The sequence below is a fragment of the Eretmochelys imbricata genome, chromosome 16 (assembly GCF_965152235.1).
Source record: "Eretmochelys imbricata isolate rEreImb1 chromosome 16, rEreImb1.hap1, whole genome shotgun sequence".
Classification (NCBI taxonomy): Eukaryota; Metazoa; Chordata; order Testudines; family Cheloniidae; genus Eretmochelys; species Eretmochelys imbricata.
The window spans coordinates 8389028-8510923 of NC_135587.1; the positions used below are offsets into that span (position 1 = coordinate 8389028).

At 49.3% G+C, this 121896-nt stretch overlaps 2 protein-coding genes and 1 pseudogene across 3 annotated transcripts; all 3 read left to right on the forward strand.

Moving 5' to 3' along the window:
* Window positions 1-969: 969 nt before the first annotated feature.
* Window positions 970-12275, forward strand: LOC144276097 (glutamine synthetase). The gene is made up of 7 exons (XM_077835954.1): window positions 970-1135; window positions 2061-2236; window positions 3171-3332; window positions 6487-6633; window positions 8420-8547; window positions 10455-10654; window positions 11535-12275. The coding sequence occupies exons 2-7, from the start codon at window positions 2071-2073 to the stop codon at window positions 11854-11856; spliced, it is 1125 nt and encodes a 374-aa protein (XP_077692080.1). The 5' UTR covers window positions 970-1135; window positions 2061-2070; the 3' UTR covers window positions 11857-12275.
* Window positions 12276-32400: 20125 nt separating this feature from the next.
* Window positions 32401-32968, forward strand: LOC144276076 (histone H2B 8-like; annotated as a pseudogene).
* An 8428-nt stretch (window positions 32969-41396) lies between these two features.
* Window positions 41397-107832, forward strand: ARRDC1 (arrestin domain containing 1). Of its 2 annotated transcripts, XM_077835821.1 has the most exons (8): window positions 41398-41741; window positions 69401-69511; window positions 95328-95378; window positions 96750-96904; window positions 98318-98500; window positions 99159-99335; window positions 100025-100436; window positions 105757-107832. In XM_077835821.1, exons 1-8 carry the CDS (start codon window positions 41624-41626, stop codon window positions 105819-105821), a joined length of 1272 nt encoding a protein of 423 aa, XP_077691947.1. In that variant the 5' UTR covers window positions 41398-41623; the 3' UTR covers window positions 105822-107832. The 2 variants fall into 2 exon arrangements, with proteins under 2 accessions (XP_077691948.1, XP_077691947.1); XM_077835822.1 differs by lacking the exon at window positions 69401-69511 and having other exon boundaries at window positions 41397-41741.
* The last annotated feature ends 14064 nt before the right edge of the window (window positions 107833-121896 follow it).

A 121896-nucleotide genomic window follows, 5' to 3' on the forward strand; every position in this document is an offset into this window, starting at 1 on the left:
CACCCAAGTGGGCTGCTCCTATTACAGAAAGCCACACACAAGTTACTGTGCAGGGCATTTTGTTTTGGTGCCATAGGTGGGCAGAGCTCTGGCCAACACTGCCGTTTCATCCACCGGTGTCACCTATTGATTTACACCACTGTGACGGGACTGGGAATCTGCTAAATGCTTCAGGTTACATCAGTCTCATCTGTATTTTTTGTTTTTAAATGAAAAAGCTTTAAAAGGGCAAGCTTCTTTTCGAGCAGACCCATTCGATCATTTCTCCAGCTGCTTCTACCCTTCGCTAGTTCTAAGGTCCACCCATGCTCCCACCAACCCGAGACCCAGCCCAAGCTAGAACTGATCCTGAAAAGCACATTCAGAGCGGAGATCGTGCAGAAAGGACATACCTCCCAGAGTCCTGCTAAGGTCCCGCATCCATAATTTGTGAGTCATGTCCCTGAAAATCATGAGCTTGGCTTAAAAATAATGAATTTTTTCCCCATTATTTTGTGTTTTTATTTGCTGTCTGGTTGCCTTATTTTTTCCCTCTGCACCCCAGAGGAATAAAACATATTTTTAAAAAGCAAGCTGCTCTTCCTCTATCACTTGACTCCAGGAACTGAGGCGCTTAAAAGAGTTTTAGAAAGGAGTGTGGGGCAACACTTCATGTACAGGTCACAACTGCTGCCCCACACCCCCTTCCCCTCCCCCTTCCCCCTAACACTTTCTGGAAGATCCATCCCCTGCCCCGCTGTGCCCCTCTCCTCCCCTGGCAGCTACGAGCCTGGCTCCACGGGCAAGCCCAAAAACCATCGGCCCAGCCGCCTTTCAGGCCGGGCGACCCTACAATAACAAAGCAGGAAACAACCCCATCGAAGACCCAGACTTGTTCCAAGCTTCCGGGGGCCGGGGCGGGGACTTAATCGCAAACCTGGCGGCTGAGGTTGGGGGGGGCAGACTCGAGCGCAAGGCGCCTCCCCCCGCCACCCCGTGGGGCCAGCCCTCGGCCGGCTATTGCATCAGCTGGGGAGCGGCCGCCCCACGCTGGCCCCGGCCCCGCCGCCTGGCTGGGGCGCCTATAAGAGGCGGCGGCGGCAGCCGGGCTGCGGGCGGGGAGCGGCGGCATCGGGCTCCTGCGCGGCCGGGGCTGGTAAGTGCGGGGCGCGGGCCGGCGGCCCGCGTGCGCCCGGGGCCGGCGGCTTCCGCGGAGCCGGGCCGGGGCGCTCCCCGGCGAGGACGCGGCGCCCTGCCCGGGGATCCCGCCGGCCGGCCCCGGTTCCCCCCCCACCCCGCGCTGCCCTGGTGAGTGGGGGCGCTCCGGGGCGGGGAGCTCCGGCGGCCCCCGGGCTGAGCCGCAGCGGCGCAAGCCTGGGCGAGGCGGGAGCCCCGGCCCGCTCCCCACCCTGGAGGGGGCGCCCCCCGAGCCAGCTTCACGCACGCCGGGGCAGCCGCGGGCGCCCCGCTGGAGCGACCCGGGCGCCGCCGAACCGGGCGCCGCGCGGGGCTGCCGCCGGGTCTCGCTCCGCGGACTCGCGTCGCTCTCGGTTGCTGCTCCGGGATCCGAACGGCCCCGTGCCCGCCCCGCGGTGCCGGAAGCCGGCGGGGTTAGCGGAGGCCGCCCTTTGGGGCAGGACTGCCCCGTTGCACAGGGCTGGGCCGCGCCCCAAGTCCGCGGGGGGTAGCTGTATTTGTGGGGGGAGGGGTGCCCCCCCTTTTTTTTTTAATGGGCTGGTGGGACAAGCTCCGTGTTTCATGTTCGGGCCTCCCCCCCCCCCCTTACAACATTTAAATACGGTTTTTATTTAAAAAAAAAAAAAAGGAAATGGCGCCAAAGCACCCGCTCTGCCGTGGAAAGGAAGTGGCGCAAGATCATAGAACCGCGCATCTGCCCAGCCTCTGTTACCACTGGGATGAGAAATAAGCTGCCTGCCCCCTGGGAAGGAGTGAGCTATGGGGGCTGTCCGCCCCCGCCCCTGAGAGGTTTTTCCTGCTCTCCCTGTGGCGACAGGACCCTCTGTTCTGGAAGGGTATCTATAACTGGGACTCTTCTTCTTTTGTTCTCCTCCATTCTCCAGATCCATCAACATGTCTGTGTCTCACAGTTCCAAGCTGAACAAGGTGGTCCGGGACCAGTACATGAGGCTTCCCCAAGGGGGCAGGGTCCTGGTGACTTATGTATGGATTGATGGCAGTGGAGAAGGCGTCCGCTGTAAAACTCGAACCATGGACCAGGAACCAAAGTGCATAGAAGGTAACGCTGGGCCTGTTAGCTGTTTGTGTCTGTAAATGGAGCAAAATATAGAAGCCAAGAGTTTTAGATGCAAGGCCTGTAACACTAGTAACATTATGTGAGGAGCTGCTGTATGTTTGTTTGATTTATTTGGTGGCATAATGCACAGAACTTTTCCCCCTGCGGATTATGCAAGGTGAATTAACAGGGTTGTGGATGTTATCACAGGGTTATATAAGGTGGAATGGTAAATAGCTAGCCTTCTCCAGGATGATCGTGTTTGCTATCCATAAGCTCTCTGCCATCAATGCTAGGATGGTGAGGGGGCAGCATTCTTACCTCTTAAGAGCAGGGCTCGTTTCCAAGAAGCATGTTTAAATGGGATTCCGTCAAAAGTGGTTTGTAATGGGATTTGGCTAGGTGCTGTGGACACAGAGCCAAAGGCCTGGAGGCCAAACCTCTAGTTCGGGAGGCACCTCTGAGGCTGGAATGGAGATGTTAACCCTGTCTGGCGTGCTGGTCACTAAAAATGCAGTGAACTGTTTGAAGTCTAAATCTACTATCTTGTTTGAACCATCAAAGTGGTTAAGGGGAGTTAAAGTGGGGGTGCTTGCTGAAAGCCATTATACAAAACTAAACCCTATAAATGATGGAAACTGCTTCACATGAGGGGCTGCTGCTGCACCCCTAGTTCCAGCACCTATGGCTGTTGCTGGATTTTTGTCCCCTTTATGGTCAGTGATGGGAGTAGTAGCTACGGGACTGGGCTTTATGTAGGTACAGGAGAGTCAAAAGCTTCCTGGATTTCCTTTTGAAGCAGTTTTCAGTGGCATGTTGTGGAGTATATCCTCCCTGGGGTCTTGATTGAGCTCTTCTTAAAATTCTTGAACATTTAACATGATCAGATTGAGGGATTTTTAATCTTAGGGATTTTTCCTTTTCCTCTCGCTCCCAGATGTCCCAGAATGGAATTTCGATGGATCCAGTACAGACCAAGCAGAAGGCTCGAACAGCGATATGTTCTTGATACCAGTCAGGATGTTCCGAGACCCCTTCTGTCTGGACCCGAACAAGCTAGTGTTGTGTGAGGTCCTGAAATACAACAGAAAAAATGCAGGTGAGGTTCCTGTCTGTCTGCACTGCCCTAAACTGGTTGTTCCCAGAGCCCGTGTGTTACCAAACAGACACACCAGCTAAGTGCCATGGGCATCAAAATATTAGGGCCTCGTTCTCAGAAGTGCTGAGCACCCACAATGCCACTTGAAGTCAGTGGGAAGTTGTGAATGATCATGTGCTACTCAGTGACTGAGCTATAAGTGGTGAGTGTTTTTTTGCGATTAATTTAGGCATGCAAAAACCCCGGATCTGGTGCTGGTTATCTGCAGGAACCCGGTGTTCGGAGGACAGGAGAATTATATTGAGTAGTCAAAAAGTAGCTAATGTTCTGCTTACATCTGTCAGCAGAGGTCACCGCATGCCTCACAGACCAGGCCAGCACCAAGTAATTTTAACCTGTATTCCCAAATGTATTCAGGGAGATTGTACTTACTGTAACCAGATTACTAGAACATAGCATATTGAACATTAAGACCGAAACTTGGCAGTTAGGGTTTAAAAACATAGAAATGATTGTAGATTTAAAGTGTATTTTAAACAAAAACCTATATGCCCGTACTCAAAGCTCGGTTAAGGTACCTGGGAGCCTTAGTGCCGCACCACACTCTCGCTTCCTTTCCCCTTGCCGCTGGAAAGCTCCACTAGTTGCTTTGAGAAAGGAAATCTGCATCTTGTATGTTGCTTCTCTGACTTCCAGCAGTTTGATCTTCTCTCCTATGATATATCTGTATCCTTGAGCCTGGCCTACAGTGACCTGTCAGGCGCACAGGAGGAATCAGGCCTGCGTGTTCAGGATGATTGTGGAGAAACTAATTGATTCCTGACCTTGTCTAAAGTGATCTGGGATCATTCTTGGGCGTGAACGAGGTGTAGTTATGAATGAGGAGTCTCCTGGCTCCTGTGAGGGCAAAGGCAGGTCAGGTGACCCCCTACATGTGGGGACCACGTGTCTGTATGCAAAGCTTTCTCTGGGATGGAGGTCTAAGGGATGTGGTGGTCCAAGATAGGGTGGGTGGGTTGGTTGGTTATAAAAACACTAAAACTCTGGCATTTCACTTTTGTGTGAAGTACCGTAGTGTAAATCCTGACTTCTGGACTTTTAAAAATAATTATTGTGTTGTCAATTACTGCTATGCTTCTATTCTGACAAAGGCTTTCTTTAAGAATTGCCCTACTTTTTGAGACACCAGTCTAATAACAATGTGCAGGCTTGATGTAGATGGAAAGCTCAGTCCTGGGTCTCTACATATAAATTCGTGTTGGTGGGCTCTTTAAGTTAATTCTTGTAACATACATAAGGTAATCATCAAGTGATCCATTCCCAGCTTCTGGCAAACAAGAGGCTAGGGACACCTATCAAGCAGTAAGACAGCTCTGAGGGGCAACTGTTGTGATCTCAGATGACTGAATTTATGGCTTAAAGTAATCGAAGTATTTAAATCCATGCACTTGGCTGTATTCTGTCAAACAGGGAGGTTATCCATGTTACTGTGTTTAAAGTAATATGGTTGAATAGCTTTGTCAGTCACCAATAATTTAAGCATATGAGACATTCTGTATAAGTTGAATTAAGGGGCATTTGGCTTGACGAATGGAGGCAGTGCTTTTCTGGCAAAAGTACCTAGAAAGGTCCTGTCATCCACTTCAAATTTCCTGTGGTTACAATATTTTGTTTAATTAAATTAGCCAACTATCATCTACAGATAAAGGAAACAGCTGATTCCTAGCAGCTAGCCTGGGGCTCAGTTGTATCTTTAAAGCAGTGGCTCGTTTTGGGGCTGAAGTGGAGCCAGATTCTCCCCCAGTAAGAGCTTCAGGAGACAATAGCTCAGTTTCTGGAGCTTGTTTAAATGCATCTGTTGTACCATGTTCATGATCCTGGTAGAGCTAAAAAGATTCAATGGGGAATATGGCAGCCAGTGTTGCTCATAACAGTTGGCACTTACCTAGTACCCAGTGAGTGCCAGTCCCCGAACTGACTTTTCTCTGAAGGTGCCCAGCTTACATGGTTAGAGGGTCTCTTCAGTTTTCTCTCCACCATACAAACGTTCTAAGTGTGACCTTTAAAAGAAACAGTTGCTGGTGCTCTGTCATTATTTGCGCATCCCTGGGGTTTGTGTCGCAGCAGCACTTGGGTCTCTTCAATGAGCACTGTTGGTAAAAGTGCAACTTATTGCCTGCAGGGTGCCATTTTCAGTGACAGGGAAAACCTGTTGTTTCATTTCCTTCTTCTCCCCTTTACCTGGATTCTTCCGTTTCAGGTCTCTCTTGGGCCAGCAGTATCTTCGGGACTGTTCTGATGGGTTTCTGTGCCACTCCCAGGGGGGAGAAAGCCAGATAGACGAGCCCTGGCACTCAATCAGCTCTTGCAAGCTGTCAGCCAACTTGAATGCTTGCCCAGAACATAGGGGGCAGTGAGGTGGGAAGAGAGCTCAGGAAAGCTTGGCTGGGGACATGTGCGTAGGGTGGGAAGATGGCCTTCTTCTGAGTAAGGGACTGCCCATCTGTAAGATGGGAAGACTACTTGCCTACCACTGGTGGCAGTCTAAATCCATACATACTTGGCAGATGGCCAGATACTGTGGTGATGGGATAGATGGGAGACATCAGGGCATATGGCTACTTAGATGTTTGTGGATTTTTGTACCCATTTTAATGGGCTGAGGGTTAAATTTGCACTTTGTATATAAAATTACACACCCTTTGAAATCGAGCACTGTTGTCTTCCTCCAATGCTAAAGCAAATGGTGAGTGAGCAGAGAACATTTTATTCAGGGATGGAGGGAGATGACCCTGTGTAACAAGTTACTTTCCTTATTCCCTTCCCTGCTGTTGACCACATATTGTGTTGGTCTGGATTTATCGACCTCTCAGCCCAGCTTTTCCACAGCCAGGGCTGTCCTAGTCCTATCTTTGAGACAAGTCTGTTGCCGTGCAAACCAATACAGTGTCATGAATTCATAACGACAATATTGGTTGCAGATTCCCAACAGAGAGAGACTGGCTGGAGGAGAACCCTCTATAGCTCATAGAGGGCTATGCAAGGAAAAGTGCCAACTGGTGTCTTTTGGTGATGGGCTGAATGAAATGCTGGAGGGGTCCGATCCCCAGGTTACATGTTCCAGGTCTAATTAAGGAATTTCTCTTCTCTCCAGAAACTAACTTGAGGAACATATGTAAAAAAGTCATGGACTTGGTTAAGGATAGCCATCCTTGGTTTGGAATGGAGCAAGAGTACACATTGCTGGGGATCAATGGACACCCGTATGGCTGGCCTGATAATGGGTTCCCAGGTCCACAAGGTAAGAGCTAGACTCTCCTTCCCCTGAATCCTCTCCTCCCACTAGTATTCCCAGATTTCTGGTAGCTAACACAGTGGTACCCAACTCCTGCACCTCTCCTACGATGAAAGGACTGACTTCATGAGGTGCAGTTCCCATTGACATCTATGGCAGTCAAAGGCACTCAGGGCCTCACAGGATCAGTGCTGAACCCTGTGCAGTTCATGACTAGGCCTCCAATCCTGCAATGAGAACCAAGTGGGCAGAGCTTTGTATTCTGTGTGGGTGCAGGTGTTTTTTTCCCACGCACATGCCCTGCCATCCCCAGTGCAGTTTTCATGACAGGCTCTGCATCCAAGACTGTTTTAACTTGCTGAGTGAGCGAAACCCAGCAAAAAAGCTCTTGCATCCACACATCCCAAGTGGTACTGGTGGGTGGATGACCTTGGCTGGTTTAGTTCAGCTGCTGTTCTCACTTCAAACAGCCAGAACTCCTTCTGAAGGTGTTGATCCAGCCATGGGCTTCTTGGACAAATCACCCTGCCAATTACTGCTCTCAGGCAAATGGGTGCAGCTTTTTCCTGAAACTGAAATTACAGGCAGCACTGTGCCAAGTTCCGCTAAGTACCAGCGGCACACCTGTTCATTGCATGCCCTGCAGATAACGTGCCCTGCAGTGGTACCACTCGCCTGACACTGCCTGAGATTACACAAACTTTTCCATTCTAGAACTTGTTTGTCGAGGGTTTGAGAACTTGGTTGGGGGAAAAAAATCTGCAGGTGGTTATTAATGTAAAGACTGGTCGTGTGAAGGTTGCGCGCTCCAGCAAATTCCCCCACCCCCTGCACACAAACTGGTTCGGCTGCCTAGACTGGATTGAGTGGGGGTAGTGACACTAGAGGGTTTTCTTCTTCTTTTCTTTAAAATCCCCTAACTGGGATTTTTTTCTCAACATCTCCTTTTTCTCTCTGAGTTTGTACTGCAGAGCTAACTGCCTCCTTTGAAGGAGGAAAACCTGTAGCAAACTGCAGCAGGTTAACACTCATTCAGGTTCCAAGTCTGTTGCAATAAACACAGGCAACATTAGCTGTCAAAACAATCTCAAAAAGCCAGCCTTAGCGTTAGGGGTGGAGTTCATTGTAATGGAGCAGTTCTTCACTTCCTTTCTTCCTGCCACCCCCACAATGGGAAATGCTCCATTTAATTGGGACCAGTTAGCTTGTGCAGTCTCTCTGCTGGAACTTTAAGTACTAAGGAATACAATAGCTAGAAGTTAAATGAGGTTTATGGGAAAATGGACGCTCCTTCCAAGTTTACTGTGGGAATACTGGGGAACAGCCAGAGACTAAATGGCCCAGAGCGTTGGGAATCGATTATGGAGCATTGCACTTCCTAGCTGCTGTTCCAATCAGTCCCCTCGCTGGTCATGTCCACCGAACAGCTCTCACGTGGAGCAGCTTTTGGTCTCAATACCTTTCCCATAGGATGGGCAGGTGTCCACACAACAGAACAGCCTTTTCAGTTTGTCACGTTGCTGGCAAGTCTCAGCAGAGGCCAACAACTGGATGTGCCGGGGGATTGAACTGCTCTTGCTCCTAGATGAAGTCCCTTCAGCTCAGTGTGGAGCCGAGCTGGAGAAGCCATTGCATCTCTGTGGTTATTAGGGCTCTTGTGCAGGAAGCAGAGCCCTGAGAACATCTGAGTTCTAAATGCTTGCTGGAAGATAAGCCTGTGGGATGGGAAATGAAGAGTCACTGTTCTTCCCTTGAGCTTGACTTGATTGGTGACGTGGTGTCTTCCTTCTAGGGCCTTATTACTGTGGGGTTGGAGCAGACAAGGTGTACGGGCGAGATATTGTCGAGTCCCACTACAAGGCATGCATCTATGCCGGGGTGAAGATATGTGGCACCAATGCTGAGGTCATGCCCTCCCAGGTATGTACGGAAGGAGCATTTCTCATTGCCCCTGTCAAGAGAGCGTTCGTTGAGGCAGGAAGCTGAGGGAATTGGAATACTTACCTTGCGCTGCCTGCCAGTGCCCCGAGCATTAGCTCTGCAGTGCTATCCCTGGGGATCTGGTTCTTGCAGCCTCCAGCTTCCCTCTCCCCCACTTACTCGCAGCTGCTGCAGCACCTGACCTCTTGCCCAGTACTGAAGAGAGCTGTCTGCACTGAGTATTCATGGTCTTCAGCAAAACTACGTGGAAGGGAGAAATGAGCTCCTTCTCCACCCAGGGTGTCAAGGTTCCTTCCCCACTCTGAACTCTAGGGTACAGATGTGTGGACTTGCATGAAAACCTCCTAAATTTATTTTTACCAGCTTAGGTCAAAACTTCCCCAAGGTACAAACTATTTATTTCCCTTTTTCCCTTGGACTTTATTGCTACCACCACCAAGCGTCTAACAGATATATAACCGGGAAAGAGCCCGCTTGGAAACGTCTCTCCCCGCTTCCCCCACCAAATCCTCCCCAAGCTCTACACCCCCTTTCCTGGGGAAGGCTTAATAAAAATCCTCTCCAATTTGCATAAGTGAACACAGACCCAAACCCTTGGATCTTAAGAACAATGAAAAAGCAATCAGGTTCTTAAAAGAAGAATTTTAATAGAAGAGAAAGTAAAAGAATCACCTCTGTAAAATCAGGATGGTAAATACCTTACAGGGTAATCAGATTCAAAACATAGAGAATCCCTCTAGGCAAAACCTTAAGTAACAAAAAGACACAAACAGGAATATCCATTCCATTCAGCACAGCTATTTTATCAGCCATTTAAACAAAACAGAATCTAACGCATATCTAGCTAGATTACTTACGAAGTTCTAAGACTCCATTCCTTTTCTGTTCCCGGCAAAAGCATCACACAAACAGAGAGAACCTTTTGTTGTCGTCCTCCCCGCTTTGAAAGTATCTTGTCTCCTCATTGGTCATTTTGGTGAGGTGCCAGCGAGGTTATCCTAGCTTCTTAACCCTTTACAGGTGAAAGGGTTTTTCCTCTGGCCAGGAGGGATTTAAAGGTATTTACCCTTCTCTTTATATTTATGACACAGGGGAAGTGTGTTCTTCTGGAGAACCTAGTCTCCAGTGCTGAAAGGTTCAGCTAAGGCTTGGTCTCCAAGAGAAAGCTGCACCAGCTTCACTGAAGGTGTGATTTTTAAACTAGCGCCAACCCTGAATGGACGCTCCTGTTTCAGATTAGCTCAAATTAATTCCTAATTCCACATGAGAGGGTTGCACTCATTTTAAAATCGCACCTCAAGTCAAACCGGTGCGACTTTCCCATGTAGACAGGACCTGAGTCTTGGCGCACTCAGTATGAGTCATTCGGAGTTTTTGTTTTGGTTTGTTTTTTTTCCCCTGTCCCTGCTGTCTGTGGAATAGGGCTGAGGGTCATTGGCAAGGCAGTGTGTGGGGGTAGATCTTACCCTGGCTGTACCTGCTCTCGGCATAAGTGGAGGGTTTTACTGCAGTGTTGTCTGCCCAACACCTTAACAATCCCTGAATTGATTCTAACCCACAATGAAGTGAGCCCTTCTAAGCTCTTGCTCCACTTCCTTCCATGTTCTGCACTTGATCCTTGCTAGGCTGGGTAATACCTACAGATGTTATAAAGTTGCCTCCGAAAGGAATCAGATAACGCAAGCCTCTGCTTAGTCATCCCGGGTGGAGCAGCCTCTGGCTGCGCATTGGCAGGAGCCGGATGATTAAACCCTTGATAAATAGCTCACTGGCGTGCGTGCCAGAACACTTGGCAGGAGTCCGCCATGATCCACTGTTGAGTCAAAAGCAAGTGGCTAAAGGAGATACCCAAACCTTAGCGTTAATGCTCATCTTTCCCCTTCTAGTGGGAATTCCAGGTCGGGCCTTGTGAGGGCATCGAGATGGGAGATCACCTGTGGATGGCAAGGTTCATCTTGCACCGTGTCTGTGAAGACTTTGGGGTCGTGGCCACGTTGGACCCCAAACCAATGACTGGCAACTGGAACGGAGCTGGGTGCCACACCAATTACAGCACAGAAGACATGAGGAAGGAGGGCGGTCTCAAGTGAGTTAATGCCGTTGCTAGGCTGGAGTCTGTCTGGGGTCGTTATGGTTGGTAGCACCTTTCTAAGGGGCTTACTGACATGGCTTCTAGATAATGGGTGAAATCCCTCCCCACAACCTGTGCACAGGGTCCTCATGAGGCAGACCGAAAACTGGTTTTGTAGTTTCACAGCCAAAAGGGACCATTGGATCATCTAGTGCAGTGGTGCCCAACCTTATTACACACGACGGTCACGTAAACCGAAGCACAACCTTGTATGGGCCAAACAGATTCTACATATTTTAATAAGATTTAAAGTCCCCTGTGTTGATTCGTATTTTAAGTTTGGCTTGTTTTGTATGTATTTAGATAGACAATACTATCTGTAGAAACAACCTATTTAAAAACCAATAAAGACACCCATGCATAAAATTTGCGCACAACGACAAAATGCTAATGCATCGTCCATTAGCATAGTGTGTTGAAGCAAGTCACAGGCCTGATGAAACGCTCTGGTGGGCGTACGTTGGGCATCCTGATCTAGTGTGAGCTGTAGAATGCAGGCCATTGAATTTCATCCAGATTCCCCATGTTGGGCCCAGTGACTTCTGAGACGCACAAGATTTTCGTGTGACTGAAGACCACTGGTGTGCCCCAGACAGAGAACAGGTGAGACCGAGGTGCCGCTTGTCCCCGGAGCCCTGCGCGCGTCTCTTGCTTGAGTAACTGCATTTGGCAGGATTCTCAGTCATGCTCACGCCCCACACTCAAAGAGCACTTCATGTTGACATGGTCTCTGTATTGCGGTAGTGCGTGGGAGCCTCCGCCATGGCCCAGGCTTCCACTGGGCAATGTGCTGCATATCTGTGTTTTCTAAACTGTTCCTCTCCTTGTCGGTTAGATGCATTGAAGCTGCCATTGAGAAGCTAAGCAAGCGACACGATTACCACATCTGTGTGTACGACCCCAGAGGGGGCAGGGACAACTCCAGACGACTGACCGGCCACCATGAGACTTCGAGCATCTTTGAGTTCTCTGCCGGCGTGGCCAACCGAGGAGCCAGCATCCGTATCCCCCGCCAAGTCGGCCAGGATGGCTGTGGCTACTTCGAGGACCGCCGGCCTGCAGCCAACTGCGACCCGTATGCTGTCACAGAGGCCATTGTGAGGACGACGTGTCTCAACGAGACAGGGATGCAGACGACAGACTATGCAGACAAATGAGGTCTTGAAGAGGTGGGGGTTTGATTCTAATCTAGTTTCTCATGTGGGTTTTATGAACATGTGACCTGGTCAGCTGTAAAGTCCAGACTCTTTAGAACTTGGCTTCTGGTCTTGTGAAATGGTGGCTTAGAAAAATATTTCTAGATGTATTGGGGGAGGGAGAATCTATATAGTTCTCAGCCAAACTCCTGGTTACTGGTTTTAGATCACACATGGGGGTTTTTAAAACTTCAATTTAATTTTTTTAATTGACTTTATACTGTGATGTACATAGACTCCTATGTAAAAGCTGCTGCTGTTGAATCTGTTCGCTCCCCACAACCCTCTTCTTCCCCCTCCGCCCCACCGTATTTGTATTGTAAGGTAACAATAAATAGTCTTATTGGCTGACATGTCAGCCAGTCTGTGCTATAAATACATTTTTTTGTGCAGGGTTTTTTGTTTTGCCTTTTTCTATCATTTCTCCACAGATTTAATTCTGGGATCACTTACTCTACCATGGATAGGCAGCCACCTGTGGGGTGAGACGTGGCAGCTTTTCAATAGTGTACAGTTGTATTGGCCCTAAGGAATAGTTCTAGTTAGGAAACTTCGGGGGGCGGGGGAGAAGATTCCTGTTCCAAGCAAAACTGCTGATTGCTGACTGACGGGGAATTGAGGTCGCAGTATGTGCAATATCCAGCCTGCTATGGAATTTGGCCAAGATAATGAAGCAACCTTGAAGATGGGTGTTGTGGGATCTTTAATGACCAGAGGTGGTCAGGACCTTTGATTGTATTTCTTGACTGAAAGGCACCCGTAGAGCCCTATGTTGGGGTGTCCTACAAACCTTCAGTAACTCTGCTTCGTGCAGCACCTCTGTTTCCTGAAGTTAAAAGGCCTGACAAGGCCTGACCCTGCTTACCATGGACAGGACACCAGGTGGGATCACTACACAATGTGGCCTGACAAGAGCAATGAAGTCTAGTGGGATGCTTGCTGTATCTCAGACCCTGGTGACTGCCACCACAATGCCTGCAGCTGCTGGAAACTAACTCGAGGCAGGAGGTGCCTAACCTGAGTGAATGCGATTGCATCCTGATCCAAGAGAAGATGTTGCTTCCTGTTTGCTCTCCTGGGGGAACAAGACCAATCCCAATGTTGGTCCATCCCCTGTCCCAACCCCGTAGCTCCCCACCCCCCAAATCTGGCAGAGCCCTGTGGATTTTTTCCTCCCCTGCTGCCCCATTTTTAACTATGCTTTTAACCACCTTTTGTGGTCCCCTGTGGCTGCAAAAGTCCTTTATGCTGACCAGTGGATGGCCTTATGTCCATGTTGCTTGTGAATATGCTGCAACACATGGCTCACTCGGGATGCCCAGGCAACAGTATGCATGGATACACCTAGCAAGTGATACTGATGTCCCTACTCTGGCTGCATGCCATATGTCCCCTAGGTGTTTAGCATGGTTTTGATCAGTCGGAGCTGTCCTGAGTAGAGCCCCCTACTAGCCTATTGCCCCATGGAGCAAGTGCTTGGGCTGTGGGAATCCAGTCTGGGTCTCTGGTACAGTAGTACATCAGGCTACCTCTTTGGAAGGAAGCAAGAAGAGTTGTCGTTTTCTCCCTACTGCATGGGATTCTGTTGCCACGGGCTCCATAACTGCCCCCTTCCAGTCTGTGGATCATTATTACATTTCCTACAGGTGCCTGGACGTCGCCCGTGCAGTGTGCACAGGGTCTGTGCATCCTGCTTCCAGCCCTAAAACAGGCTGGACGTTGGCTGGCTGCCTTGCCCTGACTCAGTCTGCTCCCGGGAAGCTGGAAGCCCATCCACCTTAGTTGTGATTCTCCGAAAGAGCACGTGCAGCCTGAGCAAACATCGCTGGGATGGGGTGAGCAGCTGGCAGGTGTTTACACAGCAGGGTGCGGCCAGGCTGACTCAGCAGCCATCCCCGTGGCCTCATTCCTAAGTATCCTAGTTAATGGGGTAGGGCTCCATTTACAGCAAGAGCCAGACTTAGTTTAACGGGGCCTGAAGCATACAAAGGAGCCATGGGAAGCAGTCTCTCAGGCGCTGCTACTCACTCGTGGGATTTAGGCATTTCTGTGGGTGAGGAAAAGGAGGCGGTGTGGACCCATCACTCAGATTTGTCATGTGCCACTGACACTCCTGGCTTAAATGTTACAGTGGGGAAGGTCCTCTTAACCCATCACCTTCAAGGTAGGTTCTGCCCTACGCTGCATTAAGGAAATAAGGGCCAAGCCCTGGGGTTTGGCTTAAAGCAATGTTTACCAGGCTGCCTGTGTCTTGATTCCTACAGAGTTTATTGACAAAGTGCAGTTTAAAAGCCTGAGCAGGATCATTTCACCACAGTGCAGTCGGCTGCCCGTCACTCGCTCAGCTAGTTGGCGTGGTAGCATTGGACTAGGGGTGAGTGCCCAGAGGGCCCCCCTGGCTGAAGGGCAAGCCAATGGCTATAGGGTGCCCAAGGCAGCCACCAACCTTGCCCCAGCTTGCTGCCTCCTGGGCAGGTCAGGGCAGGGCACGGGAAACGCAGATCGGATGCAGGTGCTGAATGCAAATGTAGGACACGTACTTCTCCAGGGGCTGGGCTGAGGGGCTCGTCGTAGACTGGCAATAAAAAGCTGCACGCGTGGAATGATGCAGCTTGACGCTCTCACCACCGAGCAGCCTTTTTCTTTTGCAGAACTGAAGCTTTTCTGCTTAAAGATACGACCTTTCTAGCCAGGCCACTTGTGAAGGAAAGCCTGAGCGTGCAGAACGCATGTAGGGCTCCTCGAAGCTTCGCTACACTATAATTGGTGGAGAACCCACTTACAACACAAAGAGGTCCTGGCCTTGAGTAAGATGCACTTTTAGCAGAGAGGGGACCTCCCCATGTCTCCAGGGAGCCTCTCCGCCTTGCTTGGGCCAAGGAGGTAGCACGCTGTAAGGGCATGGCACAAAACCCAGGGCTTCTGCCCATCCAAGTGATAGGCTAACTAGAGAACAGCAACCCCACCTGTCCAAATGACAGACCATTGCAAGCCACCTTACAGAAACAAAGGGAGATAGTGCTGGGTGGCTTCAAAAGGCTCCTGCAGGGCAGCTGGGGGGATTTCTAAAATAGTGCGCCCAGTCATAACGGACTGCTTCATCCTTGAATATCCTTTGGTGACTCCGTGTCCGGTATTGGGGTAGGGCCAGTACTTAAGAGCCTGATTCTGCTCTTGTAAATCAGGAGACGCTCCCTTGGAGCGGAGGGCATGACACCAGGCCAGACCTCTGAATTGGACTCTACTAGGAAACCTGGCACACTCAGGCTACCATCGGAAATACAAACCCTGTGGGGCTGTGCAAGAATTTCCTATTGGTTCTGAACATAACAGAAGCGTCCAAGGGCCGAATGCTGCTTGGAGTAAATTTAGAATAAATGCACTGACATCCCTGATCTGCCTGGCAACAGACACTTCCAGTGAGGGTGTGGTGAAAGCGACAGGGCCAGAATTTCCCACTACTAATTTTTTGTAACTTCCTAATGAGAAAGGGCAAATATGAGCACACTTCTTAGCGTGAAATGCTGTGCTACTGAGGAAGGGATCGTTCTCAACAATGTAAGGAATGGTATTTACTTTTGGGAAAATGAATAAAGAAATGTAAGTGTGGAACAGAGAGGTTCTTTATAATTACTTCTCTGGCCACCACCAGCTTGCAGAGAGAGCACTTGGGAAAGATGGTTCACCCAACATTATGTTATGTTCCCTGTGCTAAGCTTTTGGGGAGGGGGCCCTAAACACGCACAGACTTATTTTTCAAAGGGACATCAAGCTGGTTTGCTAGCTCACTCCACTCGTTGTAGCATCAACACAGGCCCTAGTGGATTTTGATTGCCACAATGCCCCTGTGAGCTAGGGAAGCATTATCCCCCTTGTATAACTGGGAAACTGAGGCACAGAGACAATTCAGTGACTTTCCTACAGGGCGGAGATAGGAACTGAACCCAAGTTTTCTGAAGCCCATACAGGTCCTTGATCCACTAGACCACCCTACTCCGATGGAGAGCTACCGGTAGCTTAGGCACAGCCGAGGCACAGATCCTCAAAAGTAGTCAGGTACCTATCTCTCATTGATTTCAATGGCAGTTAGGCACCAAAATACTTCTGAGGACCTGGCCTGTACCTGTTATTTGCGGCCTTTGAAAGTCTTCCCCAAGACATTATGTTCCGAGCATGTATTTTTGGTCAAAAAAATGGCCAGAACGGATGGTGAAATTGTCCACCCACATGGCCAGGCACGACAGACGCTTGAGGGAGCCATTGCCAGGCCACCGATGGCATGAAATGTCCTTTGCAAGGCTTGAAGCACAACCACACAGCAAACCTGGGTTGGTGCGTGTGCGTGCCATACAGCAGCGACTATGCCCAGGGCATGCCGGGATTCCTGAGACCTCCGGCCCAGGGGCTTGTGGGTAATGTACATAATTTACATAGACGTCGAGACATGCTGAACTGCTCCAGCCATGATGTTTGTCATTTCCTGTTTGTGCTGTGGGAAGACCAGTCAGCTGCAGCAGTTCATCCCACATCTTCCAACCCCGGCGACAGCTGTACCATGTCAGCCAGACACGGCGGGCTCCTATTTTGATTCATGTCTGTGTCTTCTCTGGGCTTCAAGAGCTGGAGGCTTTCGTTCTGGTGACACACAGAAGGCCGAACCCCCTGCTGAGGACTGAATTGGGCCCGATGGGGCCTCGCAGAGAGAGCCCAGGTCCCCTGCATCCTTGTACCATCGCCACCGCTGAGCTGTTGTGTGAGTCTGGGTAAGTCCCGTCTCTGTGCCTCCATAGCCCCATCCGTAAAACAGGAATGATGATCGTGACCCTCGTTTGTAACAGGCAGTGAGATCTATGGATGAAGAGCTAAGTATTAAATTCACCTGCTCCCTCATGGGGCTAGCTATATACAGGGAACTTCCCAGCTCACATATGCCTGGAAGCTAAATCGCCACCCACTGCCGCCTTCTGGGTGTGTTACTGCCCAGGTAGGTTTATCCAGGTTGTAACTGGTTCAAGTAACCTTCCCACACACCGCAACACTCCTTCCTGCAGCCACGTGTCCTTTGGACATGTGTAAACTTCTCCCTGACTTTGGCAGGAGACAGAGGAACTTGGAGAAATGGCTTCGAGCCTCTGGGCTGGCCACACCTCTGTGGGGATGAGAGACAAACACGGCAGCTCTGAGGACAGGGAGCTTTTGTGGGAGGTCAGAGTTAATTCACCTTTGCTGATCACTGCATGCCAGGTCAGCAAAACCAAAAGCTACTTGTCAATAGAAAGCTTTGAGGCCAGCCCTGAAGAGGGGTAGGAATGCAGCCCACACTGGAATCTGTTGGAATTGGAGTTGCAGGTCAATATTTATCTCCTATTATTTAACGGCATTTTGGGATGTATAAGTAGGAGCATTGCCAGCAGATCGAGGGATGTGATCGTTCCCCTCTATTCGGCATTGGTGAGGCCTCATCTGGAGTACTGTGTCCAGTTTTGGGCCGCACACTACAAGAAGGATGTGAAAAAATTGGAAAGAGTCCAGCAGAGGGCAACAAAAATGATTAGGGGGCTGAAGCACATGACGTATGAGGAGAGGTTGAGGGGCCTGGGATTATTTAGTCTGCAGAAGAGCAGAATGAGGGGGGATTTGATAGCTGCTTTCAACTGCCTGAAAGGGGGTTCCAAAGAGGATGGATCTAGACTGTTCTCAGTGGTAGCAGATGACAGAATAAGGAGTAATGGTCTCAAGTTACAGTGGGGGAGGTTTAGGTTGGATATTAGGAAAAACTTTTTCACTAGGAGGGTGGTGAAGCACTGGAATGGGTTACCTAGGGAGTGGTGGAATCTCCATCCTTAGAGGTTTTTAAGATCAGGCTTGATAAATCCCTGGCTGGGATGATTTAGTTGGGGATTGGTCCTGCTTTGAGCAGGGGGTTGGACTAGATGACCTCCTGAGGTCAACCCTGATATTCTATGATTCTGTGATATTGCAGTAGCACCAAAATGCCCCCAGCAAGGAGTAGGAGTGCAGATTGCTAATACTTAATATGGCTCTTTGGGGTGTATTGGAAAGTGGTTAAAAAGGACAAGCTACCACTTTAAGTGTGATGGGTTTCCTGGTCCTGCTTGCAGGCTAGGGCGCCTGGAGGGAAGCCGTGTGATCTGGGTCATCTGAGTCAGCAGATAGCCAGATCAGTCTGGATAGAGACAGTATAAAACAAGGTGGAGGGAGCTGTGTCTTGTTGCCTTAAGGAGCAGCCTGTTGTCTCTCTCTCTCTCTCTCTGATTTTTTTGGCATTCTTGTGTTATTGTTCTGAATGCTAAGAAATAAAGTAGTGTTACATTGCAACCTGCCAGAGAGGAATGTTATCTAACTTCTCTGTGTGTATGCTGTGAACGCTGCAGTCTTAACAAACTAATCCATGCACCAGGCAAGCATCATTACCTCCATTTTACAGATGGTAAAACAGAGGCACCCAGAGAGAAGTGGCTCGTTCAGCTAGTCTGTGGGAGACCTGAGGTTAAAACTCTGGAGTTCCTGGCTCCCAAGTCCTCTAGAGTCTAGAGGACCCCAGTTTGAGAAATGGTCACTAACTTGGGTGCCCAGTGCCAGCTTATGGGAGCCAATGGCACCATCTGACCAGTGACTAGCCCTGCATGCAGTTATGCAAAGAAGCTGAAGATTCAGGCTTCTGGCCCTAGTTGCCTCCGATGCTAGGTGCGGGGAACCCCGGCTGGCTGCGTGTGAAACGCTGGGGAGCGAGTGCCAGCAATGAGTTTGGAGCGCGTTCCGAATGTTCTGCTCATTCAGGAGTTCCCTGTTCCGCCAGCTGCACTGAGCCGAGGTGGGACCCAGGCAGAAACCACGGAGCCACACACTTGTGCACTCTGCCATCTGGAACTGGGTCCCAACACTGCCGTTCCCGTTCATGGCTAGTTCTGAGCTAGTGTTCTATCCGCGAGCCTTTCCCCGCAGACACCTGTGGGGTCTTGTGTCCCCAGCAGTGACTCGGTTGAATGTGAGGTGCGGAGGGGAGAATCTCTGTTTTAACAGCGACAGCTGTTCTTCAGCACAGTCTGAGCAGGCCACCCACCAAGCCTGCACCCATCCGTCTTATTCACGGGCTCCAGCAACTCGGGCTCCTGCCTGGGCCAAGATCTTCCCACCAGTTTCCAGACAATAAGGGTGCGGTCCTGGCTTGCAAAACAGATCTCCTTTTCTGGCTATTGTCTCATGAGCCTGGTGCTTGCAGCCTGAGCAGGGCGCTTGCCTCTCCTCCAACAGGGGCAGCACAGTTGGGATTCAGCTGCCAGAATTAGATGGGCTCCTCTCAAGCCAGCTCAGGTCCCCCTAGCTTGAGTTTGACCCTGCAAGAAGCACCTCTCAAATGCAAAGCTCCCATCTCCCTCTGCTGCAGGTCTGATTGCTCGCCTTCCACACATGCGTGGAGAAGGAAAAGACAAACTGTTTACTTTGTAGGTGCCTAGTCAGGCTGCTTGTTAGCAGGATTCCAGCTGGTCGAACCCAGACCTTACCGGGCTGTGTAGGTAATGGTCCCTGGGTGACATACAGGTTACGGACACGCTTCTCTGGATGTTTTGCTGCCCCCAACAGGCGCAGACAGGAACAACACATGCTTACCTAGTATGTAACCTCAGACACCTCCCTTTCTATATTTGGCCCAGATTCAAAGTCACTCCCATCAGGGGCTACAATTTCCCTCAACCCCCTTCTTTCTGTCATGTGAGTCCGCTCCTTTCTGGGTGGCAGCTTCCTGCCTGGTGTGGTTCTCGCAGTAACGCTTGCCAGAGAACGGTAGTCTGTGGAAAACCCAAGCCCCTGCTGCACCCAGCCCTCCTCCTCACTTCCTGCCTGCAGTACGAGAACCAGGGGGTCCTTGCTGAAATGAACAGCTGGCAAAGTCAGAGCAAACATCAAGAAACTATTCCCAGGGCATATGGAACTCCCTGCCACAGGATGCGGTAGACTGATGGTTTCAAACTGTGAAGATTTAAAATTCAGATCAGATCTCCCTGAACATTCTGGGGTACCTGGATCTGAGGTTTAGGTTTGTGCTTATCTCTAGCCATAGGTCCATTTCTGTGACAGGATTCACCCTGGACTTCACAGATGGAGGCCCCCAGTGGGGGGTGGAGGGAGTTACAGGCGTGGGAAGTAGTTGTAACCCACTTGTGAGTGTGTTACAGGGCCCTCTCTGTACTGATCCTCAGAGGATATGAGCTGTTCCAGCCCACCCCAAGGATTAACTCTTTCACTCAAGCTGCAGCAGCTTATGCTTTCAGCTCTGCAGAACGCCAGTTCAGTCCCTGGGGTGTTGGCAAAAACCATGTGTGGGGTGTGCATGGGACCAGGCTGCCTGTTACGTTTGTAGCACTGGTTGGGACCTGGCCAGGGCCATAGGAGAGCTGATCATTCAGTTTGTCCCCTGAACAGCATCTCCAGGGGAACAGGTGATGGGCCAGCCTAGCAGAAGATGTAATTTACACCTCCCCACCAAGAGAGTCAGGTACTGTAGCTGAATAACTTACATTTGCATATGCAGGTAAAAGAGGTGAGTGATCAGACACCATGCTGCAGGGCATATGTGGCTCCCCACCACCAGGGGTCAGGAAGGAATCCCCTTCCCTCCTCCACACAGCATCCTTTGCTCAACTGGCCAGTTGCATGCTGGGCTCTTTCACCATCCTCTGAGCAGTGGGGCACGCCCAGAGGATACTGTTCGGATAGTGGGTTGATCTGGTAAGGCAAATCCTATGGAATCCAGATGCAGCCTTTCATACGGGGCAGCCTGAATGGCTGAGACCCTACCCCTGCCCAGTTGGCTGTAATTGCTCTAGTTTGCCTGGAGAGAGCATCAGTAACAGCCTGCTAGAAAATGTCAATCCTAAGTCTCACTCCCATCACTTTGCACCGCCCCCTGCAGCCCCTGGCATAGGGAGCATGCTGGGGCATCCCCAGGTGGGAGGAGACAACCAGAGTGCTGTTTCACTTTGGCATCCTCGGCTGGCCGACAGCCCCTTGGGGACAAGAACCAGCCAACAGGACTGCTGTGAACACTGCCAGTGGCCCAGCTGGGTCCAGAATCAAGGAACTGCAAATAGCGCCTCCTCAGGGCCCAGCAGATCCAGGGTGCAGCTGAGGAGGCAGGACCCTGCCTCCACAAAACGTGCAGCGAATGAGGATCGGCGCTTAGCTCCTGGTGTCAGGGAACAGGTGGCAGGCTAGTGTCTCCTGCCCCAAACGCAGGCCACCTGACCTAGGTGCGAGTCACTGCATCAAGAGGCTGCCGACTCTTCTTTCAAACCCCCGCTTGCATCCCCCAAAGATGACGTTTAAACAAAAGGGCAAAAAAGGGCAAGATGAGACGACTGGCAGGGACTGTTGTGATTGTCTAGTCTGAACCCCTGCATGGCACAGGCCATAGGACTTCCCGGAGTTAATTCCTGTTTGAACAAGGGCAGAGCTTTTAGAAAAACTTCCAGTCTTGTTTTACAAGCGTCCAGTGCTGGAGATCCACCACGCCCCTTGGTGTGTTGTTCCAATGGCCAGTTACCCTCCCTGTTAAAAATTGGCACCTTATTGCTAGTCTAAATTTGTCTAGCTTCAACTTCCAGCCATTGGATCATGCTACCCCTTTGTCGGCTAGATTGACCAGCCCCCCAGGATCAAATTTCTGTTCCCCGTGTCGTTACTTATAGACGATAAGCCAATCGCCCTCGAACCTTTGTGCCAGGCATTGCAATCCCAGGCTACACTTTTGGGGGAACCTATTGTATTAAGTCAATGAATGGTTTATGTGTCACTGTGGGCCTGGGATTGTCTGCATGGGTCACCGCAGCTCCTCCAAGAACCAGAAACAGGGGGCAGTTGGGACGGGACACACCCCACCCTGCTGGCAGCGAGCCTAACGAGCCCCTGCACTTGCTAATTAGGTGCACCTGTAGCGCATGCCCTGTTTGGAGAAGGGGAGCTTAAAAAGGTGAAGCTGACCAGAGACTGGGGGGGAGTTTGCCTAAGAAGAGAAGCTGCCAGAGAGCCCAGCCCAAGGCAGTGACTGGCCTTTCCTCCCTCCTTGTTTAGGGTAGGGAGACATTGCAGCCTTAGGCATGAATCTGGTTGTCTGCTCTCTGTCAGAGCCCTGTAGCTGCACCTGAGGGGCAGTGCCAGGGCCTGGAGGTAATTAGACTTAAAAAGGACCCTGGGGGTGAGCTCAGCTCTGGCAGGGAACTTGCCTGGGTTCTGGAGAAGACCTGGGGCATGAAACTTAGGGGCAACAGCCAGGCTGAGAGCCAAATGACTACAGGGGTGATTAAGATAAACCATGGAGGTTGTAGCACCTCCAGGGAGGTGTTGTGCTCTGGGGGGGTGGGCTGCATATACTGGTTAAACTAGGTTTTCAGAAACCAGCAGACAAAGAAAGGGCTTAGGATAGAAAGAAGGCCCTGAGGCACTTAGATGCAGCCTTTTTATGAGCCAGCAAACAGGACCTTCTGTCCAAGGAGCACCCCACTCTTGTGAAAGGGTCAGAAAGACTTTGGCTTACAAGGGTCCCAAAAGCCTAAGAGTGACTATAAAAGGTTTTTCTCTTCTGCTGGTAATAGCTCACCTTAACTGATCACTTTCGTTGTAGTGTGTATGATAACACCCATTGTTTCATGTTCTCTGTGTATAGAAAATCGTCCTACTGTATTTTCCACTGCATGCATCCGATGAATTGGGCTGTAGCCCGCGAAAGCTTATGCTCAAATAAATTTGTTAGTCTCTAAGGTGCCACAAGTACTCCTGTTCTTTTTGCAGATACAGACTAACACGGCTGCAAGTCTGAAACCTGCCGGTATGTTGTGTGTTTTAATCTGTTTGTTGTTTTTATATGTTTTCTCTGGAATGCTTTTGCCCTATGAATAAATGTGCTTGCCCTGGGAAGTGCTGTGTGATAACAGGTAACTGCAGGCAATACAGTGCCCATAGACCTTGCAGAGAAAGCAGTGCACGGATGCTGGTCGTTAGGCAGATGGGCTTGCTGGGGATATTGCAGTGTTAGGCGGAGAGTGGTGCAGCCTTAAAACCCAAGGTGGGACGAGAGTGGGGAGAAGGCTCGTTACCCAGAGACAAGTGATGGCTGGAGACATGAGACCTAACTGGGCACCGCTGGAGTGGACCATGGAGGACGCCGGTTCCATTCTGCTGAAACTGTGCCCACCTGCTCTTTGTTGTTCTAAATAGACTCCAGTGCTCCGTCTATCACTATAAGGCTTCTCTAATCCTCATGGCTCTTCTCTGAACCTTTTCCAGTTTACCAACATCCTTCAAGTGTGGACACCAGAACTGGCCACAGGATTCCAGCAGCCGTCACACCAGTGCCCAGTACGAAATAACCTCTCCAGTCCCACTCAAGATTCCTCTGTTTATACAGCCAATGGTCACTGAATCCTTTTGGCCACAGCATCACATTGGGAGTTCATGACCCCCACATACACCCACAAACCTTTCCTACTGTAGGCTAGGCCTGAGTAAGCCACTTGCAGAACTAGGGACAGAAGCCAGGTCTCCTGACTCTAAGTGTAATATTCTGTCCACTTGGTCACACCTGGCTCCTTATTTTGGACAGATGGGGAGGGGGAAAATCTGTGGAGTCTGGTTTGCAAACTTAACTTTTACAGGTTTTATAAATTCAAGATCTCAGACTTCTTTCCCCCTGTGACTTAATCCATTTATCCCCGGGATATTTAGTTTTGCAACAGAAAGGGCTTCCTAGCTGGAGGGAAGCCTGCGCTGTGTATTGGTGACAGCGGAACACTGCACACATGACCCAGCATTTAAACTGTAAGCCCCTTGGGGCAGGGAGTTTGTCATTCTCTATGCACATTGATCCCACTCAGTCGAAGTAACTGCTTCAAGAACTGAATTATTATAGCAAAGGGCACCCCATAGGCTGCCTGGCAGGAGTGAGATTTGCAAAACACTTGGCAGTAACTCAGCGCTGTCACCTGCGTGCTGTGAGATGCAGAAAGTCAGACAAACCGCTCCCATCAGGCCTGGAAATGGTGTCTTTGGATAGTGCGACATAAACACAGGCAGGTTGTAGTATTGTGTGTGACCACCAGGGGGCGGTAGTCAAGCCTTTTTTCCATGTTGCCTTGCAACATACCTGGACATGATCAGATGATATGGGGTGGGTGGCTGGGGGTGGGTGTGTGCTGTACGGGACAGACGTCTCCGACTTCCTCAGATTTCAGGTGCTTTTCATAACTATGAATTCCATTCCCTTTAATTCAGTTCAATTATAAAGAGGACACTAGATTTAACAATAGCATTAGTCAAAGCCTCTGGCCAGGAGAGGGTTTAATGGGTCAAGACCTGAACTAAAATGTCAATAATAGCTTCTTTGTCCATATTCCTGGCTGTACAGCTTGGCTGACTCTTTCTTTCAGCTGGAGTTAATGAGCATTGCAACTGCTCCAAACTAGGCCCACTGACAATCAGATCTCTCTCTTTGTAAACTTAGTGCTGCCTTTAAAGGTCTGTGATAAGAATATTTTATTTGATAGAACACCTTTGATCCTAAAGACTCTCAAAACAGCTTACAGGATAGACGTTGTCATGGAGTCCCTGGTCAATGCTCTGGAACTGCTCCCTACAAAGCCAGGCAGGACTCTGGGGAAGTCTCCTCTCTGTGAGCAGACTGTCTCCAGGGCAAACAGTTCAGATGGCTTCCATCTTCCTGGGTCTGACCTCGGAGCATTCAGCATCCTCTGCCCCTCCGTGTGCTTCCCACAGCGAGTCCGCCCAGGCAGGGGCCTTGGGGAAGCCAGAGGGTCCTGCACCCCAACTTTGCAGTCAGACGTGACTCTCAGCCAGCCAGTAAAACAGAGGTTTATTAGATGACAGGAACACGGTCTAACACAGAGCTTGTAAGTACAGAGAACAGGACCCCTCAGCCGGGTCCATTTTGGGGGGCAGTGAGCCAGACAACCACGTCTGCACTTCACTCCTCGTCCCCAGCCAACCCCAAACTGACTCATCCTCCAGCCCCTCCTCCTCTGGGCTTGGTCCCTCTCCCGGGCCAGGAGGTCACCTGATTCCTTTGTTCTCCAACCCTTTAGCTCTCACCCTGCAGGGGGGAAGGGCCCAGGCCATCAGTTGCCAGGAGACAGAGTGTCGGACATTTATGTAAGCTGGCCCTGTGCTCTGCAACAATTACACCCCCTTATCCCACCACCTAGAGACTTAAGAAATGCACAGGGGAAACTGAGGCACCCCTACAGTATTCAGAGGAAACATTAAGGACAGGCCCACTTCATCGCAGATGTGCTAGATCAGCAGCATTTTTCTTGCCACTGAAATGCAGCCATGCCTGGGGTGGAACACAGCAGTGTATAACAGCACTGAGCAATTCTTTTGGAGAGGAATGAAGGAACATCACCTCCCGTGAAGATGCAGGGGGAATTTCAGGTATGCAAAAGGTTGTCACCTTGCCTGGAATTTGGCTAGCAGGGTGAGACTAGTACCTCAGCTCTCGTGAGAAAATCTCACATGATGTCCAATGCCCATAAGTGTTCAGGAACTTTGGTTTAAATCTCAGACCAAAGCCAGTGCTTCCAGTAGCACAATGTCTTAACATTATATGCACTGGGCCAATGGTTGGCTACTGCCGGTACTTAATGCTTACATAATACTTGACATCTTCAAAGCCCTGTACAGGCATTATCTGTCCTGACTCATGGGGACGAACATCACCTGCTGAGTCACCAGGACCACGTCCGGCACTTGTCACTGCAGGCAGAAGTGGCGTGGTCTGGTAGATTGAGCCTGGATCTAGACACTGGAACCTCCTGAGTGCTAATCACAATGGCACTGACTCACTACGGTACAGACTCTTAAGTGCTCCGTGCCTCACTTTTCCCATCGGTGACATGGGAAGAATGATGCTTGCTCACTTCATTGGCAAGCGTTAAATAAGGAATTCTGTGCTGTGGAAAAGCTAGTGCTAAAGTGGCTATTTCCCCATTCCTTGCTCTTGCATCTAAGAGGCAGAGGGAATTAATAGTGAGTCCTCTTTCCGGCTCTGGTCTCCCAGTAGGGGATCAACTGCTATATTATTATGTGTTGCCTTAGAGATTAGAGGGTGTATTGTGCAACCCCCCCACCACCACCACCTTTTAATTGAATTCAACCAGCTACAGTCAGAGGCTCTGGAACAATTTGTATCCTGGGGGTGCTGAGAGCCATTGAACCAAATTGTAGACTAGGGGTCTCAAACACGTAGCCGGTAGGCCGCAAGTTATTTCCTGCGGCCTGCCATAGCTCTCCTCACCCCCCACCCCGCTCCCCCGCCTCCGCCCCCCCCCAGCACGCCGCATCCCCACTCCTCCGCCTCCCTCCCAGCGCTTCCCACCGCCAGGACTTTCCCGGAGGGAGGGAGCGGGGAGGAGCGGGGACGCAGCGCATTCAGGGGAGGAGGCAGCAAAGAGGCGGGGCCGGGGCGGGGATTGGAGGAAGCGGTTGGAATAGGGGCAGGGAGGGGCGGGGACTTTGGGGAAGGGGTTGGAATGGGGGCAGTGAAGGGGCGGGGCCTCATAGAAGGGGTGGAGTGGGGGGGGCCGGGGTGGGGGGAGGCTTTTGTATCTTTGAATGAAAAGGTGTCAGTGATGCAGCCCTCGGGACAACGTACCCTCATGTGGCCCTCGTGGTGATCTGAGTTTGAGACCCCTGCCGTAGACCCTGAAACGGAAACGACTTCAAGCACCATTAGTGCCGGCATCTATGGCTGCCGTACAACTCGCCTTGTCTTGATTAGTGTTTTAAAAGGCCTTAGATTAAGCTAGCTAATACGATCTAACATCACACCTGTAAATCTTAGTCTAGACAAAGCCAATGGGTTTGTCACATTAGGGGCCTGAACTGAGTTGTGGCCTCTAAGTGCTCGTGTAATACAAACAATGAATAATTATGGCATATCTCAGCTGCAGGCCTTTTTACCACCTTGCCGGCCAACTAGAGTGAGGAATAAGTCACGTTGCACATTGTCTTCTGCGAAGGCTGTAAAGATGCTTTCATCTGGGCTGCCCTGGAGCTTCCACCTTTGACAGTAACAATGATGAAAAACTTCCATGAAGTTTACTAGCCTAGCCTGTGGGGACAGCAAGAAGGGGCAGGACCATGGAAATGGCGAAGTCATCGCTGAACACACGGGGATGGAACTGGCAGGAGCAGAACACAGAGCAACTCAAGGCAGAACCTACTTGACATTAGACGGTCTGATTGCTTAAAAATATCCAGCCCCATTACTGAAAAAGTCCAGCCCAGTCACTTTAATACTGAGCCCAACTAGAATCCAGCTGAACAAGGAACAGATCCACTGGAAGGGCTGTTAAAGGAGGGGGTTCTTAGTCATTCTGCAACCTGGGACCTAAACCAGGCTGCAGTTTCTTGCCATGATCCCCAATTCAACAACCTTTAACTGCCAAAAGTTTGTAATCTGCATAGTTTATAAAACTGCAAGCAGTCTATGCATTAATGAATCGGAGGCTTCTGCCATCATGGATGAGGGAGGAAAGACACGTGGGCCCCTGGGAAGCACTGGAGGAACCTTTTCGGCTGGAGAACTGGATGGTGCATTAAGGCCGTGCTTAGAGATGGTGCTGGCCTGACTTACAACAGAGGCAGCGATTACAATTTCCATTAACTCTATTAATGAGGCAAAGTGACTTGGAGCAAAAGGTAATAGATCAGTGGTTCTCAATCAGGGGTACGTGTACTCCTAGGGGTACTCTGAACTCTTCCAGGGGTACATCAACTCATCTAGATCTTTGCCTAGTTTTACACCTGGCTACATGAAAAGCACTAGCGAAGTCAGTCCCGAGTAACATTTCATACAGAAAGAAAAGGAGTACTTGTGGCACCTTAGAGACTAACCAATTTATTTGAGCATGAGCTTTCGTGAGCTACAGCTCACTTCATCGGATGCATACCGTGGAAACTGCAGTAGACATTATATACACACAGAGACCATGAAACAATACCCCCTCCCACCCCACTGTCCTGCTGGTAATAGTATTGTTTCATGGTCTCTGTGTGTATATAATGTCTACTGCAGTTTCCACGGTATGCATCCGATGAAGTGAGCTGTAGCTCACAAAAGCTCATGCTCAAATAAATTGGTTAGTCTCTAAGGTGCCACAAGTCCTCCTTTTCTTTTTGCAAAGACAGACTAACACGGCTGTTACTCTGAAACATTGCATACAGACAGTGACTTGTTTATACTGTTTTATATACTATATACTGAAATGTAAGTACAGTATTTATATTCCAACTGATTTATTTTATAATTCTATGGTCAAAATGAGAAAGTCGGCAATTTGTCAGTAACAGTGGGGCTATGACACTTTTGTAATTTTTGGTCTGATTTTGTAAACAAGTAGTTTTTCTGTGAGGTGAAACTTGGGGATAGCCAAGACAAATTGGACTCCGGAAAGGGGTACAGTATTCTGGAAAGGTTGAGAGCCACTATAATAGACAACCCACAGATAATGCATGTGTTGTTATTCTTTTTTAAAAAAATAACAAACAATGGCTGCCATAGAATTACCGAAATGGGACCTTGAGAGATCATCTAATCCATCAGCCTGTACTGGGGCAGGACCAAAGATATCTAGACCATCACTGACAGACAGTAAGCTGCATGCTTCAGTTACCCCAGTAGAAGGTCAATCAGAAGTGTTCTGATCTACAGTGAACTTGCTGGGGTTGTGGGCAGATCAGACACAGTAGAGAAGGTACGCTAGATAGAGTCACTGTTAGAAAAGGATTCGAACCAGAATGCTGAGAGGCCAGATCCTCTGATGGTGTACATGGGAGTCACTCCCGACTTCATTAGAGGAACGCCCATTTACACCAGCTGAGGATGTGGCCCCCAGAAGCTCTGATTTGGATCAAAACTTCTCAGCTCAATAGGTTGACCTTTGGCAAAATTTAGATTCAGATCCAAGTCCAAACCCAGAGGCTCTGGTGGGTCATTTGTCACGGTAAAATAAACCATAATGACATAGTTTTCTCTAAGCACGGTTTGTGAACACACACACACACACACACACACACACACACAAAACATGGTGAATACCCAGCCAGCAACCATGGCGCCTTGCAGTGTTTCATCCCTGCCAACGGCCAAGCCTGGTACGTGGCTGTGTCCTGTAGGCAGTTGGGCATGCTATTCATTTTCAGCGGAGATGGACTCTCCTGGTTTCATTGTTGACAAGTGATCCGACGGGCAGACAGAGTTGCAGGGAAGATTTCTTTACCGAGCATACGTAGGGTATGCCTGCACAGCAAAGAACAACCATGTCAGCCGACTTGGGCTTGCAGGGCTCAGAATGTGGGTCTGTTTCATTGCTGTGTAGACGTCTGAGCTCATACGGGGTGGGAGGGTCCCACAGCTGGGGCTCCAGTCCGAGCCCGGGCCTGTAGTCTACACAGCAATGAAACAGGGTCAAGCCTGAGCCCTGCGAGCTCGAGTCGGCTGGCACGGGCCAGCTGTGGGTTTTTCTTTGCTGTGTAGACATATCCATAGAGGCCAGCGTTATGCTGGAAGGCTCATGTTTGTCTCGTAAGAGCATGGCCCAGCATGCATTCCTGATCCCTCCTGAAACCTGACCCTCTTCCTCCAGTTCCACTCATTGTACCACAACCCTGTGTAACCCGTTTGGCTGGTCCTGCTGCCTTGTAGATCTCTGCGGTACAACCTCACAGGCTGCATTGCTCTCTGTGCGTGGCCCTTCTTGGCCAATGTGCCCCCTGCTAAGGTACTGTGGGAGACCTGATTTTCCCACAATGCACTGCTACAAACGCAGCAAGGCATCATGAAGAAAGCTGCTGTGGACACAAGTCTGTCGTTTTTATTGTGACCAGGTCAGATGATGGTGTCCCAAGCCGGTTGGAAAATCACTGGTGCACTTTATAGTGTAGACGGGGCCTAGCTTGGCTACTTGTTTTAGACCAGAGACCTCCGCAAGCAGTAGCTGTGCAGGTTAAGCCACGTAATGAGACCTGTGGGTGCATTTATCACCTGTGTCATAGCAAGACGTACTTTTTAATTGCACCTCCGGTTGCTAGTTGTACAGGTTCGTCAGGCATTACTCATCAGCCTCATGATGAGGCCAATTGAACTAGACTCCAATGACCTTTTAATCTCTCATGTTACCTCACGTAAAATCAAATCAAATGATAACTGTCCTGTGGGGGATAACATCCTGCTGTGGCCAGGTGGATGAGCTAGTCAGGGCCCAGTCAGGGTTTTCCATCTCAGGCTCCTCTGGGGCTCTGAGCTGAAATGCTCAGCGGGGGAGGAAGATCTGTGAACTCATCAGACCCCCCCAGCAAGACTCTAATCTAGAAGCATTACATCAGGAGGAGAAATGTTCATTGGCTGATCCTGCCCTGAAGGCAGAACAGGGTTTCTTCCAGCTTCTGAAAGCAGCTTTGTTTGAGAAATTAACCCTTTCCTGGGCACCACACGCAGCTTTGCCGATCTTGGGTCCATATTTAGATTGGCCTCGGAGCTGCCTGTGGCCCCGAGGAGATGGTCTGGCAGTCAGTTATCACTAGGGTGCAACTGTGTCCCCTTTCCCCTGGCCACACCCTTATGCTTGGGGGCTCAGGAGATAGTCTGGCCCTACACCATCTAAGCCATTCTTCAAACAGAAGGGGACACCCCAGGCCTAGGTAGCCAGCTAAGCTGGGTTTCTGGCTGCTTTGTGTCACCAGAGCTGTGCAAGGAAGACTAGGCCCCATCAGGGCCAGCATGTCCTGGGTGTAAGATTCTTACAGTACGTGCTGAGGGTAGACCTTTTAATGACCATGAGCTGCCAGGGCGTTGCTTTTATGTCATGCCCAAGGCACTGGTGAGTCTGGCTTGTTGTAAGTGTGTACCAGGGAACGGTGAGAAGAGCAACCTGAACATGCTTGTTAGGGCTGGAGATCGATTTTTAGTCTGGATTCTGGGAGGGACAGATAAATTGCTGAGAACCAAGGTGTTGCTTCTGAGTTGGTGAAAGTGATGGTAGGGAATAGGGGGATTAATTGTGCTGGGAAAACAAGTGGAACCCCCTGGCCCAACACTAAAACGAAGGGGGTTCAGAAAGGGCATAAAGCAGAAAAGAGAAGAAGGTAGGAGCCAGTACTGCAGGGGACAGAATATAAATACAAACTGCAGGTATCTGTGGCGATGACTTGAGGGAGGCAGCCGTGTCTCTCTATTTATATTAGGTACTCATCTGGCCATCCTTACCATAACACCTGAGCACCTTGCATTCATCATTATATTTAGCCTCACAGCACCCGAGTGATAGGGATGTACCTCCTCCCTATTTCACAGCTGGGGAACTGAGCACAGTGAGACCACGTGACTTGCCCAGGGTCACACTGGAAGTCTGTAGTAGCTCAGGGAATTAAATCCCGGTTTCCCATGTTGAAGGCAAGCTCCTGAACCTCTAGAGCATCCTCCTTTCAGGGAGAAAGGCTGAACTGAGATGGAAAGAGTTTCTCTCCAATGGAGAAAACAGTCAACCTTGAGCGCTGTTTGTTGTAGGTTTCAATAGGTATTTCAATCTTGGTGGGTGGGGAGGAATAGACGTAATTGACTTTTAAATTAGCTTCTTTTTGTTAATTTTGGGCCAATTGTGCAAGTCTCACCCTGCGGAGCACTTACTCACAGGAGCAGTCCCAGATGAACCACTTGTGTGAGTAGGGGATCATCTATGGGTGAAGTTCACCCCTGTGCTGAGGGCCAACACCCCACTTAAGCCCTCAAAATAGGACGTAAGTAGAGCATAATCCCTTGTACTGGCCTTTTGCAAGTGTGTGAATTTCACCCCACCGTGCATAAAGGCTGCACAATTGGGCAGATTTGTTCAAATCCTGACCACTCTGCTCAGAGCCAGATTCTGATGTCCTTGCTCACACTGAGTGGCACCTTGCTGCACAACTGGTCCCACTGGGGTTGATGGGATGACTCCCACACCGGGGCCTTGTCTGCACAGTGGGTGCGTCTATACTGGAGTTGGAGGGGTGATTTCCCGCTCGGGTGGATGTGCCCATGCTGGTTTTGAGCACGCTAGCACGCTGGAAATGGCAGTGTTGCACAGATGGTGGGAGGGGCTAGCCGACCCAGGTATGTACTTAGCATTTCAGACAGGATCCTGCTCCAGGCAGCTAGCCTATCCCACTGCTCACACCACCATGGTTGAACTAGTATTCTTGGCATGCTGGCTGACCACAGCGAGCGCACGTGTGTCTGCCTGAGCTGAAGATTACACCTGCAGGGAACGAGGGGTGTGTTCTCGGCTCAGTTTGGCTAATCCCAGCTGGGATCCTAGACAAGACAAGGCAGTTGCAGTTTTCAGCCAAGTTAGTGGGTCAAGTTGAGCTCCAGTCTGACCTGTAGTCTTTGGCTGGGCGTTGCTGTTCCTGTTCTGTGCTGTGTGAGTAGCGATTGAGATGCCTGAGCCGGCAAAATCTGCCCCTGCACCCAAGAAGGGCTCCAAGAAAGCGGTGACTAAGGCCCAGAAGAAAGGGGATAAGAAGCGCCTCAAGACCAGGAAGGAGTTACTCCATCTACATGTACAAGGTGCTGAAGCAGGTTCACCCTGACACCAGTCTCTCTTCTAAGGCCATGGGCATCATGAATTCCTTTGTCAATAGAAAAGGAGGACTTGTGGCACCTTAGAGACGAACAAATTTATTTGAGCATAAGCATCTGATGAAGTGAGCTGTAGCTCACGAAAGCTTATGCTCAAATAAATTTGTTCGTCTCTAAGGTGCTACAAGTCCTCCTGTTCTTTTTGCGAATACAGACTAACACGGCTGCTGCTCTGAATCCTTTGTCAATGACATCTTTGAGCGCAGTGCTGGGGAGGTGTCCCGCTTGGCACATTATAACAAGCACTTGACCATCACCTCTCGGGAGATCCCGACCGCCATGCGCCTGCTGCTGCCTGGGGAGTTGGCTGAGCACGCTGTGTCTGAAGGTACCAAGGCTGTGACCAAGTACACCAGCTTCAAGTAATCGGTCTGTGTGCTCCCCAAGAGACTTCAATTTAAAAAACCTTGTGTTGGAGCTGCAGCTGCTGCCTTGGCTTCTCTAGAGTTTGGATTGAAGTTGGCTAACTTCAGTTGAGAACACATCTTTGTTTGCAGTGAAGACAAGGCCCCAAAGTTACTCAGTGGGAATAATGGTATCAGAGTCTGTCCTTCCATTTTAATTCAGGCAAAGGCCCATTGATTTCAATGAGAGCTTGGACTGAAGGAGACCTACTTCTTGCAGGGCTTGTAGATGAAGACAGATAAACTGTAACTTCCACTATGCTTGGGGCTGAGCCTCTGAACTGCATAGGGAGGGAAGAAAGATTTCCCATCTCACCTTTGTCCCTCTCTCTGTATTTCAATGCCAAAGTCACACAGAGAAACATCCCACCAGGGAGGAGAGCAGAAATCCAGCTAACCAAATTAGCATGATCATAACCCTACCGTACACATCCCTAGTGCTTCTTTTCAACAGAGGATCTCAAGGTGCTGTCAAGGCATTAACCTGTTCACGCTTACAGCACCCCTGTGAGGTAAGCAAGTGCAGAGTAATGGGACTGGCCCAGCTGAGTCCTTGGCTTGCTAACAGTGATCCTCCCCGGTTCTCTTTGCTCCTTTGGAGTTTGAATTAAAAGGAAGGAGGTGACTAGCAGGGAGTGGGGAGGCTCTCCGTTAGGGTGAGGGCTGGTCTGCATGAGAGAAGCAGTTCAGGGGTTCCATGGAGGTAAATAACGAATCACCATCTGCCTATAAGAGCATGCATGCCCAGATACAGGAACACCATGAACTCATGCATGGATGTAGACATCTGCACACACACATGCATGAACGGATGAGCATGCACATCCATGTACACGCATAAACATGTGAGCGCACATACACCCTCTTAACTACATGTTGAAACGTACCAGGATGTTGCACTCAAAATGGAATGGGTCCACCAGCAAAATCAATAGGAGAGAGATTCTTTCCATCTCAGGTCAGTCTTTTCAAAGGACCATGGCTATCTCCACGGACAGAGTAAATTTCACCTTTATCTTGGAACATTCAAGGTTAACTTTGTCAGAGCTCGTTCTATTGGCTTTGATCCAAGATCACTTTATTCTGAAATGTTAGTAAACAGTAATATTGAGCACCTATAAGGCACCTAATATGTTCATGGAATGGCTGGAATTTTCCTCTAAATGATATGCCCAATGGAAGGAATAATTTCTGTTTTTCATAGGCACTGATTCCCTTCTTCAAACTCTCCTTTGGCATGCCTACAAAAAACCTGACAACTGTTAGGCAGCTGGTGTTTTATAACCATTGCCTACCATGTTAACCAACTTTGTTTCATGGTTTCCTTGTTTTCCCCTGTCATAAATATAAAGGGAAGAGTCAACACCTTTAAATCCCTCCTGGCCAGAGGAAAAACCCTTTCACCTGTAAAGGGTTAAGAAGCTAGGATAACCTCGCTGGCACCTCACCAAAATGACCAATGAGGGGACAAGATACTTTCAAAAGCTGGAGGGAAGGAGAAACAAACTCTCTCTCTCAGTCTGTGTGATGCTTTTGCTGGGGACAGAACAGGAATGGAGTCTTAGAACTTAGTAAATAATCTACCTAGATATGCGTTAGATTCTGTTTTGTTTAAATGGCTGGTAAAATAAGTTGTGCTGAATGGAATGGATATTCCTGTTTTTGTGTCTTTTTGTAACTTAAGGTTTTGCCTAGAGGGATTCTCTATGTTTTGACTCTAATTACCCTGTAAGGTATTTACCATCCTGGTTTTACAGAGGTGATTCTTTTACTTTTTCTTCTATTAAAATTCTTCTTTTAAGAACCTGATTGCTTTTTCATTGTTCTTAAGATCCAAGGGTTTGGGTCTGTGTTCACCTATGCAAATTGGTGAGGATTTTTATCAAACCTTCCCCAGGAAAGGGGGTGTAAGGTTTGGGAGGATTTTTGGGGGAAAGACATTTCCAAACGGGCTCTTTCCCTATTATATACCTGTTAGACGTTTGGTGGTGGCAGCGATAAAGTACAAGGGCAAAAGGTAAAATAGTTTGTACCTTGGGGAAGTTTTAACTTAAGCTGGTAAAAGTAAGCTTAGGAGGTTTTCATGCAGGTCCCCACATCTGTACCCTAGATTTCAGAGTGGGGAAGGAACCTTGACATCCCCCTTCCGACTGTCTGTATCCACCCCTTGACTCTTGTCTCATACTTAGGCCTGGTCTACATTAGGAAATCAGGTCCGTATAACTACATCGCTCAAGGGTGTTAAAAATCCACACTCCTGAGCAACGCAGTTAAACTGATCTAAATTATAGACAGCACTAGGCTGACAGGAGACTTCTCCCGTCAACCTAGCTTCTGCCATTTGGGGAGGTGGAATATCTAAACCAATGGGACAACCATCAGCATCAACCATCTTCGCTGAAGCACTACAGCAGCATAGCTTGAGAGCTGAATTGATAATAGCGTATAGGGACCTTCACAGGGAGAATATACTGAGTATTAAAGGGCTCTTTAGTCTAACAGAGAGAGGCAGAACAAAACTATTGGCTGGAAGCTGAAGCCAGACAAATTCACATGAGAAACGAGCACAGATTTTTAACGATGGGAGTCATTAACCCTGGGAACAAACTCCCAAGGGAAGTGGTGGCTTCCCCATCTCTTGATCAAGGCTGGCTGCCTTTCTGGAAGGTGCGTTAGTTGAACACAAGTTATTGGGATCAACACAGGAGTAAAGGTATGAAATGTAAAGGCCTGTGCTAGACAGGAGGTCAGACTAGACGATCTAATGGTCCCTTCTGGCTTTAAACTCTGTGAGTCTATGAATGGGTCCTTCTCGGTGGCTGGGGTTCCTAGGTGCTGGGGGAGTACAAATAATAAACAGATAGGTCAGGGATTAGCGGCAACCTCAGAGTCATAGCAAATAGCTCAATAAAGACATCTGCTTGATTTGGTTATATTTTTGGACTGTGCTTCGCACAGTGGGGTCCTAGGCCAGGAGTGGTGCTATCATAAATAAATAATGACAATGGAGTGTGGTGGTCACAAATCAGCTAAGATGTTACGGTGTGCTGAGGACAGAAAATGGCAAGGGAAATGTTTTAATACCAGTATATAAATAAACCCGTGGTGTGACTTCACCTGGATGACCCTGGTATTTGCTACTTCATCTACTAACGGCTGCAACAGAAGTAGAAAAGATCCAGACCTTAGCTGGCTTGAGGGGTGCATGTTTTCAGATGAGGCTTCAGTTTCCTGTCATTGGTTCTTGTTATGCCCTTCTTCGCTTGATTAAAGAGCCCTGTTAGTACCCGTGAAGGTGCTTAGACAGTATAGTCAAGTCACCTCTTGATCTTCTTTTTGATATAAATCCAGGGGCCTGACTCAGCCCAGCTGTATGCTTTGGCTCCCTTGGTTTTGTCTAGATGAGTATTTTTTTTTTCTCCCACCATGGCTGGAGCTCAGGTGCCTGGCTTATGACGTTATGGGACATTCATTACGCTGCATGGCTTTCTCTCCAGTGTGAATACCTTGCCTAGAAAAGACAACAGGCCAAGGAATTGTGCACAGTGCTCCTCAGCTCACGAAAGTTCATGCTCAAATAAATTGGTTAGTCTCTAAGGTGCCACAAGTACTCCATTTCTTTTTGCGAAGTCCACACTGCGTGCCTTGCTCCCACAGCACACCCCTGGCACCACAAACCGTCTGGAAATGGTCCTGTGATTTGCAATTGCACTAAAGATAAAGAGGTGTTGCCTCACCTTGATGTGTTCACATAACTGGCCTGTGTGTCTGTGCCTCTCAGTCATTACATAGTTATTTAGGGACATTTCTATAGAACTTCTCACTAAAGTCACTGGTTGCCTCACAAATTCAGCCTCACACTCTCCCTTGGCTAGGGAAGTGTTACCATCCGCAGTTTGTAGATGGAGAAACAGAGGGGTGACACAACCAGCCCAAGTCACACAGGAAGAGACGGCTAAGGAATGGGACTTAGATCTGATTCGGAAGAAAACTCCCATGCTTTAACCATTACACCTTCCCCCTTACAGATAGCTCTATAATATACTAATAATATTTTGCACTTACTGCTGGTCTTTGTGTGTGTACATTGATATCCTTATTTTATTTCATAAATACAGCTACACTTTGCTCCCCAGATAGTGACTGGTGTCTTTGGTCCCAAAGGAGAACAGATGCAGTTATTTGTTTTTTAACCTGGGATTTTGACAACAGTTACATTTTTCCAGGACACATTTCATATTCCTCAACACTTTTAGTCTTTTGATGAACTTTCCAAACAAAACATTTGTTTTAAAATTGCAGGGAGAATCCTGCTTCCTCATACTTTTTTAATGAATCTTTTTTCAGCAGAAAAAAAGAGGGGAAGGGAGAGATTTTTAAAAAGTAAAAGAAAGTGGGATTATACCTCCCCGCCCATGAAAACATTTCAGAACATTTTATTTTAAACTACAATTTTTGTTTAGACATTTTTGTCAAAAAATTTTGTAAAAAATTCAAATTAAACAAAAATTATTTAATTAAAATGTTAATATAACATACTTTTTTTCACCAGCTCTAGCTGTGAATTTCATGCCTCATGCTTCTTTATGTGCTGTTATATAAGAATTGTACTTTAAGTGCATACATGTAGCTGCAGATGAGCAGATAATTAGGTATGTAAATAGTCTACAAATACGTACCCCATTGGCAGAACATAATCAACCAAGAGGTGAGGAGTAGGGAATGGTGAGTGAGTTGGCATTCAAGTGTAAGACATTGTGTCCATATAGTTATGTTACGTAAATTGCTAAGCAAACTGCAACCATGGATCCTTGTAGCTCCTGGCAAAAGAGTCAATTCTGAGGTTTCATAACCATCCATATAAGAAAAATACTCATTATCCAGAAAGAGAGATAAAATTTACAGCTTGCAGTTGTACTACAGCATAGGGAGCATACCTAATGGATAGACCAGCGAATAGGGTGCCTATGTGCTATTCCTGGCTCTGCTACTTATTCACACTTTGGCCTTGGGCATGTCATTTCACTTTTCTGTGTCAGTTTCCCTTGTGTAAAGAGGGGATAATAATGATATCAGATTGGAGGGAGGTCTCAAGTGGGATTCCATAGGGATGTGTTCTGGGTCCAGTGTTGTTAACATCTTTATTAATGACCTGAATGTAGGAATAGAGAATGTATGGATCAAGTTTTCAGATGACACAAAGCTGGGAGAGTTGCCAATACTTTGGAGGATAAAGCTAAAATTCAGAGGGTGATACATTGGAGAACTAAGCCATAGACCACAAAATGAAATTCAATAAAGACAAATATAAGGTGCTACACTTAAGGAAGAAAACACAAACGCACACAAATACAGAATGGGGGATAACTGACTTGGTGACAGCACTGCTGAGAAGAATCTAGGAGTTGTTGTGGATCACAACCTCAACATGAGTCAGCAATGCAATACTGTTGCAAAAAATGCAAATGCAATTTTAGGTTACATTAACAGAGGCATAGCATGCAAGTCATGGGAAGTGATTGTACCTCTCTACTCAGCGCTGGTTAGGCCTCAGCTGGAGTACTGTTGTGTTCAGGTTGGTCACCAATGTATAGAAAGGATGTAGAGAAACTGGAAAGGATCCAGAGGGAGCGACAAAGTTGATGAAAGGGATGTAATCTTTAGTTTGGAAAAGTGGAGATTAAGGGGGGACACAATAGCAGTCTTCACAAAAGGCTGCCATAAAAAAAGATGAAGAAAAGTTGTTCTCTCTTGCCACAGAGGGGAGGGCAAGCGGCAATGGGTTCAAGCTATAGCAGAGCAGATCTAGATTACATCTCAGGAAAAACTTCCTAACTGTAAGAACAGTAGGACAATGGCACAGACGCCTAGGGAGGTTGTGGACGCTCCTTCACTGGAAGTTTTCATAAGGAGGCTAGAGATTCACCTGTCTTGGATGGTTTAGACACAACAAATCTTGTCTCTTGGCACTAGATGACCTTTGCTCTCTTATAACCCTATCATTCTATGCCTACTGACTTCAAAGAGTTGTGGTGAAGCTTAATTACTAGCGTTGGTAAAGTGCCTTGGATGGGATCATTAATGGGACAGAGCACTCCCACTTTTGCTACTGCTAGCGGGACGGTACCAATGCTAGGAGACTTTCAGAAAAGTGCTTGCAGAGCCCAGGCCTTAATCACCAGTGTGAATCCAGCCAGGTTGGTGGTAACCAACAGCTGTTCCCTTTCCCAGCTAATGGCTGCTAAGGGGTCCAGGTGAAATTAATTGGGGTTTCAAGTCAATTTCTACTGGATAGCCATTCTCATCACAGGAACTACCATTACAACTAACAGTTCTTGCCCCCCTCTTTACTGGCAGTCTCATCATAGAGAAACCCAGGACAGAATAATGGGTCATTTCAACTGGAGTCTCTTAAAAGTCTAAAAAGAAAAGGAGGACTTGTGGCACCTTAGAGATTAACAAATTTATTAGAGCATAAGCTTTCGTGAGCTACAGCTCACTTCATCAGATGCATACAGTGGAAAATATAGTGGGGAGATTTTTATTTACATAGAGAACATGAAACAATGGGTGTTACCATACACACTGTAACAAGAGTAATCAGGAAAGGTGAGCTATTACCAGCAGGAGAGCCGGGGGGGTGGAGGAACCTTTTGTAGTGACAACCAAGGTGGGCCATTTCCAGCAGTTTACAAGGACAGTAGGAGGGGAAATAAACAAGGGGAAATAGTTTTACTTTGTGTAATGACACATCCACTCCCAGTCTTTATTCAAGCCTAAGTTAATTGTATCCAGTTTGCAAATTTATTCCAATTCAGCAGTCTCTTGTTGAAGTCTGTTTTTGAAGTTTTTTTGTTGAAGAATTGCCACTTTTTGACAGAGCCAGAAGAGTACCCAGAAGTTACCTACTACAGGACAGGTCCAACAAAGAAAATAACAGAACGCCACTAGCCGTCACCTTCAGCCCCCAAGTAAAACCTCTCCAATGCATCATCAAGGATCTACAACCTATCCTGAAGGACGACCCATCACTCTCACAGATCTTGGGAGACAGGCCAGTACTTGCTTACAGACAGCCCCCCAACCTGAAGCAAATACTCACCAGCAACCACACAACAGAACCACTAACCCAGGAACGTATCCTTGCAACAAAGCCCGTTGCCAACTGTGTCCACATATCTATTCAGGGGACACCATCATAGGGCCTAATCACATCAGCCACACTATCAGAGGCTCGTTCACCTGCACATCTACCAATGTGATATGTGCCAGCAATGCCCCTCTGCCATGTACATTGGTCAAACTGGACAGTCTCTACGTAAAAGAATAAATGGACAGAAATCAGACGTCAAGAATTATAACATTCAAAAACCAGTCGGAGAACACTTCAGTCTCTTTGGTCACTCGATTACAGACCTAAAAGTGGCAATTTTTCAACAAAAAAACTTCAAAAACCCTCCAAGGAGAGACTGCTGAATTGGAATTAATTTGCAGTTAAAACCTTGATTATCACTACAAAAGGTCCCCCGGGCTCTCCTGCTGGTAATAGCTCACCTTTCCTGATCACTCTTGTTACAGTGTGTATGGTAAAACCCATTGTGTCATGTTCTCTGTGTATATAAAATCTCCCCACTATATTTTCCCCTGTATGCATCTGATGAAGTGAGCTGTAGCTCACAAAAGCTTATGCTCTAATAAATTTGTTAGTCTCTAAGGTGCCACAAGTCCTCCTTTTCTTTTTACGGATACAGACTAACAGGGCTGCTACTCTGAAACCTGTTAAAAGCCTAAGTTGAGGAAAGGAGCAGTGTGGGCGAAAGCTTGCAGGGCTGCTGTCTATACCATCCCCGTTCTGTGGATAAACAGGGCTTATTAATTCTTCCAGTGTCCACAACCTGCCTGTCCTCACCCAGGCCTGAGTCTCCAGGAGGAGCCTTTCACCAGCACTAAAGTCACACCAGTTAATTGCTAAATAAATGGTATTTTGACTGCATTGACTTGCTCAGCACATACAAGAGGGTTGGAGACGGGGGCAGGGAGGGAGGGAGGTTCTGAGGCCAGAGCAGTCTCACAACCTGGCACCTCGGGTGCAAGGTGCGTCCCACCCCTCCCAGCTGAGGAAGGCTGGATTCTTCATCATCCTCCCCACGAGTAGGGCGACCCCCTGCACCGCAAGGAAATAAAGGGCAGATGGCGCTTATCTGTCAGGGGCACCTGCCCATCCCGTTTCCCCCTTTCATTACGATGGAGGGTAGGAAATGGTGCATTTGGATCACAGTTCCTTTGCCCATAGCCGCTGCAGGCGATTGGTTTTATCTCCGTGAGACAGACGGGCAGAGAGAGACACAAACAGGCCCGTGCTGGGAAGCAGGCTTTCTTCCTGCCTGGATCCAGATCTCAGGGCATCAGACCGCGAGGCCGGGGTCCCTCCTCCTCCTCTAGCTGCAGGGTGCGGGGATGGGGTGCGCGGGTGCGGGACACACCTCCTAGGCATCCCCCCGCCCCGGGCGGGGGCGGGGGCGGCGCTGGCCCTTTAAGAGGCAGGGACATTCCCGGCCGGCGCGTCACTAGCAGCAGGTAGAGCCTCCCGCCAGCCGGCCAGGGACGCAGCCCGGCCATGGGGAAGCTGCAGCTGTTCGAGATCCGCCTGAGCGAGAGCCGCGTCGTCTACAGCCCCGGGGAGCCGCTGGCCGGCACCGTCACCGTGCGCCTCTCCGGGAGCCTGCCGTACCGCGGTGAGCCCCGCATGGCCGGGCTGCGAGCTTCCCCGCCGCAGTGCCTCTCCCCCCCGCATCCCCGGGCGGCGCCCCCCCCCCCCCAGTGCTCTCCTCGGGCTGCGAGCTTCCCCGCCGCAGTGCCCCTCCCCCCCGCATCCCCGGGCGGCAGGGCCCCTCCTCCCTCTCCTCCCCCCTCCCAAAAGAGCCCTCCTTGGGCTGCGAGCTTCCCCGCCGCAGTGCCATTCCACTCTCCTCGCGCATTGCATTTCCGGGTGCAGGGCCCCCGCTCCCCAGGGCTGGGAGATTCCCGGCCGCGGCGCCTGCTGGCTCCTCCTGGTCTATCCGCCCTTGCACTTCAGAGGTTGAGTTCAGTATCACCTTGTTGAACCCCCCCCCCCCGCCGCCCGCCCGCCCGCCCACCAGCCACCCACCTTTTTACTGGGAGTTTCGTTATTTATGACTTTCAAGAGCCTGATTTTCACGGAGCTCCGTTATGCCGAGGATGGGGGGGCAGCCTTTTGGACCGTCCCGCTCATTCCCTTGCTAGCAGGGCTTCGATTGTGTTGTCTGTTGTGTTTCATTTCTACCTCCTGGGGGCTTCAGCAGGAGTGTGACTCCTATTTCCCCACCTTCCCCCATCCTCGGCTCCAGGGAGGGCGCGGGGATGCGGGAGTTTCTTCCTTGGCTCATGGGCAGCGGGAACGAAACTTTCTCTGCTCAGGGTCTGTGCATGCGGGGGCAGAATAGCCTTGGTAAGGGACTGTTTACGCATGGTGGGTGCTAGCAGGCTTCTAGCAACAGTCTCCCTGTCCGGGGTAACCAGGGGTGAAACATCGACCAGTTTCAGGTGTGAGATCCATCTGGTCAAAGTAAGTGTCTGTGTGTTGCCCCCCACCCCTGGTTTGGGGAGCTGTTGCTTAGACCCCCTTCTTAACAATTGCTCAAATTCCCTTGCTGCTGGCATGGCTCTGACGACCGTGTTGATTGCATGCAGCGGGCACTGGCCCTGGTGTAAAACCCTAAACCAGACATGTGGTGTTGACCTAAAGCTCAGCTGTGATTTTACTGGAGATGGGACTTGGTACAAGCAGTCTGAACTTCCCCATAAAATTTGGGGAATTGCCAGGGTTTGGCACGTAGGAATTGTCAGGTGTGGTCTGCTCCAGGGTCCACCTACTCCAGTACCCTGTCTCCAACGCTTGTTCCTACAGTAAACTAATGTGGGATCAACTGCCCTTCCACCCATTTCTCCCCCCCCCCCCCCACTAGATCTCTTCCTTATAGTTTAAGATCTGAAGTGTGAAGTTGAATATCTGGGTTCTGGCCTGTTTCTAGTTTGTCCCAGCTTGTGTGAATAGGACTGAAGTGAGTTAAGTCCACAGCCATGCCTAAGTTGTCTTTAGCTAGGTTGGAGAATGTGTTATGTGCTTGGTCCTAACTTGGTAGGACTGTGTTTACAGAGGCCAAACCATAGTGGAGGATGTTTGAAACACAAGCAAGTGTAACGGTTGAACTCTGCTGTCACTGTAGTGTGTGTCTGGGGAGATAGGGCCATATAGATGCTTGCCCTAAAATCTGCATTCTCAGCACCGCGTGTTAAACGTAACTGATTCTGATTTATGTTAAGACCCTGTTTCTCATATGGAAGGTGCTCGGCGAGAGCTGTTTGAAGAGGTCTTGGTGTCTCTCTCTCCATAGAATTATTGACTGTAAAGGACCAGGTTGGGGGAGTGGGGAAAGAGATCATGTACAGGTACCTTGTAGAGAGTGTTCGTTCTCTCCCGCTGAATATTCTCCTTCCCCTCACCCCTTCCCCCCCCCTCAAAAAAAAAAAAAAGCACCCCTAACCACTTGGTTCACAAAATACGCTGCCACAGCTCTGACTCAATGCTTACTCAAACATGAGGGCAAAGAGAGATGACAACCTGAGTAGCTTGGAGGCAAAGCCCAGCAGAGGTGGGTCCAAGTGATCCTCTGACTCTTCCATTTCTCACACTCTTCAGTCTACGCGTCTTCCCCCCAAGTTGTGCTGTGATCTGAGAAGCAGCTCCTTTGTGAAGCACTCATGCTCCAGAGTGTGGTTGAAAGTGGGATTTCTACATTTTCTCTTGGGTCCAGTTGGACTGTGACTAATGAAAACGACAAGCAGGCCAGCTGAGGTGGTAACTTAGCCTGAGTTCTCCCTCTCCTTTCTCAGACAGTGGGGATGGGAGGGTCAGGGGACTATGAGGCGCTAGGCTGTATGATGTCTGTGCCAGGCACTCCGGCTGTAGTGGAGGGAGAGCACTGTGGTACCATGTTTGCAAATCTGGCCATTGAAAAACTCTTCGTAGCAGATTCGGCAAATCCTGTATTGTTAGTTTGCCGGAATTCTGCCAGTTGTGAAGCCTGACTTAGACTGGAATCTTCCTCTGAAAACTTCCAAACTCTGAGGCCCAGTCTATGCTAGGGGGGAAACTTTCTAAAACTGTCTTTTTAAAAAGACTTAAACCCCTTCCCATCATTGCTAATGCTAGTTCAGCTCCACCTGCAGATACCCATGGAACTGACCTGATAGTGATGGAAAGTTACCTTAGAGAATTTCCTTCGCGTAAACAGGGCTTCACTGTATAAGCAAGGGATGGTTCATGGCATGGGGGTGGTTGGGGATAGGTGATCTTGGTTCTATCTTTGCTCTGCCACAGGCTTCCTGTGTGACTTTTAGGGTGAGCAACTTTTGTCTGTACCTGTTTTCTCCTTTTTTGTAAAATAGATATTAGCATCTTCCCTGTCTTCATTATTGCTTCCAAAGTGCTCTGATAGCCCTGGTGCTACAGAAGTGCAAATTATTATTTCTTGCTTCCCCTAAGGCTGAGTCTCTCCCTTCCCCGTCTTCTGCTCTCATTGCCTCTGTCTCGGATTCTTGGGACTGTTTCCAAGTATTTAGATTTAGTCCTTCTGGGCCAGGACCTTGTTCTGTTGACCTTGTCTGGCAAACACCATTGCTGTGGAAGCAAGTATGCCTGTCTCGATTTAAAACACCTCTCCCATTGGACCTTGGTTTTTCTGGCTTCTGAAAGCTATTGTACAGAACTAGTTAGAGGCTCGTTGCTGGTGGTGGTTTATACCTATTCTCCTTAGGAAAAGCTAATTACTACTTTCAGCATGCGACATCTAATTTCTCTCTCCTGCTTCTCTCCGGCCCCCCCAAGCATACAGACTGACTTTTCTCTCGCTCTTCCCGAGAACCTGCTCCCAATAATAGGGCAGCGAGCTGAGTATCCCAGGATTCTGCTGAGCTAGTCCAACTAGCCTGGATGCATTATGGGCCAGCTGTGAGGTAACTATGGTTACACCAGGCTACTGACTGCTGTTTGCATGTGGGGCAGCCACAGGCAATCAGACTTTCTGGAGAGTGTCTCTTCTCTTCCTCCAACCCCACCCCCCCCTTCCATTTTTCCTCACTTTGCCTTCAGTTAGGGTTTTCTTTAACCCCATTGACAGCTCGAGATCTGTTGTAGGATCTCTTTTTTTCTTCATTTTGGAAAAGTTCCCCCCGCCCTGCTGTAGCAACCTATGCAGACTTGAGCCTAGGAAATTTTGGAGTCTTGCATGAATAAGCTTTAGCAACAAAGACAGGAAGATGTTTCCACCAGCCCCTGTCCTTTCAGTACTTGCATAGTGGGTTTGGTAGTGCAGCAGTGAGCCATGGGCTGTAATGGGACCTGAGCAGGGTTTCTGTAAAACTTGTTGGGAAGTGGTAGCTGACGAAGTTTTATTTTTAATTGCATGCAGAGCTGGCCTTAGGCATGATCATCTGCTCTAGGCAGAGGTGTCCTGGTTGACTCAGTGGCTCACGAGCAGCGTTATGTCCCCTCTGGCTGTGGCAATGCCAAGGGAGGCTGTCCATGGCCCAGTTTCCCTCTGACAGCTTGCATGAGCCCTTGCAGATCCGCACGTCTGGCTCTGCTCTCCAGGGCGGGAGTCTGCATATTTTTAGACTCCAGGATTTGGTGTGATCCCGTCCCCTGGCTGGAGTCTGAATGTGTCCAAATGTGAAGTCTGCATGAAGGGCCAGTGGCAGCTGCCGGGCAAACGCAGGCTGTCTGATTCATTCCTGTACATCCTCCCTATTGACTTGGCTAATGTCTTATTTATTGTGCTTGTGGGAGACTAGTGTCTCAACAAGTCTAAGCAGCTGAGTTGGGGGTTGTAGTTTGCGCCCTGAGGTTTACAGCCTCTTCTGTTTGCTCTCTCTGGCTAACAGCAATGAGGTTGCTGTATGCCCACTGTAGGAAGGGGACTTCTCAATGGGCTGCTGCCAGTGGGGAATCCAGTTAGTTGTGGTGGTGTTGTCTAGGAGCTCTAGTCAAGGCTGAGATCCCACCATCTTTGCCCAAAAAAATACACCAACCTGAGCCTACTTCATGTTGTGGCTCATATACTCTGGCTCTCAGATGCTGTCTGGTGCCACAATGGGCCAGCACAGGAGTATCTTGGTCATTCTGCCTTGCCCAACACATTAGAAACCTCAAGCATGTCCTTTGAAAGAAGGACTCGGATACCAACACACCTGCACCTTTAAGATCAAACCACATTTCTCTGGTCTGCACACCTTTCGGTGCCAACTCCATAACTAGAGATATCTGTGTTTAGTCAGAGGTCTCCCTGAAGGAATCATAGACTTTAAGCTCAGAAGGGACCATTATGATCATCGTCTGACCTCCTGCACAATGCAGGCCACAGAATTTCACCCACCCACTCACTCCTATAACTAACCCCTAACCTATGTCTGAGCTATTGAAGTCCTCAACTAATGGTTTAAAGACTCAAAGTGCAGAGAATCCTCCAACAAGTGACCTGTGCCCTACACTGCAGAGGAAGGCGAAAAACCCCCAGGACCTCTGCCAGTCTGCCCTGGGGGAAAATTCCTTCCTGACGCCAATATGGCAATCAGCTAGACCCTGAGCATGTGGGCAGGAATATCCCGCAATGAAGTCTTAAATACTAACTCTGACCTGCTAAAGAACAGGAAGCTGCCATCTTGACCACTGGAGACTGAGTCAAATTGGAAGACTCTGCTTTAGCACAGGGGAAGATGGCTTCAGAGTTGTAAGGAAAACGCTACAACAGTGTGTTCAATTTTTTTAAATTTATTTGACCACTTGCTTCAGTTGTAGAAGTGCTTTTTTTAACCTTTCAACAACTTTGAAACGTTCTGATTTCCAATGGCAAAGCAGATTGTTTCAGTTCTATTTTCCATTATCAAACTGAGCTCCTCCTGGAAAATATCGTTAAAAGAACAGCCCTGACTCCCACATCGCCACCAGAGACAGACTCAAGGATGAAGAAACTAAAGGTGTTTCTAAAAGCAGCTCTGAAAATTCCTCTCTGTGTTCCACACGCACTTATTTAGCTGTCCAGATTACTAGAGTCATGGCTCTACTAAGTGAAATGTTAAGGTATAAAAGTCTCAAATACATCAGGCCTAAAATGTGTGTGTATACATGTTAACTCTTTATCCAGGTTCTAAATACCGGCAGCGATGGGGCTATCTGATCACCCACTGGGTATTTATCCTTCTTATAGGTATTATAGCCCCATTTTATAGATCGCAAAACTGAGGCACAGAAATCCAGGTCACAAAGAGTTGATTTTTTTAGAACTGAGAATTGAAACTGTCATTCAGTGCTATAACACCAAGACCATCTTTCTTCCCCTGGCTTGTCTATGGGCTTGTCTAGATTAGGAAAGGATGGTGGGCTTAGCTAACTTAACCTGCACCCATGCTAGGGGAAAAACTTGTGGTTAAATAACAGCTGGTTATCTCTATCTCTCATTTATGTGGCCCAGATCCCCACGGGAGTGAGCTGAAGGTCCACCTGGGCCAGCTAAATGGAAGTGAAAGATACTAACCTGAATCCACACTAGGGAGCAGGTCCTGGCTGGCTCTGCTGAACATGGTAAAATGATGTTGAAAAGATGGCACCTGAAGCAGCGTGCTGTCAAAGACAGGGCCCCACTGATGCAAGTGGTCAGGAACGCCAGTAAGAGTGGATTTGGAATATGGACAGATGACGACAAAGCTCGTGGGTCACCCCAAATAGCACCTCTATAAAATCGTTCTGGATGTGACCGTCAAGCAGTGGGTCCTTTTTGCAAAATGCAGGTCAGGGACACAGCAAAGATGTTTACTGTGTAGAAGTGTGCAAGTGTCCTGTTCAGGGGAAGTACCCAAGCACCGATGCCCCTCCTCCACCCTAGACCCCTCTCCCCATGCATTCAAAACCCGGCTAGCTATTCAAATGACTCTGGCATTGCTTTGCTGGCTTAACACTCACTACTGCATATTCCTGTACATGAATGCAATGAACAATGTAATTCTGTGTCAGTCTACCAGGCTGACTGTTTGCTACTTCCCAGTTTAAAAATCCACTTCAGCTATGTGTGGGATGAGAGCACCCTAGCTCTGTGGCAGTCTGTCTGCTGAGATGTGGTGCAAAAAGGGATTTCTGCCCCTCTGGCTAGTTCACTGGTGGATCAGAAATGCTGTGTAAATAATTATTCTCAAGATTGCGCCGTATGTCTTGGTCTGTAGTGCACTCCTTCCTCCCTCCCCTCCCTCAGCCGCACCTGTGGGCAAAGCTTTGCTGTTAAATTCCTCTTTGCTGATGGAAACATGAGAACAGGAGCCATCTGTGGTGTTTAGTGCATCATTGGGCAAGTGTAATGTAGACCTGAGTGTCTCAGGGCTAGTGGCCAGCATCTGATATGCTGCCAAATGTGGCACTGGGGCATGACCGCTGCAGGGGATAAACAGGAGAATAAGCAAATAAGAGTGGGCAGTACTGTACCTTATAGTCTTTGCAGCATAAAAGTCTGTTGCTAAGCAGGAGAGAGGATTTAGTGGCTCCCTTGCTTGAAGGAGTAACTCTTCTTACGGTTGGCTACCACTTGGAAATTCATATCCTTTAATGGAGAGGGAGGCTAAGTTCATATCGGGATCCTGAGGTCCCCCTGATCTAGGGGATGTTCTGTTCTGGGGTTCAGTCTGTTTGTTCATGTTTACTTTTCCATGGTGGTGGGGAAGATTTTGGAAGTGGGTGGAGGGGAAGAATCCAAATGTAGTTGGTGTATTGCAGTGTAACTTCTCTGGCAGAGAGACATCTAAAGTATTTTGCAGGCAGTTGTGGGGGGATCAACCATTTCTTGGTAGAAAGTGATGCTGGCTCTCATAGGTTCAATGAGAACTGGTGTGATTTTTGGGAGAGTTGTAGGAGAGCAGGTGGGGAGAAAAAGGAGAGTAGAGGATGTGGAAGAGGGCTATAGTAAAGGGGGCGGTGCAGAATGGATTTGATCAGTGACCAAAAGAAGGCGGCCGAGGCTGAAGAAACAGAGACCAGAAAAGTGATCAGATGATGGCTGGGAAGAAAAGTGGCAACTGGGCTCTTTGTGTTAGACGCTGGTATTTAAATCTTTCATTTAATTATTATTTATTAAACTTGGAGGGCAAGATACTCAAAAGTTGCTGTGCACTCACTGAGAATGGGGGAGACTCAATCCCCCACTGTTTTCAGTCTTAATCTCTTTTTTTTAATGCAAATCTGTCTGTGTCAGGCCATTCCATGACCTCTTGCCCTGTTATAGGATTGCTGTGAAAGATAATCATCTCTCGTGTGGCTTCTCTAACTTTTGTGTGGAAGTGAAAAGTGCTTAGAGAAGAAATGTACAAAGGATTTAACTGCCTCCAGTCAGCAGATTTGTGTGTGTATAATTGTGCGTCTGTGCTTGCACTTCCCTTATTTCCTATTTGTTTCTGGGGTCTGAAAGCCGATGAACTGATGTCTGATCACAGAGATGCTCTTCAAGGCAGACAAAATCCTGAATTTACTTTGATGCCCAACTAAAAATAGATGACGCTCCAGTGTCTGTGATTTGACTTTTGCTGGGTGTGTCTTTAAAACTTGCGGTGTAAAGGCCTGCCACCAGAATTGACGGGTTTTACTCTAATGGTATGGGGGATATTTGTCACTAGTTCTTGGATCGATACAACCTTGTGTGGTACCAAATACAGCTCTTGGATATCTGCATGCAACCACTGTGTGTGTGTGAGTGTATATGAGAGTTGAATTGTAGGGCCTGATTGAAGCCCTATAATATAAAGCCTGTGGAGGTATCTGTCTTTTAGAAAGCTGGATAGCTGCAGAGGAGGGATACTGTAAGTATCCCAGTGCAGTAAAGGATTTCTCTTTGGGGGCAAGGGGGCATAAATTAGCTGTAGATTACAAACTGTCTGAAAGTGGCAATTGACTTTTGGCTCAGAATAAAACCTTGGGCTTCTCTGATATCCATAACAACAAGCATTTTGTTATGTCCACATTGATTCATACGCATAAATTGTGTAGGTGAACAAATACATTGTCTCAACCTTTCACTGACAACCTGTGCCCATTTTGGCAACTATGTCCTTGTTCCCAACATTCCCTGCCCCGGTGACTCAAGTGCTGAGGTGGTTCCCATTAGCGAGCGGGGTCTAGAGCCTGAAGAGGGAAGTTCAGCTCCATATCTTCTTTAAGGCTGGCTCTGTGCTATAGGCTTCTGCTGGCACAGCTTTGTCCATCAGAGGTGCGAGGAGGTGTGATTCCCTCCCCGACAGATGCCCCTGGTGTAGAAGCAGTTCAGCTAGGCGCGATTACCAGTAGAGCTTGGATTTGCTGGTGGGGGTGTGGATAGGATAAATAAACCATGCTGGTAAAAGTGCAGCTTTGCTGCTTTAGCTGCATTCCCACTAGCAATCCAATACTTTGCTGGTCTAGTGTACCAGTAAAGTGCTCCTAGCATAGGCAGGGCCGAAGTTCCAGAGCAGGCCCTCTTTTTCCAGGAGGTGGACTGAGACCATTCATTTCATGAAGGTGCCGAAACAGGAGGCATGAATGAGAATCTGAGGTCTCACAAGGTCTAACCTCTTCGTAAGAGGGGTTTAATGGACTGTCATCTCTGCTCTGCACCTCTGATAACCAGCATTTCGGGTGCATGTAAGCTTCTGAGCAGAGTAGGTACAAGTTGGTATGTTGGAAAAGGAGGCCATGCAAAAAGGAACATAAATGAAGGAGGGGGGCATGTGTACACATACAATTTCCTGGACTTAGTAGTTGCTATTTAAATCCCAGAAAGGCACTACATGGTGCTGTCCAAAAACAAAAGTGGAGGATGATGACTGTCCTACGCCCTGCAACCTGTGTCCTCGCTTACACAAGAGCAGAGCATTGGGGATCAGGGCCAACATAAACTGTTGTTTAGCTGGATATAAAAATAACCCCACGAAGTGTAAATTTCCTTTCCTTATTGAAGCCCTTTCTTAAAATGAGTCTGGAAAGGCAGCAGGCTTGTTCAGTGACTAAAGCCCTTTGTGGTGACGGGTGATTGGTCCCAGGAGTTTTACACAGGAGTCTGTGCCATATGGGGTCGCACTCCTCTGAACCGACATTTGTGGTACGCACAATGGCTGATGCTGAGGGGAAAGGATAGATTGTTTTCTTCCCACGGCTCTCCTGAGCTGGCTTACATGGCCATTGGCATTGGCCAGATTTAAAGGACTCTGTGCTCCCAAGATTTAAAGGACTCTGTACTCCCAGAATGTCTGAGTACTGGGTATCTTGGCCTCTCAGACTGCTTATTGCTGATCTCTCTCATTCAGTGAATTGCTGGCTCGCCCTGGCAGCCAGACAGGGATGGGATGTTTTGCTTTGTGCTTACAGGGAAGAACAATACATGGATAACATGTTTGAAGGGGCAGCTTATTAGGCTGTAGACTTGACAGGCATTAAAGCACCTTGTGGGGAGTGTTTGCCAGGACCTAAAGCGTCATTAGAGCTTGTCTAAATGTGAAATGTGCACCAGAATAACTTAAGGTATGAATTTAAACCAGTGCAAAATGTGGTGTGGACACTTCTTTTAATTTTAGGTTTAGCAACCTATTTTGGTCTAGCTAAAGTCTATTTAGGATCAGATTTAGGCTAAATCAGAATGAGCCATTGGTAAATCAAAATGAGAGGAAGCCTGGCTCAGTGGCTAGGGTGCCGGCCCGAGACTCTAGAGACCAGGGTTCAGTACCCAGCTCTGCCACATACTTCCTGTGTGACCGTGGGAAAGTCACGTAGGGCATGTCTGTACTGTGGCTTTAAAAAAAGGGGCAACCTGTGGCAGTGAATCTGGGTCTCAGACCCTGGGTAAGCTGCCTTGAGCTCATGCTATGGGGTGATGAAATAGCGGTGTAGGCATGCCCGCCCCGCTGGGTTCCAGAGCTGAGCGGGAACATCTACAGGACTGTCGTTTGCCCCGTAGCAGGAGCCTGAATTGGTTGGTCTGGGTTCTGAGACGACTACTGCTGCAGATGTTGTGCAGTAGAGACGTACTCCTAGTCTCCCTGTGCCTCTGATCCCCCTGAAACCAGGAAGTAATAGCATTGCCTATGCTCACAGGAGCACTGCGGGGGGGCGGGGTTGTGCGGCTCTCTGACGACAGCGATAAGCACCATATCGGTACACACTGGCTTAATATTTAAATGTGCTCCGGCTGAGCTGACTCACCCCCTCTCGCACCCCAACCCCCTGCCCCAACCTGGTGAAAATGAGCAAGTGAGTGAAGGTGAGGGAGAGCAAGCAATGGGGGGGGGGAATGGAAGGAGCGAGGGGAGGGGTGCATGGCCTTGGAAAAGGGGTGGGGCAAGGGTTTCGGTTTTCCGCAAACCGAAAGTTGACAACCCTACTTGCGTTCCAGGGGTGGGATTCTTCACTCCTACCCCTGTACACATTTTGGGAGAAGGAGAAGAATGACCCACTGGGGAAAGGCTGGCAATGTGTCGGGCTACTGTAAGTGGCCCTACAGATTCTCTGCCTCTTCTGTGTCTCTTCCCCCCCCCCGCCCCATTTCCTTTGCAAGCCCAGGTCTAGGAATATTGTCATTCCTAGACTCCAGTCTGGGGTAACTTTGTGGGGGAGGAGAGTAAAGGAAACATCTGTGCAGCAGGTTGATCCCCAAAGCCCATGAACCTACTTGAGGAGCTGAAGTGTTGGAATAAGCCTCCAGGAGCCAGGATCATTAGGCAGAAGAGTAAATCAAAGGTGCAGCTGATCACATGGCTCTGTAATTACATGGACATGCCCACTGTGCATGTGTGTCAGATGAAGGGAGATAACGAGAGTTATCAGGGGAAAGTAACTTCCCCACTCCAAGACTTGACGGAAGCAGCAGGATTTGGAACTAACCCAGTCTCTGAGTTCAAGAAACCCTTTTATGTCGGGGTTGGGGAATCTTTGTGAAGAGATGCTCCCATGCCAGTGCAGTGACAGAAGGGGGCTAAAAATGAGCTCGTACAGCAAAGCTGCTGGAGGTCACTTTCGAGACTCCTGTCCCAGGAGGAACAGCGCTTGATGTCTGTTGCTAAGAAACTAGTTGCTTCTGGCAGTTTTTTTTTTTAAATGATGAGCACACGTTGGTTGTACTTTTCTCTCGTTTCTTCTTCTTTCCCCCTCCCCCTCCAAACCACCAAAACAAATCTAAGTGGGATGCACTGGTTCACTTTCCACTCCCCACCTTGCCGCATGTGTAAAGAAACAGGCTTGGTGGTAAACATTCGCAAGCTGGATTTTGTTCCAGCTGTTCAAGGTGACTCCTTTTTTTTCTTCCTCCTGGAGCAGCCAGCGTGCTGATAACCTGCATGGTGCTATAAATAAGTGTGTTGCCTAAGTAGGGGAAAGTGCCTGAGGCTTAAACAATAAGTGTGTTGCCTAAGTAGGGGAAAGTGCCTGAGGCTTAAACACACAAGACTCCTGTTTACAAGTCCAGCAGCTGGTGAAGGAAGTGGCTGTTCCTTCCTCAGACAGCCAGCAACAAGCTGGTCCATATCGCCCACAGGCATGGCGTTGCCAGTGTCCCCCGCATGGATGACCTGTGTGACATGGCAGTGATCACCCACACCTTCCGCCTGCTGACGTGTCCCGACACCATGGTAAGGAACATTGCAGCAAACGCCCTCCATGACGCAACAAAGAAGCGGATCGGCAAAGACACCGCTAGCTTCCTGAGCGGTTCCCTGGATGGCGAATTCGGATGGGACTGGCGCGACATCGCTTCACTGTGGTCCCGCGCTCACAATGCCACGCGCCGCCTGGGGAAGCGCATCAGCTGCCGCTGGGAGTGGTGTGAGGAGCGCCAGGAGCTGGGAGTCCTGGTGCCGCAGATCAGGTCTGAGGGAAACACCATCATCACCACGAGCGCCAGAGGCATGCTGGAGAGGACCCTGAAGGCAGCCATCCACTCGCTGTACATGGAAACCCTGAAGCGTAAACCAGACCAGGGTAAAGCCTTCGAACTGACCAACAAATGGGAAGCCAGCAACCACTTCCTCGCCGGGGGCGGCTTCACCCGCTTCACCGACTGGTGGTTCATCCACCATGCCCGGCTCAACTGCGTCCCGCTCAACAGAGCCGTCCGCCACGGGAACCGAGACAAGCGTTGCAGGAAGTGCAGCTATTCCAACGAGACTCTGCCCCACGTCCTGTGCAGCTGCAAGCCCCACTCCAGAGCCTGGCAGCTGCGTCACAACGCCATCCAGAACCGCCTGGTGAAAGCCATCGCACCGTGCCTGAGGGAGGTCGCCGTGAACTGCACCATCCCCGGTACTGACAGCCCATTGCGACCCGACGTGGTAGTCACCGACAAGGCCCAGAAAAAGATTATCCTCATTGACATCACAGTCTCCTTCGAGAACAGGACCCCGGCCTTCCACAAATCCCGAGCTCGTAAACTGGAAAAATACGCCCCCCGGCCGACACCCTGAGAGCGAAGGGCTACGAGGTGCAGACGGATGCCCTGATCGTCGGAGCCCTGGGCGCTTGGGACCCCTGCAACGAGCATGTGCTGCAGACCTGTGGGATCGGTCGACGCTACGCACGGCTCATGCGGCGCCTCATCGTCTCAGACACCATCCAGTGGTCCAGGGACATCTACATCGAACACATCACCGGCCACCGACACTACCAGGAGGTGTGAGCCGGTACGACATCGTGCATCCACTATGGGAAAGGGACTGAGAGACTTTTTTCCATTGGACCGTATGAACTGGAACCATAAACTCAATGAACATTAAATCCCACCAAATGAGGGTAGATCCATCCCCATCATCGTATCCACTCATTATATTCCACACCTCAACATAGCCATTTTATGGACAACATACCCCCATATCTCAATGTCTGTACTTTGACTGGTTAAACTTTTACCCCCAATCAGGGAGATTGCAGATTATGTATTCCTTATGCCACCAGCTCCTAACCGAATTTCACACCCCTTGATAATCTGTACCTTATTCCCTGATAACTAGAAACTTCTATGCTTGAACTCTGTGCCGTTTCCTTTTTATTTCAACATTATCTTAATAAAATTATTAAATCTGAACTCGGCAGTTAACTTTTTTCTTCCCCTCTCCTGGGATGCATGCAGACGAAATCCCTGATTTGGGGAGGAGAAGGGAACCAGTCCTCTTGTCATGCTCACTTTGTCTATGATTGAAGAAAATGCTTGCAGGCCGGAGAAGATGGACCCATGTATCGCATGGGGGACACTGTGACAAGTGAACGCTACTTTCTTCACCATGGGGATCTATCTGCACAGCGCTTTTGTTAAGGGGGGCGGGGAGGGAATCTGTATTTGCCTAAATCAAAACTTCTCCTTAGCATGGAGACAGTTACCCTGAAAAATAAAATAAAAACTCTACCTGATCAGGTTCTTGGTATTACGGACACAGGCTATGTGGCTTCTTGCAGCAATGTGCTGAAAGGTCAAGGAAGGGTGAAGTTTGGCCAGGGGGATGCTCTTTAGGATTCCTTTGAAGTAAAACCCGGGGGGGAAGATTGCACAAACCCAGATGCATCCCCTTGGGCTGGACTAGCAAATGGCCTGTAGCCCAAGGGCTGTGTCTAATTTGAATATTTGCATGTGTTATCCAAATTTACTCTGCCAGAATACTTGCTCCTATTTCTCTTCCTTGTGGGACAAACCCAAACTCTCTGGAGTTCACAAGCAATACAGACCTGCAGCTCAACTCTACAGAGGGAGGGATACTACAGGCTAGATTTGGCAGTTGATCTGGACTTTCTACAACCCTGCTGCAGACACAGGTCAGCTGTAGTGTTGAGCTAGTGCTGAATGCAACTCCCTTGGCCATCACAATTTGTTGTAGCCAACCACTAGCTAGTCCAGTTTGTTCCATGTTAACTGGTGTGCTTCTAAGAGTAACTGTCTTGCCTGGCCCCTTCCAAGAAGCAGCTTTCAGCTGATTCTCTAAACGGTCCGCGTAGGTTGGAGGTTTGAGCACCTCCCTTGTTTCCCAAGGCATGACACAACATTCACAGCGGTCTAGCACCAAGTCTATACAAAATCCTACTTTTCCCCTCAAAGTGGGACTGGACCGTTGGTGTGTATGTCTTGTGTGTAGGTCTCTGCATAAGAGTAATCTTCCACCAGGGTGGTGGGATTCCTAGAGGGAAGCGTGGGGAGATGGGGCACAAGATGCTCCTCAGAGAAGGGTTCCTATCTTTAGAATTGGTCTCTCTGTCGTGACTCCCACAGCTTTGGTCCCTGCAAACTACTCTGACTGCAGGTGTGTGTTTGTGGTAGCTTGTTTGTTTGTGGTAGCTGTCTGTAGATCCATGTGTGCATGGCTGTCCTCAGAAATATGGTCAGCTACCCAAGCAGAGGTAAAACAGTGGCATTTACAGCTGCTTCTCTTGCTCTGGGGGGGTAGTGTGAGTGTGTGTGAGAGGTATACATTTGATCGTGGTTGGGGTTATCGTAGAGTAGCAGGGAAGGAAACATTCTGAAGAGATGCTCCTCCCCTTCACTTTTTAGCTGCTGCTGCCTCCCCCCTCTGCCCAACACAACCCTTTTGCAAAACAAGGACGTTCAGTCTTGCAGCTGCTGTCCTACCTTGAATGTCATCCTGTTGGGCCATGCCTCATGGGGCAGAACTCCTCGCTGAAGTCAGTGAGGAAATCTGGCTCTAATGACCACTGTCATGCCTGAGCATATTGGCAACCGTGGTATGAGAGGCATCGATAACACTGGGCAGCATTGTATTCCTGTCTGACTTTTATCTACCTTCAAATAGCAAGTGAATCCTTAACCCAAGAAGGTCACCGAAGCGTAAATACATGCTGGAGTAATAGCTGTTCTAGACTGACTGATTTTGGTCCCAGCCGTTCTTGTACAGCCTCTCTTGTGATGGCCTGTGTCTCCGTACAGGGTCTACCTCCCAGTCCTAGTGTACAAAACAACACAGGCTTTTTTCCACCCCTGAAGATCAATACCCATGATATTGGGTTAAAGAGGAACTCTAAAGTTACCACACTAGAATTATGCAGTGTCTTCCTACGATTTTTGGCCGTAATATAAATGGCAGGGAAATGTACAATGTCTGTTCTCCATCTTGGGCTAATCAAGGGTTGTTCTCCTTCAGCTTCTTGTGTGCCCAGTAGCTCCACTGCATGATATGGATTTTTTTGTGTGTGCTAATACTTGAGGAAAAACCTTATGGTCAGCCAAGAGGCCACCGCAACTTCAAGCGGAAAAGGAACCTCTAGGTCTTGGTCTATCCCTCTCCTTACAATACACAGTTCTCTAAACTATATCTTTCCAGTGCCTTGTTCTGTCCACTTCCAACTCTCCCTAGCGATGTGGCTAATGTCCCTGTTCATCCTTCATATAATTAAAGACTGCTATTCCTGCTTGATCATCCCTTAGCTGGACTATACATATATGGCTCTTGGAAATCTTACACCTCTCTAGCACCTGACTGGCTTTGTTGTTGTGCTCTGAACACCAATTGTGTCACATCATCTCCTCGGAAGAGCCACAAAGGGTGGTGTAATAGTTCAAACACTAGGCGCAGAGAGCATGACTGGTTCTGAGCAGAAGTGTCAAGGTCAATTGGGGGGGGGGGGGTAAAAGTAGCCTGAGTCGGAGCCACAACTTAATGTTGTCGTTAGACTATAAACTGTCTGACTCTGAGAAGACAGAAAAGGTAGCTGAGGTCATATCTTCTATTGAACCAGCTTTTGCTGGGGGTAGAGACAGGCTTTCAAGCCCCACAGGGCTCTTCTTCAGGTCTGGGAAATGTACTCCTAAATGCAGGGTGGAACAGGCTGTTTAGCAGAAGTAATTAGCACATATTCTAAGGGGCTGCTCAAGGTAGAGTGGCCCAGTAACACCTCTGCAGTCCTAGGCTGAAAAGGGCGGCTAGTGAGTTACAGATTGTTGTAATAAGCCATACATCCAGGGTTTCTGTTTGTCCATGATTCAGCAGAGTTCTGAATTTAAGCTCCCCCCAGGCTTGTCTTTCCTCAGAGGCTGAAGACCGGTTGGATATGGAGAGATCGCTTTGTGAACAGTGTTCACCCATGGGTGATAGGGTGTTTTTGTCTCTGAACACTTCTATGACTAGAGAACTATTTCATAAACCCGTCGGAGAACACTTCAATCTCTCTGGTCATGCAATTACAGACATGAAGGTCGCTATCTTAAAACAAAAAAACTTCAAATCCAGACTCCAGCAAGAAACTGCTGAATTGGAATTCATTTGCAAATTGGATACTATCAATTTAGGCTTAAATAGAGACTGGGAGTGGCTAAGTCATTATGCAAGGTAGCCTATTTCCCCTTGTTTTTTCCTCCCGCCCCCCCCCCCCCCCCCCCCCCCCCCGACGTTCTGATTAAACTTGGATTTGTGCTGGAAATGGCCCACCTTGATTATCATGCACATTGTAAAGAGAGTGATCACTTTAGATAAGCTATTACCAGCAGGAGAGTGGGGTGGGAGGAGGTATTGTTTCATGGTCTCTGTGTATATAATGTCTTCTGCAGTTTCCACAGTATGCATCCGATGAAGTGAGCTGTAGCTCACGAAAGCTTATGCTCAAATAAATTGGTTAGCCTCTAAGGTGCCACAAGTACTCCTTTTCTTATTTCAGCCATGATTCACATGATTGCATCTGACACAACTCCAGCTCCTGGGAAGCATGCTCTCCCTCTTGTCACAATGATCAAAGTTCAGTTACCGTAACTCAAGTTCTCCCACCCTTTTTAATGCTGTAATCAGTGTGGGTGACAAGTATCTATTCCAGACCAGTGGAATCTAAATCCCCTTCTATATTACAAATAGCCATGCCAGGGGCCTGGTTACACCATGGACCCCTGACATAGTCTTAAGCATGTCTGTCCCATTTTGTAGAATCAAAAACCCTGTTCCAAGAGCATGCTTTTAAGTGGGGAAATGATCCCATCCCCTTGTAAATGAAGGGTAGGCTAAATTAGAATCTGGATCCAAACCACTCTTGGTTTTGCAAAACCAAAGTACTGCCTCTTACCCTTTCCTCTCATCTTGCTCAGATGACTTGCTCTAATGTTTCAGTACATAGGACTTTCTCGTGTGTGTATGTGTGTATATATATAATATAAAACCATACAAGAACTGATAGGACAGCCCCAGCAGGGTGGGGACAGCTAAACATTAATTAGTAGCTATTGGTTAATTGGGAGTGTCTCTTTTCCCAAATTTGCATAAATTGCTAAAGTATGAAGCTAAGGTTGCCAGCTCTTCCACTGAGACTTCCCAGCCCTCTCTCCAATAGATTTCCTTGCTCCTCCAACATGAAGGTGTTGGATTTTTTTTTAAATCTGTGGGAACTGAAGGTGCTTTTCACCTTTGAAAGTTAGTCCCCTTTGTGTTCTGCTACTAATGAAGTTTCCATTGACCTTTCGAGATGCACTCTATTTTAATTTTCTTCTGCACATTGAGCAGAGACTATAAAAGTAACTAATTTTTACCTAGAGATTTTGTAGTTCTTCACAAACTTTCCAAAGTCTTGTCTTGTCTTAGTGCTGGCAGATGGACACCCAGAGTCCTCAATTAAATTCCAACCATCTATTTCCCCTCTGTACAATACTGGGGCCTACCATACACCCAACAAGGCCAGCAAGAACTCCGAGCGCACTTGAGCTTTGACTTCTGTCTCTGAGATGAATCCTTCAACCTGCTGATAGGTTGATACACATGCTGCTTGTTACAGGAACTTTCTGCGACCTTTGTGGCATTTTCTAACCTGCTGCATGTCTTGGAATACAGAATCTTGTGCCTCCGCTTCAGCAAATTGGTGTGGGCTTCTTATTTTGTCTGAAGCCAGCTCTGCTCACTGACCCTCATTCTTGGGAGGTGGTGCAGGGGTGTGTGTGTGTGTGTGTGTGAGAGACACGTCTCTGTTGTGCCTTGGCCATGCTAGATAATTGACCCATTGCTGGCAATGACAGGTCAGTAACGTCATCCGTCAATCATCCTCCCACTTCAATCCCATCAACTGGTGCTAAACATGGTTCTTCAGCTGCTAGTGTAGAGAGGGACAAATGTCTTGTACTAGACAAGAGTCTAGAGGATCCAACTGAGATCACACCGCCGCCCGCCCCCCCCAACCCCCACCCCCAGAGCTCAGTCTCACTAGGCAAGCCAAGGATGGAAAGGGTCACCAGAGGCAATGTTACTTGCCCCACGCTGCCCAGCTGGCCCAAGCTGGGCAGAGAACTCTCCTCTCATGTCTCCCCAGCCAGTCGGTCACACAGGCTATAATGGTGCTCGAGGGCTGAAAACAGCCTGTGCTAGCACTTAATTTGCTCTTATGACCCTACTGGGACTGGAGTGGGGTGAAAAACCAACTTTCTGACACCCCCCCCTTTGCTATAAAGCCCAGTCTTAGCGCATATGGGGCCCGGATGTACTGTTGCTATCACCAGTATTGTGTTGGTTATGAAGGAGCTTCCTCCCACTTTATTCATTGATCGGGGCGTGGGTGCTCAGGATAATTATCTCCTTTCTCTTTAGGAAGGGAGGGCTTGGCTTGGCTATTGCTATTTTTGGTGCCTTCCGCTATCGACTGACTCTTCTGAAAGCTCGTCTCTGGGGTCCAGCTGCAGATACGTGGGAGGAATTCCTGGTCTCAAGCTGCAGGGGGGGTGGGTGTGTGTGTACACACATGGAGAATCTAATTAAACCGTGGTGCTCGGCTGACTCTGTCTTCTAATGGAGGGAGGATGAGAACTGGGCCCCAAAGTTAAAATTGGCTGGTGTTCAAATAAATCTCCATGTCACAAAGCTGAATCACTAGCTTCCCAGAGCACCTGCTGCTATCTCCTCTCTCCTGCCCCCCCTGGCATAGTTTGACTTCTTGGGCCAGCTCCATGTGCTGGGGCCTGGTGAGACCGCACCACCTCCATCCCCTGACTCACCTCAGCAGGGCACCCAGCCTGTAGGGTTGGGGGGGGGGGGGGGACCAGACTCACGAAGGGGAGGGGTTCAGCTCAAAGTCTGAAAACTGGGGAGGGTGCAGGCAGGGGGTAGTGCTGTGTGCCAGAAGAGGGGGTAGCTCAGGGTACAGGGAGTGGGTAGCTAGGGGCTTTGCCAGGCACCTCAGCAGGGCAAGGGCTGGAGAAAGAGGTGCTCCACCCAGGTACATGATGGAGGCCATTCCTGACATCAACCCCCACCCAGATCAGGAGGGAGGCTCCCAGTCCCTAGCAGAGCAGCTAGCTGTGGCTCCATGGGGGACTGCGGGACAGGGAGAGCATCTTCCCTCCTAGTGCAAACTTCATACCCAAACGTGGTAAGAAACTCAGCAAGGAACTACCTTCCTGCTCTCCCTAAATGGCACCCTGTCTCCAGTCAAAATTGGGGCCCCTGTTAGGTGCTGTGCAGACACCCAGAGAGCTCCTCACTACCCTGAAGAGCTTAAAATCAAGCAAAGGGTGGGTGGAGAAACAGGGCATGGCAGGGAAGTGACTTGCCCAAGGTCACACAGCAAGGTAGTGGCGGAGCTGGGAACAGAGCCCTGGTCTCCTGACTTCTAGCCCCATTGTCATGGGGATGCTTCTTCACAAAGAAGTGGGTGTAGGAGGAAGACTTGCCTCTCTGAGGTGTTTCAGAGTAGCTGGGGCAAGGGGAGGGGATTTTATTTTGTTGCAGAATGTCCTGCTGAGCGTTGTAGTCACTCCTCATGCAGGACAGCAGGTGACGTTCTGTGCACATTGGCAACATCCGGTTAGAGCTGTGGGAAGCAGAAGAAATCGTAGCCCTCTGTCTTGCTTGCTACGCTTCCCTGCCCTCTCCTGTAGGGGAGAGTGCCACACAGGGTCTCATTCGCATGTGTGTCTGTCCTTGCTTTTCTCCCACCTACGATGGAAATGGAGCTTTCCTGAGGGTAGACGCTGGCACGCTCTGAATCGACAGAGAAAAGCAATTTGAGCTCTGAACAGGACTTGGCTGCTCTCTTAAATCACCTGGAGGGGAGGCCAATGTGCTCAGGCTCCTCTGCTGACTCAGTTTACCTTTAATACACAGCTGGATGTGGCCGATCTGTCTGCCTTCGTCTCGCCATCACTCGATTCTCCTACTTGCATTCCGTAGACCCATAAAGTGGGGCATCACTGGGCACATGCAGATGCGGCTGCCCATCTCATAGGCCTGGCTGTACTGCAAGCGCAGGGTACTTCTGGATTTTGCTCTATGTACATTGGGGGGGGCTTGGATGTCTCGTTTCTGTTGAACCCTGGAGCTCTTACTATTGGAATATCAAGTCCACCCAGTGGAACAGGAAAGTGCAGAAATATGGGGCTGCTGGTGTCACTTTAGAGTGACCAACTTACTGACAACCCCTTCTGTTTGCTTGTTGTAAATGTGGCTCAAATAGCTGAAATTGGATAGTATGATGGGGAAACTACCCACATCCTTCCTCTCCCCAGGAAGTACACACAGGCCGAACATTTGGAGCCTCTGCAGCCATGAATGCCCCTCCAGTACAGCACTGCCGAAGGGGGGATGCTAATCCCAGTGGTATAGCAGTGAGAAATAGCCACTTCTGTGCCCAGGACATGACTGCCCACCTTCCTCTCCGTCCCTAGGTAGTGACCCAGTGGAACTTCTACGGGGGTGCTACAGATCCAGTATCGTCCTCTCGAGATTAAAAATCATGAGTCAGCCCACCCCCAAAACAATCCAATAGCGTTGAGTCTGACTCGAACTCCCCTTTACTCCTCTGCCTGCGAGTGATTTCAGGTTGAAAAGTCAAATTTAAATGCATGCCTCTCCCTGGCTGCTCAGATGGAGACTCTGCTTCCCCTCCCCCTCCCCTCTGAGATAGGGAGACTGCCATAGGTTTCCTGGTTCTGCCTTGAGTACTCCTGGCATATTTTTTTGATAAAAGAAGGGCTGGATAGCAAATAACACGAGAACCATGGAGCTGAGTAATGCATCACGCTGGTACGGGGTTGATGAGTTAGAGATACACATGAGCGAACTTTGAACGCCTATCAATCATTGCTATGCATGGGGGTATCTCCTAAAAACCATGAGACTGGCTTAACCTTTAGCAAGAAGCAGCGCTTCCCTGAACACCTCCTGCCCCCTCACATTCTTCTCTGCCTGAGCTAAGCCGGACTCTTTCTCCCCCCGCCCTACCTCCCCTGTATTAGGCCCCTCTCCTTCCCACTCCCGTCCACCAGTCACAGTGTCTCTGCTGTCCAGCCCCCCGAGCCATAGAGTGGCAGCTGTCCAATTTCATCCACGCTGCCACCTCCCACGGTAAACTTTATTAAGGGCAGCGTCACTTCCACAAGCAGGCACATAGGGACATAGTGGTTATGTTGCTGGCTTCAGTCCCACTGAGAGTAATGGGACACGGTAGCCATTTTGAGTAAGGGAGAATTCCGGAGGGGGCACCCGGTCTTCACAAGACCGGTTAAAACATCCCACGTCGCTAGAGTCCCGATAAAATCATGAGAGCTGACAATATAGGGGGTGCACAGTTACCTTTCCAAAGCCTTTTTCTGTCCTCCCCCAGCCCCTACTGCTCATTAGGGAATTTGGTTTTAAAGGAGGACAGCTGTAGCTTTCCTTTTTACTCTTTCAAAGGCAGGAGGGTTTTCCCACCTGTGTAACTGCTGCTCAGCTCGAGGCAAGGGATTTTAGGCCTTGGTGAGCCAATCCTAAGCTGAGCAAGCTGGCACTGAAATGCCAGTGCCCATGGGTGATCTGGAAACCCTGCTGTCTAACAGCTCTTTCTGTAGTGCGTATGGGGCTAGCGCACTCAAAGGAACGTGGCTGCAATAGAGACTGTGACAGGATTCCACTGGAACGACAGAAAACTGAATGAATGGCAGACAGTTGAGTCCAGTGGCCTAGCTGGGCCACAGACTTGCTCCCATTTCCTTGACAGAAAGCCAAGGAGTCCTTAGGTGCCAAAGACAACCTGGTTCTGGCCTGTGTTAAGGGAGATCAAGCAAGCATCCACAGCTATGCGCTAGACTAAAGCAAACACTGCAAGCTTGGCTGTGTCCCCTGTGTTCCGCATGCATGCATCTGTGCCTAGATAAAAACTTTGCAGAGTGCCCTCAGAGCAGGCAGGCCCTAACTACCAGGCAGTAATGCTCTGCAACTGGGCATTGCAACAGATGCTGATTGCTTAAGAACATCCGAAGTGGCCCATGGAGGTTTCCTGTTGAGAGCCTGAGGTGTCCTTTGGGACTGTAAAGATTAAGAATTTGACAGGAAAATTACTATCTTCATTGTGGAGGGGGAAATGTAACTGTGCTGGGAGAGGAGCTGGCCAGGTTTCGGAACAGTTCATCTGTGACAGATGGGCTGGCTAAGCAGTTGGTGTGAGCTTCCCCCTGTGGGAAGGACTAAACCCAGAGACAGTGGCAGCTATGTTTGGAGTGGAAGAAATCCGCTAATGATGAGCAAAGGCTGAGTGACTCGACATCTGGTTGGTGTGCTTGGGAGTCCTGACTGCAGTAAACCTGGGCTTCCCTCTGTTGTTCTTTCTGGTATCTGCCCTGGTGAACAGTGATGGGTTGTAGCTGAGCCTTGAATTCCCTTCCTTGTTGTGGGCACCCTCTCCTGCTAGGGCTGAAGGGTTGGATTTTTTCCAAAGCTGCCAAGCCAATTTGGAAGCACACTTCCCATTAATTTCTAATGTGGGCCTGTCAGGTGACACATACCGGCTCAGAGGCTGGGGGCTGTCTGGGTGTCTGCACCACTGAGCAAAATCACAACTGATGGCCGGAGAACTTAGTCTCTCATTTGGCCACCTGCTTAGGAAGTATTGTAGTGGGAAGGCATTCCTCAAACCAGTCTGGTAGCCTTTTACAGAAGGCCTTGCCTCTGAGCTAAGAAGGGAAGTATAATGCATTGGACTCTATTGCATTGACTCTTAAAAAGAATTGCTCTTTGTGGTGTTCTATAAAGAACTCCTTCCAGATTAAGCCAGTCATGTTACGTACACATGCCAATCTCCATGCAGTATTGGGGTGGGGGGTGGGGTAGAACGTATTCTGTCTAGCTACTGGTCAATGCAGGAAAAAATGGTAACCAGTGGGTCTTCTCGTGGTTGCTCTTTGCTTCATTCTGTGATGACTACAGCACTGCAGGCACAAGGAACCTTATGGAGTAAATTGGCACCTTGAGTCTGAATGGGGGAGAAAACTGAACCCAGTGCAATGGGGAAGGCAATGATTCCAAGTGAATGGTGTGGTCAGAGGACTGCCCAAGGAGATGATCTCCAGAGCTGTAGGCTGGAGGGTATGACACAGGTGTGAGGGACACTGGGTAGGAGGCTACAGCAATAAGGTGAATGTTGAAGAACCTGACTGAGAAATCTAGCTGCATGGACCTGGAATGTGTTCTAGCAAGATTTGGACACTGCTTGCTTGGCTGTGTGAGGAGAAGGAGCTGAGGAGAACTCCCAGGTTATGGGCCTGTGTGGCAGGGAGGATAGTGAGGTCACAACCGTGGAAGGGAAGTAAGTTTAGGCCAAGATGAGTGACTATGACAAGACTCCCCCTGGCAGGAGATGTCAGAGGCAGGCTTAGATGCAAGATTGGATGAAGGGAGACCCTTCAGGTAGGGCCAGGTAGATCTGAGTCAGCTACTTAGTGGCTTCTGTTACTTCCAATCAGTGGGTCATCCAGAGAGGCTGCCAAAGGAGGAACTCTCTGGAAGCCTCAGAGTGGGGGAGGATGAGGACCCCAAAAAAGAGCTAAAGTTTCTGCCAGGGAACTAAGGGAAAACCAGGAGAGGACTGTATGAAGACACTGGATGTAGTTCTGGTCCCATCAACTTGTATCAGGGTCTACATGTACACCCTTGCACCCAGCAGAGAGAGGTACTGCTCCCGCTGTAGGAGGACCATCGCTGTATAACAGGCTCATTTTACATGTCTGTCTCTCTCCATGGTTCAGGATATAAAGCCTGATACTTTGATTCCAGCTCTGCTGTGACTTTGCAGGACTAACTGCTCTGACTTCTGTCAAAGCTGCCCAGAAGGAGTAACTGCCAAAAGCCCAAAGTGAAAATCTTTTGGTTTAAAGAGTCTCTGATCTCAGAGATGGTGCCCAGAAGCTTGGCCTAGAAACAGGGATCTAATTATACTATAACCCGGGAAAGATTAGGTTATGTCCATAGTGCAGCTGGGGACTTCTGAGCGTAGCTGTGAACAAGTGAAGCTATTCTGCTAGAATCCTGTAGAGAAGGCCTCCAGCATGGTTACTTTCTTCAAGGACTGGGGTGGTGCTCAATTGGTGCATACTAAACACCAAACTGGGCCAGCCATAGCTGTATTGTAAAGCCCAGGGTCTACTCCCTACATAGGCAGATCAATAAACCCAGTGGTGAGAGGACTTGTTGGTGTTAGGACATGGCTACACTGGCAGATGTAGAGCGCTTTGAGTTAAATCCGCCTTCGGAGAGCGCAGTAGGGAAAGCTGTCCACGCTGACTGCTTCAAGCGCACTGGCAGGGCCGCATTTGCAGCCGCATTGGGAGCGGTGCATCATGGGCAGCTATCCCAGCATGCTAGTGACTGCAACCTGCTTTCCAAATGGAGGGGGGGCGTGGAGTGTGACAGGGAGCGTCTGTGTATGTGGGGGGAGAGTGGGTTTTTGGGGGCTGAGAGCATGTCAGCATGCTGTCTTGTAAGTTCAGACAGCAGCAGACCCCCCCCCGTGTGTGTCTGTCTCTCTCTCACACACGCACACACCATTCCACGCGAATGGTTGCTTTGTCTCAGAGCAGATAAGCAGCGGCTGTCAGAAACAGGAACTTTCAAAGGGCATTTCCGCATTCCTGCAGCGATTAAAAAACAATGACAAGAGTGGCCACTTGACCCAAGGGGATTATGGGATGTTTCCGGAGGCTGATCAGAGCGCAGTAATGCAACACCTCATTCACACTGAAGCCCAGGCGTTCCAGCCAAGACGCAGCAAACGTTAATCTTCTTGCCAAGGTGGAGTACCAGGAGTGCTCTACATGCCTTGCCAGTGTGGACAGGAAGTGAGCTAGGGCGCCCGGGGCTGCTTTAATGTGCTGTAGCCATGCCCTTAGGCTTGTTCAGTGTTCTGCCCTAGCCTCTGATCAACCCTTCCTGCAACTCCTCACAAGGGCTCTTGACTTGACAAAACCTTTTACAAAAGGCACAAAGCACCAGCCTTTGTTTCAAGAGAGGCCAAGGTAAACACAGCCGCTTACTTCACTTGCTAGGGAACTGTCTTCTGGCTGTCTGAACTGTTGGGGTGTGAGTGAGCTGTAAGGGATCAGCAGTGAGGAAAACTCCCTCCCTCTCCAGAGTGCTTTTCGAAAAACCAGAATTGCAGAGTGTTCAGTCATGATTTTTACTGCCTCTAAGAATGCTCCATGTTTCCTTTCTGCAGCCTAGCAAAAAAGGATTTCTGCCTTGGGTGAAAAGGTCATGAAAAGCTCCACCATGGGGAGGCACTACGAATTGGACCCGGGCTCCTTCCCAACTCCGCTAGTGACTTCCTGTGTGGCTTCACTGGTTAGTCTGGCCAGCCATCATGTCTGGTGCTGTGCTGGATGTTAACTTGCCTGCATGAGACTTTTCCACCCCTACTCCCTTTCCCACCCCTACTCCCTTTCCCTAATAGAAGGGGAAGGCTTGATGTGCTTTCAGAGCCCTACTGGTACTGGGCAGCACCACCAGGGTGGGAAGGATGGTCTAGTGCAGCATTTCCAAGATGGTGGGTTGTGGGGAAGGTTTTCGGTGGGTCATAGGCCAGGTGCAGACAGGTGGCCTCAGGGAGGTGGGGGGGTGGAGAGCAAGCCCATCCTGCACACATCCTCCAGTGGAAACTCCTGTGCCATGGGGCTGGCCCTGATTCTCGTCGTCCTCCCCCTCACCAAGTAGTTCAAACTGGGCACCAGGCTCACAATGCCACTTGCTCAACCCCACCCACTTCAGCCTCCCTTCTGGGCTGGGATTAGGCCCACAGCGCAGGGGCGGAGAGTGCTGCTGTGGGTGGTTGGTGCCCCCTCAGTGGGGCGAGGAGAAGGACACTGGCCTGTGGCTTTGGGGGAGCCCCCATGAATTTGGACCCAGTGTGGATCACAAAATAGGCTGTATGGTTGGTGGGTCGCTGAAGTAAAGTTTGGGAACCTCTGCTCTAGCAGCTAGGCTGTTGGAGTGGGATTAGACCCAGGTTCAGTTCCTTGCTCTGCCGTAGAGTCCCTGCATGATCTTGAGGAAGCTTCTTCATCTACCTGTGCTTCAATTCCTCATCTCTGCAACGGAGAGAACCCTTCCCCTTCTCCCACAGGCCTGTGGTGAGGGTAAAACCCATTAATGTTTGTGAGATGCTCCGACAGGACAGTGAGTTCTGGAAGTCCCTATACAGACCATCTCGGCTCCTGTCCCCCAAAGAGTCCCGCTGAGTGAGTGGTGGTGCTGCCCCCCTTTGAGAACAGGTAGGCCAGATGGTGTCATAGGGTCTCCTTTGTTCATATGGCTGCTAGGTTAGTGTGTGAACTGACGTTGCTGTGCAGGGGCCAAGGGAGCCATTGGTGGGTTTGGTGCCTCTGTCTCTCTAAGTGAAAGGAGACAAAACCCTTTTCCCTGAGGCGTTTGAGGATTGTGGAGTTCTTGCCGCTCTCTGCTCCCTTCGCTGCATTAACAGGCCCTTCTGGCACTGAGAAGGACCAACCTTTGGATCAGTGGTTGCTCTGCTTGTGCACAGGAATTGGGGCTGAAACCACAAGTTACCTGGTGTCTGGGAGTGTTTGAGGAGGATTAGTTGAACTGAAGGGGAGGGGAACTAGAGAAAAAGGGAGACAGGGGTCTTTGAAAATTTTACCCTAAGTCCCACTGATTTTTTTTTTTTTCTAGGAGGTTTGAGCTCCTAGTTGCTCTTAAAATCTTACCCAGAAGCTTTTAACTTGCCTAGCAAGTGTGATGAGAATATCTTAGAAAATGCCCTGGCTTGCTGGAGAGAGATGCTGCATTTTGAGCAATAACTTGAGTAAAGGGAGACAAATACGCTTTGAACTGAGAGCCACTGACCTCCGTCTCTTCTCCACTCCCCACCCTGTGTGTGTGTGTTTAAAAGGGGCACTGTCAACAGCAACTAGTGCACAGATGCGCTACTTGTAAGTAAATTGGCTGTGTCTCTGTGGAGAAGGAAGCCCACAGGAGGCAGCAGGATGAGACCAGAGATGGGACCTGTACGCTTCTTTTGCTAGCCTGGGAAGACCACTGAAAACTCTACTCCAGTATTGATGTAGATGTGTTTTTGTTTTGTTCCCCGCCCCCCCAGCTATCAAAGTGAGCTGTGTTGGATCTTGCGGCGTGTCCAACAAGGTCAATGACACCGCGTGGACTGTGGAGGAGCAGTACTTTAACAGCACACTCTCGCTGGCAGATAAAGGTAAGATCAACAAGGGAAGGGGATATGGGTGAATGGAGAACTGTCTGATTAGTTGGAAGGGTCCTTCCCTTTGGATACCTTTTTGGACAGGTTTTTTTATTATGATGTAGGTTCCGCATGTGTGCGCCAACCGGATACCTAATGCCTCCATCTCCTGAAATACCCCTATATTGAAACTGGCTCAGCTGCATGCAAAGTACAGGTGACTTCACGTTAGCTGGGCTATACACAAGATGGCTAGGCCTTGTCTACACTAGGCAGAAAGGCCTTGGAACCCCAGTACAACACAGCACCTGCCTCAAGTGGCTTTCAGACATTGCTTGCAACATCTGGGCCAACGTCTCTAGCTCATGCCTGGTTAGGACCAATGCAGTGTACAGTGGTTTCTCTCTGGTGCAGTCAGTCGACGGATGTTGCAGCTACACCTGTTTTTTGCACAGTGTCTTTAGAAACTACAAAGGCCCTGCCTGCCACTTCAGTGCTGGATCTTCTAGAAAGGTTGCTTCAGGAACCGCAGAATGCACTGGCCCTAACCATGGGGATGAGGTGTGGGGAGTCCCTGTAGCACTGCTAGAATTGTTGTAAGAACGGAGTCCCTGCAATGCTTCCCTCGCTCAGCAGATGCACACCCAGTGTGTGTGTGTGTGTGTGTGTGTGTGTGAGTGAGCTCCTGGCATATATTCCTGCCACAAGTCAGAATGACTTGGGTGTGCTCCAGGGACTCTGCGTTTGAATGAATGCTGCCTTTCAGCCACTAAATAGGTCAGTACACCACAAATAATTCACGCTGTATCTAGGCTTCCATTGAAACCGATCGGTACCAGCATTCACCTGCCACAGCAGCGTATCAAGTTGTAACTTATATACTGAAGTGTGTTGTGTGTGGCAAGGAAACAAACTAATGGGCCTTCAGAGGCCTCATCTCCTAGTAGGAAATGGACAAGAGGCAGTAAAACAGGACTGACAGCTTTTGCTAAGTCGGCAGTTTGCAAGCAGAGCTTTTAGCACATGCTGGAGAAAGGTCAGCTATATCCTGCAGTGTTTCTTGGGATAAACTTCTCTCCAGCCCAGACCCAGGGGTGAAGAGGAACCATCAGGGTTACTTTCCTGTTGGCTTGGCACATGGATCGATAGGCTGGAGGAGTGGATTGAATCACAGCTTTTGTTTTCCACATACAGCATGGGGGGGGGAGTAGGAAAAGCCCCCCTGTCTCCCTTGGAAATGGCCCAGAACAAAGCCAGACAGTGCATACAGCAGGCTGGTGAATATCTGGGCTGCCGAATCCCAAAGGGCTTTACAAAGCACTCCAGGTAAAACAGCCCTAAGTGAGTTGAGAGCTGGATGCTTTCTGCACGTGGACTGTAGGACTTTTGGCTGGCTTAAGACTCCATTTAAGTCACTTTAAAGTGGTTACAGGTTAAAGTCTGAGCATTGGAGCGTGGTGGGTTTTTTTTTTTCTTTTCATGCCAGTGATTTCTGTGAGGATCCTGCATCTGAATGACTGGCTGCTGCTTTGGAAAAGCTTAACCATGTAGCAGTAGATAGGGAAAGCGAGCTGCATGGATTGTGCGACTTTGCAGTGTCCCAACTGCAGAAGTTCAATTGAGGGATTCGGGCAAAATAAGCAAATGCATTCTGTCCTAGCAGTGCTGTTGCCATCAGGCATCCTCCCATTTTGTTGGAATAAAGACTGGGGAGACTGAAGCCCACAAACACCAAGGGAAGGCAGAACTGCCTGTTGGGGATGTGCATTGCCTGTGAAACTTGCCCTCTGTTTAATCTTTGAATCGTTGTCGAGGGAGGAACCATCATACCTGTGCTTCTGTCCTGATTCACTCAAAGTAGAGGAAAATGGTGTGGCCCTTGGGATCCTCGGAGCCTCTAAATTAGGGCTCCCCTGCACTAACCTGTGGGGTGGAGGAAGGAATGCAAATCCCTGGCACAGATGGGGAATGGACTGTTGAAGTCATGACAAAGCTCAGATTTTTTTAATGTCTCCAGAATGAACAAAGAGACTTAAGCCTGGATTTCCAAAGCAGCTGAAGAGTTAGCTGCCCAGTTCCCACTGAGTTTCACTGAGGGGTGGGTGCCCTGCTTCTTGGGCTCAGTTGAAAAGCCCAGCCAGTGTCCTTAAAATCTCTAAAGTCGGGTAACTGTGTCTCAGCTAACATTGACCAAGGATAGGAGGCACCTGGGAGTCAGAACTCCCTGGAGTCTGTCCCAAGCTGTGGCCACAGATTCACTTAAGACCTGATTTATCTTCCGAGGTGTTGAGTGCTTACAACTCCAGTTCAGAACCATGGGGAGCTGGAAGTGCTCAACATCTGTGAAAACAGACCTTATGGCCTATCTTTCACTTCATCCTTCTTTTCTGTGCACTTAATACAGAGCTCACAGGGGTGTCTGTGTTGAATTAGATTTTTGTAAGGGGCTTTGGGATGCACCAAAAAGTGCTAGAGAAAGGTAAAGTCAGATCCTAGTTTTGGTGACTTTTTCCTACAATTTGTTCATTGTTTAATCTGCTAAGTAGAAAGGACTGTCTGAGCAAGGCAGCTAAAAGACAGCCAGTGCATGAATACCTGTCAAAGGTATTGGAAGGTGTGCTCAGCTACCTATGGAGGAGTTGAATATTCTCCCTATTTTTATAGATTTGGAAACTGAGGTGAAAGGTCAAGTCACTTGCTTGGAACTGGTGGTGTGGATTGGCAGATTCGGCATTACAGGGACTTGGGTATAAGAACCAGATCACATATGGACTCTGCTGTGTAACCATGGGTGTGTCATTATGTTTGCAGCATTGTAGTGGCCATGTTGGTCCCACGGTGGGTGAAGTAATGTCTTTTATTGGACATTGGAATAGACAAAGATCTCTCAGCGATCTTTGCCTAGTCCTCAGGCATAAATAATGCTGTACAGTGCTTTTTAAATACAACTTAGTACTGAGGCTTGGGCAGTCATTTTAGGTGAATGTAGCACTCGTGACCTCCTGCCTCCCATCCCTTTTGCTCATTTCCCTAGAGCAGAGGTAGGCAGATTACAGCCTGCGGGACTGTCCTGCCCAGCCCCTGAGCTCCTGGCCCGGGAGGCTGTCCCCCGCAGCCACGCCACCGCGAGCGCAATGCTCTGGGCAGCGGGGCTGCAGAGTCCGGCCTGACCCGGTTCTCTGTGCTGCGCGGCTGCCTGTCCTGGTGCTCCAGGCAGTGCAGTAAGGGAGTCGGGGGTTGGATAGAGGGCCTGCCCCTGCCCAGAGCATGTTACTTGTGCTAGGACGCTAGTCTCACCTGCCAGCGTCTGTCTTTCTTGCCAATCTTTGTGCTGGAGGATTTTGAAAGTGCCGGTCTATTTTCCACACTGGAACAGGAACAAACATTTCAGCAAAAAGTCCATCATTTCTTTTAAAATAAATAAATAAATAAATAAAAATAAAGCAGCCATTTTAAAATGGTGTCTCTCACAGGCAAACTTCATAGAGGAAAAAGTCTCAGCGTAGGTACCATTATTCATAACTCCAAAAATATTGATCTGAGTTCACGCTTTCATAAACTGAAAAATGACTGAACTTGTAGAGCTGTCATCTTAGTGGTCCAGAGTTAAATGTTGCACACCTGTTCAGATCACACAGGGTGGATGTTTGTGTGTCAGCTGCCAGCCCTGTAGACTCCACGTGAGATCTGAGGGTCAAGCTGGGCACTTTGAGGCTTGCCTGCCATTGCCAGGAATAGTGTGGTCTGTGGTGGCTTTTTTTGCAGTTGGCACTTACCCATCAGTTTGTTAGATGCATGATGAAGAACAGAATGCAGCTTATTCGCCGGTAGCTGTGTTGGTTCTGCAGGGCTAGCTGGCGTAAAAAGCAAAGCAAATGGCTTTGTCATAAAGTCAGCAGATGCGTCTCAAAAATGCACTGGGAGCAGATCTGTTGAGTAATAAGATGGTTTAGCGATTTTATTGCTATTCAACTGCCTTCTAAAGCAGTCATTAGTCACTTCACTTCTCTCCCCACACACCTGTCACTTATTCGGCTGTCTTGCAAATTTGTAGTACAGTTATGGAAAGAGGCTTAGTACTATTTCGACTAGAAATTCACAGCTGAGTACCAGGTAGTCATCTCCATGACATCCAGCTGTATTATTGTCTCTTGCATCTCAAAACCACAGTGGCACCATCAGTTGCTGTCACCCAGGAAGTGTCAGACACTGAGGCCCTGGCTGTGCCGAGTGCTGTTGCAGCGTCATGTACGTGCTCCCTACAGAGACGGGGAGTTTTTCCATCCCTCTCGTTTAATCCACAGGAGAGTGTGTGTGTGTGTGTGTGTGTTTGTGTTTTTTTGTTTTTTTTTCCCCCCCCCCTCCATTGACCCAGCCAGGCCTACACCAGGAGTTAGGTCGGCATAGCTACAGCATTCAAGGGGTATGAATTTTTCGTGTGTGTGTGTGTGTGTGTGTGTGTGTGTAAAACCCACATTCATGGGTGTGGTGCTCTGTCCCATCTAGACCGAGACCACTTACAGAGAGCGCTAGGGCTGTAGAGCAGACTCAAAGGGCCATGTGGCTTTTAGCTCGTGCAACAGAGCAGTGGCCCCCACCCTTTGTGGGAATAGCGTATTCCTATTCCCAGAAGACTGTGGCGGGTGCCAGACACCCCGGCCGCCAAGAAGCGGCACCACCGAAATGCTGCCGAGCAACTGCAAGGCTTCTCGGCAGTATTTCAGCGGGCGGTTCTCCGGCGGCCATGCTCGGTGGCACGGCGTCCTGCGGGCGCACACAACTGCCCCGACGGGCGCCATTGCGCCCGCAGGCACCGCATTGGGGACCCCTGCAACAGAGGCTCATGCATTTCGCTCCAGAGGTCCCAGGTTTGATCCCACCTGCCGATGGCTGGCGTCTGTTGGTGTTGCATGCGAACCATTGGTGCATTACTCCACTGACCATCTGTTCCCGTTCTGCTCTGTTCCCGTTCTGATGAGGCAGGCTGTGCTTTCCAACTCCTAGATCTAGTTACCTCCTGCTCAGCTGCTGTCCCCTTTGCCATTGGCTTGGAGTTGAGGTACAGTCCTGTGGAAACAAACGGTAGATTTGAATATGCATAACTTCTACTCGTGCGAGCCTGCTATGTAGTGTGACATTCCCAACTGTCTGCCAAAGGCAAAATAATGAGTTTCAGGCCCTTTTGAAATGGTTAACCATCTTCTGCCTATAAGGAAGTAGGAGTGGGGAGGAAGGACAAACAGCTCTTTGTGTAGGATCTTTGCTAAGGGCAGCATGTGCTGGGTGTTCACTGTTAAATGAATGGTATGTGCTAGAGCTGCAGACTCACTGTTACTCATCCCACCTGGACCACTGTGGAGGATGGATTGCAGCAGAAACAGGCTGTAAGGGAAAAGCTGGTACCTCAAGGTGGTAGAGAATGAAACTAGATTGGCATTGTGTGTTTGTGCTTCCATTTGCATCTTGGCTCTGTGTTCAGACAGTGTAACAAACTCGGTTGGTGAGCTCTGCAGTCCAAGTTCTCAAGCTTTGGCAAGCTGACGTCTTCTCTTCCCCTTTAAATAACGTGTCTGTGTCTCCGGTTATCTCACCCCTCTGTCCTATGGGTGCACAGTGCGAGCCATACAGCTTTTTATCTTGATACCTAGGCAGATCCAGCATGACAAACTGTCCCCTTCTTTATCTGATGACCATGCCTATATTGACAGGTTTCAGAGTGACAGCCGTGTTAGTCTGTATTCGCAAAAAGAAAAGGAGGACTAGTGGCACCTTAGCGACTAACCAATTTATTTGAGCATGAGCTTTCGTGAGCTACAGCTCACTTGCATCCGATGAAGTGAGCTGTGGGTCACGAAAGCTTATGCTCAAATAAATTGGTTAGTCGCTAAGGTGCCACTAGTCCTCCTTTTCTTAATGCCTATATTATAAACAGCTAAACAGGAAGGAATCTCCAATTTTCCGTTCATTTGGCTGCTTTTCTCTTCTGTATCCCTGCCTCTGCATGTGCCAGAGGAAGGTGTGTGACTTTGAAATACTCTATGGGTTATTCAGAGTACAGTGCCTCAGGACATGCCAGGAAGCATACCCGTACCCATAATCAGGAAGTGGGTTAGGTTCCTCTTCCTGGCCTATGCTCATGCTTTGTGCTTTGTCGGGGAGGAATGCCCCCCACCTTCCTGGATGCTGAAGCACATAAGAAGCTATTCCTAACGAGCAAAAAAGAACCCTAGAAGGGACAGCTGAGTAGACTAGGATGGTCCTGTCCTTGTGTGTTTAGAAGTCAGTTGACAGCCTAGTACTTAAAAGGGAACTGCAGACAAACAGCCTGTGCTCTCTGCTCCCCTGTGATGTACAAAGGTGCCCCTGGAGTTCTTGTTCCCATCTCCTGGCTCAGGAGAACCCCTTGAGCCTGAATTTCCATCTTCTGGTGGGAGGACTTCAGCTGGAGCTCTGGAAGACCATCGTGGTGGCTTCATGTGAGGCTGAAGCCTGGGCGTCAGCTTCCCTATCAAGCTGAGAACCGCTGCTTATGTACCACTGTGGCCTGCATATGCAACTCTGTTACGTGAGCCGCATCCACACAATATCTATGCTACCTGGATGGCCCTGAGGATGTCACATGGGCCGCAGCTATGTGCTGACTGGGCCGCAAGCGGCCCGGGGCCACCACCGGTTGAGAGCCCCTGCTGTAGGGGGAGAGGGAGGGAATGTAAAGTTTAATGAGGGTGGGTTGGGCTGGAGTTGCCTTTCAGCCAAGTGAGTAACACTTACTACTACTGAGGCCTTCCGGTTGGCAGGCAGGAGGGGAGAGCTTTCCTCTGAAGGCTTTCTTGGCTCTGGAATGTTTCCCCTCTTTCTGTGGGTTGCCTATGCAAAGTCAGCCCATGTGCAACTTCCCCTCCCCTTGACAGAATTCGGCAAAAATGCAGGCTAAAAACCAGGGGACAATGAAAGCTGGAGTTCTTGTGGCTATTGACGTTATTGCCATGGCTTATGGGGGGGTGTGTGTGTGTGTGTCCTGGGTAGGGTTTTTTTGTTTGGCATATATTTACATACATTTCTGGAACCAAGGACTAGAGTTGCAACTACACCCTAAACTGTGCATCCCTTCTGCTCCCTCTCCCCCTGCCCCACACTATTAGGGGTCCGGGTTGCTGGGAAAGCTGATGCCCAGGTTTGGGTTTCCTATAAATCACTGTTCAGGCCTCTCCAAAACTGAGTGAAGTTCCCTGTGGGTCTAATGAAAGACAACCAAGCAGAGGAAAGAGTCCTATGGCTCTAACTGCTCCTGGACACTGGATTGTCTCTTTACACCATCTTCAGCTCTCTATCCGAGGTCTTTGTCACCGCTCTTTCTGTATCCCTGCTGCTCAGCGCTACCCTCCCTATGGAATAACCCCCAATCTTTGGGGATCCCTCGACAACAGCTGCATTGCTTCCATTGGGAAGGGCACAAGCTGGGCAGGCCGCTGAGCTGTGTAAAAGCTCCTTGACCTTTAACCAGTTGTATCTTAACTCCCAGCCCTCCCAAACCCACACACTGGGGAGCAGCTTGGGGAGAATGTGGTGAAGCAGCAGGCGGTGGAAAGCAGCCAAGAGACAAGACTTTCCAAAGTCTCCCATCTGCACATTTGTACTCCCTCCTAAGACCCATAGGTACTAATTTGGAGTGTTTCTGGAACTGGGATGGGCAGGAAGAACAGCCCCTGGGAGTTGAGTAACCAGCAAGAATGTGGCTGAAAAGTGATCTGATCAAGGCATCTAACCTGTCTTCCCTCTCTTCCACTACTTCCCCCCCTGCATGGAGGTGGGGTGGCAGATGAGATGCTTGCATTCAAAGCAATGGAAAAAATCTGGCTCTTCTCCAGCATTTGTACTTCTCACTCTTGCAAGAATCCAGTTTATCAAGCCTGACAGCAGGTTTGTTCCAATTCAGGGGAAACCCAGCAGGTGGGCTGCAAGGCCAGGTTGCAAACAGATCTCGCCTCTTTCAGGGAACAGTTTTCTCTCTAACAGTTCAGCCTCATGCTCCTTCCCCCGCCCCCCCCTTTGTAGTCGGGAGCAGGGGAAACATGAATTCAGGGAGATGCTCCCCAGGGTAAATAAAATCCCTGGGAAGTGCAGAGGAAGCCAATCAGTCTCTCTCCTCCCTCTTCCCCCCTCAAAAAAGCCCCAAGCTTGTGGATTTTAGACTGGACAAATATTTTGGAACACTAGTGCTGTCAGCCTGGAAGGCCCCTCTGCCTGCACCTTGTTAGGGAAACTGCAACAGTTCTGCAAAAACAACCTTTGAAACTGGCCAGCAGTCTCTAAGATGCCATCATCTTTGTTTCCCCAACCTCCACCCACACGACCCCTCCTGGAAAGCAGTGGGGGGCTGAAAATCTCATTTCCATAAGGTTTAGGCCTCATTTAAACATACTGGGGGTGGAGGGGAGAGTGCGTGTGTGGGGGCGGTTTGTACTGACCATAACTATTTTGGTTCGGGGTAACTTACTTCATGCTATTTTAGTTTAATGATATGTTGAAATGCAGAACCTTTGACACTCGTGCAACTGCACCCATTCTACAGTGTGGTCCACCTTAAAACAGGGGTGCTCAAACTTTTTCTTTCTGAGGCCCCCCACAACATGCTATAAAAACTCCAGGCCCGGGGGGACGCTCGGGGCTCTGGGCGGGAGGCATAGGTGTAGTTTGACTTCTCTTTGGGGGGCAGGAGCCAGCAGGGCTTGGGCCACTTCTGCACCGTGGGGTCTGGTAGGAGAGCGCCACCTCCACGCCGACTCACCTCAGCAGGCCCCCCAGCCTGTCTGGGCTGTGTGGATGGGGGCGTAACCAAAAATTATAACCCAAAAGGTGGGGGGGGCTCAGTTCAAAAAGTTTTAGAAGTGCTCAGGGTGCAGGGAGAGGTAGCTAGGGCCTGGGAAGTGGAGGCGGGGGGGAAGCTCAGGGTTCAGGGAAGGGGTGTGCCAGGAGGGCTCCCCTGTGGTCCCTGTTCCCAAAGGGCTCTGCCAACCTCGAAGTCAGGTCCCCCCACTCAGACAGCTTGTGAGCAAAGGGGGCTGGGAGCTGAGGAGCAGCTTCAACCCCCTGCAGCGGCAGGAGAGAAGGAAAGCCGTGGCTGCCTACTCCATGGCACCAGCCAGAGCAGCAGCTGCCTCCACTACCCTGTCTCTGGCTTCCTGCCTCCGACCTGGGCAGGGAGAGAAGTGGGGAGGTGTGGAGCTGCCCCAGGACTGTCCTGCTCTTTCACTGTAGTTTTTTGGGGGAGCTACACCCCCTGTGCCCATCAACTCCCAGCTTCAACCCCATGGGGGGGCAGTGTGTGCTAGGGATTGGGGCGTGGGCTCCTGGCTTCAGCCCCCCGGGAGGTGCTTGGGCTCTGGGTTTTAGCCGTGGGGCTGGCCTGCTTGAAAGGATTTGCGGACCCCCTGTTGAGAACTGCTGCCTTAAACCATACTTGTCTCAAATGCAGTTAAAGCAGTAAAGAAAGACGCTCTTGAACAGTGACGGGGAAGATGACCCTTGTTGTTAAATACAACGTGTAAACTTTGTTAGTTTATTTTTAAAAAGCTAGTTCTGTCTTTCACAGCAAGATGATGTTTCTCTGGGCAGGGTGCGTGAGAGGGAATCACTGGCATTTACTTGAAATCTCACCGGAACTGAAAGTAGGTTTGAACTCGCTCCTCCTGTAGCTATGTCGGAGTCGGAAACAGGCTTGTGGCTCGCTGTGGTTTGAAGAGCCATGCGCTCAGTGTGGGATCGCATGCTGCGCTCTGCAGCCTGCGTCTGTTTGCACGAACATGTGACTTAATGGGCTCTGATTTTTTTTTTCACATGAAAAGCCACTGGAAACTGGTGAGTGACCCCAGGCGACTTGAAATGGAATCGGGCAGGAGGCTTTCCGAGATCTCTCTGGCTTCTGCTCTTTGCTTGAGCACACACTGAGTTAGGTCATCTCCCTCTGACTACAGTGTTGCCCTTTAATGGAGCTTAGTTAAATGTCCGCTTTCAATAGTGAGGTAAAGGAGCATTTGCAAACACTCTTGCTTGGTTTGGCTTTTGTGGTTTCTGTTCAACTTGGACTCTTGCTTATTTCCTGTTTTGTGCATTAAATGGGTGGCGTTGCTCTTGTACGACTCCCTATGCACTGGTGGGGAGCGCACTAGTATTTATAAACCAGCAATATCTGAGGCATTAAGTGAATCCATCATGTTGGTCACAATGTTCCCTCTAATTTTTGACAGGCCGTGTGAGCAAAAAATTTCTTCTGTGCAAATTGTTATGCTTCCATGCAAATTTTTGTGTTTCACTGTGTGCACGGGGTTTAGGGTCTGTGTGCGCACGCACAGCTTGGAGGGACCAGTGGTCGGTAGAATCCATCATGTCAGCTGGTCCCATTAAGCGGGGCAGCCTGTGTCGAGCTGCCTACTTGTGAGATTCCCCAAGAGGACTGCAGCTCCCACTTGCCGTCCATGTGCGATTCTGGGCTCGCTCTTGCTGGGGAGGAGCAGATGCACCCACGCATGCCTGTTCTGAGCGGCAGGTGTAAAAACCATTCCCTCTCCAAGAGCAGGGACACTTCCAGGGGAGGTGGTGATGGCATGAGTCAGCAGAGTTTTCTCATCTCAAACCTGGTCTCGGACTATATAATGCCTTGACCAAGAGGACGTTCTGTGGCTGTGCAGGGTTGAAGAAATCCATAATTGACACCTGCATCATTGGACGTATTTGCTGCTGCATCTCCTGAGAGACCGAGCACAGACAGCCCAGCCCAGAGGGGAGGGTGTGAAGGCACAGGTGGACTTAAATCACCTTTTGTTGCCTGGATTCTGCTGAAACTGCTGGTTGGCACCGTTCTCAATTCTCCCTTGCAGCGCTACGGCTTCTTTCCTTCCTGCTGTGCGCCTTCCACCAGCAGCTGCAAGGGGGAGCAGCATCGAGCCCCCTACACATGCTCAGTGCCGGTCCTCCACTGGAGTTGTTCTCGTGGCCTGGGTGTGCCACCCAAGCAATGTATGGGGGGCTAGAGCAGTGTGTCCAAGCTCAGTATAGTTCATTTTCAATAGGTTTTAAAGGGCAGGCTGACTGGCTACTGAAATGCCATGGAGGTCTCTGTGCCGGGCTCAGAAATAACTTCCATCTAACATGCGCCCAAGGCCTCTGAGCAACAGCATGAGTGGTTAAAGCACTGGACTGGGGCTTAGGAGACCTATTCCCAGCTCTGCTACTGATTCTACTGGATGACCTTGGGCAAGTCACTTCATCTCCTCCTGCCTCAGGTTTCCCCATCTGTTTTTATTTATAAAAACAAAAAGGGGGGGGGGTTAAGTATCGCTCTCCATCAGATCCCAAAGTACTGCACAAAGGCTAGTGGTTTTATGCTATCTGATGGCTGCAGTCCCAGAGTGGCTAGGAAAAGGAGGACTTGTGGCACCTTAGACTAACAAATGTATTTTGAGCATAAGCTTGGATAAGAGCATAAGAGTGGATAGGTGCTCCCATCGCACACATGCTCACTGTAGTGAGCAGCTTCACCGGGAACAGAGCAGCACCTCTAGAGACAGTCCCTCCAGCTCTGGCCTGGAAAGAAGGTGTAGAGGGAGCAGCCGTTGATACGCTGTCTTCCTTCCCGTTGATACGCTGAGCCACTAAGTCGCCCCACATGCTGTCATCCAGGGGAGCAGGAATCTGAGGCACTTGGGCTTGGCCCCAGGCAGCTGTAGCACAAGAGTGGGGGTAAGCCCTGACCTCCTGGTAACTTGCAGCAAGCAATTTACAAGGAGCTGCTGCTCGTGGTAAGGGAAGGTGGATGAACTGAAGACCACATTTAATCTGAAAGCCTGCGAGGTGGGAAGCCCACTGGCTGACTCTCCCGATTATAGTAACCTAGAGGAGAGCAGCTACTCTTGCTGAGATGCCCTATGATTTATTATTTGTATTACCATAGTGCCTAGGGGCTCTAGTCCTAGGTTCGGACCCCATGGTGCCAGGCACCCTGCAAACACAGAACAAAAACCCTAGTGTCTTGCAACATAGCAGAACTTTTGGCTCCTTCCCACTATCTTTTGGGGCCCTGCCAAAAGCTTGAAGTTCTGATGCCTACCGAGAAGCAAGAAGCTTTGAGTGGAATCCACTAGACCTGGAAGAGAATTCTTGCTGGGGCAGAGCCGTGCAAACATCACTGTAAATACCAGGAGTCTGCAGGAGCCCCTCTCTCCTCTAATGAAATCTTTGGAGATGGAGGGCTAATTACAGCATACAGGAGGGTTGTGCTATTGTGATGGGCGGCAGGGGGACCAACAAAAGGCACTGTAATTTCTTCCTCTCTGGAGGATTTGGCTGAGCGTGTTTAATGCATCATTCTCTAATAAGTAGCCTGAGAGAAATTACCATATTGCCAGGCCTGTTGTTTGTCAAATAGTCTTGAAAGTCTCTCGCTGCTGCTTTAAACAAAAATGCGGCATTTTTATGCGTTTTGGTGAGAGACTGCCATGCTAACCGCTCTGAGTGTATCCAACCGCCTCCTCTCGCGTGGCAGGGGCAGGGGAGGGCAAGGCTGGTGCCCCAGTCTCTCCAACAAAGAGAGGCCTGAATTTAAAGGTCATGACCTGGCTCTGTTCCATTTGGGCTGTGTCTACATTCAAGGATGACCTACACTAGGCAAGGCTGAAGTGTTTCTGGTGGTGCGATACACATGTTAATATGACTTGTAATCTGCGTGGCCGTGCAGCAGCCTATTAAGCGCAATGCAGTTGCTCCGGGGACTGGCCAGGAAAGGGGCACCTCAACCTGGACCTGCCGCAGCTGGGGCACCCCTCCCCTGGCCTGGGCCTGGGCCTGGACCTGGACCCGGACCCAGCCCCAGCAGAGACCTGCTGCGGCTGGGGGAGGGGCTCTCCTCCCCCAGGCTGGACCTGCTGCAGCCAGGGGTGGGGTGCCTCTTCTGCCCAGCCCCAGTGCTGCTGTGGCAGGAGAGAGCTTGGGGGAGTCCTCTCTTCCCCACTGTAGCCCTGCACCCCAAACCCCTTATCCCTGGCCTCACTTCGGAGCCTGCAGCCCCAGCTGGAGCTCAGTCCCCTGCCCTAACCCCAAGCCCCCTCCCATGCGCCAAACCCCTCAGCCCCACCCCCACGACATGAATTTTGTTATGTGCACCCATATGGACGTGATGCATCACACAATTGGTGCACATAACAAAACTCATTCCACACATGGGTGGGAAAAATTAGAGGGACCACGATCTCTAAGTCCTACGACATCCAAAGCCTTGGTAAATTAGCAGTGAAGAAGTGCTGGTGGCATGCCTGGCTCTGTTTTGCCCCGCGACTGCACTAGCAGTGTACTGCATTTCTGCCTTTTCGCTTCCCTCTGAGCTGGCACAGGCCTGTGGGCGAGGTTTCAGAAAGCTTTCTTGGAGACCAAAGGTACAGCTGCAGAAGAAATCCAACTTCACCGCTTCCACTGAGCTGAATGATTGATCACTAATGATCTGGAGGGTGGGGTGGACTGCACCCTCAGCAAGTTTGCAGATGACACTAAACTGGGAGGAGTGGTAGATAGGATATAGAGGGACCTAGACAAATTGGAGGATTGGGCCAAAAGAAATCCGCTGAGTTTCAACAAGGACAAGTGCAGAGTCCTGAACTTAGGACAGAAGAATCTCTTTTACTGCTACAGACTAGGGACCCAATGGCTAGGCAGCAGTTCTGCAGAAAAGGACCTAGGGGTTACAGTGGACGAGAAGCTGGATATTAGTCAACAGTGTGCCCTTGTTGCCAAGAAGGCTAACGGCATTTTGGGCTGTATAAGTAGGAGCATTGCCAGCAGATCGAGGGATGTGCTCTATTCGACATTGGTGAGGCCTCATCTGGAGTACTGTGTCCAGTTTTGTGCTCCACACTACAAGAAGGATGTGGAAAAATTGGAAAACGTCCAGCGGAGGGCAACAAAAATGATTAGGGTACTGGAACACATGATTTATGAGGAGAGGCTGAGGGAACTGGGATTGTTTAGTCTGCAGAAGAGAAGAATGAGGGGAGATTTGATAGCTGCTTCCAACTACCTGAAAAGGAGTTCCAAAGAGGATGGATCTAGACTGTTCTCAGTGGTAGCAGATGACAGAATGAGGAGTAATGGTCTCAAGTTGCAGTGGGGGAGGTTTAGGTTGGATATTAGGAAAAACTTTTTCGCTATGAGGGTGGTGAAACACTGGAATGCGTTACCTAGGGAGATGGTGGAATCTCCTTCCTTAGAAGTTTTTAAGGTCAGGCTTGACAAAGCCCTGGCTGGGATGATTTAGTTGGGGATTGCTCCCGCTTTGAGCAGGGGGTTGGACTAGATGACGCCCTGAGGTCCCTTCCAACCCTGATATTCTAGGGTTCTGAAGGCTGGCGTGAATGTGCCCTTGCTCTATGCCCGGCAGAAGCTTTGTGAAAAGCAGCCATCAGGTCATTGAGTTGGCTGTGAGGACAGGTAGTGGATGTTGTTCTGACAATGTGCATGGAGAGCTGGAGACTGAAGCCAGTCCTGCTGCATGGCCACGTACTTCTCTCCCCTCACCACACATTCCCCCAGTGTTCTTGCAGTAAAGCTGGCTGTGTGTTGGTGGGGCCAGGTTCTTCTCTAGACCCGAGATAAGCAGCATTGGTTGCAGAAATTCAGAACCAAGGAGACGTTTTCTATACCTTGGGGAGGGGAGAGTTGCTTTTAATTAACAGTGACTCTCAAGTTAAACTTGGTTAGCCCGTTTTGCCCACTAATAAAAGCTCCTCTTACCATATTGGGTCCCATCTACACTATGAGAGGGGGGAAAAAGTCACAGCTATGCTCTAGTCATGCCTGACATTAGGAATAACAATACTTTACCTACCTGTGAATAGCACTTTGCATCTGCTCTCAAATGAGTGGGGAAGGTGAGGCACAGGTGAAGTGACTTGCCCAAGGTCACCCACCAGGCCAGCGGCAAAGCTGGGAGACAAATCCAGGACTCCTGAGTCCCCAGTGTGGTGCTCTAGCCTCTAATGTGGTTCTGTCTGGCAGATGGAACAAAGTCCTGTCCTCAGACATTGCTCAAGCCTGGGGCTTTGCAGGTATATCGGATGGCTTGGGATCGTAGTCTAAACCAGAGGTTCTCCACCTTTAGCTTTCTGAGGTGCCCCCTTCCCTGAACATGCTATAAAAACTCCATGGCCCACCTGTACGGAGCTGACTTTAGGGGGTAGCAAGCAGGGCAGTTCCCTGGGGGCCCCATACCATGGGGGCCCCCTGCAGAGCTAAGTGCTTCAGTTGTAGCCCTGCTTTCTGGTTTATTTTGGCAGGACCCCTTGAAACCTGCTTGCAGCCCCCAGGGGGCCACAGACCCATGGTTGAGAACCACTGGCCTAAACTTTAAACCATGATTTGGTCCTGTCCCACCTGCATTGCAAGACTAATCTGTGTCCAGGAGCAGTGGTTTGTAACCAGGAAACCACAACAACACTGGAGCTTCATGTAATTATAAACCAGTCTGAACTGTCTGCCCAGACAAAACGCTGTGTAACCTCCCCCTCCCTGGAAGGGAGGGGGCCCATGTAAGTAGGGTTGTTATTGATCCTCCCCTTGTCTGCCCTCTAGATCAGCCCCACTTAGCCGCATCAGTACTGTGAGTCATGCTGTTTAAGGGGTGATGCAAAGGTTCTTTCCCTGCCCCTTTTCTTCTCTGGTGCCTGTATGTCTATAGACCAAACAGTTTTTATTCTTCTGGGAATGTGGGGTACTTACGGGCCATTAGATCTTAATTGCTCTGGCAGCCAGTGGACAATGGGGGTCAGCCTGGGTCGTTAGCCTTTAGAGTCTGTGCATCCCACTGCAAGTGGCTGTTACAGCAAGGGTGTTGAGCACATCCAGCCTCATCACATTGGACAGAAACCCCAAGTCACTATTTGTTAGTATGTCTACACAGAGAGAGAACCTGTGACTGGCCCCGGTCAGCTGACTCAGGCTCTGGGGCTGAGCATCTACACAGACTTTCTTTTTCCTGCCCCAGGCCATCCACGGCTGTGCCGCAGGTCTTTTTATCCCTGTATAGATGTACCCTGAGAGAACTGCATTGGGCAGTCAGGCCTGCCCCATGGGGAAGAGGGCAGGTGGCTGTTGCAGGAACCCATTTGAGAGAGAGCATGATCCTACTGGAATTCTATTTCCATACGCCTCTTGTAGTCCCTGTGCGCTTTGTACATGGGGTGGTCTCCTTTTGCGATTCTTCCCTAACCGCATTCATTCCAGGGCCTAGTGCTTTGCAAAGGCTAGTGGATTAAGAGCTGGTCTACTCACAGGTGGGGTGCACATGTGGTTTTGTTTTTACCAGCATAGCTAAACTGAATCAATTTATCATCAAAGCAAACTTCTAATGTAGATGCTCTTAAAACTGCTTAACTGTTAACTTGCTGAATTAAAATAAGCTGTTAGATCCTGCATATTACCCAATAAGTGCATCGACATTAGAGGCAGTTTTCTTCTGACAGCGGCTCGGTGTTTATCTATTCTGCCACACAAGCGTTCCTGTTCATCTGGCATGTCCAGAATGTATGTTTGCACCTGGACAAGCAGCAGGGGTCAGCACTTCATCAAACTCTGCCTTCCATAGTTCCAGCACCCCTTCAGCACTTGGTTCTGTGGCATTTAATACTCCTCACTAACTTGGATTTGGTGTCATTGCCTTGGACTTAAAATAAATACCAAGAAGACAAAGTGGCTGCGTCTTGGAAAGAGGAAGGTGCTAGAAGAAGTGTTTGAAAGGCAGCCGCGGAGAAGTCATAGAACAAGTAGAATCTTGTGTGGACTTAGGAAGCTTGGTCAGTACCAATGGTTCTGTCCAGATCGGGTGCAAAGGCCGTGTGCCTTAGCCACAAGTCCTGCACAGAATCAGACACCCGTATGGATGGCTAAACAGTATGTTTGGGTACCAAAGTGGAAAATGTATCAAAGCAGTGTGCTAACAGTATTACTCTGATGTCTGCTTCAGACCACAGAAGGCTGGAAGCAGTAGAGATGAGTTTCTTAAAAGATGGCAAGTGTAAAGTGGAGTGACTTTCAGAGAAATGAAGACTGGCCTGTCCACGCTACAGCACTATGCTGGTGCAGTGCTGCAGTGACGGAAGGAGTATTTCTGTCAATTTTTGTAGCAAGCCACTTCCCTGAGCAGCAGTAGCTAGGTCCACAGAAGAATTCTTCCATTGACCTAGCCACATCTACACCAGGGGTGAGGTTGGTGTAACAACAGCTCCTGGGAGTGTAGATCAGGGCTAAGAGGAGAATAGGATACAAAATCAAGGTATGGGGGTGGCTGCATTTGAAGAGATTAGGGGTGGGGCCACTGCAGAAGACTGATGATAGGATGCCAAAGAAAATGGTGCAGCTATAATCCAGGTCAGTCAGACCGAGAGGCCGACCGCTGACTAGATGGCCACTTCACCTCCCTGTGCCGTAGGTTCCCCATCTGTAAGTGGGGTAATGATATCCACCTCACTTGTATAGTGCTCTCTTTATCGAATCGCCAAGCCCTTCACAAAAGCTAGTATGTATAATATCTGGTGGCGTCAGTCCTAGAGTGGGTAGGTGTGCTCCTCCTAGAAGCCTTCACTAAAATGAGCAGTGTCTATCATACGCAGAGACATGATCAGGCGGGGCTAAATAGAGGAACAGGCAATAGATGGGAACAAATGCAGGCGCTGTACTGGTCCCCCTGTCCCCAAAGACGTTTTGGGATGAGAAGACCCTTTTTAGTGCAGTGATACTCGGACTGAGGCTCGGGAGCTGTAAGTGACTCTTTAATGTGTCTCCTGCGGCTCTTTGCAGCACATGATGATTGGTTGTTAATTAAATCAGGATGCGTTTACTATGTTATCAATGTGCATTAAGTTATTAACTTATTTGCTGTAAGAAATTTATATATCAATTAAATATTTGGCCCATCATACTGTTTATAGTACAATAGCCAGCTACTACTGTGGATCTTCTGGGTAATGTTGATTGCTAATTGGACTCCTGAACTGCTGAGCTTGGAGTATCCCTGCATTAGAGACTTGTGTTGGTGGTTATGGTAGAGACCAGAATTGAGGTCCTGTTGCTCTACTAGGCACTGTGCAGAGGAGTAGACCTCCACATGTCCTACTGACCAGCAGTGTCTCCTTGTTTCCTTCTGCTTTCTTCTGTGTTCCCCCGTTCTCTTGTCTTAGGATCTAAGAATAAACTCTTTGGGGCAGGGATCATCTCTGTTCTGTTTGCTCGCTCATGGGCACAGTGGGGTCTTGGTCCCTGACGGATCTCACATACTGCAGTACAAATCACAAACACATGAGGCAGTCCTGCCCAAAGAGCCCTCAATCTAAGGCCTTGTCTATAGGCTATGCAGTTCTTTTTATTAGTAAAGCAAAGGTATGAATTTTAATCTAAACTCCTACACTTATGCTGGTGTGTCTCAGGTGTGGAGTCTTACTCTGGTACAAGAGTGGTTTTTGGGGTTGGTTGGCTGGGGTGATAGGGATTTGCTTTCCAGTTTGGAACCAACTGGCAATGAAATTGACATTCTTGTCAGTTTCATGGCTGAAACTTTTTTGCATTTGGTCTGGGTCTCCAGCTGTCAGCCCCAGAGCCTGTGGTCTCCAGCTGTCAGCCCAGCCAGAGACCAAATGTGACATAACCAGCTCCCTGATGTGAAATGGAGCTGTCAGCTGTCAGTGCCCCACGCTCAGGCTGTCAGTCGGTGCACATGCTCCTGGTGAGGACACGCACCACTGCCAGAAGCAGGGTAGCGTGGACATCAACAGCCAATTTAATTACCGTGGTGGCTTTTGATTTCCACACTAATTTTGTAGTGTAGACAAGCCATTCTTCCCCTCAGGAGTCTGTAGGGGAGACGTTTCAAAGGCCACAAGTTCTTCAACCTGGAGGAAAAGCTGCTGCAGGTGGAATCCTCATCACTGAGCCCTGCTGATCTAGCTGCCTCTGCTGCATAATGACTTTCTCGGAGGTATTTTTAGCTGCATGTAAATGTCAGGAAAAGCTTTTGTGTCTGCACAAACTACACCCTTTGTTCAGGCTTCTGGAAATCCTAAGTTAATCACTTGCTGAGGATGGTAACTCTCTCAACCCCTTCGTGCAGACTAGACAGTCTCTCCAGAGGAGACTCTGGGTATCCAAGACGGAATGGGTGGGAGGGGGAAGAAATGGGGTTGAATTTGTGGGCTTTGCTTTCAAGATCTGCTTGACACAGCCTCTGACGGGGGGGCGGCAATCCACACATAGGTTCCCTTAAAACACTCTTGTTCCAGACCGCAGGTGGGCACTTCTCATGTTGCTCTCAAAACACCATCTCTCGGCCCTGCTGGTTCCATGTAACGAGACTTTTAACATCAGGCTGCGAACTAAAGAGGAAACCTCCCCTTTTTTGTACCTAAGGGAAAACCTTTTTAGTTAAAATTGGCTCTTAAAGCTTGCTCAGGGAGCACAATTAATACAAGTAAGATCAAGAACAATTTTCTTATGGTGGTGCCCAAAGGCCCCAGTTAGGGAATTGGGGGAGCTATGGGGAGAATGGGAGTGTCTGTCTCTCTCTCCCACTTCTCATGATCCATGCAGTGCTTGTCGTCTAGGCCTTCCTCCTACCAGCAGGTCCCCCAGACTGACTGTCCAGCAGTCAGTGAGTGACAGCTGCTGGTGGATATGAGATGTAGAAGCAGCAGTGAAGCACAGGACAAAACTTGTCACCGCTGACTCTGGACTCTGCTCCTGGCAAAGTGTGCTGTGTGCAGAGAGGGTGGATGGAGCCACCCTGTCCTGTCACCAGTGTGGCATCAACAAGAGGAGAGCAATCCGCTTGCTTCCAGGAACAGGGCTGTTCCCTCTCCTCTTTGGAATCCCACTAGGGTGCATCTGCCCAAATCTATCTTGCACTGTGGACTTGCCTTCAACAGGAATAAACCAGAAGAATGGCCAGTGTTTGGATCACATTAGCCCAGTCTACTAGTGCCTGAGCAAAGCTTTATCCCCTTCAGGCGGGGTATCTAATGCACATCCTCCACCAGGGTGAAGAAGGCTGCTTCTTCCCCTTCCCATCTCCCGGGGGCTTCAGGGAAGGGAGCACAGAAGCTAAGCCACACTGGCATGAGGTGGGATGGTGAGTCGTGGGACTCCAGCCATCCGGGCTATATACGGAGTTAGTGGAGATTACCCTTGTACGTTTCTCTGCAATAGCCTGTTGCCTCTCCCCCACACCTGCCTCCCAACTCTGCTCCCTCCCTGGTATTGGGGGGTAGGGGGGTGTTCCTCCACTGAGGTCTCTGGAGTTGCACCCACTTAGGGTGTGGGGGATTTGTGGCAGTAATGCAGGATGGAGCTTGTGCCCTGAATGGGTCAGACATGGCAGCTAATTAGAATGAGTCTCCCTGCTTTGTGTGCTTTGGGGGAGGGGGGCATCCCTTCCTCCAAGGGATAGCGAACAAGGAAGCTGGGAGGAACAACATGATTACTAAACGCCCAGCTCTCGCTGGGATGAGAGGCAGCAAGCCAGTGACAGGGGAATCCCTGCGCTGTGAAAGCTGCGTAATCTGCCAAGCAGGGTCCTCTGGAATCTTCACAGCCCCTTGAAGCTGCCTACCGAATCTGTGGCTTTGGGTACGTCTACACTGCAAAAAAAACAGAAAAAACACCCACATCCTGCGGCAACAAGTGTCCATAGCCCAGCTCAGCCAACTTGGGCTTGTGCTGCGGGGTTAATAGCAGGGTAGATGTGGCTCGGGCTGGAGCCTGGGCTCTATGACCCGCTCCCCTTGCTGGGTTTCAGAGCCCAGGCTCTAGCCCAAGTGGGAATGTCTGCACTGCTGTTCTTAGCCCCATAGCGTGAGCCAGCTTGGAGACTCACCGCCACGGGGGTTTTCGCAGTGAAGATGCACCTTTAACTCCTTGCTTTGGAGCATGAACCCCTCCTGGTTTCTCCCCAAATTGACATTTCGGTTGAGGGCTCCTAAAAATGCCAGACCCAGCTGAGGCTCTACCCACTCTAACACGCCCCCGGTTCTGCCTTGTAACACCTGCTGCTATTGCAGCCCTGAGCTTTGGCTGGCACCAAGGAAAGCTGCCAGTGCAGTGAGCCAGGAACATCTACCTGCCTCTAGTGGGGGCGCATCCTTCCAATCATGACAGTGACCTGCAGCCTCTTATTGTTCTTGACGCGCACTCAACAGCAGTGAGAACTGTGGGCTCCATCTCCATTCAGCCAGGAGCCTGGGCTCATTCCCCTGTGGTGGCTTAGCTGCTGTTACCCGTGCCTTCAGACTAGGATGTGTTGCTCTGCCTGGGGATGTAGGCTGAAACCCTTCAGACACTCCAGTTTGCACCCCCATGTACATAGACACCCAGGAGCCTGCCTGTTGAGCTGGGCTCAGTCTGCCGTCCACCAAGACCTCTGGAGAACTCCTCATGTGCAGGGGGTCTCCTGGCGTAAAGCTGCCCTACCCTTGGCAGAAGGAGGGGGCCATCCATGGGCAGGACCGAGCGGGGACAGGGTGGAGCAACTCTGACCTGGGTCACCGTAGAGCAGACCTGAACTGGAGCCTCTCTCTGCCTTACAAAGCAGAGATTCGAGAGCATGTCGAGTTCCACTGGCTTCTCATTCCATTTCTGGTCCAGCATAATGGCCAGGCCCTAAAATTAAGGCCTGGCTACTGGCCATGAAGACCTCAGCCTCTAGGCAGCTTCTGTCTCCAAAGGCTCACTTGATGGGATGCTGTGGTTGGCAGAGCCCAAGATGGCATTCTGGGGGTACTGGGGCTTTGGGGGAGACTGGTGTCGCTTACCTCACTGAGCCTACGCCCATGACTTTCTCAAGCACGGTGCAAACCCACCCTCGAGCAATAACGAAGACTACAGAGAATGACCCATTACTGTTCTGTGAGGAGGGGCCAGAAAAGTAATTTCCGGCAACAGCACAAACTGAACTGCAGGATGGTCCAGAGTAGAGTTCATATTCAGTGAACTCTTGGTAATGGGAGCATCACAAATGGCACTGGTACCTTAAGGCCGCCCCAGTCTGTTTCCTGAGGAAGGCTGAGATCCACCCAGTGGAGCTCCTTGTCTCTGCTGCACTGATCACTTGCAATAACTAGAACAAAAGGTGGCCCAGCAGCAGCAATGGGCATAACTGACTTCGAGAGTCAGCACGGCCCTTGGAAGTGCAACTGTCTCAAGGGTGGCCTGGTCTGCATCCAGCCGGGCCAGGTGCTAGCGAGCCAGCCTCCATCTTACAGGAGGGCGCAAAATGCCAGACTTTTATTTCTCCCTTTCTCCCGCCCTTCCCTCCCCCCCCCCCCCCCCCCCGCCCCACACACACTTTAATTGTTCTCATAAATAGTCTTTGTGTGCAGCCACCGGAAACCCTTCTGGGCACAGGTGCCTCTCCAAGGAAGAAGGCCGCATGTTGTCTCTTGTGTATCCTCTTTGGAAAGCTTCCAGAAAAGCAAAGCCAACTGTCTGATGCTGCAACCACACTTCAACCGCGCGCGGCTAGGGCTGAGAAGCCAAGACACAGCAGTCGGGGGTTGTGACTGTAGCAATCAACGCTTGATATGGAGCTTTGCATCTCCAAAGTGCTTTGCAAATAAGTCCAGTGTGGTAGGTGAATATAGTACCCTGTTTACATGTGGGGAGACAGAGGCACACAGCTGAACTCATTTGCCTGAGGCTGTGGTGTGAGTTGATGGCAGAACTGGGGATTGGAAATCAGGTCTCCCGCACCCAGGCCGGTGCTTCAGCCATTCTATGTAGGAATTACATTGGTAGAGCAGTGGCGGGGGGGTTGGTTTGTTTTTTAAGTAGCTTCAGTGCAGCAACTTTATAGCATGATCTTTATCATGAATTGGTCTGCACTTCCTGTCGTTGTCTCAGTGCTGGGCAAATAAAGGAAACGAAAAAACTACTCCACACAGACACCTCCTCCAACCCCTCCTAAGAACACAAGTGTAACCCCTTATACCCTGGAAATCCTAATGTAATTCCCAGCAAAGGCTTGTAGGCCTGCAATTGAAGAGTTGCTACAGAACACCACCTAGTGACTAGACTAGTTATTAGACTTTAGCCTACATCTGGGTGGGTGGGTGTGGTGTTTTTGGTTTTTTTGGGGGGAGAGGGGAGGGAGAGGATTGAAAACCAGTCCAATAACAGCATGTCTAATGGATGATTCGCTTTCCTATTCTAAAGGACAAGGTGCTTATACATTGTTCAGTCACGAGGCGTTTGGGAGGAATTAAGATCTTAACGCTTGTCACAGTCTGTGTGTCTTTCCATTGAAGGTCAGAGAGGCTTGTTTTCTGTATGTACTGAGTCGTGCAGCTGATTTCTCTCCCCCGGCATGCACAGCCCCCACAGCTTGGCTATGTGAATAAAACGTTGTGAGAATTGCTAGCAAAGCTTGCAACCAGGCAGACCTTGATCCAAACTCCTCCAGCTCTAGAGAGTGAATGAAATCTCTGTTTGGAGTTGTAACAGGGTGGCATGCCCTTGGGCAGGAGAGCCTGGGGCCTAGCTGTGTTCACCGAGTGAGCCCCACCTGAGGCAGTAAGATCCGGAAACTGGTGAAGGGCTCCTGCAGAGAGACCAAGGGAGCTGTGACAGAAAGGAGGCTCCTAGATGGGAGTTGATCTTGGCGGTTTGGGGGCCGAGAGGCCAGTGCCGGAGGGCTGAGCTCTAGCTGGGAAGATGGCCTGGGAGACCAGACGGGGACAGAAGAAGAGCTCTGGTGGTGAAGTCTGGAATCTTGTGCAGCAGTGGACTTTCTTTTGGGGCCCTGACGACGTTAAGAACTCTCTGTTGTTAAACTGGCTCCAGGCAGTGGTGGTGCTGACCCAGAGAGAAGTTGGTCACAGTTCTGGGGCAGCCCTGAAAGGCAGGGTGGGAACAGAAGCAGGTGTCAGCAGAGGCACCCCGACTGCAAACAGGCCTTCAGGAAGTGGCCCACCAATTACAGGATTCCATGTAACAAAAATGTCTCCCGCAAAGGGGGAAGAGAAACTCCATTGTTGTCCATGTCTCTCTCCCCGTCTGCGTCCAGTAATCTGCTTAGTCTGCTGACAAATGGGGTTCTACTACTAAACTGACTGTCAGCTGTCTTGTAGCCCATTTCTTGCATCAACAAATTAGCTAGCTTAGTTCTGGGTTTTGGCTCTGGCTTCCTAGTATAAGTTACCTGCAGAACATACACAGCTTCAGTGAGTCAGTAGCAGGTTCCTCTTGCTGTGCTGCCAATTAAAAACATCACGTGTACATGTAAACAGCAAGAATGAAGAGGGTTTTACAAAATTGTTGTCTATTGCTGGAGATTAAATAGGTAGTAAGTATAACAGTATCACTTATCTGCCCTTAACTGCAATTTATCAACTGCTGATGAACTAGGTTGGAATCTAGAAATGAGAACTGTGCACAGAGCATTGCAGTTGGCTTGTAAATTTTAAAAGGCAGGATTGACTGATGGCTTTAGCCATGCCAAGCTAATCTTGGCTCTTTGCTCTTTCAGAAGTGCTCCTACAGTCGGTTACAATGCCATTAATGTGGTCCAGAGACGTTACCGTGAGTTGCTGCGTGGTCACTGGAGTTAAAGTAACAGTGGGTTTGGAAAAGGGGCAGCACGTGCTGAAGTGGAGAACTTGATGCCAAATAAAATGAAGTCTCTGGTACAAAATCTAAACCCTTCTCCCAATGCCTGATCAAATCCGAGTGTCTTCAATACCCACAACTGCTAAGGCAAACCACCAGACCGGCAATTATCTCTCATGTCACAGTCTCTTAGTCTGTTCCCGTCACAAAAGATGGACGTGGGACCCAGAAACCAGAGGTGCTGGAACTGAGGGTGCTGCCGCACCCCCTGGCTTGAAGTGGTCCCCATTCTATATATGGGGTACTTTAATGGCTCTCAGCACCCCTGCCAGGAGCCCATCCAGCTCTTTAGGTGAGGGCCTGCGGTGTAAGGGCCAGGCAGAACGGAGGGAGGGGAGACTGCCTGCCGTGCTAAAAGCACAAGGGTCATGTCTAGGATCTGCAATCTATCTAGGCCTGACGATTGCATTACAGGCCTTGTTCACTGTATGATCCTTGCACTTGGTTGTGGAACAAATCCAATCAACTGCACTGAAGTCTTTTCGAGCTGATATTTGTGAGATCTCAGCCATGTCCTCTAAAAACCAGGACCAAAACTGTAGGGTCTAGAAGTCTGAAACTGTACTCTGCCTTTAACCCTAATGGGGCTCAGGAGTTCCAGCTTTGGCCCATCACTGATGAGAGCCAGAGACTGCAAAGCAACCTGCCTGAAGGAGGGGGAGTTTGGTCTTATCTAGGTAAATGGGCTCCGTGAGGGTGAGTAGCATGTGGAGAAGATTAAGATTATACTGGCTTGATACCACCAAAACTTTCCCCAAGCCCAGGACAGCCAGCACCATCCTGGCCTTGTTCACATGCATCTCCTTCCTGGGTCCCACACCCAGTCACCTGTGGCCAGCCAGTAGCTATAGACCTTGCTCCTCTGACCACTGCACCGGCTGCCCCCAGGACTCTGCCCCATATCTCCCCTGTTGCTAGTGTTTAGACAGGTAAATGGATCTTGGCCTATTCCATGCACTGAGTGTGAGTGCTTCAGCTGTGGTGAGAAGAATGCTTTGTGGGGATGAGTCCTGGACATGTGCTCTCAGCTGGCATTCTGTCTTCTCAGGGAAGCCTGGCGCTAATGCACTGATATCCCGTTTCAGGCTCAGTGCCCGGGATGCCTCCAGATTGTCTCATTTGCCTTTTGCTCTCTCTTTTGCAGGGGTTCTGACAGCTGGTGAGCACACCTTTCCCTTCCAGTTCCTGGTGCCAGGTATGGTGGAGATACTGACTGCTTGGGAGGCTCAGGGTTGTGAAAATGTAGTGACGCTAGTGTTTCCGGAAGACTCTTCTCTCCTCTGCCTTATACAGTAAAAAGCGCATGCTGGCCAAGTGGGGAAAGGACCTTTGTTGTCAAGCCTCTAAGACCTTGGCTCAGCTAGGAGAAGGGGGAGGGGGGATGATTCAGAGCTGGCTGGCTAATGGGATTTTTAAACATGACTTTAGTACCTATTGGAGACACTGGTGGGAGCCCAGAGTCAACCACAAACAGCTAGTGAATCTTGATGGTAGTAAAGCATGTCCATGCCAGGTGCAAAGTCACATTTTAAGGTCGTATCCACTGATATGTTTTCAAACCAGAGCTGTTCTCCTGGTCTAGTCGAGGCCTAAGAGCATATTAAGCATTGGAGAGCGCTGGCAGGAAGAGCACAAACCTTTATTAAAGAGACCCCCTCAGGGCTGCCTCTCAATGCACAGCTGGAGTTGGTCTTAAATTGAGCCCGGCTTTTTAGAAGAGCAACTTTGCTGCATAAATCTGGCCCTTCAAGGAATTATCCCTCTGGAGGTTGTCTTCATTAGAGAATCTCGGTGGAAACCCATCTCATTGGGAGCTGTTGGGCTGATGGGAGCCCTAACTTGTGTCTCCACGGGCCAAATTCAGACCCCTACACCCCTGCTGGTGAGAGCGATGATGGAAGCTGCACTGTAGTCATGCCTCTTGACCACACGGCTGGCTAACCCGAAAAGGACTTAGGCAGTTCTCCTTTGCCTAGTGCAGATGAGGCTCTGAGAACCTCTGGTACCTCTACAGCCATATTAACTAAACCACACAGTAGTAAAACTAGCTGGAAGCTGCTGGAGTCTGCCTGCATTAGCGACCCCACCTCCTCACCAGCGCTGGTGGGAAAACCGGTGGGAACTCTGTATTGTAAACTTCTCCAGAGCAGAGTGGGAGGACGATTGTCAGCTCCTGGGGGCAGGGACCATCTCTGTTCACTGTTTTGTACAGCACCTAGCACAGTGAGGCCGGGTCTGTGACTGGAGCTCCTGGCACTACCATAGCAGAAATAAGAGGAGTTAGTGCTGTCCCTGCTTCTGCATACACCATGGCTGCATGGCCCAAGTTGCAGCTTCCTTTTTACTGAAGGGGCAGTAGTCCTGATGGACCAAATTTGGTCCCTGATTCTTCATGCATAGGCTCAAATGCACTTAGGAGACCAACTCCCAAATAGTTGCAAGGTTCTGCCTCTCCTCTTGCTTTGAGCCACAGGAAAGTGTTTCAGGCTCTGTGGGTAAGGCCGAGCTCCCCTTTCGATGGCTTGAGGCATTCTCTTTTTGACTGCCTTCTCTCTTATGAATGTAGCATCAGCCCCCACATCGTTTGAAGGCCCTTTTGGGAAGGTGGTCCATCAGGTCAAAGCCGTGATTGATACACCCCGATTTGCCAAGGACCACAAGTGCAACAAGGTCTTCTACATTCTCTGCCCACTCAACCTGAATGACATCCCTGACATTGAGGTAAGAGAGCAGCAATGGGGAGAGCAAGAGGCTCTTGCACCCTTGAGCGTCTCCCACTGGAATAAAGGAGAAGCCAAGCGTCCCTCTCCCCCATCCAGTGTCTCCCTGCGAAGTCAGGGCAGTAACTCGGAGGAGAGGGTCGCTCATGGAGCGCACTGCATGGAACGAGATGCAATAGGGGTTAGCACGTTGCCACCCAAAGCACTGCAGGGCATCGTTGGTCTGGGCTGTAAATCCATGGGCCTGTTCCGCTGCTGTTTCCACTAGTACCAGTGAGGCTAGTAGGATTCATTTCTTACCGGTATGCCGCACCAGTTAAAGGCAGGGGGGTCGGGAGGGAATGTGACCTCCCCTAGCCTGGGACCCCCTGGTGTCCCCCCTCCCGTCCCCATGATCCATCCCACATTACCTGGGGGGGAGTGCTCCCAGTGGGTGGACCCAGCACAGCTGCTGTGTGGGATGCCAAGAGAAGAGGAACAATAGCCGGCCCAGTCACACCTGCTTTGGGAATCGCCAGCGGAAGAACTTCAAACCAGCTCCCTCTGACAGCAGAGAATATATTTATTTCAGACACGCTGGCAACTGAGTCCACACCGGCAGCTCCACCGGCAAGGCTGTATGCCCTAGCCACGCCCCCAGCCCTGTCTCCGGCAGGGCTGCTGTACAGACCCCGGACAGGAGACATGGGCACGCAGCTGCATGGAATCCTAGGAGAACCGGGTGGCCCCACGTTCTGCTCCTCTGTGTCTTTCCAGTACGCCATACTGACTATAAATAGCTTACAGCAGACTAGACCAGACCACCCTATTTGCCCCACTGACTAGCGCAGTCCCCTTCGTGTGTGGGCTGCAGAGATCTGCATGAGAACTAGCCTTTTTCTAGGTGATCCCACTGGGTGCAGGCCTGGGGGAGTGTGTAACCAGCCCCACTCTAGGGGTTGTTGTAATGACCCTTTGGGTCTAATGACACCATCATCTGGCTTTTGCCAGCCTGGAATCTTTTCTGATGAATAGACCCTTGTTCTGGGGTGGCTGTCACTGCTGCTGTGAAAGGAATTGGGCACTGGCCCTTGATGAGATCACTATAAGCACGTATGGGAAAAGCAGCTGCTTTGTGTGTGTTTACTTGTGGTTTGCAGCAGCCCTCTGGGGACCAGTGAAGTCTGCCCTACTCTGGAAGATGATCTGTGGGGTACAGTAGCTCATAGCGTTGTATTTGTCCCCATGTGGGAGATGTGGCTTCCAACGGGAGGCGCGCTCAGCCTTATTCAAACTGTGTAGAATACCAAGCTTGTTGGAAGACCAGGTGTTTCGGATTTGGCAGGGGGAACCCAAACCCTCATTCCCTTTGACCATTTTTTTTGCAAACTCCCTCTTGAGCCCCCGCGTCTGACCACCTGCTGTCCTCCCACAGCAACCTAACACCACGTCCATCACCAAGAAGTTCAACTACAAGCTGGTGAAGAGTGGAAATATCGTCTTAACCGCCACCTCAGACCTCAAAGGTTATATCGTGGGGCAGGCGATCCAGCTGCGCACCGACATCGAGAACAAGTCTGGCCGGGACACTGGCACTGTGGTGGCCAGCCTCCTCCAGGTAAGAGACATCAGCAGGGACTGGGACTGATGCTGGGCTGGCTTGGATAGAGTCACATCCAGGCAAATGCTGAGAGCAGTGTCTCAAGACTTGCTTTCCCCCCTAGGCGCAATGATAATATAAATGGGGGTCTGCTAAACTTGAAATCCTTGTGCATCTCCCTTCCCAGGTGCGTAGTAGGTGGTGATGGGAGGAGGTTAGGTGGAAACCAAATCCTTAGAGGGGATGCAGAATTAACTAACTTGGGCATGGGGTGGGAGGAGAGACGCCCCCATGAATGCAATCCAGGTGTAACTCAGTGAGCGGGCAGAGGGCAGGTTGCAGATCCTCATCCCACTCCGTGCCTACTCCACTGAGTCTCTTGCAGCATCAGCTAGAGAGCCTTGCTGCTTCAGCTCAAGCTGTAGCAGTCCATGCTTTCAGCTCTGGAGTCCTTGATTTAATCTCCAGTGTGTCTGCCAAGATGGCAACTGTCACATAATTGATACAGGGCAGAAACTCCATGTTGCTGTCTGTCACGCCAGACCTCTGCTTACGCTCACTCAGCAACGCTTAAAGAGTTTCTAGTTCTTGGCAACTCTGAGCAATGCTGGAAGCCCAGTGAAACGGACCCTGTAGAAATTGTTCTGCTTAATCCCATCTTCGCTCTTCTCTATAGAAGGTCGCTTATAAATCCAAGCGCTGGATTTATGACTTGAGGACCATTGCTGAGGTGGAGGGCTCGGGGGTGAAGGCCTGGAAGCACGCGGAATGGAAGGAGCAGATCCTTGTCCCTGCACTGCCGCAGTCCATGCTGCAAGGCTGCAGCCTCATACATGTCGACTACTATATCCAGGTAGGTACTGCCCTGCCCTGCCCCTTCCTTACAGCAGAACATCCGTGAGGGCTGCCAATGGGCTGGGCCAGGGCTGCCAGAGTCCTTGGAGAGGGTGGAGCCAGAGGAGTTTCTGCCTGGGGGAAGAAGCTCTCCAAACAATACTGCGCTCCATGGAGTAAACACCACCTGGTCTGGAGGAGACACCCGTGTGGTAGGACTTGCCTGTCAGGCTGCTCAGCAGATGAGTGTCTGCAGCTCCCTGGGTTACAGAGCTCCAGTCTGCTTCCCGGTTTTGGTGCGGGGCAATCCTACTATCCCTACCCACAGATGCACGGTTTTACATAGGCTTGTTGCTGAAAAATGCTAACGGTGCAGTCCCAACCTCGGCAAGTCTGGGGTTAGCCAGCTAGAGATGTTTCTGGCCAAGCTTTCAGCAGAGCTCTGCCCACTGGGTCCTGAGTACTTGGAAATTTGGCCCTGAGCTCTCTCAGAAACCTGGTTAAGACACCAAACAAGACCATGTGGGTGCTGCAGCATGAGACTGGGGACCTCCCAATAACTTGCTACCTTTCTGGCACATTTGGGCCTAGAACTGTAGCTGTCCTGTTAATCTCAGTGGCTGGAACTGCCTGTGTTTGGAGCAACTGGGCCTTTGGCAGAACCTGGATTGACTGACTTGGATGCCTCTTGTTTTCTTCCCTCCCCAGGTTTCCCTGAAGTCGCCAGAGGTTTCAGTCACTCTTCCTATTTACATCGGCAACATCGCTGTGAACAGGGTTCCTCTGACCCCGGCTAGGTCGGTCCAGCACATTCCATCCGTTGTGGTGCCGTCCGCCCCACCAGAAGAGGAGGAAGCTGCCAGTGGCTATCACCCAATGGACAATGTTTCAATCCCCACCAAGAGCCATTCCCAGCTTCAGACGTTCAGCTATGCTCCAGGACTGAGCCTCCAGGACGTAAGGCTGGATTCAGACCAGACTGCCTCCCCAAACCACCCCACACTTTGCTTGGCAACAGGAGCGACGGTCCCGTACTATGCTGAGGGGACAGTGGTTCCGGTTCCCACCGCCAGCTCTCTCATCTTGCCTCCGGAGTACAGCACGTGGGGTTACCCCAATGGTGAGCGCTCCCTCCCGGAGCTCTAAAAGAGCTGCTGTCTAGGTTGTGAGGGGAAATCAATCCAGTGGCTGTTGGGCGTGTAGACTTGTCCCTTACCCCGCTGCTGCCAGAGCAGTGGTTGAACCCCTGTCGTGTGGTAGTGGTTCTTTCCATGGCTGCTGAGCCAGGCCAGGACATGGGGAGAGCCATGTAGGAGGAGACCAGGCCACATGGTCTGTTAGTCAGAAAAGTCACAGGGTCTCTGTGTCCAGTGGCCTCCGTAAAGGATTCCCCCTTTATAGCCATGACAGTCATGTCACATGTCTACTATGAGGGAGGTGATCTACCCACAGCCAACATTATCTTGAGGATAGCTGTGGAAGTGGAGAAGATCTTTGCAAAAGATGGTATTGGTCCAACAGGATGGTGTAAATGTCTGGGCCCATGCTGATGCTGTTGGCAACAGAACTGGAAAAGCAACTTTAACAGGAGTCTTTCCTTTGTGAATGGGCATTTGGTCTGGCTCAAAGAGGGGAAATTCTACATGTGTGATGAGATGGTCCAGCATGTAAGAATTTGGGAACTCCTTTATACATGAGGAGAAAATCCGTGGAACCCTGCCTATCCCAGAACTGCCCATCTAGGGTCTGTGAGAGAACAGGCTTAGACCAAACCAATATCCTAATGCAATAAGAACACCCTTAGCACTCAGGGTAAAAACTGAGGCACTAGGTGTTGTCTTGGCTGTGTAACTGACCCAAACTGTTTCTTCGAGGCCAAACATCAGCAAACAAGGGATGGATGAATTGCAAGGGGAGTGAGAGGAAGCTGATTGACGGGGAGGGGGTGAGATCTAGGGGTACTAACCTAACTGCTGCATAGGTAAGCAAAACCATCACTACTACTTAGAGTGCTAGTCCCTAAGTGTATTGTACACGCAGGTACGCACGCATGCCATGCACCTGAGACTGGAGATTTCTAGCCAGTAGTGTCTGTCGGTTGGTCCGCGGCTGCGGAGATGCCCTCCTCGGGCTCTGAACTGAGGGAATAAGAATTGGTGCAGACAGAGACCTCTCCAGTTTCTTCTTACCACTGCATAGCCCGAGTTGGAATCTTCTGTGTCCATGGATACCTCCGTGTTTCGTCTTCAGAACCTGGAAATGTGTTGTACGTAGTCTTGGTGTTCGTTTGTCTTGTAGTAGTAAGCTTAGCTTGAGAACTGTCTCTATCCCCGTTCCTTCCCCGTGAGCATCAAACAACGGTGCTGCCTTTTTTGCCAGGAAAAGGATCGATTAAGTGCAGCATCTGTCACTCTGCTCCTTCCCGCCCCCGCCTTCCGAAACTTGTGAGGAGGGAGATCATCTGAGAAAACACCTTACGGAGACGGTTGAGACCTCAGTCAGATACAGGCCAGGGAGACTCCCTCCTCCCTCACACACGCCGTACATCGACTTCTACCAATGAGAAACAACCCTCCAAGCACGAGCTCCAGAGTTGCAAAACCCAAATAGTCATCAGCGAGGGCTGCTCATGAGAGTAAGGGGCACTCTCATGAGTACAAAGACCGATGTCTTCCCAGATCTGCTCCCTCCCTGACTCGGTCAAGTCACGTGAATCCTCGTGCCCAGATCCTAAGGCTTTAGCCAGCTTAAACCCTCTGATCATGAGGGTAAAGCATGAAGATGAAAGGATCTGCCATTTCTGACATCTCCAGTTGATAAGCCTAAGGATCGGCACACCAAGACCATCTCAGTTCCCAGTTAGACTCTTTGATGGTACCGACCCATTCCTGGACTAGGGACATGCCAGATCTGCTAGTCCCAACTGTAGAAACACCTCCTACTTCAAGACAAACCAAAACTGACACCTCCCTATAGGACAGTGTTCTCCAAACATTTTACACCTAAGATTACTTTTTGAATTTAAGGGCAACCCAGGATCTACCCTGCCCTGCTTGCTCTCCCTTCCCCCCCCCCCCCACCCCTTCCCCCTGCTGCAGTCACTTTCACCGGGGTGGGCTGAGGGCTTCACAGTGTGGGAGGGGGCTCTAGTTGAGCCTGGGGCAGGGGGTTTGGGTGCAGGAGGGGGTGAGGTGTGCAAGCTCTGGGAGGGAGTTTGAGTGCAGGAGGCGGCTCCAGGCTGGGGCAGAGGGTTGGGGTGCGGGAGCAGGCTCAGGGCTGGGGATTGGGGTGCGGCCTTCTGCTGGGCAGCACTTACCTCGGGTGGCTCCCAGTTGGCAGCGCAGTGAGGCTAAGGCAGGCTCCCAGAAGGGGCCAACATGCCTCTGTTACCAGCATGGGGCTGGGGCAGGCAGGGAGCCTGCCTTAGCAGCAGCCCCGTTGCACCACCAGAGATCCTCTAGGATCGACTGGTTGGTGACCACTGCTGTAGGATATCTTCACCCTCCCCTTCTTTCAGGGCTTGAGACATTTTGACACTGGAGGAGGAAACCTTGAGGAAATGGAAATGCTCCCCACTCCCATCTGTAGGCAGGAGCTTTACCCACCAGTGCAGACGGCTCTGCTGGTTGAACAGGAGCCAGCTTTCTCTCCCGATGGGTTGGAAGCTCCAGATGAACCATCATCCCCACGTAGGGAGGTGAGTTCAGACAGACTCAAAGATCTGGAGTCCATCCTCCACCCAGATACTATTATCCGAGGGACTGATGGTCTGTGATTCCTTGGGATCCCCCGCAACTGGTCAGCCCTTCATATTGGACCTGTTAGGGTCTATGGGATCCCTACTTTAGACACCTTTGATCCATCCATGAGTCCCATTGACCCTCTTCTACACTACACCAACCAGCTCCATTGTAGTAAGAGGGAGAAGAATTTCAAGCCAGATCTGGAGCGACCAATGGGTGTTTCCTTGCCTTCACCAAATGAGGCAATTTGTCCCTTCTTCCCTATCCCTGCGTAATGGCCACAGGCAATATCAGGAGCTCCTGCAGAGAGTGGTGAATGAACTTCAGGTTTCACTTGAGGATGTCCAAGATACTCAGCACACAGTCTTTTACATCTTGTAGCCTTCTGCTCCCAACCAAGTAGCCTCCCAGTAAATGAGGGCATCCTGGAACCAGACAAGGTAGTGTGGCATTCTCCAGTCTCCTGTGCACCACCCCAAAAAGGGGCAAGAGGTGATATTTTTGTACCAGCCAAGGAGTGGAGTTTTTCACACACACAGCACTCAGCTCCCTGGCAATACAAGACGCCTCCGAGATCTAGCCTGCAATGTCCCAAAGCAGCACCTGTGGACAAGGGCTCGAAATGGCTTGATCTTCTAGGAAGGAAGGTATTATCTTCTAACAGCCATCAGTTTCATATTGCTAACTACCAGGCTCTGTTGGCAAAATAATTTCAACAGTTACTGGGAGTTTGTCCCTGTAGTCCAAAATTTTCCTCAAGAATTTCAAGACTTCATTGAGGATGGCAAATTGGTGGTGAAAACACCAAACAAGTTGCCATGGATGCTGCTAACGTGGCATCTAATGGGTTGGAGACAGGAATACTCATGAGGCAGGAGTCTTCGCTACACTCCTCCCAAGTTTCTCTGGGAGGTTCAGAATGTCCTAGAGAACTTGCCCATCGAGTCTAATCTATCTAGTGTGAAGCCTGAGTCTCTAGGACAGTCCTCTGCTCCCCAGGCATTTACACCCCTGCCCCAAAGAGAAAGCACAAATGTATGAGCCGAAACTGCCTCCTCCACCATTCCACTACCAGCGCCCTTTCAAGCCACCATGCAAACGTCTGAGGATACAAAGACGTAGGTATTTATCTCCCTGTGTCACAACTGCAAATACTCCAGCCACATCCATCACTCAGGGATTACTTTTTGACGGGATGATCAAGAACCTCCTACCCCTACTGATGCCATCCACTTCTGCCCTCTGGACCTTGGGTGGCCACCCCGTCCTCTTTGCCCACAATTGGGTGGTTATCACAACAGACCAGTGGATATTAGAAATCACCCACTGCAGCTACTCTGTAGAATTCCTCTCCCCTTCCTGGTTCCTCTTCGGGGACCACTCGTGAGGGGATCCTCCATCCAACAAGGGGCTATAAAACAAGTGCCACCTCAGCACCAAGGGAAAGGTTTCTACTCCCCATATTCCATCGTTCCCAAGAAAAAGGGAGGATGGAGACCTGTTCTCGACCTTCAGCAATTAAATGTTTTTATTGGCAAATCAAAATGCCAAATGGTTAAGCTGGCATAAATAATCCCCTTCCTGGTGGAGGGAATGTGGTTTGCAGCTCTCAGCATGAAAGACTCTCTCACATTCACGTGGACATTAACCTGGAGCTCCATTCATAACATTAGGCCTTGTCTGCAGATGCAGCTAAGTGGAGAGGGGCAGCAGTATTAGACCTCTATACCAACTGCAGCCTTGCACCTCCCCCCCAACACACCTCTACCTCTACCTGACTTGAATACAGTTTACCAATAACCCATGCGTGGAATTCACATAGGAACATACACTTTAAGAAGAAATGGAGGCTACTTACCTGTGACTGGAGGTTCTTCAAGATGTGTGGTCCCTATCTGTATTCCACTACCCACCCTGCCTCCCCTCTGCTGTGGATTGTATCTGATCGGCAGAAATAAAGGAACTGGGAGGTATTGATCTGCACCTTCTCTTATCCCCTGGGTTTGGAGCAGGAGGAGGAGAACTGCAAGCACAGACCAACGGATGCTCTTCCTCAAATTCTCCAATCTCCGGCACATGGTATGCTTGTGTACGCACGTGTTGAACACGGATAGGGACCACCTGTAAATCTGAGTATTTTCCCACTTGTAAAACTGAGTATTAATCCCTACCAGACCAGGGAGTTGTGAAGCTTAACATTTTAAAGAGCTCTGAAGGACTATGTAAGTGCCTGTGTTGGTGGCCATCCACCTAATTGAAAGTACTTTTTCTTGCATGAACAGACAAATTATAGGGGTATGAGTGTCTTTCAGTAGCTACAGACTGTCCTTTACCGCCTCTCAAGTGATCAGTTCGTGTACTTCCCAGGTCAGATGGCAGGACTGGGGGCTGCTTCTCTGGTGTTCTGTGGTCCACAAAGTCATTCCTAGCTCCTCTGCCCTCTGGTTCATGCCCTGAAAGGAGCAGAATGGCAAATTGTCCACAAAAAGTCACTCACTCAGTTGTGCGTCTCTCTTTATGGGCTCTAGTCCTGTAAAGTCCGAGATGGTGGGGGTTTTTTTGGCCATTGGCTTCAGTGGGATTTGTATCTGGCCCTAGCTGGAGGAGCAGAGTGGTGGGAGGGAAACCTTCAAAGTAAGCTGTACAATCTGACTCCTAAACTTCTTTCTTTTTTTTTTTTTCCCCTCTCCCTGGTAGAGGCACCCCCTTCCTACGAACAAAGCTGCAGCAGCGCCAACTCCAGCCTCAGCAATGGCAACTAGCCCTGTGCTTGGAACCTTGACGACAGTGCTGTCCCCGAGGCTCCCCATCTGCTGCCAAGTCCGGTACCGCGCAAAGCATCTCTTGTACTTGGGGCCACCAGCTACTCCTGGGCTGAGATTTTTAAGTCTTTTTTTATTTTAAAGAAATAGAGCAGTGAGAAGCAGTGTGGGGCGTGGTATATGTGGTGTGGGGAGGGGAATTGTACAGCCTCTTCACACCCGTTCTCCTGACGCACCGGGCAGAGGCGTTGCCTGCCCTCAGGATGCCTTGCACAATGGTCTGTGTTCCCGTACTGTAATCAACACTTTATTTAGCACCTGTGATGCCTTATCGAAAATGCTACTGAATTGTTGTCTCTACTGTCTGCGATAGCAGGCTTGTGTGGATTCATTTGATATATTTTTTGTGGTGGGTTTGAGTGCTTTTTCTAATCAGGACTGGGCTCAGCAGCCTCGGTCATCCTTCCATGTGGGCCTTTGGTGTAACTGACTTCCTCAAAGCCCTTCCTACCTGCTCTGCACCCCTACTTTACACCAAATCAATGGGGCAATGTCTGCCACCATAGGAGATCTCCAGAAGGCACAGCCACAGCACAAAGGGGTAAAAAGGGCCTACAGGGCAGGCTCTCTGCATTGCCATGCTGCAAAGTGACTGGCCAGCTTCCAACAGTTGCAAGCGAAAACATTGCCAGTACGTGATGAGACAAGGGGGCTTCTGTAGCCATGACCTTGATCTAGGCACTCATCAGGAACCCTAGCAGGATTCCTACTGGGGATAGTCCCAGGTGGTGAGGAGGGGAAGAAGAGAGTGATATACAATTTAATACCTTTCCATGGCACTTTTTGAAGCCAGTCTTTAGAGGTCTCCTGCAGGAATAGAATTGTCTATAAAAATCTTATAGGATTTTCTGAGAAACACCTGCAGCACCCTATTGGCTTCATCCCTTTTAAATTCTTAGGACTTTGGTATAAAGGGGATAAGCTCTGCCATGCCAGCCAAATCAGCTGCCAAAACCTCCCAGGCACTCGGTCTGCAAGTGGCTGATAGCTCCCGCTCTGGAGGGCGTAACCTCTTCGTTCCCACAATCCACTGCTCTCAGCCAGCTGGAAACTGACAATCAAGCTTCAAACTTCCATCTAACACTACCTCTGAGTTCTCCCAAGGGGCTTCATGGGGAGCCCCATCCTTTGAAATGACCCTAAAGCAGGAAATGCTCTCCCGCAAAGAGCCTTGCTGTCCATTGGATGGAAGTGCCAGAAAGGCCCGTGGACTGTGACCTACTCCTGCTTCTCACCCCATCAAAGCTATCTGCAGCTCCACCCCCAAACTTGTGTGGTCCTGGGGAAAAGGCTGATTTTTCCATTGGAGTAGGGTTCCCTGGCTCGTAAGGAAAACTAGCTTTGCAAGCTGCAGTGCAAAACCAAACCAAATGAGCATGCTCCAGGGGCAGAGGTTAGGGGCATTTAGGGGCAACATCTCCTCCAACAGTGGGCCTCTGACAGGGTGTGTTTTTTGTTTTGTTTGTTTGCTTTGTTTTTTGAGGGTGCTCATCTTGACCTCGTGATCACCTGCAGCTGCATTTGACATTGCTGGGTCCTGCAGACACTTTTCAGCTGTGAGTGCTGAACCCAAGATAAGGGGTCTCAAGCGGCACACCCTATAGCAGAAGCCAATTCTGAGAGCCGAAGCCTTTCTCTCATCCCCGCTTCCACCTGCCTCTACCTAACCCAGGGCTGGCTGCTGGGGGACAGCTCTCCCTTTTCTGTGCAAATGTCATTAATTGTGTGGAACTGCTTTGGGGGAAGGGAGGATGGGGGGGGGGGAAATATTCCCTAGCAGCACTGGCGTGTGCTCTCTCTCTCTCTCTCTCTCTCTCTCTCTGCACCCTTAGTTATAAAATGATTGTCCAGGTCCGTAAATATATGAAATACAAACTTGTTTTTAATGACTGAATTCATAACAAATAAAATTTTAATGCTGTATTTAATAAATTATTCTGAGAAAAATGGAGTGATTCTTGCAAAATGATCGTTTCTGTATGTACATGTGGCCCAGAACTCTGCACCTGTGATTTGGGATCATAGGGGATGTGTATGGCCCTTTAACTGCCATGAGAGGGAGGTGCTTTCACAGGAGTGGTTCTGTGTTTCCAGCAAGGGTCTGATGTTTGCAGACACATCTATTCATTCTGTAGCCTAATGATTTTGGGATGGGGGAGTAGCTATGTGTCTTAATGGCTGAATCTCATTTCCTAATCACTAGTGAATTGCCTGCTGTTAAAGCTACCCTATAATGGGGTAGAGTCTGATCCTCAGGTGCTGAGTTCCCTTAACTCCCATTGGCTTGGATCAGCGGGGGGTAGCTGCTAGATTATTTCACTACCTCTATTATGTGCCTTGCTGTGCTGAGAACGTACAGTTCATCAAAATAGCCAGCAGGTGCTGTCTGATCACTGGTGTGGTCTGAGCTCTCTGCAATTTAGTATGCAGGTTCGATGCAAGCTAGGGAATTAGAGGAGGAAAATCATCTCCAGGAAACAGGAGGATGGAAATGGAATAGCCAAGACTTGAGAGAAAAGGTTGGCGCCTAATCAGTTTGTGCCCACTTCTTGGCACAATGCTCCTAGAAAGTACATTTTAAAAACAAACAAATCCACAAACCATTGGTTGTAGACATGCTGCAGCTCTCCACCTGCATCATGTCCGAGAAAAGCAGAACTAAAGAAAAGCTAGAGCCAGGAAATTCTTTATTATCCACACACACAAGGCAGTGATGCCTGGGCTGTGGACGTGAGCATGTAAGTGGTATGGCCCTTTTAAGAAGGTTTTGATGACACTAGTAATATCACCAAGGCATGGGAGGGAAATTAAAAGCCACTTACTGCTGCTTTCCCAGTTTTGAAGGATGGCTCAGACTCATGAACCAGATACAACCTCTCCAGTCATGCCTGTCTGTTTCCATGCTGAAGGGGCTGGTGCTGCTCCCTGTAAATATTCATGGGATGCCCCAGGACCAAGCTCACTTATAAAGAGAGGAAAGTTAATCTCTCTCCCACCCCACTTTCTTGTCAGTCTTGTATGTTCTCACCTGAATCTGACTGCTGGCCAGGGCCTGGCCCCACCTGCTCCCTGCAATGAGATGCTACCTCCTCCCTAAAAGCAGTTTTCTCCTAAAACATGCCACAGTTCTAGCTCTGTTTATTCAGTGAACATTGGCAGCTGCCAGGAGCCTCACATTTCATCCACCTAAGCTGCTACCGCTTTCCCGCACCCACTTTGCTGTTGCTCATGTTCCTCCTTTAAAGCCTAATCCAAATCCCATTGGAGTCAATTATCTAGATCATGGTAGCATCTTGGAGTCCCTGCTGTGGAGCAGGTTTTGTGCTAGGTGCTGTACAAACCACAAAAAGACCCTGGAAAGAAATCTATAGGCTTGAATGGGTTTTGGATTAACCTGTGTTTTGGGCATGACCCAGGTCTCTACCTAGCTGTGGGTTTGGAAGAAGGTGGTATGAGCTGCCTCCACCCAGGGCTTTGCTTCTGAGCCCAAATCCCTGTGCAGCAGGACTGTGTTTTCTGAACAGAAGAACCCAGTGTGAGTCCCAGGGGACTGTCCTTATTCGGAGGAGCGGGGAATATGCCAAGCTAAAGGGCTGCTGTGACCCAAGATAGTAGCAAACAGCGTGCTGCATAGACGTGGGGGCGCTGCTTCGCTCACCAGGCTCGCGTCTACGTTGGCAGAGCTGTTTGCGGCGGGTGAGCCACGTGCCATGCTGTGGAACTCCCATGCAGCCCCTTTGCGCTCAGTGGTGTTGAAATCTCACGGGGCTGACCGAGCAGAGTCTGACAGGGTGCCTTGGGAGAGGAAAAGTGGGCTGGGGCTGAGGGAGGATAGCCATTGCCCTACACAGAGGGGTGGAGTCACTGTGCCTTCTTCTGGCCACAGAGGGAAAGGGAGGTGTTCTCTGCCTATGAAGCTCCTTTGCTGGTGCTCAGGGGGCTCTTCCAGCCTCCTGCTTCTAGCTGAGCCGTGAGATTGAACTGTGGTGCCAGAGCCCTGCAGAATTGAGCGCCAGGTGGGCCCTCCTGCTTACTCAGCCAGCACTTGTCCTCCTAGTTTTCCCTTTTAAATAATGCACGCGCCTCCTGCCTGTGAGCATCTGGCATAGGCTTCCAGCCTGCACAGGTGCCAGAGGCCTGCTAGGCCCTAGACAGCATGTCTTGCTTGGGCCTTCGTCTCACTTGGCTTCTCCCATGCTCCAGCGTGCTGGAGCTTGCTCGCCACAACTAGTTCCCCTAGAACGTTATGTTGGTTTAAAAGCCCCATTGCCTGAAACGTGTCTCCACTTTCCCAGTCAGGAGCAGACCGGTGTGCTGCAGGCCATGGGCCCTGGCTGAGCAGTGTCTCCATCCGCAAGCTGGGCTGTGGGGGTGCTGCGGAATCTGATCTGCTGCCAAGAAAATCCGACACCTCTCGATGCGTCATGATGGAAGCCTTTGCCCGGCAGGGTGCCCCGGTTGAGCAGCAGCAAGCTGACTGTCAAAGAATTGGCAGGTAACCTGGGTGAGACTCCCCATGAGTGCTTGCTCCAGTTTATAACGGCTTAGGGCTTAGTCCTGGTCCACTGGAGCTAGGGTTGCCAACTTTGGTTGGCTGAATTCCTGGAGGTTTCATCACATGACATTCTCTTTAATTAAAGGTTAATCTTTAATTCCTGGAGACTGCAGGATAATCCTGGAGGGTTGGCAACCCTAACTGGAGCCCGCTAGCAAAGCTGCCATTGAAGTCACTGGGAGCCCGTTTGGATCATAAGTTTCCACTGGATGACACCCTGACCTAGCTTAGCATTTTCTAAAGTAGCATCAAGGTTCATAGGAATTGCCAGACTGGATCATGGTCCATCCAGTCCAATATTTTGTCTCCAAGAGATGCTCGAGAAGAAGGTGAAAGATACCCTGCAGTCCAGAGACCCTAGGGAAAGCATTCTCCTGACTCCCAATAGGGTTGGCTCATGCCAAGAAGCAGGATGACTTGTATCCCTTTCAAGATTCTTGTTTGTTTAATCTTTACTGTTAGAACTCTGGGCATTTATGTGGATAACGAGAATATCCAATCTCCAATCCCTTTTTGAATCCTACCAAAGTCATAGCCACAATATCCCTTGGCAGTGAGTTCCACAGGGTAAATGAGCATTTGTGTGGAAAACGTATATTTCCTTTTATCCATTTTGAATTCATTCTTCAATTTGTTCTATTGTGGAAAGAGTGAACGGAAGATCTACCACCTCTATCTCATTCATTAGTTACTTTTATCTTGTACCCTTTTATTTGTCTCCTTTCTAATTAGTCCCAATCCTTTCAATCGCTTTCCATTCTGACAGCTTTATCCAGGCCCTTGGTCATCTTCCGCTCCGGTCTCTGAACTCCATAACTGAGCCAGGGAAGGATTGTTCCTTGCCCATTGCTGTTTCTGGGCAGAGAATGGCACCCTCGTGCATTGTGATTCATTTAAATTCCTAGAGCAAACTTCTTAAGTAACTCTTCTATTTTAAATAGAGAGGGTAGGGGTGTTAGTGGGTTTTTTTTTTTTTTGCAAGCTAATCGTTTCTATATTATGCATTTATTGGAGAATACCAAAAATAGCTCCTCTCTGTCCTTTTTATTTGCTGCCTCCTTTGTCTTTTTTTGTTTGTTCTCGTCCTGCCGTCCCATTGTGGAGCCTTCATCTTTCTGGCTCTTTCAATGTTGTGTGTGTTCTGCTAAACACTGTTTTGGCACCTGTCACTTTACTCTGTGTGTGAGGGAAAAATTTCGGGGGTGGGGGGGAGGGTGTCCTTGTCTCACAGATCAGTTTTCTCCTCCTTGATTGAGCAATTTTGGTTATTCACCATGTGCGTGCTTCCAAATGCATTTAGAACTGCCCTGCTTTCCACCTCTCCCCTTTGTCTGTTCAAACTGTAATCTTACTTGCTTGACGGCTGGCTGTTGCCAGTTGGATTTTTAACTTTATCTCTTGGTCTTAAACTATTAGGGAAATCGTGCACGCAAATAATCTGATCTTTTCCCCTTTAATTTGGGGGTGTGTGGATTTTGCTTCTCCTGCTCCCCCTGCCCTGTACCCTTTATTCCTTGGCACTGCATTTTAAAAAAGCTTTTTATTGTACTGAACTTTCAGTAGTTTTGTACATTTAAATATATTCTGTTAGTGACTGGGGAGGAGGGAAGCTCCCTGAACCTCCAGAATAACCTAGAATATATGGGGTGTTTTTAAGGGGCTGTATTTTAAAATACCTCTCTCTGTTAGGATGGAGAAAATGTTGGAATCACCCTCTCCATATCCCCCCAAAAATCTAGTAGAAACACTCCTGTGTCCTTTGTTACAGCAATTCTCATGGTTTTAATGCTTCATTGAACTTTTTATCCTTTTGAGGATTCTATAAGACAGAATTTCTGATGGTTGTGTACTGCTTTGCACTTTGGCACATTTATTATTTAAATAATAATAAAAGTTTAAAAAAAAATTAAAATAAATGAATGACGTTTCACACGCCCACCACAGCGTTTTTTCCCGGGGTTTTTTTTCATAGATACTTTGAAACATAGATAGTTTTTAAACTAGCAAATGTAACGATCATTCCAATTCTAGGTGTAAATATAATTCTTGGGTTTTGTAAGACTGTGTGTTGGCTCAAGGTCAATGTGCCCACTGAGTTTCCCACCTGCCTTCTGCCAGTGTGGGTTGCGCACCATATGTAAAATGCTATAGAACAGTGGTGCAAATTCCAATACGCTCCATTAGAATCCCTCAACTGGGGTCTGCTGCTTCCTACAGAAGACCCACTAGCATCAATAACGGATTGACCTGCTCGACCTTCTATCTTACAACTCGAGCTAGTTGGAATGGGAAAATCTGGAGTGGTGGGGAGATGGGAGATTGAGCTGCCCTGAAACACCATGGGTTGATTTTTATTATTATTATTTGTTTATTTTATTTTATTTTTCCATTTTTTTGATTTGACAGAAAATTGTGGTGGGGGGGGCGGAATTTGGTTTCAGTTTCTCTCAAAGCAGATTTTGCCCAAAGGTACAACCAATGAGCTGGATATTAAATGCCCAGCACCAGTGTTGTTCTAGTTACTGATCTTACTTTGCCTGTCACTCAAAATATTAGAGAGTTACCAGCCTAGCCTTGGGCCTGATTGCCAGGGCCTGGCACAGCTGCTTCACCTTCAGCTTCCTCAACAGTCAAAAATGCGTTCTTCTATGTGAGTGGCATGGTCCAGTGCACAGGGCTCCAGACTAGGGCTTGGATCATGACTGGGGCATGGGCTGTCATGCCTAGTGGTCAGAACAGCGGGCAGTTAGAGACCAGGATCAGTGCTGAAGGTCAGAGCCAGAATCAGGAGTCTGAGCCAAAGGATGGAGCTGAAGACAAAGGTCAGAGCCAGGAACTGAGCAGGGCTGGGAATGCGGCAGGCACAGGACCAATCACAGTTGTGAGCATAAGCATTGAGCGGCCGATGACCTACTGGTGCTGCTGGGCTTAAGAGTATGACCAATCAAGTGGGTCAGCCCATCAAGGCGGTTCTACTGTGGTCTCTCTGGGCTCATTCGTCTGCCTAGAGATCGAAGGAGCTAATCTGAGGCTCACGTGCAGGCCCTCGGTCCTGATAGCAGGAGACCAATGATCCTTATTTGCGGCCCTGCCAAAGACTCACTGGGTGACTTGCATGGGCCACTGCAGCCCATGCTTCCAGTCCTGACGTCTGTTTCTGGGTGGCCAGCTTCGAAGAACCAGGCCCATGCTCACAGCTCCCACTGCCTTGGGAGTAACAGGTATGTCTTCATCCAAAGGCAAAGATATCAGTCTGCAAAACCAGTGACTGGGATTGTTCAAAGAAACCTATGTTTAAATTTAAAAACAAGTCAGTGGGAACTGAACTAACTCTCTCAGGCTCCTAGGCAATTCCCAGCCATAAATGTTTTACTTCATGGTTTGTGCATTTAGCAGGGGAGGGGGAAAGAAGCAGCTATAAATTGTAATATGTGGAAAACATCTGCAACACTGTACAGTGCAACTTTAAGGGTACAGCATCTTTCATGCACATCATCCTTCACAAGCATAATCATACTTTGCCCTCCCATAACCTTTTCAGCCAAGGATTATTAAACTTCCCAAAGCCACGGTATGATAGGCAGGTATCTGTGACGGAGGTGGACCTGTAATAATGTTCTGAACATTGAGATGTATCATTTTTATGAACACAGTATGTGACTGGAAAATTATTGGTCTATTTTAATTTTGTGTATGACTATATTGAGCTAATGCGTATTGGATAGTAGTGGAAGGTTCATTGTATGCCTATAATGCTCAAATTTAATGGGGGACTGTGCCTGAAGGCAACAGCCAGGCATACACAACAGGGCAAGCTGTTAGCTTCATATAGGGTTGTCACCCATCCGGTTTTCACCCAGATGGTTTGGTTTTCGGCTATTGTGTCCAGGTGCCATTTGACAATCCTGGATGTCTGTGTCTTCTCTTTTTTTAATTGGGGGGAGGGGGGTGAAGAGGTGGAGCAGAAACAGGGCCTTGGGAGAAGAGGTGGGTACTGGAGGGAAGAGGTGGGGAAGGGGCGGGGCCTGGAGGGAAGAAGTGGGGAAGGGGGCAGGACCTAGGGGTCTGGTTACCAGCCATTAGAAAGGTGGCAACCCAAGCTTGATGGGTCCTCTCGCCTGTCTCCAATAAGTTGCAAACCTTGTTTTACCAGAGCTGGGAGTTGCAAGATCAAAGGGCAGTTGTAGAGAAGCTTGATTCATGACCAGGGGAGTGAGCTGCGGTAGGGTGCCCAGGGGACTGTGCATGACCTCTAGCAGGGAGACAAGCTGACAGAGAGAGAGAGGCTCTGCAGAAGTGTCCTCAGGGAGTTAGGCCCACATCCTCAAAGTTATTTAGGTGCCATTGATTTCATGAGGAGTTAGGTGCCCACATACTTTTTGAGGGTCTGGGCCTTAGTCCTACCAGCATCACACTGTGGAAGATGGTTAGCAACCAGCGATGCTACACATGCCTATAGTGTCCTTTATTGTTTTTAAAGTGTCTTTTCGTGAATTGCTTTTGTTCTAAATAAATGAGTCATTGCTTTAAAGAGGCTGTTTGCTCACTGATTAGCACTGTCTGTGCCCCGGAGGGAACAGAGGTGCAGGTCTGGACATAAGTCAGACCTGCTGAGGTAAATCATGGTTGATACACAGGCAACTGCAACCCAGGGCCTGGGTCAAAAGTGGGAGAATCTCAAGTCCAACCTGAGAGACAGGCAGTGGCCTGAGATCTAGAGGGTGTGCGCTTGGCTATACCAGGAGGAGTTGGAGGGGCAGTTAAGATGGTGGTTATTCCTACATTACAGACAGAGAAACGGGTACGGAGCAGTTACAGGCCTGATCCTGCAACACTGCAGTTGATGGAAGTTTTACTGTTTTATTCCAATAGAAGCAGGATCAGCCCTTTAAGAGCCAGATTTTCCAAAAGGCAAAGCACCCACAATCGGGGCATGTTGGGTGCTGATCTCTCTTGGAAATCTGGCCTTTATTTCAGTGCCTGAGCAGGAGCCAAGCTCCTCTGAAAATCAGACCCCAGTTGTGGACACCGAGCACTTGAAATCTGGCCCAGACCTCTCTGGAAAACCTGACCCTTAGTGACTTGGCCACGCCTACCCAGTAGGTCAGTGGCAGATCAGGGAATAGAACCCACAGGTTCTCACATTAAGTCCCCTATCCTAACCTCTAGCTCTCCCTCCTTCCCTCTGTAACAATTATAAAAAGCAGCAGCAGGAAAGAAAAACTCAAGGAAGAAAATGTATTTCAGAAGAGATTTGAAAAGACAGGGGAAGGTGTGGGGTTATCTTGGAAATAAGTATTAAGGGGGCTGTTGGAAGCATAAAGGAACACCCCAGATGTTTATGAAGTGTGAAGGGGACACAGTAGGAAAAAGAAGCCTCTGTCTTCTAATGTTTGAAAATGAAGAGAAACGTGGGTTAATAGATTCCAAGACCAGAAGGGACCATTGTGATCATCTAGTGTGACCTCCTCTCTCTCACAGGCCAGAGAACTGGCCCCAAAATAATTCATAGAGCAGATCTCTTGGAAAAACAGCCTGTCTTGATTTAAAAATTGTCAGTGATGGAGAATCCACCAGAACCCTTGGTAAATTGTTCCAATGGTTAATTACTCTCGCCTTTAAAAATGTGCACCTTAGATCCAGTCTGAATTTGTGTAGCTTCAACTTCCAGCCATTAGATTGTTATATCTTTCTCTTCTGGACTGAAGAGCCCGTTATTAAATATTTGTTCCCCCTATAGGTACTTAGAGGCTGTAATCAAGTCCCCCCTTATTCTTCTCTTTGTTAAGCTAAATAGATTGAGCTCCTGGAGTTTATCACTAAGGCTTGTTTTGTAATTTTTTAAATCATTCTCGTGACTCTTCTCTGAACCCTCTCCAATTTATTAATTGTGGACATCAGAACTGGACACAGTATTCCAGCAGCAGTCGCAGCATTGCCAAATACAGAGGTAAAGTAACCTCTCTCCTTCTATTTGAGATTTACCCATTTATGCATCCCAGGATCACATTAGCGCTGTTGGCCACAGAGGCGCCCTGGGAGTTCATGTTCAGCTGATTATCCACCACAACCTCCAGATCTTTTTCAGAGTCACTGCTTCCCAGGATAGAGTCCCCCATCCTGCAAGTTTGGTCTACATTCTTTGTTCCTAGATGGATACATTTACATTTAGCCATATTAAAACACACATTGTTTTCTTGCGCCCAGTTTACCAAATGATCCCAATTGCTCTGAAACTGTGACCCGTCCTCTTCATTATTTACTACTCCCTCAATTTTTGTCATCTGCACACTTTATCAGTGATCTTTTGTGTTTCCTTCCAGGTCATTGATAAAAATGTTAAATAGCAGTGGGCCAAGAACTGATCCCTGTTGGACCCTACTGGAAACATACCTGCTCGATGATAATTCCCCATTTACAATTACATTTTGAACCTAAAAGTTAGCCAGTTTTTAATCTGTGTAATGTGTGCTGTGTTAATGTTATAGCATTCTAGTTTTTAATCAAAATGTCACATGGTACCAAGTCAAACACCTTCCAGAAGTTTATTACATCAACACTATTACCTTTATCAACCAAACTTGTAATCTCATAAAAAAAAAAATCAAGTTAGTTTGACAGGATCTATTTTCCATAAACCCATGTTGATTTGCATTAATTACATTACTCTAATTTAATTCTTTATTAATCAAGTCCTGTACCAGCTGCCCCATTATTTTGCCCGGGATTGATGTCAGGCTGTCAGACCTATAATTACTCAGGTCATCCTGTGAGGTGATCCCCTGGGGTGCAGCCTGGGACTGTGGGGCTGCTGTACCCCCTGAACTCTCTCCAGCCTGGGCTGTCTCTCACAATGTCTTGCTAGTGACTAGCAGCAAACCCCTCCAGGCACTGTGATCACTCAGCACAACAGCATGTGGAGCCCCACACGCAGCTAGATTGCAGGAATGCTCTCAGAGCTACTCATGAATCACACAGAGAAAGGCACCAGCCAAATACCGCCAGCTCCCAGTCTTGTACCTCAGGAATATACTGTCTAGCACTGCTCAAGACGAGCAATGCAGATTTATTAATTGGTTAACCACTTCATCAACGGAAAGTGGAGATACACCAGCCTTTGTCAAACCTGAGCAGATTTGCCCCACACTTCATACAAACTCATAAATTTCTCAACAAAAAAGGTAGGTTTTATGTGATATTAAGTGATAGGCAAAAAGTCAGAGTTAGTTACCAAAATAAATAAAATATAACCACAGAGTCTAAACTCTCAACCCGATTAGACTGGGCAACAACTAGATTAAGCAGTTTTTCTCACCCCACTGGATATTGCAGTCCTTAGTACATAGATTTCACCCTTGAAATCTGTGCCAATCTCCTCTGTTGGAGTTTTATATAAAAATGAGGAATATGGGGTTGCAGGACACTCCCCCAAGGTATAGAATGTCACACATCCCATTTACCCTTTTTAAAGCGGACGCAAAATTAGCATTCTTCTTGTCTTTTAGAATTTCCCCAGTGCTCCAAGACTTATTGAAAATCCACTTTAAGGGTCCAGAAATCTCCCCAGTCAGCTCTCTTAAAACTCTTGGATACAAGTTCTCTGGATCTGTTGATTTAAAAATTTCTAGCTTTAGGAGTTTCTGTTTCACATCCTGCTGAGAATACTAATGAAATGAAAATACTATCTCATCTGTTTTGATTCTGAAATACAGACCAGAAATATTTATTGAACTCTTCTGCCTTTCCTGAATTATTATTGATAATTCTACCATTTCCATCTAGTAATGGACCAATACCATTGTCAGGATTAATTATGTTCCTAATATATTTAAAAAACTCTTTATTGTCCTTAACTCTGGCCATAGATTTCTCCTTGTCCCTTTGCTTTCCTACAATTCCTAACTTCTGATTTATATTCATTACTATCAACTTCTCTCTTCTTCCATTTATTATATAGTTCCTTTCACTGTCCCTCTAAACCAGGTCAGTTCTCTTAACCACTATGGTCTTCTTTTTGATTGTATTTTGTGGGCACCATATGTAGGGGGGTAGTCAATTATTTTTTGTCCAGGTCCAAATTTCTTAGTCAAGGTATAGTCAAGAGTCAGACTCCAGAGGAACATTTTTCACACTGCAATAACAATAATAAGTGACTAAAAAATGTCCATATTTGGCCCACAGTTTGCCTATTGACTACCCTATAGTAACATGTTCTTAAATGATTCCCAATTATCATTCACATTTTTCTGATTAAATTCTTTCTCCCAGCAGATTTGGTTCATAATTGTTTTCAGCTTCGTGAAACTGTCCCTATTAAAACATCAAATAAATATTACTGGTCTGGGCTTTATTTTGCTTGCATATTATAAATGTGATCTTCATGATCACTTGTACCTAAGCTACCATTAATTTTTAGCTCAGTGATCAGTTCCTCTTAATCTGTGAGGACAAGAATTCCTTGTATTGGCTGCAACACTTCTGGAGTTAAGATAGTGTTTAGAAATTCTGAGGATGTCTTCATACTGGCAGCATGAGATCTCCAGCATATGTCACTCAAATAGAAGTGATCACACAGCTTTTTTCCCCTACACATGTTAGATAGGTCATCCTGTTCCCTAGCATGATTTGGTCTGTAGCAAACACCAACTGAGACCCCCCCACCTCACCCCGCTTGTGCTTTATCTGTTAGGACACTGATTCATAAGCCTTCAAGATCACTATCTTTTGAGTTATCAGTGACTAAGAAACAGGGAATGCCTTTTTCTGATGTAGAGTGCCATTCCCCCTTTTCCCACTCTATCCTTCCTAAATAGGTTACAACCATTGATTTTTAACACTTCAATAGTGCGATTCATTACACCAGGTTTCAATAATACCAACTAGATCGAATTTAGACTCATAAATGAGCAAGTCCATTTCCTCTTGTTTGACTCCCAGGCTTGTAACATTGGTGTAGAGGCCATTCAAGAATGTCTTTGCTGTGTATCCTTTGGTTCCTTGATTAATTTTGACATAAACATGTCCCTCTGGACGAGGCTGGACAGACCCCTGTTGCATGCTTCTTTCACAGAGAATTGTCTTTGGAAGATGCTCTGCTTTGGGGAGTGGCAGAAGAGTCTGGTACCTGCAAGATCCTATTGGGCCTACATAATGAGATGAGAACCAAAGGTGACCAGGTGCCTTGCAAGCCACAGGGCACCCGAATAAGATAAGTCCCTGTGTTAAATACCTACAAGCTCTGAGGGTTGTGGGGGCGGGGGAGGAGAGAGAGTTCTATAGAGCCAATAACATAATGAAGGAGCTCTATCTGGTAATAAGACTGGAAGCAGACAAATGGTTATTGGATCCCAGACCGGCTAGGGACGACATCTGGCCCTGGCTCACAATGATATTTCTGCAGATCAATTATATTGCTTTTAGAATGCACTGGATCATACCAAACAGGCAGGTATGGGGAAAACAGCCCAGGGCCCTTTCCACAGGTTTGGTCGCTTACCCCCGCCACAAATCAGCAGCTCTGAGCACCATCGCTCTGGCCATGAGCTGATCATATGGGTCACATCCAGCCTCTGATGGCAGGTTTGGGGTTCTGCTGCCCCTCCTTGACAGCACTCATGTCCTTTTCCCCCAGGATCCGCCATTTCAAAGATCTGAATGGTGCAGAATATATGCAGAAATACATGTTTCTGTTGAAGTTAATGGAAAAACTCCTATGGACTTTGAAGGGAGTAGGATTGGGCTCATTCTGAGTACTCAGGTCTTTGGAAGAAGAAATAGCAAAGATCAATGTCTGTAATCTGGAGAGACTGTCTCCCCTGCTCCCGGGCCCCAGCAGCTCAATCGATTTTACCGTAGCCTCCCTTGAAGCTTTCATACAGGTCCATAAACACTGTTCAGAAGGAGGAAGCATAAACAATCCCACCGTGATTGTAACCAGATGACCCCTGTGCTCTTGGAAATCAGACACATACAGTATCCGGCAGGTTCCACTTTTAGCCTCAATTTGCATTGATTCTCAGCCGGCTTCCCTTCTCCTCCCTCTCCCCTTGCACAGCAAAGGCGGAACTGACAGCTGTCAGGTAATTAAGGCTCCATGTCCCTCTCTTAGAGAACAAAAGACCATGGGTGTGCTGAAGCGTGTGTTAGGAAGCTCATGGTTCTCTAAGGGCTGAGCAAAGAGTGAGCCCTCCGGATCCATGCGCCCAGTCCACTCGCACTGCAAGGAGGTATTAAAATCCCTGTAAACCGAGCATCCTTTGCAAGAGAGTATTTCTACACATGCACAAAGCCCCACTTCCTGGTGCACTACAGCTCCTGGTCTACACTGGGTTCTTAGGCCAGGGAAGAAGCAGAGCCCTGGGGATTGCCTTCCCTTTAAAGACAGCAGCAACTGCCCTCCAGCCGCTCCTTTCTCTTAGGCTCCCACCCTTTTTTGCGCCACTCCTTGGGTCCCTGCTCTGGAGGGATTGCTGGCAACGCTCAGGCCTGTTCTCCGGCTAGTTGCAATAAGGTGTGGGGAGGGAAGGACTTTTATTTTGACTGCAGCCTTCCCTGCTCGTTCTGCTGTGCTGCCATGGGGTGGCAGCAGCCTGCCTCTCATCTCTGCTTCCCCTCCTGCATGGGGCTGCGTGGCCTAGTTAGGCTGGGGCGCTCCGGCCTGTGGCCTTCTGCTTTTGTGCATCTTGTGTTCTGCAAAGGATCCGTGGCTTGCTTTTTCCTCTCTCCTTCCAGCCCGTTTGCTTCGGATTCTTCAGTGTGCCAGCAAGGCGGTGGAGGGGAAACCAGAAGCCAAGGGATGATGCACCGCTGTGTGGTATATGACGGGCCTACTTACACGTCCGTGCAATGCAAAAACCCAGAGTCTACCCAGTGGGAGTTGCAAAGCCATCTGAGTTTGCCTTTTATGTCTCTTTGAAATGGCGGATCCTGGGGGAAAAGGACATGAGCGCTGTCAAGGAGGGGCAGCAGAACCCCAAACCTGCCATCAGAGGCTGGATGTGACCCATATGATCAGCTCATGGCCAGAGCGATGGTGCTCAGAGCTGCTGATTTGTGGCGTGGGTAAGCGACCAAACTTGTGGAAAGGGCCCTGCGCTGTTTTCCCCATACCTGCCTTTTTGATATGATCCAGTGCATTCTAAAAGCAATATAACTGACCTACAGAAATATCACTGTGAGCCAGGGCCCGATGTCATCCCTAGCCCTCTGGCGCAGCGGTATTCAGACAAAGAGAAACTCCTCCAGAGGCTGGGAGATAGCCCCGCATTGGGCTTCAAGCTAGACCCTGTATGGAGACCTACCTTGGGAAGACTGATGCCTGGAGTGTGGCCCCCCTGCCAGTCTTGGATTAGGGAGGGGATTTTGGAGGGCTTGTGTTTCCCAAACACATAGGACCCTTCCACCCACATGGAATGGAGAGAACATTCGGATCTGCCTCGAGCTATAAATAGTAGAAGGCAG

Excerpts from the sequence above, each read along its gene's own strand:
- LOC144276097 (XM_077835954.1), top strand. The coding sequence starts at position 2,071 with ATGTCTGTGTCTCACAGTTCCAAGCTGAACAAGGTGGTCCGGGACCAG. Across the intron at positions 8,548-10,454 it reads CTGAGGTCATGCCCTCCCAG|TGGGAATTCCAGGTCGGGCC; the intron begins GTATGTACGGAA and ends TTCCCCTTCTAG. Across the intron at positions 10,655-11,534 it reads AGGAAGGAGGGCGGTCTCAA|ATGCATTGAAGCTGCCATTG; the intron begins GTGAGTTAATGC and ends CTTGTCGGTTAG.
- ARRDC1 (XM_077835821.1), top strand. The coding sequence starts at position 41,624 with ATGGGGAAGCTGCAGCTGTTCGAGATCCGCCTGAGCGAGAGCCGCGTC. Across the intron at positions 95,379-96,749 it reads CTTCCAGTTCCTGGTGCCAG|CATCAGCCCCCACATCGTTT; the intron begins GTATGGTGGAGA and ends TTATGAATGTAG. Across the intron at positions 96,905-98,317 it reads ATGACATCCCTGACATTGAG|CAACCTAACACCACGTCCAT; the intron begins GTAAGAGAGCAG and ends GTCCTCCCACAG.